The sequence below is a fragment of the Hemicordylus capensis genome, chromosome 2 (assembly GCF_027244095.1).
Source record: "Hemicordylus capensis ecotype Gifberg chromosome 2, rHemCap1.1.pri, whole genome shotgun sequence".
NCBI lineage: Eukaryota > Metazoa > Chordata > Lepidosauria > Squamata > Cordylidae > Hemicordylus > Hemicordylus capensis.
The window spans coordinates 351,207,451-351,351,629 of record NC_069658.1 but is presented as its reverse complement, the minus strand read 5'-3'; the positions used below and the strand labels follow the sequence as shown (position 1 = coordinate 351,351,629).

Here is a 144,179-nt window from a genome sequence, read left to right as displayed (position 1 = left end):
TGATCAAAAACTTGGAAGAGGTTAATGATCTTTAACCACAGCTATGTATACTGAGCTATCGAATCAACTAGGTACTGTGACACAAGCTCTTGTATTGTATTGTATTGTATTGTATTGTATTGTATTGTAAACATTACACTCATATTCAGAAAAACCTACAGAGAATGGAGCTCTATGGTTTTTTTCTGAATATGAGTGTAATGTTTAAAATAAAGGTGTTTCATTTTTTAAACTGCTTCCAGTATTTCTGCATTACTGAACAGCAACATAAGGGCCACTCTTCTGTCCTGGGAGGGGGGTGGTTAAAAGTTCAACAGGGGGAGACAATGCCTTTAATTAAGTTATACATCCAGTATATATAAGCATTGCTAAAGGTGTTTTAAACGTACCCACCATTCTGTATCGGTCAAATACACAGAGGAGATGGAAAGGTATGGGAGCCTCCAACTAGAAATTTAAAAGTTAGCAGGAGTGTAAAGGTCTGGAGAAGCACAAGTGGACAACCCTCTTACATGCAGCTATGTAGTACTTTGCAAGGGTTAAATGGTGGTGCTTCTTTTGTTGATTGAAGCAGATGATTAGGTAAAAGGCTGCACAATCATGGGGATCAATCATCTACTTCAGACTTACAATCACCAACTCAAATGGGATCAGTCACTCCACAATGTTTGTCATTCAGCCAAAGGCCCATCCATAAGCAATGGGAAACTGGAGGTCCCTTCATCTCTGGTTCCCAAACCTGAGCGTACGAACTGGGGAATTACAGTTAACCAAAAAAATGTACCTGCAGTTTCCCTCCCCAAACTCTGCTTTGTCACCTTCGATTCTTTCTAAGTTTAATCTGCTTAGCCTCTGGTTTGCCTGTACCAGCATTACTTATGAATTCTGGCATGCAGTTTCACCTCTCTAAAACCAGAGTTAAGGGAGGAAGTTCCTCCCTCGCTTCAGCTCCTATTGGCTGTGCAGGCTGTCCTTCAGGAAAGAAAAAGGCCTGCAAAGCCAGCTCCCCTGCCTCTCTGAAGTCTTTCTGACTGCAGAGAGACTGCTCTCCCAAATGTATGAACATGTATGGGAGAGCAGGGGGTAGGGGTCACAGAACCTTGGGTCCACTGGACCCATGGTTCCACATTTCGTTTGACCCAGTCCTATCTATGTTCAAGGGGATGTATTTACAACTGTGCAATATTCAATGGGCCAGTTCAGATGACCAGAGCATAAATGCAACCCAAAGCCGGCTAAGGTTGGTTTCAGAGCCACAATCCAGTCCTGCAGGAGTGGTGGAGCTATTGAGATTATCTGCCCAAGAAGGCTAGTGGATCCAGTGTGATTTAAAAACGCCTTGTAGGATTTCCGTGTTGGTGCTTCTAGTGACTCTACCTATGCCCTGGTGGGAACCTGGAATAGGGATCTCACCAGGGCAGTGAACACAATTGCTCCAAAGCGTCCCTTCCAGCCTGCTTTAAATGTGGACCCTTGGTATAAAGAGGAGTTGCAGGGTCTGAAGCAGCAAGGTAGGTGTCTGGAATACAAGTGGAGGAGAACTCAGCTCAAATGTGACAGGACACAGCACAGAGCCCATTTGAAGGTTTATGCAGAGACAGTGTGTACAGAGCAAAAAACCAATTCGGGTCTGCACGCATTGCTTTTGCAGGTTCGTGTTCAGCAGAGTTGTCCCAGGTAGTGAAGAATTTGATTCAGGCTCCTTCCAGTTCGAACCAGTCACTAGAGACTATGTTCTGCTGTAATGCTTTTAATGGGTTCTTTGCAGACAAAATCTCCTATATTTGGGTTGACTTGGACTCCACTGTTTCTGTGGAGTCTGTTCAGGTGGTCACCAACAATCCCTCTTGCAGTATTAGATTGGATCAGTTTCAATCTGTGATGCCTGAGGATGTGGACAAGCTGCTTGGGGCGATGCAACCTACCACTTGTTCTCTGGATCCTTGCCCGACTTGGCTGCTTCTATCTAGCAGGGAAATTGTTGAAGATGGCCTGGTTAATATCATTAACTCATCACTGAGGGAGGTTAGGATGCCTCCTTGTTTGAAGGAGGCAATGATTAGACAATTCTTAAGAAGCCTTCCCTAGATTCCCTCAGTGATGGATAGTTATAGGCCAGTCTCCAATCTCCCATGGTTGGGCAAGGTGATTGAGAGAATGGTGGCTAACCAGCTCCAGGCAGTTTTGGAAGAAAATGGTTATCTAGACCCATTTCAAACTGGCTTTAGAATGGGCTATGGGGTTGAGACGGCCTTGGTCAGCCTGATGGACGACTTTTACCGGGGAATCAACAGAAGGAGTGTGACTCTGCTGGTTCTTCTGGATCTCTCGGAGGCACTGGATGCCATTGACCATTGTATCCTTCTGGATCGCCTGGGGGAGTTGGGGATAGGAGGCACTGCTTTGCAGTCCTATCTCTCAAGTGGATTCCAGATGGTGGAGCTTGGTGATGGTTGCTCTTCGAAATTGCAGCTATTATATGGAGTCCCTCAGGCCTCCAATCTGTCACCAATGCTTTTTAACATCTACATGAAACCACTGGGTGAGGACGTCAGGAGATTTGGTGCAGGATGTTATCAGTATGCTGATGACACCCAAATCTATTTCTCCTTATCATCATCAGGAAATGGCATTCACTCCCTAAATGCCTGCCTACAGGCAAGTAATAGGCTGGATGAGGCACAACAAATTGAAGCTGAATCCAAGCAAGACAGAGGTACTCATTATGGGAGATCAGAATTTGAGGGATGAGCTAGATCTTCCTGTGCTGGATGGGGTTACACTCCCCCAGAAGGAACAGGTGCACAGCCTGTGAGTGCTCTTAGATCCAGCCCTCTCCCTGGTATCCCAGATGGAGGTTCTGGCCAGGAATTCTTCCCATCAACTTCAGTTAATTCGACAGCTGCATCCATTCCTTGAAAAGAATGATCTCAAAACAGTGGTGCATCAGCTGGTACCCTCCAGGTTGGACTATTGCAATGCACTCTACATGAGGCAGCCTTCGTATGTAGTTTGTAAACTTCAGTTAGACCAAAATGCGGCCGTCAAACTTGTCTCTAGGGTAACCTGGAGAGACCATATTATGCTTGTCCTCAAACAGTTGCATTGGCTGCCAATATGTTTCCAGGCAAAATACAAAGAGCTGGTTATTACCTTTAAAGCCCTGAATGGCTTAGGTACAGGTTACCTTAGAGAGTGCATTCTTTTGTATGGTCCCCATCTCACACTGTGGTGTTCCATAGAGGTCCATCTCCAGTTACCACCAGCACATCTTGTGGCAACTCAGTACCGGGCCTTCTCTGTAGCTGCTCCTGGTCTGTGGAATGCAGATATCCGTAGTTTGGACTTGCTGGCTTTCAGGAGAGCCCTAAAGACTGACTTGTTTGGCCTGATCTTCCAAGGTTTTAAAACTGTTTTTAAGTATTTTAATTGGTTTTAAATGATTCAGAATTGTTTTAAATTTGTTTTTACATTGTTTAAGTAGCTTGTTTTAAATGGTGTTTGCCTTTGTTTTTTACTTGTTGTGCACCGCCCAGAGCCTTTGGATGGGGCAGCATAGAAACGTAAATAAATAAATAAATAAATAAATAAATAAATAAATAAATAAATAAGCAAGCCCACACACTCCTTCACCCTTCCCATTGCATCTTCAGCTCATGTGCCTGGGGAACTTTGGTTTGTTAAACCACAGCTCTGAAGCGCCACCAAAGCTGGGAGCTGTGGTTTAACTATGATTTGCAAGTACGCATTTGATCAGTTTCAGATCCAAATGTAAACCATTGTCCAACCACAGCTCCTGGCACCAGATAAACCACAGAGCTTTGGTTTACACAAACCAAGATCGCAATGATATAACTGCAAGTCGAGGAGGTCAGGGGAGCAGTAAGAGGAAGCATAGGGGCTCCATGGTCTTTCAGTCGCATTCACAACCACAAATGACAACTTGTTGCATCTGTACCAGGCCAATATCTTATTTTGGCTTAATTTGGAGCTCTCCCACATGATTATTATGGATTAAAAATCCTCACGTTATTATTTGGAAATGTAAAGAAGGGTCTGCTTTTTCTCATAGGCTCTAGCTGTCTCATCTGACCAGGGGCAGTCTCTATTTTCTAGCATATGGCCTAAGTAAATCACTGCCCATATATTGTTCCTATTTTTGCCTTGGGATGCCTGGGTCAACTTTTTTTCACACAAGTTGCTAAAGTTATCATTCTTTGGGATGCAGTTCCTTCTCTTGAGCTTATAGTAATTAAATCTCCAACGGGGTGAGTAGGTGCATCATCTCTCTAGCACATCTGCATGTAGATGGCTGAATAACACGAAGGCATTTTGAAAAGCACACCCATATGGAAGGTGGAATCAAATCTTCAGCAATGTGTGATAGCAGATGGGGAGCTTGGACAGTAATCCTTGATATAACCATTAGTTGTTACAGGTATTGGATGGCATGGGCTTGTGGTGTTTTTGGTTAATCCATTCCTTGATCCAGGTCAGCTTTTGAATGGGGCTTTATTTACTTGTACTCCAGTTCTGGAGTAGAGGCGGGGCTAACCAACAGCCAGCAGCAAGAGCAGAGAAAAGCAGTCTGCTCTTGCTGCTCTGTACATAATACCTATTTAATTAAACTATTAGTATTCCTGATTCCACTCCACTGCATACCACAACTCTTTTCCTTGGATTCTACAGGGCTAGGCTTATCTGCTCTGGTGATCTGGAGTATGTCCTCATCTACATGCACCTTTATTACCTGCTTTCCATTTCTGGCATGCTTGTAGTCAGACATTTTTTGCCATACCTCCCAGCTGGCTTGGCCATGCTTCCTACACATTTATGAGCCCGTGCCTATTTTCATCGGTGAAATGTCAGAGGGTATTCTTTACACTCTTTTCCCACTCTTCATTTTATTGACTCTGCGAACCAATGGCACGTTGAGCATCAGCAAATCTTATGGGCTCCCCCTATGACCACTTCATTAGCTTGTACAAGGGGTTATCTGGATATTCAACCTCTCACTGGATTAGGCTTTGTGCTAGAAAGGAAGTGTTGTTGTTTTTAAACCCAGCACTCAATAATCAATTTGCTCTACAAGAGAGTAAGTATCGATGCTTAATTTTCAGAGATTTGGCAGCCTTGTGCATTTTGCTCAATCCCTTGTAGACAGTAGAAGGATTGAAGCCTTAACCTGTCACCGCTCATCACTCTAAGAATACAAAAACCAACAGAATCTGAAATACCAGTTAATATAGCAAATCCCAGTGAAAGGCTGCCACATACCGCATCTCCAGTCTAAAATTTCTATAACCCTTTGCAACAGGGAGACTACTAAGAACATTCCCCGTCTTTACCCATGAAAACAACAAAGCTGTTCCTCTACAGGGCTTTGGAGTCATCCAGGTCACAACCTCCAAACACTCTCCTGCTCAACCAAACAAGCTTTCCCAAACAGCATTAAGCACTTGCGAGCCCACAATATTCACACATTGTTTGCACAGGAGCTAACTGGCCAAGGCGTGCCTAGAATGCTAACATTATTAATGCCCTAAAAAAAAATCTTCCTTGTTTAAAATCCAAATGCAGCCAGCCTTTCCCTCGAGCTCATTGGCCATTTAACACATATTTTTGCACTGAAGAGCAAACAGTCGCCACAAGGAATCATTGGCATCTTTTCCTTGGTTCCTTTCATAGGACAGCAAAATTAAGCATTAGGAAGATAAATGGAATCCTCTAAAACCCTCATTTGTATTCTCTTCCAAAGGGTTGCCAGGGCATTAAGAAGCCCCCAAAGAGCAGGGGAAAAATGGCAACGTAAATAAGCTAGAATGGGAGGGAGAGAAAAAAGATTAAAAGGCTATTCGTAAAAACACACACTGCATATTCATTCATGGTCTATGTGATTTACACAAAGAATATCTTACATAGGCATGGCTTCTTTTCTCTCCCCTCTTCTTGAGAACAGGGGAAATTAGGGTCCTCTCTTTATTCCACTTTTATTTATTTAGTTATTTCGTTATTTATTTAGTTGGCTCGTTTATTTAGAAATTTTACGAGCCGCCCTTCAGCATGGGCATACTGTTAAAAGATTAGAGCAATACTATACTTAACAATTCATTCAACAAAACTATTTTGCAAAGAGTTAGTGCCAGAGTACACTTCTCAACAAAACAGTGGGAAGACACCCAAGTGGAAGAACCAGTGGAAGATCAGCAAGTAGGCCTGTGCAAATATGTGGCTCTAAGGACCATAGTTGAATAAATTGCACACATGGGGAGCAGCTGCCTGTGATGGGTGGTTTCTCCACAGAGCTGGGGTGGGCTGTTAAAGGGATAAGGAGCTTGGTGCAGCTCCAGTGCTGTCATGGACAAGGCGTGGGAAATTGCATGCAGAATGCTTGGGGCAGGTTGTACTTCCCAGCTATTTCCCCATAGAGCTCTATGGGCAAATAGCTGGAAAGGGCTACATACCCCAGCAGTCTATGTGTGGTTTCCTGTGACTATGTTATAATGGTAGAGACCATGTACGCTAACAGTTAGCAACTGGCAGCCCCTGTTCTCAGGCCAGTCACAGGAGGGGTACTACCTCCCCCACACCACCCACTAGCCAACCTTGCATCCTTCTTCCTCCACTACAAAGTTTGTGAAGCAGTTTGGAGGGAGACGGCACAGCCCATTCACATGTTATGTTCAGCTCTCGTAGAATGAGTGTACAGTGTACACAGGTACAGCCATTCACTTGTTATGCTGAACGCAGGTACAGAAGTACACTTACTTTCTGTACCATGCATTTGAAGGGCCTGTATCCAGGTTCACTTTTAAAATGAACACAGGTACAGTTATTCACACAAATAGGTGTGCGGGTGCACAGACATCAATATACTTGTACAGCATAATGTCCGAATCAGGCTAGAGAGATGGAATCCTTCTCTCATTGGCATACTGTGGCTTTGCCCTGGTGCCTTTTTTTACCTTATCCAGAAGGGAAGCAGGAAAGAAGCCAAGCGGGTTGCATCTCACTCTCTGCATGCTGTCTGTTCACCTTCAGTCTAGCTCTATTCATACAACCAGGTCATTACCTCCAAACACTCTCCTGTTTTGCCAGTACAACTTGCTTTTGTGCCTGGTCGAGCTGGACCCAATTCGACCAGCTCGGAGCTCAACTGATAAAGGGGAATCCGATGAGGATTCCCCGTTACCAGTAAAAGAGTAGAGGAGCTTGCCTAAGGGTAGTGCGGGCAGGAGGGGAGTAAGTAACAACTTACAAGTGTTGGTGATGCTGGCAGTGGCTGAGGCCACAGGGGGATGGTGGGGGAGGGGGCGGATCCCCTTCACCCCCTCCGGCCTCCCCCAGAGTAGGCAGGGCCAGTGGCCTGGTTCAGGCCTTCTTTGGCCCGGTTTGGGCCTCTGCGCACATGTGGAGGCCATTTTAGTGACCTCCTGGCATGCACAGAGGCCATTTGTGTGGCCATTTGGTCATGCAATTGGCCTCTGCGCATGTATGGCCCAAACTACACATGCACAGAGGCCCAAACCAAGCCAAAGAAGGCCCGAATCAGGCCAAAGAAGGTCCTAACTGTTTCAATAAATACACTTTGCTCTACAGAGCCACTGGGGGGAGGGGGAGGGGGAGGATAAGGGCTTGATGCTATAAAAACATCAAGCCCTGCCCACCAGCCCTGCCCACTATGGAAGGAGCTCCCCTCCGTAGCCACCAGTACTTTTAAGTAGTTACTTACTCCCCTCCGGCCCTCTCTACCCTTCGGGAAGCCCTCCTGCCCCTTTACTGGTAAAGGGTAATTCTCACTGGATTCCCCTTTACCAGTAATTTGAACCAAGCCCAGTTCAGTTTGAACTCGGACTGGCCGAGGCCAGTCTGGTCCGACCAAGGCCAGTCCGACCATGGACCTGTTGAGCCAAGCCAACTCAATGTCAAGCCCAGCTCAAACCAAGCCAGCTTGCACACCCCTACTCTCCTGCTCAACCAAAAGTTATCTGTGTACCATGTGTGCAGGGTTAGGGATATATCTTTACACAGCTACAGTTATTCACATGATATTTTGAACACAGTAACAGCAGAACACTTCATATCTGCATCATGCATTGGAGAGAGACCTATATCCAGGCTCACTTTTGAAATGAATCCGTATACAATCGTTCACAAACAAACATATGCATCCATACAGACATCTGAACACAGGTACAACATACTGTCTGAATAGGACTTCTGCTTTTTCTTCAGTCTTACTGTAGGAAAGGGGGAGATCTAAGCACTCAGGAGTGAAATAAAACCTTCTTTTCTTTGGTGCATCTGGTCTCAAGCTAGATTTCTCAACTTCAGAAGTGAGGTGGGGTTCCCTCTCTCCTAGTGTGCTGCTTGCTCTCTCTCTCTTTCTCTCTTGCCTTCACACATTTCTTGAAGATTCTGGCAGGAGCAAGGGGGAAGAAAGAAGGTCTGAGGCCCTTACCATTCAGTCTCATCTCCCATTCAAAATGGCCATTCAAACACTCGGGATGTGCAAACAGGTTCTAATCCAAACCGCTTCGAAGTTAAACTGGTTCGGCTCGACATTGGACCAACCGCCCCCCACCGCATTTCGAGGGGGGTTTAAAAATTATTATTATTATTTGGACTTAACCCCTCCAGGGGGCTTCTCTGAGGCTATGGGGGGGTCCTCAGAGGTCCCCCCCTGCCCGACTTCTTTATGTCAAAAAGCATCCAGTTCAGGTGACCTTCAGCTCTTTCCAGGCCTTTTTCCCATTGCGGTGGCATTTTGGAGGCTGCTGAGCATGCACGGTGGCCTTGGAGAAGCCCCCTGGAGGGGTTAAGTCCAAAACACACACACACACACATCTATATCTATCTATCTATCTATCTATCTATCTATCTATCTATCTATCTATTCGCGCGCACACCCGAGCCAAACCGAACTGGGAGGGTTCGTGGGGGCCAAAACCAAACTGGCCCAATCTGGTTTGAAGATGGTTTGGACTCAAACTGAACTGGGCCAGCCAGTTTTGTGCACACCCCTATCAAACACTGCTGCATTCAGGTATTAATTTATTTCATCTTTTAAATCAATCATATCCTAAAGTTGGAAATGTCCCATTCCAGCTCATTGCCATCAGGTATGGTGCCTTATAATTAGAGCATCCCTGATAAGATATCGGTCCAGGTCAACATAATTATAGTGGTACTCAGCAGCAGCTCAGATGCTTATTACCTTCAGCAAACACCAGGTATCACCATTTTGGGCTATATTTGTCTATCTTCGAGACAAACACAGCAATGAATCTTGAAATTGGCTTTCTGGAAAGGTTGTTTATTCTGTTCCTGAACAGCTCTTGTGAGAACATGTTTAAACTTAATTTACTTTACTGTAATTTAAACCCTTTACAACTTTCAGCAGATATGACAAACAGTTGTCATCTTTTTCCTTTCTGTAATTCTGTTCACTGGTGTGTATTCAGTCCTCATTTTGATATTATGTACAAGGCTGATGAGTCTAATGTCCAGTCCATCGCTGACTTCGATAATGGATGGGTTAGCCACACCAGCTCCCATTGCATGTGAGACAATTCAGACCACTATAAGTCAGTTTACTGCAGATGAGGTCCATGTATTTATACTGGCTTCAGTGCTTTGTGCATCTTGGTCTTATTGTCCAATCATACAGGCACAGACCATGGGAACCTAAGAAGGGCCCTGCCAAATTAGCCTACAGACCCATCCAGAGGAGCTCTTATCCCTGGATTTCTGAGCCAAAGTCCAGGGCCTCCATACTCTGTGGGGTCCCTCAAATCCAATTTGTCTGTCCTGGGTAGTGTGGCCGCCACACCGCTGGCCCACACTGCACTGGGCAGCTAAGCGTGACTGTCACCTGCACCGGACAGCCAAGCATGACTTCTGCTTTAGAGCCAGAGGGGGAAGTGGGGAAAGAAATATGTGGATTGGGAATATATTAATTTTTGTGTTGAAATGTTTCTGCTAATGCATATATGCAGAAATATACCTGTTCTATATTTTTACATTCTTGTGAGTTCAGTTGTTGTATGTGTCCTCAAGAACCCACGTGTTTTAAAAAAATTGCATGTGTCATGGTGTAGCGGGATGATGCTTAACTTGAGGGTAGGGGGGATCCAAAGGCCTTTAGGTCCAGGCTCCCAAATTACCTGGCTGCAACTCTGGACCCATCAAGTCCAATGTCCTAATACCACAGTGTAGTCAACTTGATGCCTCTGAGTAGACCCACAAGCAGGGTTTGAAGGCAATAGTCCTCCCCTGCTATTGGTCCCACACCCTACTGCCACCAGCAACTGTGATTCAGAGGCCAACTCACTCTGAAACATGGAAGTTCAACAGTCAACATGACTAATAGCCAGAGACAGACTTCTCCTCCATGAGAAGCTGCATAATTCCCTTTTAAAGTCATCGAAGCTAGTGGCTATCACCACATCCCATAGAAGTGAATCCACAAGATAGGCATTGTGTGAAGAAGCACTTTCGTCTCTCTGTCCTGACTCTCCTGCCAATTAATTCATCAGGTAACCCCAAGTTATAGTATTATGAGAGTAACATTTCCATGACATTAAGCAAATGTAATGCCTTAGCAGCAAGAGACATTTGTCTTTCTGGTGAAGTACTTCAAGACTGCTCAGCTGATCTGCTGTGCCGGGCACTGTGGGTGCTGGGTCCATACAATGTGTCTCCCAGCTTCAGCTGGCAAAACCAGGAACAGCAATGACTCAACCAGGAAATTTTTAACACAGAGCTTTTAAAGCCCTTTAAGCTCGCATCTCCTCTAGAATGGAGGGGATGCGTTCACATATTTGGCAGATTTACCCCGAACTCCCTGCGAGCTATTGGGGAGCACTTCACAGACAATTCAGGTTTTTCACTGCATTTCAGAGTGCAGCCCGATTTATATCCAGAGTTAAAAAATCAACCTTTTGCGTCGGGTTTTTGGGATAACTTTGAGTTCTCAGTAAAGCCTCCTGTGTGGACAACTCCTGTGATAGGGCCACTTTGATGGATAGCAGTGGCAGCACCACCATCAGATCCTGCCCTAGAAATGGGGCAGAGGAGAACAGAGAGATTGGGCCAAGCACACTCATTTCCTCAGAAGGCTAAGAGAGCTCCGGCAACAGTCACAAAAGCAATGTGCCGAGGTGACCTTCCTTAACTTTCCAATTCTCCCTCTCACAGAAACAATGGTGCCTTGGAATTTAAGTGCCTAGGGAGCTCACACAGAGGGAAAAGAAACCTCATCCCCTGACCCCTGGAGTACATGACACTCAGGGCAAAGCCTGCCTCCCACCGCCCAGTTCAGAAGGGATAGCTGTGTCAGTGAGATTGTTGTTGTTGTTTAATTCCTTCTCTTCCTTTTCAATTATCAGGAGCTGGGGGGAAACCTCCACCAGTCCTATATTGACATCTAGTGGCCAGCAATGATGCCTCTCATTGAAAGAATTGTCTTGGGAGCCCAGGAAGCTGAGGCTAAACCAAGTCTCTGCTCTCCAAAGCCCCACATGTACAGGCAAGGTGCATCTGAATGTCCTTAATGGACTGTAAATACACTCCAGCTATTGTTAGTTCAGCCAACAGGTGCCTACAGTCCCTGGAATAGAAAATCAAATCTTGCTCCAAAACTATCCGCAGTATGACCCAGGACTTGCACCCCGCTCCCTTTCCTTGGTTAACATCAGAGTAGCTGGCACAATGGCAGCCTAAGTAAATGCAGACTAACAGTGACCTAATATTACATCACCGTCTTTCAGTCCCCAAATGAGATGAAATTGAGACGGGCCCATCGTTCAGTGGTAGACCACATGTTTGCATGCAGAAAGTCTCAGCTTCAATCCCTGATATCTCCAGTTAAAGGATCCCTGGTAAGACCAATATCTGAGGCCTTATGTTGTAGTGTAATAGGCCTTAGGGATTCACATTATTCAATCAGAGCTCCAAGGAGCTCTGTTACGGTTATGGTTCCTTTAGAGGCCATTGACCACTTCCTTCTGGGCAACCAATCTTCTGTTTTAAAAAAACCTGAACCATCTTTTTCTTACAAAAAAGTGTCCATTCTGTAGATTTCAGCTGTTTTAAGATCTACTGGAATATGTAGGGCAAGCAAACCAAAAGAGGTGGGGGGGGCAGAATTGAGTAGTGTGGAAGGTTCAATAACACTTAAGACACACTTTCCTAGAAGACCCTCAACTGATGTGCATAAGACAGAGAACATTTTGTGTGTGTCTCCCCACCCCCACTCTCCCTGCATATAGCAAATATCAGAGGCAGATACTAGACTGCTTTGAACTTTTACCAATGCTGTCCTTTGAAAGCTTTCTGTTTTGGAACTACAAATGGTTTAAGCATAGGGTTGCCATATTCAAGCTTCCCAGATCTGGGTGGCCTAATTTGCATATCATGCAAATTATGCAGCACACAATTTGCATTTATTTATTTATTTATTTGACAGATTTGTATACTTTCCCCTCCTTCTCTGCGCTCCCATGTGATTGGATCCAGAGTAAAATCCAGGCAATCCGGGCAGTGCATTTGAAATCCGTGTAAATCCAAGTGGAATTTAGCAGGCAGGTGGAGGAGCCAAAATCCAGGGGCTACACTAAATTCCAGGGGACATGGCAACCCTATTTAAGCAGCCTTGATTGGAGCTATAAACTTGAAATAAGAATCCCCAATAAAGGGGTTTACTGTGGGCAGTCTGGGCTTAAAGAGCTACATTTCTAGAGAAATGATATCCATACTGCACTTAGATCTCTTGTGTGCTGAAATAGATTCAATATAGTACTAAAAAGCCCTAAGGAAAGTTCATTTACTCAGAAACACCGGAGAGAAAGGAAAATAGAAACCATAGTCTTCAGGTCTGTGACTTGAATGTAGTAAATTACTACCTCCTGGCAGAATGAAGTAGAGTGAGTTAGTTTGTTCAAAAAGGGCCATACTTCAATGAATTTGGTCTTTCAACAAATATATATTTTGTGGCCCAAAAGCTACATTTTGAACTTCAGAAGGAAGAAACATTTACATGCAAGTAAGAGCCCTAGTGAATATATAACCACACAAATGTGCACACACCCCAAAAATCCTGATTTAGAAAGATCATGTACACATAAATAATTGGTGCTCATGCAAAAATTGATAGCATAACCTCATATTTAATCTTTGGCATGAAGTCTGATAATGAAACTGCAACCCATCATCAATAAAAGGGCTAGAGGCTAGGTAAGACTATTGGCCCCCATTTGTCACCTAGTAATTGTTGAACTAGAAACTGCAGTACCACCTCTCTGGTCACCTGCATTGGTGGTGCCTAAACACAGCCAAACGTAGCCCAGCAGCTCTGGTGGCTCAAACGGACAGGCACCTGGACCTGGTTGCTAAAGTCCCCAGTTTGAGGCTCCTAATTGCCCTCCAAAAAGCAGATAAACAAGTTTTCTCAGCTTGCCCATCATAGGATGCCACTATAGTGGCAAGGTCCAAGCTACTCTGTGCTGCTGCTTATCCATAGTAATGATTCTCAGTGTGTGGCAGGTCTCTTGATGGAAGTACAAGAAAAGAAATAGCGGTAGTAGTGATAATGCTTCTGAAGGCTTTGGTTCCATCCTTTATAGTCCCTCCCAGTGCAGTTTGTAATTGGACCAGAAGACAGCTTGCTAACTTCTTTCCTCCCAATCAAGGCAATACTTGTGGTTGTTTACCCCACCTCTCATGCAGATTATCCGTGGAACAGCTCTCCATTCTGCAGCAGGTGTTTAACTTCTAACCACGTGGATGGGCTGTGTGGCCCATATTATTTCTGTTATTTGGAACTGACTGCCCACCAGTAGATATATACAATAACTGCATATTATATTTAATTGAAAAGAACTGTTGCTAGCCAAGTAATTAGCCAAGCAAACTATTTACTATCACAAAACAACCCAGGTTTGAGCAGTAGTTCAATAAAGCAGCACAAAATAATTGATCGGACAGTAGCAGAACAAATTAATTAGACACAGTAATTTTAGCAAAGTCTTCCTAAATCTATATTTGCTATAGAACCTAGCAATTATTTGTACATTGCTTTGGGAAATCCTGGCTGTCACTGCAGAAGATTCATCATAGTATCATCTTGTTATGAGCAATACTCAGTCAGTCATGAATTTCTGTTATGTCATACAAGCAAAAAAGCTCCGTTTTTGTGCTAATGTTCATTTCCCATAAGGTAGTAAATCAAGACTAGAGAGAACTTCATGTGCTGCTGATTGGAATCATGTTCCTTCCAGTACCAAATACAAGTGTGGACAGTTAACTTCGGAGAACGCTGACCCTCTGTAAAAGTTTAGTAGTGGGACTGAAAAGACATGAAGGGGAATGGCTCAGTACTTTAAGGTTGAAAAAGAAATGTGTCAGAGTTTACAAATGGTGCTGAATCACCTCACGGAATACAGATTCCTCGATTTAAAAGCTGAGCTTCTTTGCTTGTTAAGCTAAGCAACAGAAACATTTACAAGAGGTCAACTGCAAATCATTTAAGATTAGATTTTGATATTTTTTTTTAAGAGATAAAATTGCAGCAGAACTTTCTGTACTGGGTGTTGAGGGGAACTGGACATAGATGTCCATGTGAGGCAATCCCCAACTCTAAACTGACAGGTCTGACAGAGCTCCCTAATTCTGCTCAAGGTATCCGTCAGCTGATCTTTAGCACCAGTGATATGGACTGCAATTAGTATGCTGTGATGCTGCTTGCCCCAGGCCCAAAGGTTCATGGACTGTATGCACTTGGGTATGGATCGGAGAGTAAAACCACTCAGAGCCTGGAATTTTGAGATGAAAGGCAAGGAAAGGGGGGTGGCGGGTGGAGTTAGGATTTGACAGTTGGGGGAGTCCACTGTATTGGAGTTCCAGTGCCTCGACCTTTTGCACCAACTATCCTAATGACCACTAGGGGCATTGGGGGTAGAGATAATGAGTAAGGGTCTCCCTAGCTGTTCTACCTGCCTCTACTAGGGGTGTGCACAAAACCGGCCTCGAACCCAACCAGGCCAGTTTGGTCCGGCACCCCCTTGAACCCCCCCTCCATTTGGTTTGGTTCAGGGGGTTCACGGACCAAAAAAAATTTTTTAACAATTTTTTTTACCTTGTACCTTGCCCGTGCACAGCCCCCAATATGGCCACTGGGCCACCGGGTGAAGGCCAAACTGCGGCCAAAGAGTGCCCAAATGGGGAGAGGGGGTTACTTAGAAGGCTGGCGGTGGGAACCTCTGTGGACCCACCCACCACCACCACCCGCCGCCTCCAGGAACTCCCCCAAGGGGAGTACAAGGTAAACAATTTTTTTAAAAAATATTTTTGGGTCCGCAAACCCCCAAACTTCAGGGGAGGTTTGGTTCAGGTCCAGACCAAACCGGGGTGAGGGGGGTGTTGGTTTGGGGGTTGAACCGTTGAACCATCAAACCCGAACCACGAACCACAAACCCCCGATCCTGTTTGCACATCCCTAGTCTCTACTCTATAACACCTGATATGACTCTTCAGGCATTTCCTGTGCTGAGTCAGAATCCCTTCCTGTCCTCTTAGAGAGCAGATGGAAACATCTCTCTCTCCCTATTTATTCATTATATAATTCGCTAGATTAGGATTAGATATTTCCCAGCCAAAGTGTACTTCACCAATAAATACTTAGTATTTATTACTACAAGATTAGTACAAGAATCTCCATGTGTCTTCTCTAAATAGCTGCAACAACTACACTCTGCTGTAATTGGAGTGGGTAGCTTCTTTAGTGCTGTGCTAATTAACTGGGGGATAAAAATTACAACCCCCAACACACTGGGCTGGTGACTAGGGATGAGGTAGGTTAGGTAGGGATGAGGTAGGTAGGTTAGGAAATTGGTTGACTCCTTTGAAACAAGTGTCTGTGAGAAAAATAATAGACAAAGAAAGATACGTGAAACTTGTAATCACATGCATACACAAATACCTCTTGATATTGAATGTTTGTCATTCCTTTCAGCATATACTATTAAATAATGAGCTTTGACCTGATCTTTCCTAGACCCACACATTTAAGAATTGAACACCTGCCCCGAAGTGAAGTAATGAGCACAGTAAGACTGTGACAGCTGTCTGGATGTCTTGCTTCCTTATTTGTTTATATAACAATTGGTGGTGATCTTGTTCTAGAGCAGTGCGGCCCTGGCAGTGAGCTTCCTTACCCCATATCGACATGAAAGGGAAGGCACCTTCCCCAGGGGACTCACAATCTAAAAACAGATCCAATCGAATTGGCCCACGATATTGCAGGAACTGAGGTGAGGAGCCAAATGCTGACGCCCCATAGCTCTGGTGTGGGTCAGCCCCCATTCAAAATGGACTCTGAAACAAGACAAGAGTAAGCTGGCATCTCTGATAAGATGTGGCAGAGTGCAAAACTCAAAGGCATAACCTCAATGCATGTTGGTAAGGATCAGTTGGTCCATAATTATGAGTTCCCCAGTGTTCTGAAAGTGTCTGAAGCTGTTGCCAAAATAGTAATGAGATGTGGAATGTGATTGGTAAGAACAGAGTCAAAAAGTATTCTGGCCACAATCATTGGAGGTGAGACATGCAGATTTCCCTTTAGTCTTCTGATATTTCCAGCAAAAAGAGTGGGATGGTGATTTCTTCACTGGCTCCTCAGTAGTAGAGGATCAAGAAATTATCAAGACATGCTGTACTTTCAGGAAGCAATGCAGTAGACGTGGGACAGGCGAAAAGAAGATTGGAATCTACTGGTGGATCTGTGAAAGATTTGCAATAGATTCCAAAGTTTGGCAGTTGTTAGCAATGAGGGCAAATGAAGTAGACAGGACAAATTGTTCTAATTCTCAATGAAAGAACACTTCACCCTCTTTCAACATGAAAGAAAAGAACACCAAAAAGGAAGCCTTTTGATGCTGCTAAAAATGCTCACAAAAAGTGCCCCTCTTTAAGCTTATCACTAAGTTACTTATTCCCCTCAGAAACTAGGATACTACATTCTGTACTTTCAGCCTCAAAGAGTCTTCAAGGGTAAGCCCACATATATATTATGCACTGCAGTGATCATTATGCAGTAGCTATTATTCATTATGAAAATACAAGCAACAGCTGGATGGGGAAATATGTAAGAGAAACTATGAGCCAACCAGAGGGGGTGTCTGGCTTGATAATGAAAATAGGAATGTGCATGCCATTGGATTTAAACATGAGCTGCCTGCAGCTAGCAAGACAGCAAACAAAATAACATTTGTCATGGCCCAGCCTTTTGCCACCCTTTCCCCCCTCCAGTCGCAACTCAAAAGCAAAGACTGAAGGGATAAAACTGCTCTTATCCAACCCTGGACCCAACTAACAGAGCAGATTGTGGGGAGACTGGCCTAGGCCAAACCACCAAGCTAGAAGCATAAGAGGCCCTGGGCTGGAAGCTGGAACCCACCGAGGAAGGCCCTTTCAAAGTCAGAAACCCCTAAAATCACACCTCGGAAACCCAAACCTACTGCAGAGCTGGCCATCACCACCACCACCCTGTAACATCAGACAACAGGCCATGTTGTCCCTTTAAGGTCAGGACACTCCAGGCATGGAGGCAGGGCTTGGGAGGGGCCTGATCTGAGCTGGAGCAGTACTTAAGAGCTCAGTTTGCTAGCAGACACTGGTGAGTCTGCTTGTTCCTTGGGGCCTCTTTAAGGTATTCCAGTCTCGCTTCCTGCCTCAGCTCTGCTGCAGCCTCACCTCCAGCCTCACCTCCAGCCTAGACTCCACTTTGTTTTGCCTTGCCTCAGTCTTCACCCCAGCCAAATTCTCAACTGTGCTTTACCTCAAGCCTCATGGGGCCAGGTCAGAACTGAACACCATTGACCTGTAGTTTATGAAGCATAAACTACAGGTCAGTATTTGCTTTCACTGTGTTATTTCAGAAAATAAAATTCATAGCTTACATAGCTATGTGCAAGCACTTCACACAAGGGGCCCAACTACACAGACAAGTGCCCACATGATTTGGGTTCCAATGTGCAATCATATTGCCCCAATAATGCATAAACTAGCAACTCATTTATCAACCTTGCCCAGTATCTTGTCTGTTTGACAGTCAAACCCAGATGCTTAAACAACTCCTGGGAGGCAGTTACAGAGTGGGTTACCCTTATGGTTTAACACTTTGGGCATGCCACTATATCTCTTGGCTAACTGGCATAATTGATCTTAGCACTGATAGACACAAATCATCCATTCAACAAACCAGGGCAAGTGCAGAGTCACAAAAAGTGATCAGTGCTGATTATAAAAGACATTCAAAACTCTTGATCCAGTTCGGATCCAAGAATTGTTCCTCACTATCCAGGCAAACAGCCTAGAACAAAAGGATGTGCTTTATGTTATCACAGCCAGCATTACAATGTCCGCTTTTGTCTGAAGGGCTTTCAGTGCTTCTTTTGAAACGAACCTGTTCCTGTTTCTCGGGTTTTAAAAACTCTGTGTCCATGCAGTCATAGCACCCCCTGCTGCTTATTCATTGGAACTTGGGAAATATCATTCTAGAAAATATTTCACTTTTCTTCTTCAGGATTAGATAGCAGTTTCAGAAGACCAGGAGGGCACAACGTCAGACTCGTGAGAAGCTGTCAAATGAATGCCATATGCCCAGTGAATGCCAAATAAATACTCAGATCTTTTCAAAGTACTCGTGGCCTTTGTTTTTATTAGCCAATTTTCTGGAGGCTGAATAATGATTAGATTAAAGTTCAGGAAGAATTGAAAGGGAAGAGTCATTACTGTAGCACACCTCACTGCTGTAAAGATTGCCATAGGTTTGAGGAGAGGGCAACGTTTGCACAGCAGTTAAGCCTCATGTAGGAAAACAGACCTGACTAGCTAGTTACACGTTTGCAACCAAATCCCAAGGCTTGGAGCTGCTGCTGAGGAAAATAACTTGGCCAGGTACAGAGCACTGCAGGAGATTGGGTTGAAAAGGCCAGATGGGTAGGAACAGGTTAGACAGGAAGTGGTGGGATCTAGTGCACTGACCATCTCTTCTACGTCCACTTGGCAGCAACTTCTGATCACTGCCTGCTTAGGAATAGGCCCTTTCTACGATCAAATCTGAGTGATTCTATGTCAGTGTTTGATCAAAGTAAATAACTCATCATATTTCAGTGGAGACTGCATTGCATATTTCATTTGCAAACATTAGCACTATCAGTGGAAAACCAACTAGGCCCAGTTTGTCACAGAAATGCCCACTATTCTGTAATGATTGTATAATTAACACTGCCGACCAATTGGTGGTGCAGTTCCATACTTTACTATTTAGTAAGGTTCTGTATCTTGTCTTAGCTGTTCTGTTCTATTGTTGTGACTCTGAGAGAGTTCCCTCCAAAGAATTGCAGGCCCATAATAAAGTTCTCCTGTTAAACAAGTATTACAATTCTCTAGGGCAGGGGTAGGTGACCTTTTACCAAGGTAACCTTTTACCAAGCTGTGTATATTGCACACAAGTTTCCAAACTAAGGATGCGGTCCTATGCGCTCTTACCTGTGAGTTAGTCCCAGTGAACACAATGTTACACACTCTAGGCTTTCGCTCTCCACTCTTCAATGTACCAAATAGCTGCTTCCTGCAGGGTTGCCTTGACTGGACTGCCACCAGTTTGTCTTGGTTGGACTGCCACCAACCAAGTGCACAAACCAGCAGTACAACACTGTATTATTATACAGTAAATGGACTTTCTAACCTTTATAGAAAGTTGTTAGCTTTCTAACCCTTAGAAGCATATCTAAGTAATCAAAATAAAGTTTATGTTACATCAAGGGGAAAGTTCAGATGAAGTTGTCCAACTGGGCTTGCTTCCAAATAATTAGGGACATGAGCACACACGTCCCATCTCCCTCCCTTTGCCTAATTACATGGGGGTGGGATTGATCTTCCAACATATTATTTAAATACAGTTTTAAAGTATAAGTAGTATTTAAAGTAGTAATTAGGCAGCTGGAAGGAGAGTACACATCCCCAGTTGCATGAAAGTAGAGCTAGTTGGACTGCATCATCTGAACCAACCTAAAGTCTTATTCAGAGGGCCAAACAGACTCGAAAATGAGAAGACCAGCCCTCACTCTCAGATACAGATTGACCTATTACTTTCAATGCATAAAATAAAATCTATCTAATCTAATCTAATCTAATCTAACTATCTATCTATCTAATCTAATCTATCTATCTATCAAGCGTTAAGGCCATGCGTGGGATGCGCATGTGTGACATGCCATGTGTGGCACGGGCATGGCCTTTTAAAGCCGCGGCGCTGTGGTGGGGAGGGTGGCGGAGACAGCAGCGAGGGCTCCTCCTATGGGCCACTTGCTTTCAAAATGCCCCGGAATGGCCAAAAAATGGCCCAACTTGACATTTGGGAGGAAAGCAGGTCCTAGGAAGGAGCTCTCACTGCTCAGCACTAAGCGCAGATGCTCTGTGCGGATAAAGCTAGTTCAGATAATTAAGATTTCCTTTTTTAAAGGATCACTTGGAAACCCCTTTACCTTGCCCTCACAACTATTTCTTATCAACATTTCAATGAATATTTATTTGTTTAAAGAGTAGTCCAAATCTAGCTTTCATTTGAGCTAATAAACAACACCATGAAGGGTCTTCAGCTAAAAAAAATATGATCTTAGTCTTTTCATTTTATTAAAAGATGAAACACAGCCAGTTAAGTACATTTCACTGTTTGTAATTTAACAAGCCAATAGACCTTATAATTAAAGATAAATGTAAAGAATCTTTTATGAACGTTTAATAATAACTAGACTGATTACAGTGGAAAAAACAACCCTCACCAGCTCTTTGCTAAACAAATACACAGAAGACACTGCCAGTGGGAGATTCTGAAACGAATACTTTGTATTACATAGAAAATAATTTACAAATTGTGTAACAAGGAGAAAACTTGTTAGAAAAAATGAACGTTTCCTGTTCATTGGTTTTTGGGGGTTTTTTTAATGCAATATTTTGTTCTGTGGAAAAAAATGTTTTTCTTTCTTTTGAACTGCAGCAATCTTACTCCTTCTCCTTCTCTTTCTTCTCCATCCTTCCAACTCTGCCTCGCATTGGGGGGAGGGGGGGCAGTTCAATACAGGGCCAAACATTTTCCATTGCTATTTGTCCATTGGGGGTGGGGGGAGGCAATTGTCATTGGAATCAGCCCAGACTATAGAAAATGGCTGTAACAAATATGGTTTGCAGTAACTTCTAGCTTGCATAAAGAGGACTGGAATAAGTTTCCACTATGCAGGACTTAAACACAATACATCATTCCACTTAAGCTATATAAAGTGCTATTTTATGCAGATCAACAACTGGCTATTAGAAAAGTCCTGTCCAGGCTGAAGAGTGGATGCTGTACCCACGAATAGGATCCGTTAGTGTGCACCAGACAACCCCGTTCTCATATTAATGTGCTCCATAGCTCTGCCTCCGTACTGTCCATAACCACAGCATTTGTCTGAGGAGACAAATGTTGTACTTGGGGAGATCATCTTCCCATGATTGGAACCACTGGGCACCCAGCATTCCCAATCACAGGAAATATCACTTCCAAAGTACTGGTTTTGTCTTCTCAAAACAAATGCTGTGCTCATGGATGTGGACAGGTGGGAGGGCAGGGTGGGAGGACTTACTACCACACTCTCATGAACACTGTATTTGGGTACAGCATCTATGTTTAAAGTAATGTCTAAACAGGGCTCTGAGAATGTTATGTAGTGTTTGATATTTTTTTTTAATTACCAAAATAGAAGCGTAGATCCACTACAGTTTATGTAAACAAAAGGAATGATAACAGGAAGAAAAAAGTCAAGCTGAAAACTAGTTGTAAAAATAATGGTCTTGTGGTCGCAAGCATAACTTGTCCCCTTAGCTAAGCAGGGTCTGCCCTGGTTATATATGAGTGGGAGACTAGAAGTACTAGTCTCTGTAAGATATTCCCCTTAGGGGATGGAGCCACTCTGGGAAGAGCATCTAGGTTCCAGGTTCCCTCTGTGGCATCTCCAAGACAGGACAACAAATTTATTTATTCATTTATTTTTGAACCAATTTTTGAACAAGTTTCTTATTGAACCAACAAACTACCAAAGCATACAGTATGTTACCAAAGCACAATTATATACAAAGTGGTTCTTTGTGCATCATATTTACAAAGATTTACAACAAGGTTTTGGTAACCAACAGAGTTATAAAGTATATGCAGGCAGTACTGTAACTCGGGGGGGGGGGATTTCAAGGCACATCAGGTAATCGGGGGGGGGGGGGTTACGTCCAATGTCCATTTCCACAATTTATCCCATTGCTGTTTAGAAGAGATACGCTTGTTTTTCTGCACATAACCATACAGACTTTTCCAGAAGAAATTTACTGTCGTATCCATGTGAACCTCTTGGTCATGTCTTCCTTCCCTGTTCCTATGCAGGAGCATTGCATAAATGACATACAGGTTTACTAACCTGACTAGCCAACCTCCCACATAGCATCTGTGAGCTCTTTGAGGCCGGCAGTTACCTCTGCCCCAGTCTCTGCTTCTGAGCCCAGCCATCTTTCCCCCCCTCCCACTAGGGATGTGCATAAAACTGGTTCTCTCGGTTCGGGTCCGAACCAGGTCCGAACCGGACCGGGGTGGTTCGGTTTTGGTTTTGCCGGACCACCCCCCCAGTCCGGTTCGGATCCGAACTGGTTCGGATCTGAACCAAACTGGTTCGGATTGCAAAAAGTGGCTGGTTTTGAAGGGGACCTTGTGTTCTACTTGCCACCCAAATTTCAAGTAGATTGGACCTTCCTCTGATTTTTTACAAATTTTTTTAAAAAAATAATTTTTGCCCATAACTCACAATGTGGATCACTTAGGGGCAAAAAAGATGGGGTGGGTGGTAGCCACCCATGGGTGTCCTCCACCCCAAAAATCCCAAGGCAATTGGTGGCTCCTAGTATTATTGGTGAATTTTTGAAGAAAATTTTTTTTCCATTGGCTAGAATGGGGGCTTGGGGCTGCCCCAGACCCACCTCTGTGAGGTGGCAGCACCCCCAAAGTGGGTCCGGGGCCATGGAAAAAATGCCCTCAGTCCCTCCCAGCAATCCCCGGAGGGATAGGAGTGATGGTTCTGTTGTTTTTCTGAGGTATTCTGAGTGTAGATTCTATGATAGCTAATGAGATTTCCAATGAGACACCATGAATCCACTCTCATTTGCTATCACAGAATCCACACTCACTCAGAACACCTCAGAAACAACAGAACCATCACTCCTATCTCTCCGGGGATTGCTGGGAGGGACTGAGGCCATTTTTGCCATGGCCCCGGACCCACTATGGGGTTGCTGCCACCCCACAGAGGTGGGTCTGGGGCAGCCCCAAGCCCCCATTCTAGCCAATGGAAAAAAAATTTTTTCTTCAAAAATTCACCAATAATACTAGGAGCAACCCAACAATTGCCACCCCGTCTTTTTTGCCCCTCTCTCTGGGCGCCCTAACACGTAACACCTAGTCAGTCCATCTTAATGCCTACCTACTACCACCACTCCTATCCAAGCAAGTAAGAGGAGGACACTCAGAGAGACAACACCCACTCTCTGATCTAACAAAAAGGCCACTGCTGTGCTGCCTGCCAGCACAGCAGCAGCAGCGGAGAAGCACACTAAGCACAAGAGCAGCACACACAGAGAAGAAGCAGGAGGCGGAGCAGCAGAGCAGCAGACCTGCCACTCTGCATGATGGGTGATGTGATGCCCAAAGAAACCACCGCCTCACTCAGTGCCTGCCACTGACTAGGCCCGACAGACAGAAGCCAGCCAACCTGCTCTGCTCTGCTCTGCTGCTCCCCATGGATGATGCACACACACCCTACATCTGCATCCAAATTACCAGACCAGACCAAGTGCGCAGAGTCAGCACAGGCCAGCAGCCACCAGCCCAGCAACAGCAACAGCTACTACTGCTACCACCACAACCAGTGTTTCCGCTACAATCACATTCCCAGTCCAGTCACGCGCGCCACAGCCTGAGACTAGCACACAGCCAACAGCTGCTGCCAGCCAGTGCCTGGCAAGCCCAGCCAACATGAGGAGGAGAGAGCTAAGTAGACGGCGCACGCACATCACCAACCCATCACGACGGCGCAACTGCAAGGGGAGAGGGCACAATTACAGGCAGCAGCAGGAGGAGGAGGCGGCGAGGCAATCCTAGCAAAGATTTGAAAGTTTAAAATCCACCAGGACATCTTCTAGAATCTAGACTTCTGTTTTTTCTACCACCAGCTGTAGTGTCTAGTTAGTCAGTGTGCTGTGCAGCTGAGCTGAGCTGAGCTGCGCTGCGCTGCGTGTGAGGAAGGATGATTGTGGCTAGTTCTTTAGTTTCAGCAGACTGAGCATTGAGCATGGGCAGTGGCCTTGGGAAGCAACACAATTACACGACACTCACCTGCTGCTGCTGGTTCTAGAAGTTGCCTCTTCTCGTCTTTTCACCTCTTCTTCGTGTGTGTGTGTGTGTGTGTGTGTGTGTGTGTGTGTGTGCAGTGAGTGCATGCCTTTTGCCTTGCTGGAAAGAAATGCTTCTCTGGTCCACCACCACATATTTGCTCAAGGACACAGAGAGGCCCAAGGCAGGTGGTGGCAACAGTGTGAGTGCATGTGTGCTGGTGGTGTTTGCCACCACAGGTGTTTTGTGTGTGTGTACTGTGTATGTGTGCGCTGCTAGCTAGGAGGGGGGAGGGAGGGAGGCAGGGAGGGAGGCAGGGGGGAGGAAAGGGGAGGGGGAGAGGGATGTAGAGGGGATTGAAGGGGGGGAGGGTCCGGCTCAGAGTTGCTCAGCCACATATTTGTGCACACACGTGCTCACGTGTGTGCTTCGGTGGGAGAGACCAGACTCTCATCATCTGCCAGACCGGGGTTGGGGGCAGGTGAGGCGGTGGTGGGCTGGAAGGGAGGGAGGATGGAGGGTGGTGAAGAGGAAGGGGGGAGGATGAGAGGGGAGGGATGGAGGGAGGCATGGGGGGGAGTGAGTTGGAGGGGGGAGGAAAAAACATGTAGACAGACACACACCACACCACACACAGGAAGCATCCACACACAGAGACAGTGCTAGGCATCCATTCACACAGACAGACAGACACACAACAGGAAGAGACAGACTGAGCCTGCACCACACACACACACAGAGACCCAAGTCCCCCCCTGCACAGTTATCAATCAATATGTTGTGTTGGCAGCCAGTTCATTGCTATTCTGATGGTTTTGGGTTTTTTGCCATCAGCCAACATCAACAGTGACCACAATCAAGATGAACATAAGATGATAATAATTCATTCGTTTCATTAGAAAAAATCACCCAATCATCTTCTCCATGTAAACCAAGCCCCCCACACATGATTTCTGGCAACATTTTCAATAAAATCAATTCATTTGGCATTCATCATTTTGTTCTCCCTTTGTCACCTTTTTTTCTTTCTTTTGCATAATTTTGAGGCTTGATTTTAACATGGGGTTTTTAAAGAAAAATTTATTTACATGTTTATTTACATACAGTATTTACATATCTACACTGCATTTTAGAACGTATACCCGCCGCTGCCGCTAAGTCTAGTACTCTGTGGGCTGTGCTACTTTGGGGGGGTGTGCCGTGCCCACGCCAGGTCCCCAAATGCTGACAGGTGGATAGATAAAGGGCCTGTGCTGGTCAGCATTGGGTTTCTTTTTAGGTGGGCGTGGGCATTGTAAACATCTGGCCAGTCGCAGCACTACAACTACTACTACAACTGCATCTCTGTGTGGGCACACTACACGCTGCGACTGGCTGGCACGGCTCAGCATCTGTCACATCAGCTCAGCTAGAGGTGGAAGGGGGGAGGGTAGGGATAAGCACAGAGGTCGAGCCAGGCAGGTGACCAACCATGGGGCAACCCACGGTAATCACTCGCCCGGCTCAAACTCCAGCTTGGGGTAGCCCAACAGGGGGAGGTTCACCTTAAGGAAGACCAGCTGCTCCACCAGACCAGGGTCCAAGCGGGAGCAAGAGGGTGTCACCACGTCCCCGGCACGTGAAAACACCCGCTCGCTCTGGACACTGGTTGGGGGGCAGGAGAGGAGGCGCACAGCCACCACCACCAGGTCCGGCCAGACTTGGCGGCGGCTCGCCCAGAACTGTGTGCAGTCCACGCCGTCTCCCTCCACAGGCTCCTCCAAGTACTGCGCAACGCATTGCTCAGCACTGGAGGGGGGCCTGGCAGGTCGAGCCTCCCGCATACCAGGCATGGCGCCATAGCAGAACCGCTGAAACCACTGGGCGGATCTCGAGTCGGTAGCAAGTGGCTGCTGCGATGGCGCCGCCTGGGATGCCGCGCTGCTGGACTGGGAAGAGGGAGGGGAAGGGGAAGCTGACGCCGGCTGGCCGCCCATGCTGCTGCTGGGTGCGGGTTGGGCCGCGAGGGCTGCCCCCGCACCACTACCAACACCCTGGTCTCTGTGGGCCCTAGCGGCCTCCTCCTCCCTAACCTTCTCGACCAGGATGCCCCTCCACCTGGGCAATTCGTTGGCACTCACGGCATTGCCCTTGAGGGCTGGGTGACAGAGACAAGCAAGGACATACTCCTCCCTGTCTCCCAGCACATCAACGAGCCGCTTGTCAACCCCAGACCTCAGCCTCCCAGCCAGAGCACGACCCTCTGGCGTGGTCAGAGAGATATGGAGTCCACCCATCAGCTTCTCGAGACCAACAGCTGTGGGCAGCGCCTGGCTCAAGGGAGTGGTGTTGCCACACAAGCCCTTCGTGGCAAGCTGGAAGGGCTCGAGTGCCGACACCGCCTCGGACATCTGCTTCCACTCTGCATTCGAGAAGTCGCAGACATCCAAGGACTCGTCCCTCGCCAGGGCGACAAGGGCTCTCTCCTGCTCCAACAGGCGCTGGAACAGGAGGAAGGTGGAGTTCCACCGCGTCTCCACATCCGTAGGGATGAGATGGCGAGGAAGGCCAAGGTCATCCTGCTTCTGGCGAAGAAGTCTCCTGGACTTCTCGCTGCGGTGGAAGTGGGCGGCCAGCTTGCGAGACTTATCCACAAGCGTGGCCGTGGCAGCAACAGCAGCTGGGATGGGGCGGGCCCCCTTCTCCTGGGACGCCTTCAGCTCCTTAAGGCCAAGGGCGTCCCTGACGGTCAGATGGAGCGTGTGTGCCATACACCGTATGTTCACACAGTCCATGACTGTCTCGACAGCGGCGGTAACGTTGGCTCCATTGTCGGTGACAATGAAGCCGCGGGAGAGGTGTGGACACCCGCCAATCCACTCCTCTATCTGGCGGTCGAGTACGGCCACCACCTCCTCCGCGGTGTGCCTCGTGTCCATCGTCTCCAGGTGCAGGACGGCCCACCTGTGCCGTAGTGCAGCGGGAGCCGCGCCGGACCCGGAAGCATCGCCCGTGGAGGTCCCCTCACTCTCCGGTCCCCACCAGTGGGCAGTGAGGGCCAGGAAAGAAGCGTGCATCCCACTGACACTGGTCCAGAGGTCAGTCGTGAAATGCACGCTTGTCCCGGCCGGAGCTGCACGCAGCTCGGCCGACACGAGCTCCCTGCACCGGCGGTACAGGGAGGGGACCACGTTCTGGCTGAACGTGGTCCTTGAAGGGATGACGTATTCGGGAGCCAGGTATTGGAGAATCCGGCGGAAGCCGTTGTTCTCGACCACCTGAAACGGCTGGTCATCGGTGGAAATCATCTCCCCTATGAGGCGGGTGAGGTGATGATGGTCCACGCGAACAATACGCTGGCTGCCCGAGGACTGCGTCCACCGCTGGACGGGCAGTGTAGCCTGCCTGCTGGCTGGCACACTGCCGCTGCCCGCCCTAGTGGCAGATGCACAAGGCGCACTAGCGCTGCCAGCCTGTCCCCTGAGACCTGGGTGGTGACGCTCTATGTGTCTCCACATAGGCGTCGTACCCAGGTGCGCAGGGTCCCTTCCACGGCTGACAAGCATCCTGCAGTGGACACAGCGGGCGTGGAATGGGGCATCTTGAGGGACCTCAAAATGCACCCATGCACCACTGCCCTTGGCCTCCTGCGCCCTGGGCGCCGTCCTAGGCCGTTTCTCGCAGGGTGGCTGCAGTCCTGGGGGGGGCGGCCGCCGCTGCCTGCCCACTGCTGCCACCCAACCCGCCCCTTCCGCCCTCCACAGCGGAGGAAGGGCCCAGCTCAACTGGCATCGGAGAGGCAGGCCTCTCCTCCACCACCTCGCCAGACTGCTCCCCACCAGAGTGTCGGGCTTCACGAGGGGGGGCCCCACTGAGCGGCGAAAGGATAGGGGGAAGGGGCCCCAGAGGGAGGGAGAACCTGGCTGCATCGCTGCCAGCCGCACGGTCCTCACCGCCCTCTACCTGCTCTTCCAACTCCACAGTCTCCTCCACCTCAACAACTGGCGGTACCTCAGCAGCACCTGGTGCCGCCGGCGAGGAGGGACCCGCCACAGCCCTAACGGTGCCTCTGCCTCTGCTGCGATTGGCGGCAGCAGGCATGGGGAACTGAATCCTGCGCACCAAAGATGGGGCCGGAGCAAAGAATTCTCCAATGGGGAGAACTGGGGTGTCCTCAGGCTCCCCGCGTCCTCTCCCTCCCCGTGCCGCAGGCGCACCCCGTACCTGGCCTCTCCCACCTCTGCCTGCCAGCCTTGAGCGAGCCCTGCCCGCCACACAGCGCTCAGACATGCTGCTAGGTCAGAAGGAGGGAGACTTTAGGAGGAAGGCCAGACAGGGTCAAAAAAATAATTTGGAGGGGCTTAGGGGCCAAAAAAAGGCAGCTGATTTGGAGACGGCGGGGGGGGGAAGTTTTTTTTAAAAAAAGGAAGCCAATTGGGGGGAAAGGAAGACTTTTTGATATGGGGGGGGAAGCCAATCGAAGTGAGGGGGAGGGTGTCCTTTTAGAATTTGGGAGTCAACCACCAAGCCAATTGGGGAGATGGGTCTGGGAGGGTTTTTTTTAAAAATAGGGGGTTAAAGGGTGGACCCCTGGTGTGGGAGGGTGGCACGGGCAGTTGGGTGGAGTAGTTGTGGTGTGGGTGGCAAGTTTTTAACTTTTTGGGGGGGGGAGAGTGGATGGGGGGAGGGCACAGCACCTACCGGGGGTGGGGGAGGGACGCAGTCAATGCTTGGGAACCTGCAGATCAAAGGAGGAAACCCTTATTTAGTGAACTGGAACACAAAGTGTGGGTTCTGGGGGGTGGTTCTCAAGTAATGCTCCTGTGGGGGGAGCATCAAACTCAATGCAGCCTATTTAGTGACTCTAAATTGCACACAACCAAAACCAGAACCCAGTCACACCTACACAGAGGTTGAACCCACCCACTCTGTGACTCTGCCCGCCCAATGCCATGGCAAGCAAGCAGCAGCAAACACTTGATGGCAGCCTCATGGATTGAACATCATGATCATCATCATATGTGTGTATTGGCCCAGCATGTAGTGGCAGCATCAGAGCCCAGGACCCCACTCAGACTGCCCCAGAGGCAAGGAAGCACTCTGGCATGGCATGGGCCCAGCATGTAGTGGCAGCATCAGAACCCAGGACCCCACTCAGACTGCCCCAGAGGCAAGGAAGCACTCTGGCGTGGCATTGGCCCAGCATGTAGTGGCAGCATCCGATCCCCTGACCCCACTCAGACTGCCCCAGAGGCAAGGAAACACTCTGGCGTGGCATTGGCCCAGCATGTAGTGGCAGCATCTGATCCCCTGACCCCACTCAGGCTGCCCCAGAGGCAAGGAAACACTCTGGAAGAAGGCACCTGTTCAAAAACCACCTGCAAGACGCATGCAATGCAACGCAACACACAGCAGCAATTTCTTTATTGGGCATGAAGACACAAGTTGCAACGGTACATCTCCTCTCCCTCCTCCCCACACCCAAATGCATTTCAAGATAGGGGTGTCCCTATTTAAAACCGCCAGCTAGGGAGAGAAAGGGGGCAACAAAAGGTGCACAATTGCACACGCACTAACCCCTCTTCTTCCGGTCCTTCTCCTGCCGCTCACTGCTGGTCACGGATGCGCCGCCGCCAGCCAACCCCCTGGGCTGGGACACAACAGGGCGGCTGCACGAGGCACAGGCAACCGGGGTAGTTCAACGATGGAGGGGCAGAAGTGAGGAGACAACACTATTTATGTGTTGTTGCTCAACTCACCCCCAAGCAGAGACAAATGAAATAAAACAACTTTCAAAAGGAAAAAAAACCGATGGCGGGGACCTCCAGGTGAGGTCGGAGGTAGGATACTGTGTGGCTGCAGCTGTGGGAGGAAGAAGAAGTGAAGGGATGAGGAGAGAGAAAGAGAGAGAGAGAGGAAGAAGAGAGGAGGAGCTGTAATGTAGCATCAGGGAGGGGGATTCGGGTGTGGGAGGAGGACAGCAGCAGCAGCAGTGATGGTCCCAAGAGGGGGAGAGACCAACAGAGGGTGTTTGGGAGGTGGAGTGTGTTTCAGGGGGTCTGGGGTATGTAGCGGGGAGTCAGGGGGGAAAGAGGGGGAGAGACCAACAGAGGGTGTTTGGGAGGTGGAGTGTGTTTCAGGGGGTCTGGGGTATGTAGCGGGGAGTCAGGGGGGAAAGAGGGGGAGAGACCAACAGAGGGTGTTTGGGAGGTGGAGTGTGTTTCAGGGGGTCTGGGGTATGTAGTGGGGAGTCAGGGTGGCAAGAGGGGGAGAGACCAGAGGGTGTTTGGGAGGTGGAGTGTGTTTCAGGGGGTCTGGGGTATGTAGCAGGGAGTCAGGGGGGAAAGAGGGGGAGAGACCAGAGGGTGTTTGGGAGGTGGAGTGTGTTTCAGGGGGTCTGGGGTATGTAGCGGGGAGTCAGGGGGGCAAGAGGGGGAGAGACCAACAGAGGGTGTTTGGGGCGTGAAGCAGAGGGCCACACAGAGAGGGGAACAATCAATGAATCAATCAAAGCAAAGCAAACAATATGAAAAAAAAAGTCCAAAAAAGAAAACCTGGGACCAATGGGCAGAAAGTCGGGGGGGGGGGAGGAACCAACAACAACCAGCAGGGAGGAATGGGACACACACACACACACACACAGCAAAACCAGAACCAAAAGAAGCTAATTGATTTCACACAAAAAACCAAAGTAACTAAGACAGGACTCAACAGGCAGCAGCAGCACCAGGGAGGATGGGGAACAACACTCAGTCTGGGTGGGAGGGGGCAGGCAGGGCAGGAGTGGAGGAGGAGGTGGCAGTGGGGGGAGTGGGTTTCTGGAGGGGAGGGAGGGGGGAAGCTGGGAGCAGAGGGCCACACAGAGAGGGGAACAATCAATGAATCAATCAAAGCAAACCAAACAATATGAAAAAAAGTCCAAAAAAGAAAACCTGGGACCAATGGGCAGAAAGACTGGGGTGGGGGGAGGAACTAACAACAACCAGCAGGGAGGAATGGGACACACACAGACACACACACAGCAAAACCAGAACCAAAAGAAGCTAATTGATTTCACACAAAAAAATCCAACTAAGACAGGACTCAACAGGCAGCAGCAGCAGCACCAGGGAGGATGGGGAACAACACTCAGTCTGGGTGGGAGGGGGCAGGCAGGGCAGGAGTGGAGGAGGAGGAGGTGGCAGTGGGGGGAGTGGCTTTCTGTAGGGGAGGGAGGGGGGAAGCTAGGAGCAGGACCACACAGGGGAACAATCAAATTTGAATCAAAACAATCTATACACAAAGTAAAAAAAAGGAAACCAAAGGGCAGCCAGAAAGTCTCAGGGCGAGGGGGGGGGTAACAACTACCAGGGGGAGGGACTGGGGGAGTAGGTGGGACACACACAGCGAGCAAAACCAAAACCAGAAACTAATTCCACAAAGAAATCCAAAGAATGCAAGACTCAACAGGCAGCAGCACAGGAGGGAAACAATCTTATCTGGGTGGGTGGGAGGAAGGGAGGTAGGGGGGAAGCTAGGAGCAGGGCCAGAGGGGAACAAATTAACAATCAAAATCAGAACACAAGGAATCAAATTGCAGCAATAATATAAACTAAATCCTCAGAAACACAACTCAGACAGGCAGCCAGCAATAACAATAGCAGAAGTTATTAATTAAAAACCAAAATCAGCAAATATATAAATTTAAACAGAAGCAATAATTGAATGAAACTCAAAAAGTGGAACAAAAGTCAGGCAAGGCACAAAAACAGGAAAGCAATGCAGAAGATGGGGGGGGGGAGGAGGGCAAGCCAAAACTTTGGGAGAAGGGTTGGGAGAGAAAGGGTGAAGAGAACAGAAAACACAACAGGAAAAGTTGGAAAAAGTTGAGGGGAAAGTATTAAAGAGGTTTGGACAGAGACAGACAGAGGGCAGATGGACAAGGTGGCACACAACAACACACAGAGAGAGCAGAGAGACAGACACACACTAATGTGACACACAGTCAGCAGGGACTCACAGCAGACACCAGCAGCAAAAGAGCAAGCAAGGTCTCAGAGATGATCCCACAACTGCAGCCAAGAGAAGTTTCCAGAGAAGAGGCTTGGGTTTATATAGGTTTGAAATTCCCTCCTTTGGGAGCCCCCACCTTTGCACTCCCCCCACGGCCAACAGGGTGCCAGCTCTCAACAGTGCAACAGCCAAGCAGCCTACCAGACCAAAGGACTCATTCTGGCCAATCAAGGATCAATAGCGCAGCCAATACAATGCCTGGAAATAGCATCACAAAATGGATGCAAGGAGGAGCAAAAGTTTCGGGAAGGAGACACAAAATGGAGGACACACTTGAAACTTTAAAGGGACACTCCAGACACTCAATTGCACTCCCGAACCGGTTCGGGAAACCCGAGCCGGTTCGGTACCGAACCAGCTCGGATTCGGTCCGGATCGGTCCCAGAAGGGCCCGATTCGGTCCGGGATCGAACCGCCGGATCCGGACCGGTTCAGGACGAACCGGTCCGGATCCGGACCGAACCACACATCACTACCTCCCACTGCCACTTTCCCCCACACACACTTTCTTTCCCCCCTCCTGGGCCTTGCCTCCGTGGCCAGGCCCGCCACTTCTGGCCTCCATGGCCAGGCTGCCGCCACGGCAACCAATCCTCCTGGGTGCACCTCAGAATCAGGCATGTCCGCTGCCCAGCCAATCAGCTGGGCTCTGGGATGCACATTCCAAGGTACACCCAGGAGAATCTATATTAATTCTCCAAGACGGGCCATGCGTGGGGACGTGGTAGAAAGGAGGCAATTGGCTGACAGAGTTTGCAAGCAGAAGAACCTGATTGGGCAGTGTGGATTCCATATGCAGATAGGGAAGAGGAGCCTGTGATAGTTAAGGTCAGTTGGAATGCAACTGTTATGAGCAGCCATGGTGGTGGTGGCAGCCACTGCTGCTGCTCCTGGGGGGGGGGAGCAGGAACGGGGCTTGGGTGAGGGTGGGGAGGTCTCTGGGGATAGGGGGCTGTAGTTTGGCCAATAGGCGGCAGCAATGCTGCAGCCACGACCAAGAAGGGGGGGAGCGAGCGAGAGCACTGCGGGGGATGCCACAGGCTCAGGCTCACAACTGCACGGATGCTCTGTGCGGGGTCAGCTAGTTAATATAATAGATTACAAGAAGGGGAACATTCCAATTCCCTAGTATGAGGGCACCTGTTCCATCCCATTTCCTTGAGGGCTTCTTTCTGCGACCCCCCAAAAAGGTTCTATCGCTCAAACCCGAGGTAAGTTCTTCCCAAGTCTGTTTTTCCAACTCGGGCCACTCTAACAGCTTGCTTACTCCCTGCCACGCTCTTTTAGCTACCACACACTCTTTTAAGAAATATGAGTGGGCTTCCCTGAATGTTGTGCCTAGCTCACTAGCTTTCTGTTGACAAGTGATTTGGGGAGACTTTTGCTGGTCCTCAGGGAGCCAAGATAGGGCTGAGAGAGATTCCTGCCTGCATCCTTGGAGAAGCCTCTGCCAGTCTGTAAAGACAATACTGAGCTAGATAGATCAAAGGTCTGACTCAGTATATGGCAGCTTCCTATGTTCCTTTAGCCCTACGGATAAGGAAGGTGTCCTCAAAACAAGGTTAAAAATAACTCAGGTAACATTTCTTTTCCTTACTATACTTTCCACATTTCATTGATTTGTAACAGTTTTTTCAAATGCTTCAAGATTACTGAGCAGAATCCAGACTAGGGATGTGCACAGAACCGCAGCGGGGAGGCTTGAAGGCGGCAGGGGTGCTGCTTTAAGAGTGGCGGAGGGTGCACTTACCCCTCCTGCCACTTTCCCCCCACCAGCATCTGTTTTTTTAAAAAGCCCATCAGGGCAGCAGCATACCTCCCTGCCGCCCTGTTGCCCCCATTTCCCAGATATGACATCGGAGACATCCAGTCATATCTGGAAAATGGGGGCAACAGGGCAGCAGGGAGGTACGCTGCCGCCCCGATGGGCTTTTTAAAAAATGGACACCAGCGGGGGGAAAGTGGCGAGAGGGGTAAGTGCACCCTCCCCCACTCTTAAAGCTAGACACCCCCTGCTGTTGAACTGGTTCGGAAGTCCATAAAGGGCCTCCGAACTGGTTCCATGCACATCCCTAATCCAGAGCTTTAATGGAATGACACTCTTGTCAGGGGAAGTTCCTTCTTTTCACACAAGGGGTCCTTGTACAAGCAGAACTCTCCTTCTGCTCACAAAAACTGAGCACTGATCCATTAAGGTCCAGATGCTACACCATGACCTTTTGTACAGGTCCTATCAATTTAACACACTGCACAAGTGAACTACACGTTGGAAACGATAAGTCCAGCAGTTCCATTCAATTATCTCCAATACCTACTCTTAAAAATCAACACTGACTATTTAGAAGGAGATCTCTAGGCTTGCTCTGGACTGCCAAATGAAATACTTATTGTCCTTTCTTACATGTTTGCATGTTTACCTAAGAGTGTTTTAAATTGCACAGTGCTAGAATTAAAGAGAGTGGGGTGGGCTAAGGTGGTTGGGAATTTGAGCTAGGAAGTAACGGCCAAATACTTTAACACTATTATTAGCACAAAAAAGCTACATGGAAACTAAGTTGGGGTTGTCACCTAGAGTACAATGAACAGGAAGCCTCAGCCAACCCTAACAACTATACTTGTATAATGCATGTGTCAAGAGGGTAGCATGGGGAGAGGGGGCTTATGTTTCTCAGATGGATTAACCAAGCCATTGTCCAGAGACAGATTCCAGATGCTTCATGAGAAGATGGGAATTGTGAGCTGATGCAAAAGGCAATGATAAGGGGTGTTGGAGATGGAGTTCCAGTGCATTGACCTTTTTCACCAACTGTCCTAATGATCACTTGGGGCATTGGGAGGAGAGACAGTGAGTAAGGGTCTCCCTATCTTTCCCTACTCTATGACCCCTGATCTGACTCTTTTGAGTGAGAGGGGGATCTGAGTGAGAGGGGGAGAGCAGGTTTTGGCTCTACTGCAGCAGTTGCAAAGTGTATCATTTTGCTTTCTTCCCCCAGAGGTGTAAATGTCTACCATTTCCTTACATGCAAGAGGTGTACTCAGAAACACCATTAGGACGCAGCTACATCTGCCCCTCATCCCAGTAATCCCAGACACTGAGAATCAAGCCTGTTCATATTATTAATTATTATTATTTTACACAGTCAGACAGGTGTTATTGACTGGTTTGTTTTATCCAGACATCGAGTCCTTCCCAAGGACCTGGGATGCCAGTATTTTATTGTCAATGTTGCTCCTGTTGTTATAGATATCGTCGCAGAATATAGGCTGTTCCCAGTAAAAGCTGCTTTTTGTAATTGGCTGATGGTGATTTCTGTGGCCCCTATGGTGTTGAGGTGCTCTTCAAGGTCTTTGGGAACTGCACCCAGGGCACCAGCTAGCACTGGGTGTATTTTGGTCTTTTTCTGCCACAGCCTTTCAATTTCAATTTGTAGATCTTTGTATTTGGTGATTTTTTTTTTCCTATTTCTTTTTCTTCTATTCTGCTATCCCCTGGTATTGCTAAGTCGATTATTTTGACTTGTTTTTCTTTCTTCTCAACTACAGTTATATCTGGTGTATTGTGTGGCAGATGTTTGTCTGTTTGTAGTCGGAAGTCCCATAATATTTTTACATCTTCATTTTCTTCAACTTTTTCAATTTTATGGTCCCACCAATTTTTGGCTACAGGTAGCTTGTATTTTTTGCAGATGTTCCAGTGTATCATCCCTGCTACTTTGTCATGCCTTTGTTTGTAGTCAGTCTGTGCGATCTTTTTACAACAGCTGATTAGGTGGTCCACGGTTTCATCTGCTTCTTTACAAAGGTGGTACTTGCTGTTTGTGGTTGATTTTTCTACTTTTGCTCTTATTGCATTTGTTCTTATTGCCTGTTCTTGTGCAGCCAGTATTAAACCCTCTGTTTCTTTCTTCAAGTTGCCATTCTTAAGCCATTGCCAGGTCTTGGTGGTGTCTGATTTTCCACTTATATTGTGCAAATATTGACCATGCAGTGGCTTATTTCTCCATTGTTCTGCTCGGTTCTTGACTTGTTCTTTCTTGTAGGCCTGCTTTCTTTCATTTGTGTTGAATAGTTTCGCATTATTGACCATTTGAAGTGCATCTTCTTCACTGTCCTTGACATATTCTTCAAGGCCTCTTTTCTCCTCCTCTACTGTTTGATGGACTTGCAGCATTCCTCTTCCACCTGAGCTGCAAGGGAGGTATAGCCTATCGACATCACTGCGGGGGTGCAGAGCATGATTGATGGTCATGATTTTCCTGGTCTTACGATCTAGCGTCTCTAGCTCTGCCTGGGTCCAGTCTATTATTCCTGCACTGTATCTGATAACAGGTATAGCCCAGGTGTTTATGGCTTATATGGTGTTCCCACCATTGAGTTTGGACTTTAGGATTTTTCTAACTCTCCTGATGTATTCACTTCCAATTTTTCTTTTAACTTCAGTGTGTGCGATGTTATCAGCCTGGAGAATGCCCAAGTATTTGTAATGATCTTTCTCTTCCAGGTTCTTGATCTTGCTTCCATTGGGCAGTTCTATTCCTTCTGTTTTTGTTATTTTCCCTCTGTTCATTATTAATGCAGCACACTTGTCTAGTCCAAACTCCATTGCTATATCGCTGCTGAATATACGGACAGTGTTTAGTAGTGATTCGATTTCTGACTAAGACTTTCCATACAACTTCAGACCGTCCATGTACAGCAGATGGTTGATTTGACTTGATGTTTTAGATGTTTGGTATCCGAGGCCTGTTTTGTTTAGTATTTGTGAAAGTGGGGTCATGGCGATTACAAACAACAGAGGGGATAGATAGTCCCCTTGGAAAATGCCTCTTCTAATGCTAACCTGTCCAAGTGTCTCACCATTGATTGTTAACTGTGTACTCCACATGCTCATTGCTTTTTAAATAAATATCTGAATGTTTTTGCTGACACCAGTTGTTTCTAAACATTTTAGTATCCATGTGTGAGGCAATGAATCAAAGGCTTTCTTGTAGTCAATCCATGCAACACTTAGATTGGTTTTTCTTCTCTTGCAATTTTCTAAAATCATTTTGTCAATCAACAGCTGGTCTTTTGTGCCTCTGGTGTTCGGGCAATTTCCTTTCTGTTCAACTGGAAGCTGTTTGTTAGTTAATAAGTGTTGCATCACTTCATCTGCTATTATTCCAGTTAATAATTTGAACATGGTTGGCAGGCAGGTTATCGGTCTATAATTACTTGGAACTGCACCTTTTGCTGGGTCTTTCATGATGAGATGAGTTTTCCCAGTTTTCCCAGTTTTTTTATATTATTATTATTATTATTATTAGTAGTAGTAGTAGTAGTAGTAATTTGATTTCTATACCGCCCTTCCAAAAATAGCTCAGGGCGGTTTACACAGAGAAATAATAAATAAATAAGATGGCACCCTGTCCCCAAAGGGCTCACATTCTTTAAAAAAACTCAAAATAGACATGAGCAACAGTCACTGGAGGTACTGTGCTGGCGGTGGATAGGGCCAGTTCCTCTCCCCCTGCTAAATAAAGAGAATCACCATGGTAAAAGGTGCCTCTCTGCCCAGTTAGCAGGGGATCTTCATAGTCCTCCCCAATCATCTCCATAGCTACATCCTAGGCTCTTTCTTGGTCTCAGAGTGGAGTGGAATGTTGGGGACTTTACACAGGGCTGCCTTCTGAAGATGGTTTAGAAAACTGAACTGGTACAAATGGTTGTTCCCATTCTTTGTTGTATATAGGCCATTATGAACAAACAATGGCTCTCTTGGAACAATTTCATTGGTTACCTCGAGCAAGAATGAATTTGATGCCTTCACACCTTTCTTTGACATTTAAAGCCCTAAACTGTCTTGCTGCAAGATATCCTAGGAAGCACTTTCCCCATTAAGTCTCCACAGGCTTTGAAGTCAGCTAGTGAAATCCTATTCCCAGCATCACTTTCAAAGTTCAAACATCACTTTATCATCAACTAGAAGCAGAACTTTCCTATTATGACAACTGAATTACATAATTCCCTGTCTTGTCAGGCCAGATGGCAGTTTCTCTTACCTGTATTTGGAGATAGGTGAACCTGGCAATTCCATCATGCTTCTGGAAGCTGAAGTTTTGGCTTTCATGTCTATGTTGTTGTTGGCTTTTAGATGCTCGTTTTTCATTTTAGTTTTCATTTTTAGCCTACTTTCCAAAGGCATATCTGTGTGTGAGCATGTGTCTGTGTCCCCACCCACCCGCTCTAAGTTTTGTGTTTACTGTCTAGTGCAAACAAAAGTTATAGCAAATGGGAGAGGGTCCTAAGGGACCCCAATGGGTATTTTTTTAAATCTGCCATGTTTCAAAATGACAGCTGCTCAAAGTGTAGAAAACACCCCTGTGTCACTCGTTCTAACAAATATAAATAGAATTCACAGCACACAGGAAGAGTTCTAGAGGATCCCTAAGCAGGGTTTTGGTTTGGCTGGGGTTGGGAGGGGGGTTGTTTTGTTTTGCTGATTTACTTTATTTCAAGATTGTGGCCACTCAAAAGTATAGATGAGACCCCTGTTTTACCTATGTGGTGACAGTCATTCAAACCAAATTCACAACACGAGGAGTCTGTAAGTTAAAAGAATAGGAAAGCAGGCTCCATTAGTTCGAGCTCTATAATAATTACTTTTTAGCCTCTTAATCAGGAGTATTCCTGCTGAAAGGCAATATTGTAAAGAAATACATACATAAATTGGCTTTTATTTAATTTTCAAGTTAGTTTTTAGCTTAGGAGAATTAACAGTGGCACAATCCCTGCTCCTACCGGCACTATCTGGGCAGGTAAGTTGGTTTCAGGCCTGAAACCAGACTCAAACAAATTTTGTCCTTCAAGAGCATGTAGAGTTGTATGACAACTACTCACTCAAGCATGCAGGAAGGGAATATTAGGAACTTGCCAATAATTAAGATCTTCTAGATCTAAGGTAATTTCCTTGGGAGCAACATTTCAATCAACTCCTTGAAGCAGCCAATTCCTCTCCCTCTTGCAAGGAGACATTCATTATGTCCGATAAATCCCTTTCTGCTAGATATTTTGCGTCAAGCATGCACGTGATAGGCTGCACTTATTCTTACATATGTGCCAGTCTGGTTTCCAGATATCATACAATGCTTTTTATTGTCCTGATTAGAAATTGGGAAATTTCTAATGGAAAGTGTATTTTTCTGTTAAATAATGAAAGGCTCTTCCTACACTTGGGACCTCTTTACGATGGAAAAGAAGTGACTAAGGGGAGACATGATCGAGGTGTATAAAATGATGCATGGAGAGGATTGAGAGAAATTTTTCTCCCTCTCACACTAGAACCAGGGGTCACCCATGAAACGGAAGGTCAGGAAATTTAAAACTGACAAGAGAAAGTACTTTTTCATACAGCACACTATTGATGGAATTCTTTGCCATGGGATGCAGTAACGGCCACTTGTTTGGATAGCTTTAAAGGGGGCTTAGATAGATTCATAGTGGACAGGTCTATCAGTGTCTACTAGTCTGGTGGCTGTGGGCCATCTCCAGCCTCCAGCACAATGCCTCTCAATACCAGCTGCAGAGAAGCAACAGCAGGAGAGAGAGCATGCACATACCTCTTGCTTGTGGGCTCCTCAGAGGCATCAGGTGGGCCACTGTGTGAAACAGGATGCTGGACTAGAAGGGCTTTGTGCCTGATCCAGCAGGGCTGTTATGATATTACTATGGATTTCTGAAACTGTTCTCAAGCAGTTCTTCAGATGGGAGTAATGGTGTCCTTGTGTATGCTGCATCTTGTTCCTCTCATATGTATACTAAACAAGATCATTTAGATGAGGTTTGTACAAGACCCATCAAGCTGAGTGCAGCCTCCCATCTATGTATTGTAACCTTTCAACTGGTTGACAACCCAATCCTTGTCGAACCTGAGGTGATAAGCCACACTACAAGAACTCAGTTTACATGCAAATAAACCAATTGCTGATAAGGGGAACAGCAGAGTTGTGCATTTTGCTTAAAAAGAAACCTTTAAGACCGACAACCAAACATAACAAACAGAGCAAAAGCTATCAATAGAAAATTCGTTTGTGTGTGTGTGTGTCTGTGTGTGTGTGCGCGTACGCACACACACACACTCTTATTAAAAAAAAAAACCTTTTCTCCCTGAGCTAATGATGAATTCCTCTTTATTCTTGAAGCAAAACTTTCTCCCATGAACATGAGTTGTTTTTCATTAGTGTTCTCTTGAAAGAAATGTTTCCAAAAGATTTTCTGGTTACACTTCTGTAGATGAAAGTTTAAAACCTCAGTTTTAATCAAAAAGCACTCTTGATTTTTTTTAGTAAATGTGGAAAGTACTGAATTTTTTAGTAAATGTGGAAAGTACTGAAATACTTTGTGGAAATGTGGAAAGTACTGAAATACTTTGTGGAAATGTGGAAAGTACTGAAATACCACATTTACTAAAAAAATTTTAGTAAATGTGGAAAGTACTGAAATACTTTGAGCCAATCATGCACAGCACACGTTTAACTTTCAAGATAGCAGGATGGTCCAGTGTCTCACCACAGGAAACTCACTATGTGACTGTGCTTATAACATCAAAGTTCTAAAAGATAGAGACAAAGTCAAGTCATTTTTAGAGTCCTTATCCAGGTATGGAGAGCTAGGAAGAAGGCCTTCCAACTGTGACTCCCATCTAAGGAATGCTCACCTGGCACTCACTTCAAAGTGCTTCTGGCACCAGGCATAGCATCTTTTGATGCCCACTGCAACAACACAAATTTTAATGGATATTTTTATTCTGCTGTAAATTTATTTATTTATTGCCCCATCAAGAGAACATTTGAGAATGTTTTTACATTGAGGGAAAGAATATTACCCACACATAGACTGGGTAAATTCACATTCAGGTCAGGACAAAGAGGTCAAATTTCTAGATACGCTAAATGACTGTGCCCTAGAACAGTTGGTCAAGGAACCAACCAGAGAGAAGGCGACCTTGGATCTAATTCTGAGTGACACCCAGGACCTGGTGCATGATGTCAGTGTCATCGACCCATTAGGGAACAGTGACCACAGTGCCATCAAATTCAGCATACATGCAAGGAGAGAATCAACAAGGACGTCTAACACAGACATTTTGAATTTCAGAAGAGGAAACTTCTTCAAAATGAGGAGTATGGTGAAAAGAAAGCTGAAAGGGAAAATCAGGAGAGTGCACTTCGCTCCAGTGGTTTTGAGTGCATACTCAAAACCACTATACTAGAAGCCCAGTTAGACTGTATACCCAAAAGGAGGAAAGGTACCACTAAGTCCAGGAGGATGCCAGCATGGCTAACGGGTACTGTCAAGGAAGCCATAAAGGGGAAGAAGACTTCCTTCCGAAATTGGAAGGCCTGTCCAAACGAAGAGAACAGAAAGGAACACAAACTCTGGCAAAAGAAATGCAAGGTGACAACAAGGGAGGCAAAAAGAGAGTTTGAGGAACATTTAGCCAAAAGTATCAAGGGGAATAACAAAAACTTCTTTAAGTACATCAGAAGCAGGAAACCTGCCAGGGAGGCAGTTGGACTATTAGACAATGAGGGAGTGAAAGGGATTATTAAGGAGGATATGGAGGTGGCAGAGAAGCTGAATGAGTTCTTTGCATCTGTCTTCACGGCAGAGGATACTGAGCATATACCTGTTCCTGAACCAGGCTTTTTAGGGATGGAGGCTAGAGAGCTGAGTCTGATAGAAGTGACAAGGGATGATGTTCTAAACTGTCTGGAAAAACTGAAAGCTAGCAAATCACCAGAGCCGGATGGCATCCATCCAAGAATCCTCAAAGAAGTCAAATGTGAAATTGCTGACCTCCTTGCTAAAATATTTAACTTATCCCTGAAATCGGGCTCTGTACCAGAGGACTGGAGAGTAGCAAATGTAACACCAATTTTCAAAAAGGGATCCGGGGCGATCCGGGAAATTACAGGCCGGTTAGCCTAACGTCCGTTACAGGCAAATTGATGGAAAGCATCAAGGATAAAATTGTAAAGCACCTAGAAGAACAGGCCCTGCTGGGAGTGAGCCAGCATGGCTTCCGCAAAGGTAAATCTTGCCTCACCAACCTTTTGGACTTCTTTGAGAGTGTCAACGAGTGTGTGGATCAAGGTGATCTAGTTGACATAGTCTACCTGGACTTCCAAAAAGCTTTTGAAAAAGTTCATCAAAGACTCCTGAGGAAACTTAGCAGTCGTGGGATAAGGGGACAAGTACATGTGTGGATTGCTAACTGGTTGAAAGACAGGAAACAGAGGGTAAGTATAAATGGAGAGTTTTCACAATGGAGGGAAGTAAGAAATGGGGTCCCCCAGGGATCTGTACTGGGACCGGTGCTTTTTAATTTATTCATAAATGATCTAGAAGCAGGGGTAAGCAGCGATGTGGCCAAATTTGCAGATGATACCAAACTCTTCCGGGTAGTGAAATCCAAAACGGATTGTGAGCAGCTCCAAAAGGATCTCTCCAAACTGGGGGAGTGGGCGACAAAATGGCAAATGTGGTTCAGTGTTAGCAAGTGTAAAGTGATGCACATTGGGACGAAAAACCCCAACTTCAAGTATATGCTGATGGGATCCGAGCTGTCGGTGACGGACCAGGAGAGGGATCTTGGGGTTGTAGTGGACAGCTTGTTGAAAGTGTCGACTCAATGTGCGGCAGCTGTGAAAAAGGCCAATTCCATGCTAGGGATCATTAGGAAGGGGACTGAAAATAAAACGGCTAACATTATAATGCCCTTATACAAAACTATGGTACGACCACACTTAGAGTACTGCGTACAATTCTGGTCACCACATCTTAAAAAGGACATTGTTGAACTGGAGAAGGTACAGAAGAGGGCAACCAAGATGATCAGGGGCCTAGAGCACCTTTTTTTATGAGGCAAGACTACAACACCTGGGGCTTTTTAGTTTATTAAAAAAAAGACGTCTGCAGGGTGACATGATAGAGGTCTATAAAATCATGCATGGTGTGGAGAAAGTGGAGAGCGCGAAATTCTTTTCCCTCACACAACACTAGAACCAGGGGTCACGCCATGAAATTGATTGCCAGGGGGTCTAGGACAAACAAACGGAAGTACTGTTTCACACAACGTGTGATCCACTTGTGGAACTCTCTGCCACAGGATGTGGTGACAGCCAACAACCTGGATGACTTTAAGAGGGGTTTGGATGACTTCATGGAGGTCTATCAATGGCTACTAGTCGGAGGGCTGTGGGCCACCTCCAGCCTCAGAGGCAGGATGCCTCTGGGTACCAGTTGCAGGGGAGTAATGGCAGGAGAGAAAGCACGCCCTCAATTCCTGTCTGTGGCTTCCAGCAGCATCTGGTGGGCCGCTGTGCGAAACAGGATGCTAGACTAGATGGGCCTTGGGCCTGATCCAGCAGGGCTGTTCTTATGTAATATAAATCAATTGGTTAAACACACACACACACACACACACACACACGATCACAAGGGACATTCAAGCTCCATGTTGTGCCTGCCAGGACAAGGAGAAAGCACATTTGAGAACTGGATAAAGCAGAGCTAACGAGGGGAAAAAAGTCCACCTAAGAATAGGAAAAAGGCATGAAGTGAAATTACAGTATTAGAAAGTAATAAGGCCAAAACATTGTTTGCTGTGTATCAACTCACATTGTCCAATACTAACTGTTGCATTCGAGACAAAGCAACAAATTAATCCTCCTCACTACACAATCTGTGAAGGTTTACACACCATTCACAGAAAAGCACTGCAGCAGATGTGAAGTTATTTGCTACATACCTAAAGTGACAAAGTATACTTCACATTATGCTTCTCCTATACCTAAAGCAACTTGCATTCAAAATTAACTGGAATTGTTGCATTGTTTTCAGTACTTTGTGCTATATTCACCAGAAAAGGTTCCTCTTTAAAGGGAATATACAACCATACAAATATCAAGCTATGAAATTATATTCTTAAGAGTTTATTTGAAAAATATCTTATTAAAAGTGATACAAGTCCAATATGATAAAAATTACTGGAAGAAAACCGTTCTGGCATGTACCACTTGTGCTTCACCTCCTTGTGTTCAGGAGTACTCATGGTAAGACTCTAGAAGCTCAACTGCTTTATTTTCCAAGATAAAATCATTTCCAGTGCAACTCTTCATGCCAGAGTTTAAGAGATTTTTCAAAATGGTACAATAATACGTGAATACAAAGTCATGAATTATGGTTCCATATTATTTACATATTTTTCAGTCCTGGGAGGAAACACACAAATAGGATGTACAGAAAAGGAAAACTACAAAATTATATACTTTACAACTTGTGGAAATTGTCATAAATAACAAAAGTACACAAAAATGGTAAAAACTGCTAATGTACCCAGAACTTGTACAACCCACATGGAAAGGGGTTTTCTTTTGTCAAAATAAAGTAGCGTACCATTCTCTGAAGATGGTAAGCTTCAGTTCATGTCACTTCCATACCTGCAGTTGATTATATTGCTTAGACTAACACTTGAAGTAATAACCCACTCAAATGTGTACATCTTCCATGTTTGCAATGCAAACCACAAATAGTGTCTTGCCAATTCCTACTCAAAATACTAAAGCAATAGTGAACTTATTCTATTGTCTTGCATATTTGTCATATTTCATATTTATCATATTTTCTAGCCTGAAAAATGTATCTTAACTCTGGATTTTCAACATGCAGAAACAAAATGGCTGAGAAAAATTGAGCTCTGAAAAAGCAGTGTTTTAAAAATATATTTGTGGATTATGCAAAAAAAAAACAAAAAACCCCAGGTTGATAGTTCAATAATATGTGCAAAATATTGTTCTCTTAAGATGCTTTTCTATACAAAGGCTGTGGAGAACAAAGCATGATCTCTATACAAGTAATTTGGCTAGAAATAAGGGGCTCAGCTTTAAACTGATGGACGCTTTGTAGTATTAAGCAATCTATACCAAGGGAGAAATAGGTTAACCATCAAAATAGACATCAACAGAAATCCCTTTTCGTATAATTCACTGATGCCAGATTCGCTAATATGCTGGATTTCATCTCTAAACGGCTATATTCTAAACTAGGAATATTGACTGCTCCAAGCAAAATGGAATATAGTGAAAGAAAGTAACTTTGAAAAATGGCACTATATACATTGATTCTCAAGTTTGGCTGTCACCAGAAGTAAATACTAACCTTACATGCCCTCATGTAAGGCTAAAAACCTGCAAGGCAAATTGAGTGCACACACACTCACTGCTTAGGGTAAACACCTGCACATCATATAAAAAACAAGGCAAAGAAAATGACTAGTTCAGCAAATCTGGATCATGCTGCATTTAAAAAATATAATCATTGGTAATTTTTAATGAAGGCATTGCCTCATTAACATTTTGATCTAAACGATGATATCCAACTGTTCTGGAGCAAAGTCCATCTCGCCATTTTCTGCTCTGGACCAACAAGATGATCTGGAAAGAAAAGAAGAATATCAAAAGCAGTTAAAAAGACATTTAACCAAAATTATAGTATTAAATTTCCTAGTTTGCTAGCTTTTGCTAACCATTACAATCATTTCCTCCAGATTTTCCTACAGGTGTCAAAACTTGCCGGAACACTACATTTGCAGCCTTCCTCTACAATTATAAAATAAGCAGCAGATCACCTATCACCACTATGATGTGACTGTATCTTCTTTCTCCAGATGTCGATGGTGGGAGCTACAGACTTCTATAGGACAAACTGAAGAGGCTGCAATCAGGGACACAAAGTTAGGGGTAAAACTTGACTCCTGCCTCTGACCCTGTGGAAACCTTGCCAACTCAGCAAGATCCCCATCATATTGGACTTTCAGTGCACACTCCTGAAAGGAGAGGAGACACATTGCAGTGAAAAGCTCAGCACAGCCATACAGGAAACAGTATGGGAGTACTGGGATTCCCAGATGTTGTTGACTACAACTCCCAGAATCTCCAGCTGCAATGGGTTTTGCTGGGGAATTCTGGGAGTTGTAGTCAACAACATCTGGGAATCCCTGTTAGAGGGAACACTGCTCCACACCACCTTGAGCACAGCTAAGCAGAAGGGTGATATATCCGTTATAAAACAAACAAAAATACAAGTAGTACTGTCCACAAGCCATTTAAACTAGTATATTAGCCCTGGACTGGCTTAGACCCATTTGCGTAAAATTAACCAACAGTAAAGTATTTTGTGGTTCAAAACCTTTGGCTACAATAGTCCATGCTCATTACTGCAACCATCAGAGCTTTAACAATGGGATAATTCCCAGTTTTCAAACATGTAGCACCAGCTACTATAAAGATCTGCTTTATCTTCAGCATCTCTAATTAAATGTTATCTACTCTACTCTATTGGAAGTCTCCCAGACATCCATGCTGACAAAGAGAAAAGAATGTTTAATGATACTGGCCCTCTGGTATTAACAGAGGCAATTTGGTACCATGAACAGAGTGTTGGATTTGGACACAGGAACTATTTCAAGAATAGAATGCAAGACTCATGCATTATGAACTGCCCCAGTTAGTAGAGCAAAGACAGAAATCTCCATGTTAAGGAAGTATTGTCAGAATTTAACTATAGATCCACTGAAATAGGAAACAGGAAAAATAGCAAATTAGAAGAAAACAGCACATCAATCCCCACAGAAGGGACAGAGACAAAAATAGTGGCATTTCTCCAAACATTAAGCTATTTCCAAAAAAAGTAAGATACAATTTTATGTCTAGTTCAGCTCTACAAATCACAACATACTAGTACAGCTACTAAAGAGTTTTTTGGTCCAGCCTAACTTCATTCTTCTAAGCTTATTGTCCAGTATAGCTTGCAATTTTTGTAAACCTATCAGAAGTATTAATTCACAATGTATGGCAAAAAGCTAATTTTGGGAAGATTAACTGTGGCTTATTTTCATACATTCTAGGTATTAACACCACAACTTAAGGTGAGGTATTCTAATCTTTGCAGCTCCTTATTTTATAACTTGCTGTGCTCAGTTCACCTTGGCCTTATCTCCTGGAATCAGTGGGGGGAAAGCAACCTTATGCTGTTCAGATATTAGTACTTCATATACTATTACTTACAAAACAAAGCGCTCATGCACAATCTCAGAAAAATGGTGAAAGGACTCTAATGTGTTTTGAGACTAGCATAACAGCATACTTCAGATTGTAAAAATGACTAGCCTACCTTCCTTTTATTGTGATATGTGATATAAACCACAGCCACCAAAAAGGCAACAATAACCAGATGAAAAAAGAAATGGCTATCATCTTCTAAGCCTGAAATATTGGGGTCCTTCATCTCATCAGCAAATAACTTGTTTCCATTGCTGTGCATGCTCGCCCCCTCTTCTGTAATCTCTGAAATGCCTGGGTCATCTGGAGGATCAGAAGCCGGTTCATACTGGACATAATCAATTAGAGAAATACTAGATGGTGATGGTAGGAATCTTGCCAGTGCATCTTTGTTTGTAATAATATCATTGATTTCAGTAATTTCTGAATCATCAATATCCATTTGTGAATTAGGACTAAGAGAGACAGAAGTTGGTGTAGGAGATGTGGTCAACTTTTCTGCTGTTGTTGATCCAGGCACAATAGAAGTATCAGCTACCAAAGATATTGGAGACTGTTTGTCTTTTGTTGCATTCTTCACATTGATTTGGCTCACTACTGAAATTGGAGATGATGAATTAAGAGTTCCAACAGTGAATGATGGGTCTGTCATTTTCTGAGATGTTTTCTCTTGCGTAATGCCTAGAGAAGATAATAAAAACCAAGATGATCTGAAGTTCTAAATAAATACTCTCATGATAGATCTTGATTTCAGAGAGAGAGAGAGCCCATATTATTACATGTAATATAGAGGCAATACATGGAGAAATAGTTTTTATTTAGGAAAATTTATATGCTGCTTTTCAACAACAAAATCTCAAAGCAGCTTAACTAGAAAAAGAACAGGAAGATGATGCTTCCCAGTCCCAAAGGGGTTCACAAAGAGATATCCCAGCAACAGCCACTGGACAAATGCAGTGCTGGGGATGAATAGACACAGTTCTTCTTCCCCTGCTAGATTTAAGAGAACCACCACATGCAAGAAGGTGCCTCGTAGTCCAGTTAAGGGTCCCCAGTTAGGTTAGCAAAGTTAGTAAAAGATATTGCCAGCAATTCAGCAGCACCAAACAGAAATGGCTAAACTAGGCAATATCCCATGGCATCCAAACCAGATTGCTTTTTTACTACTATTACTTATGTACTGCTTTTCAAGAAAAGTTGGTTTACACAGAAAAAATAGTAAGATGGCTCCCAGTCCCCAAAGTGAGAGGAGAGAGAGAAAGTGCCACTTCTGGCTTCAAAGCACAGCAGGAAACGAGAGACTGCCCACCGCTGCACTCGGAGATACATTCTACACTGCTGTGTGCACGCCATGAACTCAACAGCACTGGTGGTGCCCCCTGCTTGCTGATCACCAAGAAGGCTGGTGTGGGGAGGAAGGGGATGTTCAGGATACTGGACCAGCGGGCTCTTCGGCCCTTCTGAAGCAGGACTTTGCAATCCAGAAAGGGAAAGAACTGCTGGATCAGCAGTGACAGAGAGACGGGCAATTGCCGGCCTCAGATGCATGCTCCACACCACCTCACACACTCCAAGCAGCCAGCAGCTGTGGCAGCACATCCCAACCACTGAGACTGGCAGTGAGAAAGGGGGTGGTGCCACTGGGCCAGTGGAGTGGGGCGGGGGGGACAGCAAGGAAGGACAGTGCTGAGGGGGAAGAAAGGCACAGAGGTAGTGGCAGAATGGAGATGAGGCAGAGGACAGCAAGCAAGTGGGGCAATATGCACAGTGGGGGCAGGGTGCCCACATGCACTGTCCAATGCTGTCTCCTCACTTGGCCTCATGAGGAAGCCCGCCACCCCTGTACTGTCATCTTTACTAAGGGAACATGCAGACTTAGACCCTTCCTAGGACTCTTGCTTGTGAATTGTCTGCTTTCCCCTTTGATCCTGAGAGTGGTGGATATACTACCTTCTGATCTGACCCCTGTTCCTTGGAAATATTCCCTCACCTCATACAAGCAGCCTATTGGCATGCCTGCTTTGTGGAGAGAATTAAAAGACAGTCAAAGGTGGCAAATGCTGCAGAGGCTTGTTGGGGGTAGCAAAGTCTCAGGAGAGACCTGAACATGTAAATTGGGTAATTTGACAGCTGCTTCTTCCTAGTCTCATCCAGTGTTCCCTCTAAGGCATACACACATGCGCCAACAAGTTTCTGGATGCCTGCTCAGTTCATTTTCGATCCTGCTCAGGCTGAATCAGGAAGGCCCCACTCTGAGTACATGTGTGCACACACTGCTTTGATACTGTCTCCCAGAACAAAACTCATTCCGTACACAGGGTGAACAATTAGAGCGAACACTGGTCTCATCCCATGCCTCCTTGACATAAAGATCCACAGAAGTAATACATAAACTCAACGTTACAGCCGATATCTAGCACTACATATTTTTAATTATTGTTTGGATAACAGCTCCAAAGTAGCACAGAGCCTTGACATTGGCCCGTTGCAATGCTCTGTTTACAGCAGTGCTGGAGGGACGGTACCACGAAATTCCATATGAAGAACGTGTTTGTCCCGTGGTTCTGGAGAGATCAAAACAACAGCACATGTACTCTTGTACTGCAAATATTATCGGGACATCCGACGTAAACTTATTTCCCCTGATATTAACTTATATCCAGGCTATACAGACACTTTTTATTTGACCTTCCTTTTAGCGGATCAGAATGATGTTAGGTCCTACAATGTCGCTAAGTTTTGTCTCTTTGCTAATAAAATTTGGCTAAAGCTCGTCAATTAGTTGGTTACTTGAGAGTTCTGCCTTGTTGCAAGTAACTTAACTGTTATTATAGTTTATCTCATCCTGCTTCTATTTCTTTTAGTTTGTTATGTTTAGTCTTATCTAAACAGTTTTAAATTTTAGTAGTTTTACCTACCTTATTATGCAAATCTAGTTGTATTTGTTTGAATCTGTTCTTTGCTATATTGGTCAAAGACCGAAATAAAGATTGATTGATTGATTGATAATTATTGTTTGGTATATTTATGGTATTTAAATATCACATATATGATTTAGAAAATAGTGTCCTAACTAACCTGCATATAGTTCCTATTGTGTATTTACTGTTTTAAAGTAAGCAAGAATGATTAAAAAAAAGCATATTATTTAGGGGGGAAAGGTAAATGGGGGGTGAAATATGTATTTCCTTCCACCCACCCCCAATTTCCATTTTTCCTCAAGAATGAGAAAAAACACCCCCCTCCCCCCACCACAGCATCAAAGTTTCTGGAAATGTTACATCTGTACCACCATGTTATGTGATGATGGATTTTAATCAGTTGTTATTCCTATAATGAGGCCAGCAAGAGCATGAGCACAAAATTCAGTCATCCTACTGTTTCAAGGTAGCTGATACATGGCCTTCAATCCAGGCTTCCATAAGAATTAGCAGTGCATATGCTAAGACAGCTGTACATGAAGCTACCAACTCATGAATGGAAAATTTGAAAGTTACATATACATCATTCAATTTGTTTAAACAAGAGGTCACTGGACAGAGAAGTAATTATCAAGTGCAAAATGCAAACAAAGTAACAGCTGAAGCCTTTCTTCACTGAATGAATAAATAATGCAGAAGTAGACAGATATAATCAGTGTACTACATGGATAAGAAGGTATCTGTATATTTCAACACTTTTCATGACTGTCAAATGAGATGGTAGGGTCAACAGAGCCAGCTTCCATTCTTTGCTAGTGTACCACAGCAGCTCACTGAACATTCAGAAGCAGAAACAGAATAAGTGTCTTTTCACAAGACACCAGCTCATGTTCGTTGGGAGAGAGGAAAGAATGGAGCATACTGCCACAGTTCCTATCCCTTGGCCAAGCTTCATGGGTACCCTACATTCAGCACTTATCTGCAGAGGTTAGCCTTGAACACAAAGAACTGGCCAGGAGTCTATGTGATGCAGAGGAACTCTCCCCACATTTGGCTCTACAACCAAGCAATGAATATGAGGGTGTGAACAACAGTTTCCACTCTCCCTCCATGCATATCATGAATATGGGAGGGTAACTTATGAAGAGGGCTAGAGATTTGGGGACATGTTGAAGAATTTGGGGGCATGATGAACAATTTCCACCAAGCTGTGGAAACTGACTGATCAGCCATGATGTGAGAAGGAAAGCCCAGGTTCCCAAAAATAGATGCTTCCCCACTCATCGCACATACCCTTATGCAGGACTGATACCTAAAATACTGACCCTGGCTTCTAGGCATTTAGAATTAGGCCTTTTCCTAATCTCCAGCCAAGATTCTGAAACAGAAGTCGTTCCTGCAAACTGTTCTTTGTAGACAAGCAATGCTCATGGGAAACTCTAATCCGGGCAGCAGCCACAACATGACACTCCAATTTAACATCATGGATGACCATTCTAGTAATAAGAAGCAGTACAGCATTATCACAAACATTGATCAAGCGAACTGTAAGAGTGCACAGAGAAAGGAAGGAATATGAGCCAAAACTATTGAGTCTTCTTCCATACAGAGTTTTCTTTGGTCAGCTAACCAACCTGTAATTACACTAGCAAATGTATAACCTCAATTGTCTTCTACATAAAACTCCAAGTGAAATTAGGATTAAACAAAACATATGATGGGCAGCAAAAATGGACTACAGCTTACCACTAGTTACAGCCATTAAAGGCAACTAGCTATCCCTGTGCAGAACATCTGCGCCCTAGTTCTCTCTCTCTTACCCTTCTCCAGACAATCCAGCTCCCTGCCTTGCCTCCCCGCTTAAGCCCCCCCACAACTCTCTTGTCCTTTAGATGCCACACTGCTAGGAAGCTTAAGTAACTTTTAACAGAAAATGATTATTGAATTTTTCCATACACGTCTGAATTTTGTGAAAACTTTGAAGACAACTGACTGCCCTTTGGCATTAAAAATGGCCAACCTAATGTCAATTACTGAAATTACTCCCAATTGGACAGCTGCTGAAGAGGACTACATCAAAATGCATGCAATGTAACTATGATTATTATTATTACTACATTTATATCCCACTCTTCCTCCAAGGAGCCCAGAGTGGTGTACTACATACTTGAGTTTCTCTTTCACAACAACCCTGAGAGAGAAGTGACTGGCCCAGAGTCACCCAGCTAGTTTCAGGGCTGAATGGGGATTTGAACTCAGGTCTCCCCGGCCCTAGTCCAGCACTCTAACCCCTACACCACGCTGGCTCTCTAACTACTGTACACGTTTGTATGTGCTTTGTTCCATTAGTTATGCTGTCAAGCAGCAGACTTTATGACATTTATAATACAACAAGCTGCAAATCACCACATCCCCATGAGTGCTGAGAAACACAGCTATTAATCAAAAACTCTGGTATCTCTCCTACCTACCCACCGCAATTAGGCAGATGTGACAGGCAGCGATTCAGAAGGTGCAGCTTTTGGAGAAAGAGGGATAGTATCATGAAAAGCTGTGCACTGTACACGTTTCAAGTTCTACCTGGCATTCAACTCTGAACGGCAAAGGAATCTCTGTCAAGAGAGATTCAAGCTGTCTTTTCCCCCCACTTTGATTGGTAAACATGAGAATATTCATAACAGCCACTTTTTTAAACTGAAGAGAGTACGTTCTTCGGCGGGGTATACTATTACATGTCTCTCTTGACCTGGGCAGGAAAGCGGGTCTCGGGGGTCGTCTTAAGTTTCCGGAGTTGGAGGGACAGCCTCCACCCAGGGAAGGGGAAGCAGAGGAAGTCCCTACCTCTGTCTTATATAAGGAAGGAGCAGAGGGGAGGGGAGGGGAGACGGGGCGGCCAGCGCCCCAAGAGTTGGCGGGGATGGGGAAGGGGGGGGGCGCTCGGCTGGGCCAAGCCACTTGGGGGCGAAAGCAGCAGCTCCCAATCAGGCCCGCCAGGCCGGCCCCCCTCCGGGCATCCTGCACAGGCACAACCCCTTGACCCAGATAGCGTGGTCTGCTGGTATGTCTCCGCCTTACCGTTATCGAGGCCCCAAGCCGACAGGGCCACTTCCAGTAGTACAAGCAAAAGAAAGAGGTAAGCCCGAGCCGCCTCTCCCAGTATGGTCGCCCTCATCTTTCGCCCGGTGGCAGCCATGTTTGCTGACGAGGAGCAGCACAGCAGGAAGGGCCGCCCCGCGGCCTAGCCTCCACCCGCCCACCACCGTCCTTGCGCTGCTAGGCGACGACGTTTGGCAGTAAGAGGGCGTGCTGACGTCAGGCAGTTGCCGCCTCCTCAATAAAAGGCAGAGCAGCGAAGGCTGTAATGTTCTAGGAGAAGTAGCCCTCTCTGCATTTTCGTCGTGGTAAGGCCAAAATGACACCAGCTAGCCTTGCGGGTTTAAAGACCCTCATCAGGCAGGTTGGGTGGTAAGAAAAACAAAACGGAGCCGGGTCTGGTGAAAACGCCGCCTTCCCCCAGTCTGCATTTTATGAAAGGTCTGGAGAAGATAGGAGTCAAGAAGAGACAAAGAGAGCAGTATTGATAGCCTCACAGGGTGCTAGACACTGTCTCAGTCTCCTGGGCTGAAGAAGAGACCGTAATGGCTGTTCCCCCATCTCTAGAAAAGACGAAGTCCAATTAGCTGTCCAACAGGGGCTTTGAAAGGGCAGGAAAGTGATTTTCTATCACTTGGGGACTTACCTGAGGGGGGAGGGATTAAATGCTCTCCAGCCACTAGGTAACGCTACCAATTTGGCTTCCATTTACTCTTGACCTAGAGTACAATTAATAAAGACATGGTCATCTTTAGAAAATGACTGCGTTTCTCTTTTACTTCTGTTCTCCACTTCAATTAGCGCTGGGAAACGAACAGTAACTGCTGAACTTTATATTTCCTAAAAATGGAGGAACATTTCTTCAGTCCTGGGTGCAGCCTGAGACCATATCTAACCCCCTGTGAGGCTGATTTATTTATTAATTACTTTTTATTATTTAAAATATTTATACCCCACCCCTCCAGTGCACTACTGCTTAGAGTGGCTCATAACAATAAGATGGACACAAGAGACAATAAAAGTAATAAAATTAACTAAATTAAACAAAAAATGTCAGATTAAAAACCACAATCAGTAGGTTCAAATTAAAGGTTATTTTAAAAGATAAAAACTGAAAATTATAAAAAGCGAAAGAACCTACCAGATATAACCAAAAAAAAGAGCCTTAAAAAGGTGCGTTTTAAGATACATATTTTTTTAAAAAACAAAAACACTGAGGGAGGAAGCATAGCAAAGCTCTTCAGGGAGGGCATTCCAAAGCCAAGGGGCCACAACCGAAAAGGCCCTGTTTCTAGCCCCTGCCAACCGGATCTCTGCTAGTGGTGGGGTCTTGAGCAGGACCTGAGATGATGAGCAGAGATCCCTTGCAGATTCATATGGGCGAATGCGGTCCGACAGGTCTACATCAAAGTCTAATCAAGACATGTCTCCTTAATTCCTCTTGACTCCATCTTCAGACATTTATAAAACACACAACTTCAGGGTCTATTTTCACCAGGCCCAGAGATTCCCTCCTGCCTCCACTTTCTGCTTTTCTTGCCATCAAGCCTGACCAGGGCAGCGATTAAGGACAAAAAAGCTAGGAGCTCAAGACTTTGTTTCATTTGGGTCCTAATAAAGATACAACTAATATGGTTTTTGGGGAAAGGCTATCCTCCTCTTATTAAGAATTACTAAACTGACTCAAAGCTCTCAACTTTAGACCCTTTGACTTTTTTTTCTTGTTTTGTTTGCTGGTGGTAGGAACTGGCTGGTGGTAGGAACTGTCCATAAAAGCAGATGAAGAAATTCAGGATTTTAGCTTGTGATTAAACAGCAGCATATCCTCTCCATGGTCCACCCTGCCCATCTAAACAAAAGGTTGCAGCAGGCAGCAGTTCATATGGTAACTCAGGTCTTATTTCATATGGAAAATGTACTGGGTTTGAGATTTCTTTTTTAAAAAATAGTGTACAGTATCTGTGTACAGGTAATTGAAGCCATTTGTATTGGCATTTGAAGGATATTTTTTCTAAATGTTTAAAAACCTTTTAAAATGTGCATGAAATTTGACAGTTGGAAAGAACATAAATTCCTGACTGCCATTTGTTTTTGGTTGTATACACAGCTATTGTGTGCCCAGTTTAGCTATGCTAAAGTCCTAGATTTCTCCACTGAGTTCTGTAAGCTTCTGCCCGAGGGAGGAAAAAAGGCAATTTTCTATTTAAACACAGTATTTTCCTATACATACAATGAGCAGTTACCCTGGATGGGGTTTTTTTTTTTACTCCTCTCTGAGCTTGTAACATCGCCTGAGCTTCCAGTTTTAGACAAAGTTTAAAGAAAGTTAAGGGGGAAATGTGAACTTCCAATAAAAATCAAAAGCTGCCATTGCCCATTGTTCTCCATAAGCACAGGGTGGCATCAATCTAAGCCATTGTATCAACACTGAAAACCTTACATATTGAGAGTTAAGAGTGGGAAATGAGTGGAAACCTACTTCAGTGTTAGATTGGAAGTGCCAGTAAGCACAATGCTGGGTTGTACTTTATGTGAAGATGGGTGGGCAGAATGACTGCACAGGGGTGAGAAAAAGGCACAGTGGGGAAGTAACTTGCCTAAGAAGCAAGAGGTTGCTGGTTCCAGTCCCCACTGGTATGTTTCCCAGAGTATGGGAAACACCTATATCAGGCAGCAGTGATATAGGAAGATGCTGAAAGGCATCATACTGTGCGGGAGATGGAAATGGTAACCCCCTTCTGGATTCTACCAAAGAAAATCACAGTGTTCTGTGTTCGCCAGAAGTCAAGACCAACTCGACAGCACAACTTTACCTTTACTTTAGGAGGCTTAAAGGAAGATGCACACTTCCCCATCCTCTCAGCATACAACTATTCAAGGAAAGGCTGCACATGTGCAACCTTGACTGTGTCCCAGGTACTGTTGCCAGGCCTACTAAAATCTCATACCTATTGAAATCCATGCTGATAACCTGCTTGTCTGAAAGATACCCTCAAAAGGAGAAAGATCACTGATGTTTGGGCGGGTGAGCTTTGCCATCAGTAGAATAGTCTGCTTAGCTCTCTCTGTTGGAATAAGTCTTACTCTTGCCTACAAAGACTAAAGAAGTTTTTGCAAAAGGTTTCTTAGTGATCTACTAAACCTACAGGCCTATATTAGTTCAAATGGCCCAACTAGGAGGAGCTTAATGAGGCCAAGGAAGGAGGGTAATAATTCTCTCTCTGAGACTGCTTCTTGGCTTACTGATTGGATCATCTCTGTCTCTCACATGCACAGTGCTTTTTTGTGATGGAGGTTGAAATGGAAAGTGGTGAGAGTAGCACCCATCCCCTCTGGAAAAGGAGGGGGAAAGCTGAAATATGCAGGAATATGGGAAGTAGGAGAAAGAACTATTTTATGAGTGGCTATTCAAAAGTAAGAAGGGTACAGATTTTGCTGATTGCACAGCATGTAACTGATCTGGCAACCAGTTCAGCTGGTAAAGCTAACACAGAAAAGCATGTGCAATAATAATCTTAAGAATACTTCTCAAAGGATCAAGTAAGCAATCTTGTTAGATGTGACTCCAGAAAGTGGGATTGCTTAATTATTGGCTATTACAATGGCCAGTGTAAAATATTTATACTCATCCTGCAGGACAGGAGGAAGGAATACATTTCTCTTTTGTTTGATTGAAACATCCTATCTTTTGAAAGCCCCTGAAATCGGGCGTGTGTGTGTGTGTGTGTGTGTGTGTGTGTTCCTTGTAGTTCTACTGAAATTTGAGCCTTGTGATCTGATCCCATTAATCCTATTAATGTTGCCAGGTCATTAAATTCACTCTGTGGTTCTCTAGATAGCATTGTCAATGACATTTGGTTGGAGTGTTACTTCAGTGTTTGCATTTGCTGATCTCTATTGATGCGAAGGAAGCTCCAGAACTCTGTGGCCAGATTCAGGTGTACAACATAACTGCAGTTAATCGTGACTATGGTTATAATTCCCAATTCCAATTCACACTGCAGACATACAGCAATGCCAGCCTAACTGGAGTTGGAGAGGGGAGGCCCTCCCTGCTGCGCAGCCTCCCAGCCTGATCCCAGCCAACCTGTGGACAAAGTGTCACCGCATCTGCTGCCTGGCCATGATTAAAGAAAAAATATATAAGGGGAGAGTGGTACTACTCAAAGTAACAAAGAAAAAAATACCACCCAATGCAAGAAATATAAGCACATACAAAAGACACCAATGCCAATACTCATATAAATGTAACTTTCAGAGCATTTTCATAGTATAGTCATGCATTTCCCTGCTCTCGGCAGGAGAAGGGCATGGAAAGCCCTTTAAATGTCCTGCTGGCATTGCAGTGCCAGCACTGCTTCTGCCAGCCATGCCACACACACCCCCAAAAAATCACCCCATACCCCCAAGGCACCATGCAAACTCAAATTCCTAGGTGGGGTGGGGGGTGGGGATCCTGCTTTCAGTTCCAGAGGGGAGGGGGAAACCAGCACTTGCCCGAATGGGATGTGCAGACTGGGGAGGGCAGAGGATGCTGGGGGGCCTGTTCCACCATGATCAAGGAAGATGTCTCAAGGTGAGCCCTGGCAGATCAGTCCGGGCAGACCCATTGCAAACCCACTGCAAGCAGTTTGCTGCCCAGTGGGCTCACACTGTCATAAGAGGGCCAGTATACTTGGGATGTGCCTGTGCCTACTAAAGCACTATCCCCACCTGCGAACCACGAGCTCATGACCTGAGCCGCCCACTTAACCACCAGGGAATCCAAGGGGGGTCCGCTACAGTGGGGCTCTCAACTCCCTTTGGGGGGTTGGGGAAAGGGGGAGGGAAACCTGCTGCTTCCCTCTCACCAGATCCCTCTGGAGCCTTGCATGCACCCAGAGGACATTCCCACACCCCATGTGCCATAGCCTGATTGCTTGCAGGACTGTGGGGTGGGCCAACAGGACAGTATGTTCACTCAGTACAGTTTTGAAATCCCAGGTTCGGTCTGTCTGTACACCGTATGCAGATAAGTGAGTGTGGGGAATCACAGAAGAGAGCACTTCCCTCGGTTCCCCTGACCCCAGGACAGCTGGGTTGCCTACAGGGGCTGCTGGCTACGGTGCACCTGTGCACTGGTGCGAATGGCCAGGCAGGGGGCTGGTTTCCGAGGCAACTCAGCTGCCATCTCTGGGAGCAGGAAAGCAGTCTCAGGGATACCCCCACCCACCGCTTCCCAGCACACAGCAACACAGCTCTACCCAGGGCCTGACACTCTTGTGAGCGGACATAGTCCATCCACATGAACATTTTGTGGCCACACTCATCATCATGCCTTGTTGAGGAGTAACCAGGGCCTTGCTCATGAGTAAGCAGCGGTTTTATCCCACCCACCCCACCCCAGGAAGTGGCTCAGCCCCACTTACCCACTTTTTCTTTGTAAAATAAATAGAACAGATCCCCCCAAAACCTCCCCACCTTCATCCTCTGTGCTGACTTTTATGCACCCAAAGGCCATCTAAACGCTCCCTTTCTCCTTGCCTGGGCACGTGCATGGTGTTAATGGAGGAGCAGACACCGGCACGGTCCTTTCCACCAATCCAAAACTCCTGGGTCCAGATCCATCCTCATGCCGTATGCAGATCTACAAGGACAGGGATTGATGGGAGAGGGGAGCCCCTGTTCTCCAGCCACCCCCAGGCAGTGGGATGGCTGTTCTGGGGTAATGGCAAGGATACATGTGTACACATGGATGGGCGGGCAGGCAGGCAGGGGGTGTGGTTTTGCAGCAGCTTGTCCGTGGTCGCTAAGACAAGGAATGCAGTCTCCAGGGTAGCACTCCCCATGGCTACAACTCAGAAAACATCCTTGCTCTATTCAGAGCACCCATGGCCTGATACTCTCGTGAGGGAGGCGTTAGGTGGAGAAGGGGATGTTTTGCTGTCGAGCATCATAGCAGATTTGTCCAGGCAATTCTCTCCTCACCACTCTGATGGTCCATCTCATGAGCTGTCTGGGGGTGTCCCCATGGCCTTTCACTCTCATGCCTTGTCACCGAGTCCTGGGCCAGGTGGCTGGATCCCTGAAAAAGGATCTCAGTTGACCCAAGACTGACCTTAGTGGCCAGCCTTGATCATGAACAAGCCTTTGGGGGCACAAATCCCAAAATGGGGAAGGGGCTGCCCCCCACCTTGTCCAACCTTTCTGTGAAAAGAAAACTTAGCTGCTCGGGAATCCCTTCTTGGGGGCTGCCTTTCAAATCTTGCCAATAGCACCTCCATACAAACAATTTGCATGGACGGTGCGGGCAACAGGCTGCAGAGCAGACCCTTCCAGCCATTCGAAATTCCTGAGCCAGAACTGACATTGCATCATATGTAGATCAGCTGTCACGGGGAATCCCGGGTGAGGGTAGCTGGCATTTTCAGCTATCCCTGCCAAGCCATGTGGGTGTGGTGGGCCGAGAAAATCATGCATATGTGCTTTGGGGCAACCTGACTGCCAGAGTGAGTGCTTTCAATCCTGCTGTCCACCAGCCGAGACTGGGAAAGGTGCTGCTGGGGTATTCTTCTCTGGGGCTTACAGGGATGTAGTATCCCAGCTGGGCAGATGCAAATCCCTGGCCTGCCTGCGTGCCTTTATGGCTTGTCACTCATGAGAGGGCGGTCCTAGTCTGTATTGGCAGCTCAATGTTTAGATGTGACACAGGAGAATTCTGATCATAACCCAGAATGGTTCTTCTCATAAGGTACAGCCAATATTGCATTTGTGCACCCCAAGGGAAGGGGCTGAGGGCCCCCTTCACCACCCTTTGTGTAAAACACAGAACTGCCTTCTGTCCCCGCTGCCTCAGCCATTTGCCCCTCTCCCAGCGTCATGATAGGTGCCCTGTACAGATATGCACAAAACCTGTTTGCCTGGTTCGGTTCAAGCTCAAACCAGACATGTTCACTTTTGGCACCCCAAATGAGAGACCCAGTTCAGTTTGAATTTGAACCAGTTTGGACCCAGTTCAGGGGTGCCATCCACATTAAAAAAAAAAAAAAAGATTTGTCAGACTTACGCCACTGAGGGCTTTGGTGGCCTTGGGGGGGGCTGCTGGGGCTGCCCCGGTGGCTTCGGGGGTCTCTGGTGGTTCCCCTCCCCCTGCCAGCCTTGCCCCAGTCTCCAATGGGCCAGTTTGGCCTGTTTCAGCCCTCTGTGAGCACAGTGGCCTCAAAAATGGCCACCGTGTACTCACAGAGAGCCAAAATGGCCCAAACCAGCCCATAGGATAGCAGGAGGGAGAACTACCAGAGGACACACACACAGCCACAGCAGCACCCCCTGAAGCCAACGAAGCCCTCAGCAGTGGTAAATACGACTTTTCTTTTTTAAAAACCCAAATTTTAATGTGGATGGCACCCCCAAACTGGCCTGGGCGGTTCGGTTCAACCTCAAGCTAAACTGAGCCCAGTTCAGCTCAAGGTAGAGCCCACGAACCAAGCTGGCTCAAGGTTGAGCTGGCTTGCACATCCCTAGTGCCCTGCTTCTGCTGCCCCTTGGAGTGTTGTGCTGGTGAACATACATGACTGTTGCTTCCTTCTTGGGGAGCAAAGCACTGAGTGCACATCCTGTTGTCCCATACCCTCGCCCTGCCGCTTGCTGGGTTGGGGGGAGTAAGGGACAGAGTGGGAATCAGGGGTGCCTCTGAGCAGCTGTGCGGCTTGACAGGCTGGCCAGTCCGGGATGGGGCATGGTGGTGTCCTTGTAGTCTGGCAAGGCCCTAGCTGCATGGCTGACAGGAGGGGCGTGGCCTTTCCCCCGAGTGGCTGCCAGTGAGAAGTGCCTAAAGCATGGGGCAGCCATGTCCTCAGGCAGGTCTGCGCAGAAAGCACAGTTATAGCTGAGTCAGCAATCGGGGGTAATGCTTCGGCAGCAAAACCACAGTTGGCGGCGGCAAAGCTTGGAGAATACCGAAAGTCCCAATTGGAGTTTGGCAGGGCAAAACCAAGTTAGCTTTCTGCCCATAAACACTGTTTCGCGCATTCTGGCGTACTGCAGTTACAGTCTCAGCCAGTTATAACTGCGGTTAGAGTGTATTTGTGAACCAGGCCTGTGTGTGTGGTAGGCTTCTGGTAAACAGCACTCCTCAAATCAAGCTATGATTTCAACAAGAACAGTAATATATGCAGGAATATTCTGCTAATATTTTAGTCCTTTCTTGGTCTCTAAAGCTAGGATCCCCTGCATGTATTGCTAAGTGGTTTCCTTTCTACTGACTGATGGGCTCTCCAAGGTTTTAGCCTAGTGGCTAATTGGAGCAGAATGTTCTGCCATGTAAAAAAACAAGGAAGTGGGTAAGATCTTTTATTTGTATGCTGACTGATGCATCTTTTGGTGCTGCTTGCCTTTAGGCTAAAACCAGCCTGCAAATAAAAGATCTTACCCACTTCCTTGTTTTTTGACACGGTGGAGTTTGCTCTTCCCAAATTACTCACACCTTCTAACTCATATTTTTCCTAAAAGGGAAAGTTGTTTCTGTTATCAACCCACCCTCATGAAAATGAGATTTTTTAAAAAATTAACTGAAAATGACCCATGGAAAATTCTTAACATAGAAAGCACTATTGTAAAGATATGGCACAATGCACAGTAAATGCTGAAAGCATCACTATGTTTCCTTTAGTCTAAGAAAACATTCTTGTTCTTCCATTATATAGTCAAGATTTGGACATAGATAATCAGATTGGCAACTGTAACAGAGGACAGGAACACTGCAACATACCCTTGGCAGATTATTTTGTACATAGCATCAAGAATCCATGGCAAAAGTGTCCCAAGGTCACAAGTCTACTGAGAAGGATATAAATGAAGTCCTCATCATGTGAGTAGCTTGCCGATGAAAGCAAAGACTACAGTGAAAAAAATCTCAGTGCAAAGGGTCCTCAATGTGTAGCTGTTCTGTTCAAGCCCCTTTTCCTTCTCCCTTTCTGTTTCCCACAACATTTGGATTCTACGTTCCTCAGGAGAGGGCCCACACAGAGCATTACATTACAAACACCAAAACTGTGCCTCAAACAAATGCCAGAGTTGTATGTTTTTTTGTATGCATCTCATATGTGTTCCCATCTCTCTGCTTAAAATGACATGAAGCAATACCAAAAAGGTATCCCTTGTTTTATAAAAACACTAGCCAAATGAGAATTCAAGCAAAGAAGAGGCTTTGCTTATGAGACCGAACTGCAGTTCTCACACTAGTCATAAAGACTGCTCTCACAGCATGAGCTGCCTGGGTTACCCCAGGCAGTCGTGTTGTCTGGAGCTCTGGGAGCCCTGCACCTCTGGCTGCTCCAGTCCTGGGTAGCCCAACTTCTCTACTTGGCTTTTTTCTGAGGGAGAACAGACTGACACTTCTTTCTACCTCTGCAGGCTACCATGTGTGCAATCACCACTGGGAAGCTGGGCTTTCCCTGACCCGCCACCATTTGGGGCAGTGAGCCGGTGGGAAGGAACGGCCATGCAGAGTGGAGAGACTGCTCTACTGAGAGCAGCTGCTCACGCGGCACACACTAGGATGCAGGTCACACTAGGATGCATCCTCTTCCTGGTCCTGGTCCCAGCTCAGAACTCTGCCGCCCCGCCACTCATGTGAGTGTGTGACCCACCAGAGCCCACAATGGCCACTGCTCATCAGGCAGGCAAGCTCCTGCCTTCCCCCAGCCCTCCCCAGCAAAGGTCGTGAGCATGACCTGACTGTTTAGTAAGTAAAAAGTCTTTTTTCCCAAATCTCGGTTTGCACTAGATGCAATGAGGAAGCAAGATTTTATATTCATTTCTTTAAAAGCTGTGATACTGGAAAGTTTACTAGGATATTTTAATCTATTTATTTAATTTTAAATAGATGCCAAATGGGGAGGGGGGCAGGGAACCAAACTTATAAATGGCCAAGAAAAATGCTACAATCATGTTCTTCTCAGACCCCATACAGGGAGGTTTAACAATTATTCATTAAATTTATTATTTGACTGAAAGTTTCCAAGGCCATTTAAGAACACAGACACAAATAGAGATGAAGTTTCAATGTTTTATTCAAGTTGGGTTTTTCATTTTAAGTGGTGTCCAGTACAGCATTTTGGGGTCTAATTCCACACAAAAAATGGAAGACTGAAGATGTACCCATTAAACTGCTAAAAAAAAGAGTGGTAAAACAAAGTCCATTTTGTTTAATGCACTGCCACTAGGTGATTACAATTACAAAGACTCTTCCCTGCTTATGGTTCTGTTGTACAAGCTTTTCCATAATTAGTGCAAGGGAAAGGAACCACAACACAGGCTGTGAATTTTAAGTATTGGCTGAGTCACATCAAACTTTCTACACGCCAAAGTTATACAAAGTGAACACTCTAAAGCACTCCGAGAACAAGCTGTTGGTGTAAAAAGAGAGCTGTAGGTGTAGGAGGGAAAACTAAGTAAGACTTAAAACAGTGTATGATGCATCTGCCTAAGCAGCCCCTTTTCAGACAGTTTGCACACTCCGTCAGAGAGCAAAAGCCTGATCACACAGGGTCAGGAAACTGAGTTCCCTGAGCACTATGATAGACTGACATTTTCATAGCCATATATTTCAAGTTTGCTTTGCCATTATCTTAAGAACAGTTTAAAGACAAGATCAGACCTTCATGGAGTAATTGGTAAGTATACAGCTCCAACAAGCAACATTCCCCAAAGGTCTGGAACTGAAGAATATATTCTCCTCCTCTGAATACACACACTTTTGAAGCTTCGTCATCTTTAACCTGGTTCAACATGACTGACACAGCAATAATTGCATCCCAGACATAAAACATTGAAAAGTACACTAAATTCGGAAGGTAGCTATGCTGTAAAGTATTTCAGAAGTAGCAGTGGTACAATCCCTTTTTTATGCTTCAAATTCCAGTCCTAGACCTAGTTTGTGGCCACCTGCATTGACGTTCTTCCCATCCAACAAAGCTGACAATGTCAATTTGATACCTGTATAGAAAACATTAAGAAAAACAGCATTCATAATTGGGAATGGAAGGACATTTCACACAATCTGGACAAGAAATGCTTGGAGTTAGTGGTTTATTTTATTGTGTTTGTTGTTATATAATAAAGAACTAGGTTTTGTTTTTTTGTTTTTTTAAATTCCAATCCATTTAACTGACATATAGAGCTAATCGCTACTTTCCTATTACATGAAAGAGGTTCTAAAAAGTTCCACAAGTCTAGTAAAAATACTAATAATGAACAAAAGATGTACCTTCCATTAATCCAGTTAACATCAAATGTTCTGAAATTTCTACAGCAAATATTTGTTACTCATTTTATTTATTTAATCATTTATATACTACTTTCTTTCAATAAAACTTCAAGCAGCTAATATAAGGTTAAAATAAAACAGTAACACACACAAAGCAAGCATCAGTTTGAACAACACAGAAGAGAGAGAGGAAGCCAGAAGAAAAACACTAGTAAGCAGCTGAGAGGGCCCAGAAAACACTGGGGATGTCTTACCCCCCCAGCCCAAAGTTTGTAGGCCCCATTCAAAGGTCATCAGGGTGGGTGCCAGCCAAAGATCAAGTAGTAGGAAGCAGTGTTCTCTCTAAACATTTTCATCTATGTGCAGAATGAGTTTTGTTCTGGGTGGCAGTATCAAGATGGTGTGTGCCCACATGCATTCAAAGTGAGACCTTTCTGATTCAACCTGAGCGGGATCTAAAATTAACTGAGCAGACATCAAAAAATGTGTGAGTGAGCACACACGTGCATGCCTTAACTTAGGGAACACTGGTAGGAAGATCTGGAGAGGGGAGACTATTTGGTTGTTCTTGGCTTTTAAACAACTTTTGAAAACACACCTGTTTTATCAGTTTAGCCTGTTTTAATGTTTTATTTATCGTGATTTTAATTTGTTTTTACGTGATTTCTAGGTTTTAGTTGTTTGATTTAGATTGTAAACCTCCCTGAGATTTTATATAGGGAGGTCTAAAAACACGATTAAATAAACAAACATTTCATACAAGGCAAACTCTCAAATCACCAAACTAATTTTAGAAGGCAAGAAGACCCACAGGAGAGCCTCTCTGAAAGATATCATAGGGTGAGTGTGTGGGTTAAAGCTGGAGCATATGGTCCTTCAGGGAACTTGGCCCTAAGTCACACAAGCTTTAAAAAGGTCAAAACCAGCACCCCAATTGTGCCCGGAAATATACTAGTAACCAGTGCAGCTGTTACTGCAGCAGTATGGACGTCTTGAATTTGTCAAGTCTCTTGCGGCCATATTCTGTACCAGCTGAAGTATAGGCAGTTCAAGGGCAGCCCTACACAGAGCTTGTTGCACCTTTCTCTCTAACTAGATTTAACATAGCTGGCAATTTAGTTCAGGTTTTCCAGCAGTAACACTATTAGTCTAGAAGGAGCAGCCTTCACTAGAGACCAGTATAACCTAAGTTCAGATGCAATAACTGGTTAACAACTGGGGAAATGGGAGAGAGATATTCCTAGTGTTCTGGGTGAATTTTGAAAATCAGATGTAACAACAATCCCCTAAAGACTGTTGCTCCTACTCAAAAGTGAGAAACTTCCCCTTGACAGGATTTTATATTTCAGGAACTTATTCTTCTATAATTCTGTGAGCCAATTTACAATAACTAATACCCAGGCTTAGAAAGCGTGCACCTAAGGAGGCTCTGCAGGGGTTTGCCAGGAGCCAGTGCACAATTCCCCAGCCTTCCCCCATGTGCACTGTTCCTCCAGAGAGTTAATACTTCTGAGCACTCCAGAAGCACTCTGCAAGCTCAAACACACATTGATGTATTTCCAATCTTGCAGAGGGCAAACAGCGCTCAGAGATCTTAGTCCTGGGTGCAACAGCAGAGATGTGCATGGGCTCCTGGCACATCCATGGAGCCTCCTCATGTGCACGCTTTGTTAGTCAAGATGTCAGTGTATTTATAAGATTCGGGAAACAGTACATTTCATTAACATGGATGCACGATTTTGGCCCTCCTGCAGATGCTGGACTACAACTTTCATAATACTCATTGGCCACTGTTGCTGGGGATGGTGGTAGTTGTAGTCTAATAACAGCTGGAGGACCAAAGTTGTGTAGACCTGCTCTAGAACTGTAGATCTAAATGGAGAAAAAGAGCTCTAATTTCTCTGGGAAAAGGCAGTATGTCCTGCAGGTAGGAATTGCAACGTGTCCTGCACACTGTTCCTCTAAGGCGTGCGCATGTGCGCACGCACCCAAGTTTTTGGATGTCCGCTCAGTTCATTTTAAATCCCGCTCAGGTTGAATCAAGAAGGCCCCATTCTGAAAGCAGGTGAGCACACACTGTCTTTATACTGCCTCCCAGAACAAAACTCATTCTGCACAGAGATGAAAAAAATTAGGGACCACTGGTCCTGCAGGTAAGTAATTGCTCCCTTATCCATGATGATGGCAGGAGAAAGAAAATCACTACCAGCCTCAAGTACTTCAAAGTGGTAGGTTGATATTCTTACTACTCAACTGTCAAAGAAAAATGGCATCTACCATCTTCAGTGTGCTTCCTCTGCTGCTGCAACTAATCTTTTTCAGAGATTAGGCAATTCCCATCTTATTAAATCCTCCATTTGCCCTGATGCGATTACATGCCATCATAATGATCATGGAAAATTGTTGCAACCTCTTGGGAACCTGCAGTCAGGCCTGCTTCTCATTCTTACCCGATTAGAGAAACTGTCCATGCACACAGCAATGGTGTTAGATTAACACCATCACATTCTTCGCAATGTCAGGAAACTGCGCTTAATTGGGATTGTGTAACTATGTTACAGAATTTAAGAAATCAAAGACTGAAGGAACTGGACACCAGGTTTGAAAATAATCAGCTCTACACACAATACTATGTATAACTGGATCACATTTTAATTGGGCAAAAATAATGTTTAGATTTAAAAGATCAGTTTCATGCTGCCTGCACGTACCTGGCTTCAGAGTCTGAGTATATCCTAAACCAATCAGACTGGAATTATTCACTTTAGCCTGCAAAACAAAGTTAGTGTATCTCAAAAACTACTTTTTCAAAGTTCTTGCTGCTTAGCAGTTGAACAAAATTGCCAGTTTATTTCATTGAGGGAGAAAATGGAGAACTTGTAACACAGGTAGCTCAATACTACTGGATATTTAATTTGGGCGTTAAGCTCCACTCTGCTCTTTCTAATAAGTGTGCATAATCTTGCAGTCTTAGTGACACTTAAGGAGCATTATCCAAATGAGCTTTATGACAACTAATCAAGCAGTAAATACATACTAAACACAGCTTCTATAGAGTAAGAAAAACCCTAACTAAACTATTTCCTTTTTTTCTGCTAAGCAAAGTCCCGTAAGTTCACCCCAGATGGCCAATGAAATACAGTCCTTGAAGTTTGAATGGCACAAGCAAAAGTGAGCCTAGAATCATAAGCAAAAGTGATCTTAAAATGAACATTTTACACTATTGATAAAAGTGTTATATTTGAAGCCAAGGCTGCTATGAACTCCTCTTGCTCAGAGTGTTTTTACATGTCACCTGATGAACAGTCCACCTCTACAGAGCAGCCATCATATAGATACTGATCCTCCATGTATAGACTATGAGAGAGAAGGATTTCACTTTTCTTCTGTTCCCTGTGAACAATTACATTCCTATCTGCTACAGTGAGGATGCACAAGATAACTTGAAAGGGACAGTTATCCACTACAGAGAATTAGGCAAGTGCTAAAATGACAATACTATATTACTCCTTTTTACACACAACACTTAAATGAGAAATAAGGAACAGTCCTGTCCTGTTTTTCCTTCTTTGCTTGTACTTCATTTGATAAAGAAATAATTATGTGAAGGAAAGGGATCCAACAATTAGTAAATGTTTTAGCAAAACTGAAAATCATTCAAGGTTTCAAAGAGTGGTTTTGGAGGAGTTTGGTATTGGATTGAGTTCAGAAGAAGTCATTTTCAGTCATGGAATCAATTGCAAATAAAATATGCATGTCCGCATGATACTCACAGAGAAAGATGCATCTGCATCAATCTGGTATTTGGCTGCTATTCCAAAGCGAGTGTTGCTATTTCCAGCTGTCCATGCAAGATTAACAGCAGTTTCCAATTTATCATTCACCTTCTGATAAATGGAACCTCCAAATTCTGTACCATCATTCCTATAAGAACAAAAATAGCAAAGTTTATTCATGGACATTTTTTCATAATGAGTCATCACTACTTGGATGGTCCCTGTGAAGTCTGGGAATCTTTAGATATTAAGGCTATACACACGAGCAACAAAACCCCGGCTAGGGCAGCTGCGTGGGTAGCCTGACTTATGGCCCTGGCCTTTAGCCAGGGTTAAGGGCACGAGTGCACACTTAACTCCAGTGCTGGGGCCATGTGTATGCTCAGGTTGCATGCCTGTCTCACGGGGGTATACCCCAGTGCACCATGCTCATTGTGCGATGCACTGCCGGATATCCAGAGGCCATGACACATTGTCTTGTCCTCCAGAGATTGTTTGGAGTAGCACTGATCGTCTGGGAGCACAAGCCACACTCCCAGCAACATTTGCTAGATTGTCCTGGGGGGGCAGCAGCAAGCTGAGTTGGACCCTGCTTTTCAGGTTGCTTATGTAATCTTTAATGATGATGATGATGAAGAAGAAGAAGAAGAAGAAAAAGCAGCCAACACACCTCCCCACACCTATACCCTGCAATTTCATGAGCATCTTATTTTGTTGAATGGTTGTGGGGGGGGGGTACACGTGAGAGATATATACACACACACTCCAAATGGAACACACATTTTCCCTAGAGCTTCTCTCTTTATTTTTGCAATTTGGCACATCTTGAAAAGCACTCTGTTGTGAAGAAGTTTAACATTCCTGAAAGAAGTCTCGGTAGCATGAGGGGAGACAAAACAGAACAGCTCTTGGAACCAAACCACAATCATGTTAAAGTGTTATTAGCCCTGATGGGCTTAGTTTTTTCTTCAATCAAGAGCAGACTGATCGAAGTCCCCCGACGATCAGTACCACAGGAAGGAGTGGTGGCCTTTTCTCTCACCTCCTGCCACTGTCCTAATCCACAGGGGTCTGATCCAGCTGCTTACTGACTAAGAAAAACTGAGTCCTTGCGGCTAATAACACTTCAAACACCATAGCCTTCCTAAACACATAAAATAGTAGCAGAAGAACATTAAAATAAGGGAAACAAAATATTCAGGGTTCTGGAATGCCTTTTACATAATTGTATGTCAGAGAGCAACTTGTTCCAATAATGTTACTGCAGCACAGGTAAGTATTGTGGCTGGCAGTGGATTCTGGGTCAGTGGATTTTTTGTGGCCGTTGTTTTTTTTTAATTGTCTTTGAAATGTGTGTTGGGAGGGACAGATTCCCTCTTACTGTGTGCTTGCAGTGTTTTTCAAGGCAGGGTTGCACAATATGTGCACGGCCATAGGGAACAATGGGGAACTTGAAACACCCGATTGTTTTCAATGAGTAGCTCCTAGGGACACCAAAGTGAGTTGTGTGGTACAGCATGATGGCTGCTACTTACCACCCAACCCACAAAAGAAATGAATAAGTGAGTGATTTTAAACCAAATTTTAACCTATCTCCATAGGATCCTATGGTGGTTATGGGGAAAGATTAAAAAAATTGTTTAAAATCACCCACTTGCCCATTTCTTTTGTAGGGTGAGTGGTAGGTAGCACCCACTATGCCCTAACACCCAACCCACCTTGGTGTCCCAAAGAGCTGCCCATGGGGGACAACGGGGTGTTTCAAGTTCCCAATTGTTCCCTATGGCTGAATCACTTGAATCGTTTCAAGGATGATCCGTCAAAACAGCTGGATTGGCCACTGTTCCAATGAATCATTTTGAGGAATCTGCAATTTATTTTGAGCTCAAAATAAATCACAAAATATATTTTGTGCACATCCCTACTCTAGAACTAGGGCCATTACAGGGTTTAATTTGCTTTTCTGTTTACCATGCCTTGTTTTTTCATCACTTATTTTATTTTTAAAAACATGTCTATCTTGTACTCACAGCCCAAGGAGTTCTTAAGGTGGATAAGAGCATGCAAAATCATACAACAATAAAAACACAGTTGCTAATGCTGACATCCTGTTGAAGCACATGTGTAAGCAGGGTCTGCCATGACACAAGTTGTGCTCACTTACAACTTGTCTTCCATGCACCCACATGGATAACATGGGGCATCTTTGCTGGTGCCAGGCACTCCATTCTCCCTGTCTTGATGTGGGCCTCAAAGACCAAAGAAAAGTGTGGGTGCCTGGAGGGCAAGTTGTAAGTGAGCACAATTTATGACATTGAACAACATCATTACTAATCACATGGCATGTCTGTTAAGGCATTGGCCTTAGGTTCCAATCTCTCAGCTTTGTAGAGCTTGAGCCAGATTGAGATAGCTTTAACTCTGATTTTAAACCATACGTGTTTGGTTTTTTTAACCATCAAATACTGTTATTTAAGGCAGCCTGGTTATGGATGGTATCCCCATATTCAGAGGCAGTGTGCCACTGAATACCAGATACTGGGGAGCAACAGCGGAGAGCTATTGCTTTCAAGTCCTTCCTGTGGCTTTCTGGAAGCATCTGGGTGTGCGAAGCAAGGTGCTTGACTAGATGGACCTTTAGTCTGATCCAACAGGGTTCTTGCTATGAGAAGTTCCTCCATCCTTTTTTGAAGAATTTCTGTGAAATATATCCCCTTTCATTTCACTAGTTTGGCAGTCTTTTCTTTTTGTTTCAATGTATTTTCCAACCCAGTTTGCCAGTACTTACACATTGGTGTGAAGCTGGAATTCATCAGTCTTATAACCAACAGCAAAATTGCTCTGAGTTATTCTGGATTTAGCTGTCTCAAAAGTCATTTGGTAACCAGCCAGCCAACCTTCGTAGCCAAACACAAAGGCACCGCGTATTGAAGGACCCGCAATGTCAAAATCCATGTCACAGCCCAAGTTGATATGTTCCCGCTTATATCCAGACTTGACTTTAGCATTCTTCTTTCTAAAACAAGGAAAAGACAACTTTATGTCAACCTTTGATAAATGACTAGTAGGTGAGCCCCGTTGTTGACCAGGCCAAGTCATCTTGCATAGATTATACTTCTAGGAAAGTTTAAGAAACTGAAAATATGTAGAGTAGTAGAAATTTTTATTAATGTGCTTGCAAAAGGGGACTAAAAAGAACAGTTTGACATTTGCAGGATTTCAACTTCAAACATAATTCATTTTATTGTAAAATGACCATATATGATAAATTTGAATCATAATAAATTTGAATCTGAGAAAGATCTTCTGCTTTTCTTGGGCATTGTTGTTTTGGAATTATTGATCTGATTACTGAAGGTTAAAATCTGTTGAAAGTAACAGTTAAAATATTTTATTATTATTAATTCAGAATTTCTGCTAAAGATATCCAAAAAATTATTTGAACTTGTCCCCAAGCATATTCCGATGTAAAAAGTGGTGCATTCAGCTACATAGATAATCGGAAAGTATGATGTTCAGAATTTATTCAAAAAACTACCAATTTTGTAAAAATTAAAAAAAATTCATTGTGCATATATTCCAGTGTAAAAGGTAGTGCATTCAACTAATTCCAGTGACAGGGTTGTGTATGCAAAATTTGGTATCTGGAGGTCATTGGGAAGAATGACTTTATGTTGCACAGACTCTTCAAAATATAATAATGATTTTTATTTATTTATACCACCTGATATATACATCTCTAGGTGGTTTATATAAACTACAATATAAAAATAAAAACAAAACACTTTCACAAAATAAACAAAAAACAATTCACAAAGTGAAACCATTAAAATAATTTCACAGGATAAACACAATTCAACAGTTTAAAATTAATTTTAAATAAACTTTAAATTAATTAAAAGCCTGAGAAAACAGGTATGTCTTAAGAGTCTTTTTAAAAGCAATCAGAGATGGAGAAGCTCTTATTTTGACAGGGAATGCATTCCAAAACCCTGGGGCAGCCACAGAGAAGGCCCGGCCCTGAACCAACCCCAGACAAGCCAGTGGCAATTGTAACTGGACCTCCCCAGATGATCTTTAGGTAGTAGGGTTCATGACAAAGAAGGTGATCTCTTAAATTCCCTGGGCCTACGCCATTAAGAGCTTTATAGAGAATGACTAGAACTTTGTATTTAGCTCAGAAACATATCGGCAGCAAGTGCAATTCTTATATAGTGTTATATGGTCCCTTTGTGTTGTCCCAGAGACCAACCTGGCTGCTGCATTCTGTACTAGTTGAAGTTTCTGAACTATGTACAAAGGCAGCCCCATGTAAACACCCACCTGCTCTCTTGACCCTTGCCTAACTTGGCTTATTTCACCTGATAGTCATATTATCAGAGATGGTCTGGTAAATATCATAAATGCTGCGCTGAGGAAGGGCAGGATGCCCCCTTGTCTTAAGGAGGCTATTATTAGACCTTATTTGAAGAAACCTGCTTTGGATCCCTCAGCTAATTACAAGCCTGTCTCTAATCTTCCTTGGTTGGGCAAGGTGATTGAGCAAGTGGTTGCTTCTCAGCTCCAGGCAGTTTTGGATGACACAGATTATTTAGATCCTTTCCAGACTGGCTTTCAGGTGGACTATGGGGTTGAGACTGCCTGTCGGCCTGATGGATGATCTCCAATTGGTGAGCGACAGAGGGAGTGTGACTCTCTTCACCCTTTTCGATACCATTGACCATGGAATCCTGCTGGGTCGCTTGAAGGAGGTGGGATTGGGTGGCACTGTTTTACAGTGGTTCCATTCCTACCTCTCTGGCAGATTCCAGATGGTGTCGCTTGGAGACTATTGCTCTGAAAAGCGAGAGCTGAAGTGTGGGGTTCCACAAGGCTCCATACTGTCTCCAATGCTTTTAAACATGTACATGAAACCACTGGGAGAGATTGTCAGGAAGTTTGGTGTGGGATGCTATCAATATGCTGATGACACCCAGATCTATTTCTCTATACCAACTTCATCAGGAAATGGCATGACCCCCCCAACTGCCTGCCTGGAAGTGATATTGGGCTGGATGAGGGATAACAGACAGAAGTTGAATCCAAACAGGACGGAGGTACTGTCTGTAGGAGGTTGGGATCTGAGAGATGGTACAGATCTGCCTGTTCTGGATAGGGTTACACTCCCCACAAAAGATCAGGTTTGTAGTCTGGGAGTGATCCGGGTTCCCAAACTCTCCCTGGTTTCTCAGGTTGAGGCTGTGACTAGGAGTGCTTTTTATCAGCTTCAGCTGATACACCAGATACATCCATTCTTGAAGACTAGGGACCTTAAAATTGTGGTACATATGCTGGTAACCTCTAGGCTTGACTACTGTAATGCACTCTACATGGGGCTGCCTTTGTACATAGTACAGAAACTACAATTGGTACAGAATAAAGCAGCCAGACTGGTCTCTGTGTTTACCCAAAGGGACCATATAACACCAATTCTAAAAGAACTGCACTGGCTCCCAATAGGTTTCCAAACGAAATACAAAGTTCTAGTTATTACCTATAAGGCCCTTAATGGCTTAGGTCCAGGGTATTTAAGAGACCGCCTTCTCTGTCGTGAACCCTGTTGCCTATTAAGATCATCTGGAGAGGTCCAATTATGGGACCCACAAACTTGTTTGGTGGCAACTCGGGACCGGGCCTTTTCTGTGGCTGCCCCAGGGCTTTGGAATGCACTCCCTGCTGAAATAAGAGCATCTCCTTCTCTGTTTGCTTTTAAGAGAACCCTGAAGATGTACCTGTTTTCCCAGGCCTTCAACCGAGATTCGATTTTTAAATTTTAATGTGTTTTTATCTATGATTTTTATCTTTTTATGAATTTTAAATGTGTTATATTCTATGTTTTAATTCTGTACACCACCTAGAGATTTTTATACTAGGCAGTATATAAATTCAATTAATAATAATGAAAAGAGCATTACAGTAGTCAAACCTGGAGGTCACCAGCATATGCACTACCATTTTAAGGTTATTTACCTCCAGAAATGAGCATAGCTGACATATCAACCAAAGCTGATAAAAAGCACTCCTGGCCACTGCCTTAACCTGAGAAACCAGAGAGAATTTTGGATCCAGGAGCACTCCCAAGCTACATACCTTATCTTTCAAGGGGAGTGTAACCTCATTGAGAACAGGCAGATTTAAACCATCACTAGGGTTTTGACCCCAAATAGCAGTACCTCCATCTAATTTGGATTCAACTTCAGTTGGTTATCCCTCATCCAGCCCATTACCACCTCCAGGTAGGAACGTACACAAACCTCAGTTCGAACTGTGGACTGAGCACAGTTCAGGAGCTTTAAGAAAGAGGAGAGCAGGTCTTTACCTATTTATTCTCTGCCGCCCCATGCACTTCCTGCTGGGATGGCGTGCATTCCGAGAAGCGCTGCGCAGATGGACACCATGTGCATGCTGGCACCGCATGGGGCTTCTTAGGATGCACACCACCCCAGCAGGAAGCTGCATAAGGCAGAAGACCTGCTGGCCTTTTTCTTAAAGCTCCCAAACTGTGTTCGAACCGCAGTTCATGCACATCCCTACTTCCACGCAGGCATTTAGGAAAATTATGCTGTTTCCTGATGAAGTTGATAGGGAGAAATAGATTTGGGTGTCATCAGCATATTGATAACACCCTGCACCAAATCGTCTGATTATCTCTCCTAGCAGTTTAATGTAGATGTTAAGAAACCTACTTTTTGCAATCTTGCACCACTCTGTGTCTTTAACAACTGCAAGGAAGGCTAAAATATTTAAACGGGTGTGGCTTTCCCAAACATATAGAGGCAGTTATAGGGGAAAGCTGAACCTGTTGTATTTGTCATGCAGGTCTTTAGAACATACTGCTTCTGTCACAAAAAAGGACTGCCATATTTTTCATTGACATATTACACATGCAAGTACATACCTCACAGTTATCTGATGCCATCACATGCTGCAGTTACTATTCACTTAGATGACTTGCTCACTATTATAACCCAAAGCATAGCCACAATAGAATATTCTGAGCATATCTCAGAGCCCATTTTTTATTCTGACATAGAATGTATATATAGCTGCTATCCATTTCCTCTGTCCCTTTGTAGCCTCCTCTGGCCCTCTTTCAAACACATCTCACCCACCCCAAAATCCTGATGAACCTTGCATACTAACTCCCACAACTTTATCCACTTTCAATAGGCCAATAAGCCATTTTCTATAAGTCTAATCTTTATAATACAAGGGGACAAGGTTTTTAAAGGTCAGGGTTGTCACAGAAAATTCCTGCTGTGGAGTGTGCTGTTGCCATGTGAACAACAAATGCAACTACACTGACTATAATTAAGGCTAAAATCTAATGCACGCTTACACAGGAGCAAACTTCACTGAACACAATGGGACCTACTTCTGATTAAACACGCAAAGGACTGCATTGCATGAGTAATTAGGGAAGACGCTGCAGCTGTATTTTAAACATTTTTAAAAAAAACAAGGAGAACTAGAAGTGTATTTCGGGGGGGAAAGAGTTCAGTTTTTAAAAAAAATAAAAATACAATCCATCATCAATTTAAAAAAAAAAATAGTAAAGCCCAAAGATTAAGAACAAATCAAAAAGAAGCAGGGGAAATACCCCTCTTCACAGCTTTCCATTTTATTTTCAGCCTACATGGAAGAAATTCATTTTGACGGTTCTTACGTAACCATGATGAGAAAATTAAATCTGAGCAGCTGTTCCACCAGGCTGTCAACGACAAGCAGCAGTGCCAGAACTACATATTTGTGACCACCACAGACATGGTCCCTCCCCAAAAAACTTGAAATTAGATCGATAAGAGAGATCACAGATTGACAATGAAAAGTGGGAAGGGGGGAATAATATGGCAACACAGAGAAAGGTAAGATTACACTGAGGTGATTCCGGAATGTTTGGATAAAAAAGAAGGTACTCGAGAATAGAGAGAGAGGCAGTTGATCAACAGAGAGGAAAATAATATTCAAGCAGCAGCATGACAGAAGGAAGGAAAAGAGGCCAGCAAGCGAAAAAAATAACCAACACAAGCGGCTAGGATGAGCTTGAGGGGAGCAAATGGAGGAAATGAACCATAAGTGCTCATCAATGGCTCCTGATCAAATGCAGGAAGGCTTTGAGGGGTACCACAGTGCTCAGTCTGTTACTCTTCAATATTATATTATATTATTTGTTTACACAGTCAGGCAGGTGTTATTGACTGGTTTGTTTTATCCAGACATTGTCCTTTCCAAGGATCTGGGATGTCAGAATTTTGTTATCAATATTGTTCTTGTTGTTATTATAGATATCGTCGCAGAATATAGACTATTCCCAGTAATGTTGCTTTTTATAACTGGCTGATGGTAATTTCTGTGGCCCCTATAGTGTTGAAGTGCTCTTCAAGTTGTTTTGGAATTGCACCTAGGGCGCCAATTACCACTGGGATTATTTTGGTCTTCTTCTGCCACAGCCTTTCCATTTCAATTTGTAGATCTTTATATTTGGTGATTTTTTCTATTTCTTTTTCTTCTATTCTGCTATCCCCTGGTATTACTATGTCGATTATTTTAACTTGTTTTTCTTTCTTCTCAACTACAGTTATATCTGGACGGTGTATTGTGTGGCAGATGTTTGTCTGTTTGTAGTCGGAAGTCTCATAATATTTTTGCATCTTCATTTTCTACCACTTTTTCAATTTTATGATCCCATCAATCTTTGGCTACAGGTAGCTTGTATTTTTTGCAGATGTTCTACTGTATCATCCCTGCTACCTTGTCATGCCTTTGTTTGTAGTCAGTCTGTGCGATCTTTTTAAAACAGCTGATTAGGTGGTCCACTGTTTCATCTGCTTCTTTACAAAGGCGGCACTTGCTGTTTGTTGTGGATTTTTCGACTTTTGCTCTTATTGCATTTGTTCTTAGTGCCTGTTCTTGTGCAGCCAGTATTAAACCCTCTGTTTCTTTCTTCAAGTTGCCATTCTTAAGCCATTGCCAGGTCTTGGTGATGTCTGATTTTCCACTTATACTGTGCAAGTATTGACCATGCAGTGGCTTATTTTTCCATTTTTCTGCTCGGTTCTTGACTTGTTCTTTCTTGTATGCCTGCTTTGTTTCATTGGTATTGAATAGTTTCACATTATTGACAATCTGAAGTGCATCTTCTTCACTGTCCTTGATATATTCTTCAAGGCCTCTTTTCTCCTCCTCTACTGTTTGATGGACTTGCAGCATTCCTCTTCCACCTGAGCTACGAGGGAGGTATAGCCTATCTACATCACTGCGGGGGTGCAGAGCATGATTGATGGTCATTATCATCATCATGATTTTCCTGGTCTTACAATCCAGCGTCTCTAGCTCTGCCTGGGTCCAGTCTATTATCCCTGCAGTGTATCTATCTGATAACAGGTATAGCCCAGGTGTTTATGGCTTGTATGGTGTTCCCGCCATTGAGTTTGGACTTGAGGATTTTTCGAACTCTCCTGATGTAGTCACTTCCAATTTTTCTTTTAACTTCAGTGTGTACAATGTTATCAGCCTGGAGAATGCCCAAGTATTTGTAAGGTTCTTTCTCTTCCAGGTTCTTGATGTTGCTTCCATTGGGCAGTTCTATTTTTTTGTTTTTGTTTTTTCCCCTCTGTTGGAACTGCACCTTTTGCTGGGTCTTTCATGATGAGATGAGTTTTCCCAGTTGTTAGCCATTGTTCAATATCACTGGCTTGCAAAATGTGATTGAACTGTTTTGATAGTTGTTTATGAAGGCTTGTTAGGTGTTTAAGCCAAAAGCCATGCAGTTCATTGTCACCTGGTACAGTCCAATTTTTAATTTTCTTTGCTCTTTCACTTATTAATTCTGGTGTTATTATTAGATCTTGCATTTGTTGGTTACATTTTTTGACCTCTTTCACCCAGCCTGCCTTTTTATTATAATCTATTGGATTGTCCCATAATTTCCCCCAGAATTGCACTGTTTCTTCTTTATTTGGTGTTTCTACGTTTCTTGCAGTTTCCCCTTCTATGCTTTGGTAGAAACGTCTCTGATTCGACTGGAATTGGAGATTCTGCCTGTGTTGTGTAATTCTGGCTTCGTATCTGCTAATCTTCTTTGACACTGCTGTTATTTGCTGCTTTATTATTTTCAGGACTTCTCTAATTTTCTTGAATCTAGGTGATATTTTTGGATCAGATACTGTTTGGTGTTTTCATTCTTCAGCTTCTTGTCTTTCATATCTTTCAATTTACTAGCATCTGATCTAAGCCTGGAGATTTTATTTTCTCATCTAATCTTCCATTTAGGTGTTGTACTACTTTCTTTTTTTACAGGTCCATTGATCTTATATCCGAGCTCTTGTGTTGTTATTGTTGCTGCACTGTACATTAGTTGGTTTGTTTCTTGCAAATTATTGGTTGTTATTTCTTCAAGTGCAGCATTGACATATTTTAATACCTGAGCAAGTTGTTTTTTGGCACCTGTATTTAGAGCTGGTAGTCGAACCCTGGTGGTTGTTTGGTTCATGTGCTCAGTTATTTTTTGCCTTAGTTTTTGTTGCTTTTCTGTTAAACGACATTTGGGTTTTTGAGGTGAAGGCAAGGGGAGGTTGCCTGGTTTTGATTTTGAAACAGTTCAGCAACAGTGGCGTCCTCTATTTCCAACACCTCCTCCACCTGCGCCTGAGCAACTTCTTCAGTTGGTGGTAATTCTTCTTCCATATCTTGAGCCTGTGTTGCTCTTTGCAGTTCTTCCAGCTCAACTTCTGTGAATACTTTATTTCTCATTATGAATCTTCTCTGGTCTTTGTTCTGTTATTTCTCTGTCTGGATGCTTCTCTTTCCAAATTTGGTACATTCTTTTTAAATAACCTCTTCTAGTTGGACTAGACTTGTAATAGCAGATCATTATTTCCTTGTTGGCTTTTTCCGTATATTTTTCCCTGGTTAAGCGACGTTTCTTCCAGTAACCTTGCAGTCTCCAGCCCTGGTTGCTCAACTGAAGATCCTGAGTCCTGTAGCCCACTTGCCACCAGATGTCCAGGGACTCCAGCACCTGGCACGGTCCTTGTTGACCTGTGCGACGACCGATCCGGTATAGATTTATTAAAGTTATGTCTCACCATATTGTTGATGGGAGAGGTACTCTTCGTCTGGCTCCTCTGGTGAGACCTGTCCAGTATGGTTGGACCTCTGGCATAGCTCTCACCTTCCTCAGAGCACGCAAGCCCCACAACCACGCCAAGGTAGTGCCTCACTGGGGGATTATATTATTTATTTATGTTATTATTATTATTACTAATTTGATTTCTATACCGCCCTTCCAAAAATGGCTCAGGGCGGTTTACACAGAGAAATAACAAATAACTAAGACGGAACCCTGTCCCCAAAGGGCTCACATTCTAAAAAGAAACATAAGATAGACACCAGCAACAGTCACTGGAAATACTGTGCTGGGCGTTGATAGGGCCAATTACTCTCCCCCTGCTAAATAAAGAGAATCACCATGGTAAAAGGTGCCTCTTTGCCCAGTTAGCAGGGATTTTGATCAATGACTTAGAGATGAAGAGATGGAGGAAATCCTTATCAGGTCTGCAGATGACACAAAACGGAGGGGCCGCTAACACCTCCAAAGACAGAAATACAAATCAAAATGACTGTGATTGAATGGGTTGAAATGAACAAAATGAAACTCAGAGACAAAAGCACAGTTCTACAAGGGGTGGTGGTTATCAATAATATGTATAGGTGGAGGATGCCTAGGTTGGCAGTAGTTACATGTGAAAAGGATCCAGGACTGCAATCGATCAACAAATTAAACATGGATCAGTGTGATGCAGCTGCCAGTAAGGTTAATGCAATGTTAGGCTACATAACAGAACATAGTTTCCACATCACAAGAAATAATGGCTCCACTTTAACTTGGTTAGAGTACAGTTCTGGGTGCCATGCTTTAAAGAACAATGTTAACATATTGGAATGGGTTCAGAAAAGAGTAATGAAGGTTGTCAGAGGTCTCAAAAACTAGTCCTAAGAGGAAAAGCTAAAGGACTTTGATATGTCATGCCTGGAAATGAGAAAACTGAGAGGGGATATGATAGCACTCTTCAAATATCTAAAGGGTTGTATCATACAAGAGTGTGAAGACTTGTTCTCTGCTGCCTTAGAGGAGAGGACTAGTATTGTCACCTCTTTTCCTTCTTTCAGATCTCCCCTTAAAACCCACCTTTTCATGAAGCACAATCAACATCCCTCTCTCACTGATTGCTGTTAACTACTGGAAAAGCGATGACATGTAAATGGAATTAAACCAATATATAGGTCTAGAAGATTAAAAGCCCCTCTAGCCAGCAGTGGGGCCCAGTGGGGCCGTAAACTACCAATCTGTTGATGGGTTACCTATTAGTTAGGATTGTTGTCTATTCTTGTTCTCTGCTTCAACCCATGTGATTTTCTGTCTTTTAACTTCCTGTGGTCCATGTTCCCTTTACTATGCAGCACCTTAAGTGGCGCAGCAGGAAAATGCTTGTCTAACAAGCAGAACATTGCCAGTTCGAATCCCCACTGGTATGTTACCCAGACTATGGGAAACGCCTATATTGGGCAACAGCGATATAGGGAGATGCTGAAAGGCATTGTCTCATACTGCACGGGAGGAGGCAATGGTAAACCCCTCCTGTATTCTACCAAAAGAAAACCACAGGGCTCTGTGGGTGCCAGGAGTCGAAATCGACTTGATAGCACACTTTTACCTTTACCATGCTGCATAGGATGGTTTGCAGTTGCTTATAACAGTAAAGCATCCAAAATAAACTCAGCTCTGCATGGCTGGCTGATTTGTTAACTCTGCTAACGGTTACAATTTCAAGTTTGGAAGAAAGACAAACCTCAAAGCAGTTCTTAAGAGATCACAATTCAAAGTTCATCACCTATATGTTCTCTCAGTAACACACAGTATGCCCTATCATCAAGCAACACTTTCACTATGCTGTTTAACTAAGAGATGCCACTTAATCACATCATTAATTGAAGGGTCATTGGCTTGCCTCCAGTTTCCCAGTGATTAGACTAGAGAATATTCAACTACACAGATCTGACTGCTGAAAAGACCTTTTTATTTTATTTTTCAAAGTGTTGATATAGATGTTGCAGAGACATAAAGTGAAAGCTAAGATAAAGTGTGCTGTCAAGTCAATTTCAACTCCTGGCACCCACAGAGCCATGTGGTTGTCTTTGGTAGAATACAGGAGGGGTATACCATTTCCTCCTCCCAAGCAGTATGAGATGATGCCTTTCAGCATCTTCCTATATCACTGCTGCCCGATATAGTTCCAAAGGGAATTTGAACCGGAAACCTTCTGCTTCTTAGTCAAGCATTTCCCTGCTGTGCCACTATGCATTTGTTGGATTTTGCAGAATGTGAAAGCCGGAAAGTGGTTTCAGGGGAGATTCAGGGGAGATTTAAACCCTCCTGTGCCTGCCAATTCTCCCCTGCAAATGTCCCTCCTAAGGCATTTCCCCCCCTAGCAGAACTTACAGTACTTCCAGAGCCCAACATGGGACAAAATCATTAAGAACACTGGCCAGCTTGTTGTGCAACATTGGAAGTAAATGCTGCAGAAGACGTGCCCACATACTGTTTTAAGTAACTCCATGAGTGCGTTCTTGCGCAACACCACCAGTGCTGGCTTTTATATGCACAGCAGCCCCAGCAGGCCAGAAATGTTGATGTTGTGTAACACATGTCGGCCTCTTAATGGGGGGCGGGGCGGGTCATCACCTGTAGAAGAGAATTGGCAGACATGGGAAGGATACCCATTCCCCCCTGCTGATTCTCCAAAAACCAGTGGTTCTCCAAAAACTGCAGTTCGGCTCAAATTAGATCCAAACCACATGCTGCTGAATTGGTTAAGTTGAACTGACCAGCCAATCCACTCTGTTTGACTGAACCAGTTCAGCAGCTAATACTTGTAAAGGGGAATCCGGTGAGGATTCCCCTTTACAAATACAGGGCTGGAGGACCCTGGCTCCTATGAAGAGGGGGGCAAGTAGTTAAAGGGCCTGCTTATTCAACAAGCTTAAATAACTGTTCACCCGCTGGCACAGCTCATAGCTACAGTGTACACAATCCTCCCTCCATTACCAAAGCACCTGCTCACCAGCAGCTCGGTTCCAGCTCCCACACATGCATCAAACTGCACATGTGCAGAGGCTAGAACCAAGCCGCCAGCAAGGATCACATACACTTTTGCTAGGGGCTGCACCAGGTACCCATCTCGCTGTCGCCCCAGCTGCCCATTCAACACCAAGCCGAGTCACCCGAACTGGGCTTGGTTCAGTTCGGTCTGCAATCAAACTACCGAACTGGCCCCGTTTTGAGGTGAACCAGTTTGGTGCTGAACCGTTCATGCACACCTGTGGGTGGCCAGAACCTCAGGGGTATACTCGTGAGTCAAATGGGCCGTAACCCAAAATTTGGCTTTTAAAAAGCCAAATCTGGCAACAGAGATTAGCATTACAAAGGAAACACGGATTTGGGAAGCCCATATTTCTATTGCAACACACAGTTCTGCCCTAAGAATGCCATTAAAACTTTTGTTTAATTACTGCCAAAATAGATTGCTTTCCTTGGGTCAAATAATATAGCCTCATATTCCAATGGCAGCAACTTCATGCAAGTATTAAATGATGGGATTCCATCCCAAGCCAGTTAATTGAGAGCAAAACAATCCAGAAATACATCAGAAACATCCTGGAGCTGAGATGAGCAAGCTATTCTGAATCCATAGACACTGATAAACTGAGCACATTCTGTCCAGTAACACACAACCAAACAAACTGCCAATGGTATGTAGTGATAGAGACAAATCCAGCTTTTTGAGACTTTTGATTAACTGCAACTGGGTCTCACATGCTGGAGCAACTGCCTCTGTCCCTGACACAGGATTCATGCATCTGGAGAGGGGTAAGGCAAAATCATTTATAAGCTCAAGTTAAGGGAAGTCCAAATGGAAGGCACAAATTCATGAATATGCTAGCAAAGGTGGCCATGTTTTTTAATCTGGGGAGCCCCTTGTTGGGCGTCTGCAGGGCTTTTTCAGGAGGAGTGTGTGTAGCAAATACGACAATTCTATAGCCACAGCTGGGACTAAGCCCCATTTAATTCAATGTGGCTGGCTAAATCCGGAGGTGGGGCAATTGCCTCTCTTTGACCCCCCCCCCCATGCTACAGTTGTCTCAGCAACCACAACAGCTCAACCTGGCTCCTCCTCACAGCTCCCAGTGACCTCCTTAAGCAGAATGTCCTTGCTCCCACACAGCATGCCACGTCACATGGTGGGAGGCGGGTTGGGGCTTTTCCTCTGACTTCCTGCTGAACTTCAGAAACACAAAATCAGGGAAGGGGCAGAGTCTTCGGCAACCACAATTCCCGGCTGGCTATAAAAGCCAGCCAATCTTTTTTTGACCTCCACATCAGAAGAATGGAAGGACTAAAGTAAAGTTTTTCACTTCCACCAAGGAAAGCAAGAAGCACTTCTAGTCAAAGGGGTTTATCTCAGAAGTTGACACAAACATTCCTCATTGACAAAAGAGGGGAAGCCTCTGGCTCCACAACTCACCCCTATAAGGTGCAGCACTCCTTGTTCTTTGTTAGTAACTAAGTTTAAAAAAAAAACACAACTCAGACCCTGAAACTTTGTTACTAGAAGAGAGCCCATTCCTATCTGTTGACACTTTAAAATCACGCCAAGGTTATATCAAGCCCATTTAACTCAGAAAGCCTCTTCACATGAGCAGCAAAACCTGAGTTATTTGCCTCTTACCCAGCACTGCATGCATGTCTGAACCAAGGCAAATGCCCCAAGCCCGGTAGTCCGAATCTGGGTAACCCTGCTTCTAACCCTTGCTCTTAACTAAGGTTAGTGAAAAGCAGGGCCTCTGGTACCTAAACTTGTCCATTGTGCATCCACATTTCCTAGTATTTTCAGGTCCTGGAAACCAGCCACTATGTTTGTGAAAGAGTGCTGCAGCTTGAGGGACTTCTAGCTGTGGATGTGCTGCTCTGCATAGCACGCTCTATGGTCCCATGCTAGCAATGACTTAAATAGTGTTGGGACCTCCTCCTGAGGTCATGGGGTTTCTCACCTCTTGGCCACATGGTGCATTCTCAAGGAACTTTGATGATCCAAGCTCATCACTACAGTGCTTGTCTGGAAGCAGGGGTTGCAAAGCCCAATGGAGACTCTGCTTGTATGTCCAGTATGGGGTAAGAACTCTTCCAAGTTCCAAACCACCCCCTTCTGATCATTTTGCAAGAGCCCAGTATGTTTTACTGTCTCGTTCCGATGACAATTTTCACTTCAATTTTAGGCAGATCTCACATGAACACTGGAACTTTTAGTACAGTTAGTTTGCCATGCAACATTTCTTTGTTTTTCCCCCTTCCAGAGTAATAATTGCTACTAAAAGCCAAAGTTTATAATACTGCTGCAAAGCTAAACATGAAGGTTATGGATGGGGATAGCCAGCACTTTGATCTACATCTTGAAGGCAAACATCATAATAAATGCATCCCTAACTGCTTGAAATGCAGTGTGCTAGTTTTAGGAATAGTCTTTGTAATATTCTGACATAAGAAGCATTTAGAAAGGAGGGGCAGGGAGAGTCCACAGATATTAACCACATATAATCTCCCAACTGCTTAATCCTCCTGGCCCATATAACCATCACAACAACAAAACCTTTCATATAGCCAACCCCACAGGCTGCAAAAATTGGACTAGAGATCCAGCCTGAAGAAAAAGGGAACCCAAATATCATAACTGAAGTGTTAGAGTAGGATGCTAATTGACGAGTTGTGCTAATTAAAGCATGCCCTGCTGACACTGTCATTTTATCCTTTTAATAGCCACATGTACATCTCAAGGCAAAATCAGCAGCAAGAAGCTCACATTTTGACTATTTTTAACATTACATTTGGAAGTTTTGCTTGATATAAGTAGCTTGTGGTTTTTTTTTAAGGAACGATGAAAAAAGCATCAAGTTCAGCCTGATCAAACTGAAGAATCTGATCAGGTTGGAAGGACAAGAGAATTAATCAGCATCCCAGAAAACAAACAACAAAAGAAATTATTCTGCTGTACACACTTACTCACTCCTTACCCAGTGTTTGGAGAGAATGAGGAGTCAAAGGTCAGCTTCAGTCCATGTGCAAGCTAAACAGAGAGAGAGAAAACACAATTAGTTTAAAAGGAAGTCACCAAATGGCTTGATAAATTAGTCTTTCAATTCAACACTCACCTGATCTTCTAAAGTTATCTCTGTGCCTAGTGTGTTGTCAGTATTCCATTTCTCTGTGAATGTCAAGCCATATTCTGTCCATCTGTACTTGGTTTCCAAACTTCCAGTAACTTTGCTTGTTTCTGTATTTGCTGAACCTGAGCTTGTAAATTCCTAAAAACAAAATATGTTTTTGTGATAGTCAAGCTTGAGGGAGGACTAGGCCTCAATTAAAATAACTGCTTGGGGGGTGGGCCTCTCCAAATAAGGAAGAAAGCCCAGGAGAATCAAATCCCTGTGGCCCAATCCAGAGGGAGGGGCAAGGTTTACTGGACAATAGCCTATAAATAAGTAGGGCTGGATGTGTTTTTTGTTTGTTTGTTTGTTTTTTCATTTTATATCCCACTCTTCCTCCAAGGAGCCCAGAGCGGTGTACTACATACTTAGGTTTCTCCTCACAACAACCCTGTGAAGTAGGTTAGGCTGAGAGAGAAGTGACTGGCCCAGAGTCACCCAGCTAGTTTCATGGCTGAATGGGGATTTGAACTAGGGTCTCCTCGGTCCTAGTCCGGCATTCTAGCCACTACACCATGCTGTTCTGTTGTTCCTTGGAGGCCTCAGTGAGATCTGATCAGCAACTACTGTAGGAAAAGGGGAGATTAACAGCCTGGGGCTGAGAATCAACTGGAAGTTCCTTACCTGGAAGTAAGGAAGGATGGGGACCAGTTTAGCTAGATGCATCAGGGAATTTATCTTTGTTTCAGTGCTCGGATCTGACTGCATGGTTCTTGTAGTCCCTGGGGAAGGATGTACTTGAATGGAAGCAGCGATTGTTGATGCCTCTATAGTTTTCCTTATCATCCAATTATTAATAAATCCTTGTTGTTGTTGTTGTTGTTGTTTTGTTGTTAAAGAGTGTTAGTCCTTATTGGGTCCTGCCCTAGTCACAGGCTCTTTGAAGGCCTAAGACTGCTCAAGCCTTTGTTTTAGGGAGGGGTTTTCCACTTTACTCTCCCCAAATATTCCCTTGAAAGGGTGAATCTGCTCATATGAAAAGTGGATGGTGGCAGCCTACCCTGGATCCCACACAGCTAGAGCAGGGATTTTGTATTCTACCACCCACCACCCTGCCTTTTGAGTGTTACATATGTAGAATGTGGAATTTATTTATTTATTTATTTTTAATGATGATGATGATGATGATGATGATGATGCAACTTTTATAATATTATACCATCAGTATGAATAGAGTCCTTCAGAATAAACCCTCAAAAGTAGACAAACTTCTACTCCCCCAAGGAACTTACAGTCTAAAATGGGTAAAATTCCGCTTGTACTCCCCCAACTGTGCCAAAGGTCTGGATGTCATCCAGTGGGGCTACAGCCCTATGCCCACTTAATTGGATGGGAGTCCCACTGACCTCAAGTGCATGAGTGCACCTCTCCTTCCATTAATAGAAGGAGCTTCCACCAGTGGTGCTCTGCTGCACAAGTCTGGATGCCGCCCACCGTATAGTGACATATTTAAGCAAGTTTAGATTTGATATTTTTTTTTAAATGAAGTATTTTCCATTTCCTCTGAAATGTCCTTTTGTTTCTGCAGGGGTTGGGCGAAGTTTCTAAGATGGATATGAGATTAAAAGTTGCATTTTTAGAAGTGTCAGTGTAAGTTATGAAAAAAGAATCTTAATTCTTTCTTGACTCACCAGTCCATTTTCAGATTTTGTTTTCAAATCCAACTTTACTAAGCCAAATCCTGAGGAAATAAAAATAAGCCAGAATTATGTTAGTTTCAGTATGGAAAACATTAACTTGATACCATTTCTTATTTATAATCGTCATACCCCCGGCTAACTTGGCAAAGAGGCACCTTTTAATGCGGTGATTCTCTTTATTTAGCAGGAGGAGACTAACTGGCCCTATATACCCCCACCACAGTATCCCTCCAGTGACTGTTGCTGGTGTCTTTCTTCTGTTTCTTTTTAGATTGTGAGCCCTTTGGGGACAGGGATCCATTTTGTTTATCTTATTTATTTTTTATTTCTCTGTGTGAACCGCCCTGAGCCATTTTTGGAAGGGCGGTATAGAAATCGAATAAATAAATAAATAAATAAATAAATAAATCATAACAGAAACATGTGCATAGCACTTTTTAAATGCGCAAAGCACTTCACATGCATTTCCTCGAGGTAATCCTTGAAACAACCCTGTAAGAGCTTGCCTAAGACCACCTGGTGAGTCCAAGGCAGAAGTGAGATTTGAACTGGGGAAGTTTTGATTCACAACTCAAACCAAAAGTCCACTGCAGCAATGTTCTAGTGTGCCCATGACAGCAGAAGATGATGAATTTAGGAATCTATACTCATGTTGCCTTGGGGGTGGGCGCAGGGAATGGAACCAGGTCTTCTTCCTTTATTCACACAGAACACTACTTTGCTGAATGGACTAATTTTGTAGAAGTACTTGCAAAGGGTAAAAGAGAGATATCTAATGTTCTTACCAAGGAATCTAAATGGCGGGGGGGGGAATTATCTGCAGGGTAAAGCATTGGTTCAACTTTCAGTCTATGAACAGCAAACAGCCTGACTAGCACTTTCTGAGGCTGCACAGCAGGAAAGATTATTGCCCCCTCATCCAGGAGTAAATATGCTGCCACTTAGTGCTGAGAGGGAAGGATTCTCCAAACGAAGCCCACGTAGCAAGACAAATCTGCACTTGCATTTCATTGCTGGGTAGGCTGACCTTTTCAGAATGACTAGGGCTCTTCTTTGTGAGCAGTGAGCAAGACCAGTTGGTACTCCTGACACTATACAGAAAACATATGACTCTTTTTTGTCTAGCCAGATTCACACAGGGAAGAGGCACTAGAACTAGCTTCTGACACTTGGTGAATAGCAGAGAGGAAGGACTGGAGAGCTTTTACTTAGAAATAAGATGCTGTTGTACAGCTCCAGTAAGGCAATTTTAAACAAGCTTTCCATTAATTGACTTATCTGCAATGAAGGCACAAGTACCTCCAACAATAATTAACAAGACTAAGTCACAATTTGTCCATTCATCTCCTTAGATGAGTAACAGGAATGAAATCCAAAGCCAAGAGCTCAGATAATAGCAACTAAAGCCCACAGTCCAGCATACAAAAAGCTCATTCTCATGATGACCAAACTGGAAAGAAGAAGGGAAGGCAGGGTCTTACTTTCCTGCTCCCACATGATACGAGCCTCCTCTGGGCTCTGCCACTCATGCGCCCACATGAGCAGTGTGGCGGCAAGTTCCAGAGTTCTGATGGGAGGGAGGAAATTCACGCAGGGTCCTCCAGGATCCCACAATGCAATACATGAACAGCAGAGCTGCTGCTCTCAGCATTCCAGCAGCTCTGCTTTGCCTGGCCCCTCTTTCCCCCCAATTCTTTGAAAAGCATGGCCATTGGCCACCTGGGAGCTTGAAATGGCAGCAGCACAGATAGCAATAGCAATAGCACTTACATTTATATACCGCTCTATAGCCGGAGCTCTCTAAGCGGTTTACAATGATTTAGCATATTGCCCCCAACATTCTGGGTACTCATTTTACCGACCTCGGAAGGATGGAAGGCTGAGTCAACCTTGAGCCCCTGGTCAGGATCGAACTTGTAACCTTCTGGTTACAGGGTGGCAGTTTTACCACTGCGCCACCAGGGGCTCCAGATGACTAGAAAGTGAAACAGGAAGGGGTTTGTTCTCCTCCTACTTCGTTTTCAACCTGGGTGGCTGATCTGGATTACCCAGGGACAGAGCTTCTGGGTCAGGAGGACTCCTGCTGGTGACCAGAGCTACCTGGGTAGAAGAAGGTTAATCCGGGTAGCTCTGGTCGTGAGAATGAACTTAATGTATTTTACATTACATGAATGTAAAGTGTTTGTGTGTGATATAATAGAATCTCCCCTACTAACTGTGCAAAAAGGCACCTTTTTAAAGTGGTGGTTCTCTTTATTTAGCAGGGAGAGAGTAACTGGCCCTATCCGTCCCTAGCGCAGCATCCCTCCAGTGGCTGTTGCTGGTGTCTATCTTAAGTTTCTTTTTTAGATTGTGAGCCCTTTTATTTTCTCTATCTATCTATCTATATATATATGTAAACCGCTTTGGGAACGTCTGTTGAAAAGTGGTATATAAATATTCATTGTATTCACAATAAAATTACTTTTTATTACATCACGCACAAACACACAGTAATTTCTCAGTAAAAAGCAAGGGGTGAATTACCAGACTGAATTTTTATTTTTTAAACCTCCCAGATGCACAGTACAACCTTTAGTACACATGTTAAAGTCTTCTTGGATCACAACCCACATTTCTTCCCTGTCACAGGATACAGAAAGCAGTGAGAGGGCAGGTGATACAGGGTGTCATCAGCCAATCCACAAACCGGTTTGAATGCAGCCCTGGGAGGGGGGCAGCGAATGGCGGCTCTGAAAGTGAGTAGCGCAGGTCCTTACCCGTGTGCTTGCCACTCCATGCAGCTTCCTCCAGCATCCTGACTATGTGCTGCAGTTGGTGTTTTCTCCAAACCAGCCCTATCTCTCCCTGTTGCACACTGTTTGCTTGGTATTTGTAATTTTGTATTTTTATATTGATATGGGGTTTTTTTATTAAAGAGTTGTAAACACCTTGACTCTCCCAAGAAAGGCAAGATATACACATCTTTAAATAAATAAATTACATGGAATTTTTAAAAAATGGATTTTTTTTTTTAAATGCAATTTAAAAAAAAAAAAAAACCATCTTCCAAAAATATAGCTAGACTTGGCTAGCTTTCAACAGGCTTTCATAATCTAGGAACTACAACTGAAAACAATTCTTTGCAAAATCACTCACCTCCAAGAAAATTAACCAAATTTATTAATTCAGATTTAGCCCACAGTTGCCAGCAGTATATGCATGTTATGTCGAAAGCCTGTTATGGAGACAGGACACAATTTGGTCTATGTCTATTGACTGTATATTGTAACACCCCAGAAACTTGCTGTAATACCCCCACAATCATATTTGTGAAAAATCCTAGAAATCAATGACACAAGTAACCAATGAAAGACATGAGTTTCCCATTGGCAATATTTACCATATCCCTTGGTGAAAATGTCTCGAGCAGATTTTCCTAAGTCAGCATAAGCAGGGGGAACAGTCATTTTCTGCCAAAAGAATGACACTAGAATGATTGTTTGGCCAATAAATATTACACACAGCTCTTTCATTACCCCAGAAGTGAATCAATTCACCACAAAGCAATATACAGCTTTTTCAAAGTAATGGTACTCCCTCTCATGATCACTATAAATAATAAAGGTCTCAATCCAACAGAGCAGTCACTGAAACCAAAGGCTTTAAGCACACCTAATTCTACTGGATTGTGAACATAATTGGTAATAAGCATCACTGAAGCTACATTAAAGAAAAATTAGATTAAATAAGCTGTGGTTTTGGCTTACAACTTGATTCCCAACACGGCAGCAGCCTCTCCACATCAATGAGAGATCACAAGATACATGGTGGCATACAGAGTTAATGCTATACCAGGAAGTATCTGCTGGGTTAATACTTCCCCTCATGTAAAGCTCACACATCATATTTCCCTTTATTTCAAATCTTCCCATGACAGAAGGATGCTATTCTCATATTTTTGAAAATGCATTGTTAAAATTTACCTGGCTTTTCCCTCATGTGGTGACCCAAAATAATCAATAAAGTAACTAAAGTAAAAATAGCCATAAAAATCATGTAATTCCAGAATCAGATCCAACATCTTCTTAAAACTCAACAGCTAAAAGTAATTCTAAAAACAATAACACCATAAGAATAGGATCTACAGAGAACCCTTCATAGCAGTCGACTGACCAAATGCAGTGTCTTCTGGCAGAGCCTATAGAAATGAAGGAGGGGAAATGGCATTTGTTCTCCGCCTAAATTCCTGAAGCAACAGGCACTCTTGCCTCAGGACTGCATTCCAAGGCTGGGATGCAGCAGCTCAGAAGGACCGACCCGTCTCAGATGAATATGGAAAAGGGCCTTAGCAGCTTATCTCACTCATTACACAGAATGCAAGACAGTTTGTTGTCAGCACTAGAGATTTCATCCTAATTAATTTAATGGACTAGAAACATTAGTAGGCCCCACTTCCATTCAGTAGGCTAGAATTGTACACAGCTTCAGTTCTTGTGCCAAAGTCCTTCCCCCTTTTGAGGAAGCATCTCGTATTCCAGAGGCCTTGTCACTTATGGTACATCTGTCAAAATTCCACTAAAGAGAGTGTGAATGAAAAGGACATGCTAATACATAACTACATTGCAGTCAGAAACGGCAATACCTTAATGCCAAATGGTATGTGTCCTCTAAACCTCTTTGAAGTGAGCATTAGTGATTAAACTGCTGCTTATTTTGGCTACAGATCAGAATACAATTTGTTCTTACATGCGTGGTACCAATGCATGGATGTCAGACATGTACTTTAACAGCTACTTTCAGCTTGAAGCACTAATTTCAACAAGCTGTTGCATGTCAGAGCTGGATGCTACTGTTAGGTAAGTCTGAGTCTCTTTTCTGGCTTGAACGGAAAGCTACCTCAAGTGTACATATAAAACATGTCACAAAGAAGCGAGATATGGTTATTGTCAGAGCTAAGGCTTCTGAGGCTGACTTAGATGAGACACAAACCCCAGAAGATACTGGCCAATATCCAGACTAAGGAAGCAACAATAAAGCAACAGTGTGCATGCACTTTGGGGGGAAGGGCAATACTAGAACTCCCCTTTGCTCTAAAGCTGAAGGTGACCTCTGAAACTATGCCCCTGAGGGTCACACAACCCTCAGAGGCATATTTTTTGGAAGTCACAGTCAGCTTCAATGGGAAGGGGGCTCAATGAAAACTGGGCCTTCCCCAAAGCACATGTTGCACATTCACTGAACCAGTGTTTTGTTAGTCTGGGTTAGAACTGGGCCACTATAACAGTGACCATAACCCAATTCAGACATTATGCTTTACAAGTGTAGAGATATAAGTACACTCATACATGCGTTTGTGTGAATGACTGTACCTGTGTTCATTTTAAAAGTGAACCTGGATTCAGGCCCTTCAAATGCATGGTACAGCTCGGAAGTGTACTTCTGCACCTGTATTCAACATAACATGCGAATGACTGTATCTGTGGGCAGATCTGTACCTGTGTACACTGTATATTCGTTGTATGAGTGCTGAACATAATGTGTGAATGGGCCTCAACTCTTACTCATGCCGCTTTCAGCCTCCCACCCAACAGGAAAGTTAGAACCGATCAGATCATTTTGGGGTGCAGAAGACTGAACAAGGAGTTGGCTGGAAGGGGAGGCAAACCATTAACTTAGCAGCCAGGATTATCTTTAGGTATCTCTAATAATCTTACACTCACCAGCACCAACACATGTCAGTTAGAAAGGTTAAATGCAGGTTCATATATGTTAAGTGTGCAAGAGGTAGGGGTGTACAAACTGGTTCAAGCTCAGACCAGACCTCCAAAGTGGGGGGCAGTCCGAGCTTGAACCAAACTGGCCCCAGTTCTAACAAACCGTTTCAGAACCGTTTCAACCCGTTCTAGTGTTTATAAAGGGGAATCTGGTAAGGCTCCCTATTACAAGCACCGTGGGGGAACCCTATGGCGGTTTAAAAGGCCAGGTGGGGGGCAGGCAGAAGGTTACCTTACCCTGCTGCCATGCACCTGCTCGCGGGCAGCAGTGGGGGGGCAGCTCCCCTAGGCACTACCGGTGCTCTCACACACACCCCACACAGCCAGCGGGGGCCCAGTTCATCACCATGCAAATCAACAACCACAGAGGGCAAGGGTCAAGCACAAAACTAGTAGACTTCAAAGCATGTAACTCCAACCTGTCATGAATCTTCCAACCTCCAAACCTGCCAGGCTTTTAACTGATATTGTTTTGATTGTTTTAATGTTGTTTTTAGAATATTGTTTTTAAATTTTTAAATTTCTTGCTTTTGTTTTTAAATAATATTTTACTTGTGTTTTTATCTTGTTGTAAACCACCCAGAGACGTAAGTTTTGGGCAGTATAAAAATATGTTAAATAAATAAATAAATCCCTTCTACATGCCATGCAGGCAGAACTGAAGAAAGCAAATTCATCAGTCTCAGCTCAAAGGTTTTACAGGCAAACTGTCACAGCATGGAAACTTCAGCTCTGGCCAAGTGATGAATCAACTATGACATGCTACCTGAATGCAACAGTCTACATGACAACTACAGTACGGCAGCAGGAAAGTAACTTGCCTAGAGAGCAAGAGGCTGCTGGTGTGTTTCCCAGACTATGGGAAACACCTGTGCTATATAAGGCAGCAGCGATATAGGAAGATGCTGAAAGGCATCATCTCATACTGCACAGGAGATGGCAATGGTAAACCCCTTCTGCATTCTACCAAAGAAAACCACATGGCTCTGTGGTCACCAGGAGTCGACACCAACACGACGGCACAACTTTACAGTGGGAGATGTCTAAATCTCATTTTATGCTGTTACTGAAATTAAGGAATATAAGAAGCTAAAGCTGCATCCAACAGGTACATAGTTCTGACATCATGCAGGATCAGGTGTCTGTTTCAGTGTCATGCAGGTGAGACTGAAGAAAGCCTAATCCTCAAAATTAGCTCAAAGATGTCAAAAGCAAGCTATCCCAGTGTGGAGAAAAGCTTCTATAGCATACTATATTGTGTGTTGTCTGTGGTTTACCGATGATATGGATCATTAAGAAAAATATTTAGTTCCTTTTACAAGAGCTGATTCAATAGTCTTAGGCCTGCTGCAGCCCAAAATAATAGACAACAGCCTCCATAAGATGCGAGTTCAATCAATTTAATGAGTATAAAAATCTTAATGAGGCAGGAGCCACAAGTATACTGAGTAAGTGTCCTTGTCTGCCACTTCTGGGAAGTCAGAATGTGAATTCTGATTGGGTCTCAACTGAAACTGCATGCTGATGTTTTGTCCCAGCCTTGTAGATGAGAAAGCTATTGCATGATTCCGTCTCTTTTCAAGGATGGCCGATTGGAGGAGAACAGTTGTCTATTGAGAACAGCAGCTTTTCCAGTGGCTGCTGCTACTATCTCCCTTGTACCTGCTATTATCTGCTGCTATTATCTCCCTTGTTTTAAGATCATAAGCCACTTTGGGACAGGCAACCAGTTTTTGATTCCTCTACTATGTAAACTGCTTCTTGAACCTTTTGTTGAAAAGCAGCACATAAGTATAAATACTGTAAGCAAATAAAACATCTATATTTCAATGAAGTTTGAAGAAAATTGAATTCTTTGTTTTATTTTAAAAAATCAATTTTCTTCAGTCTGAATGAACACATAGTACATTGAACAAACTGAAAATTATATAAGGTTCATCAAAATGTTAGGGTAACATATTCACAGAGCCTGGCAACTGTAGCACAATCCACCACTGCGCAATGTAAGCACTAGACTGGTTTTGACACAATGTTTGGTGTTAGTTCTCTCTCATATATTTTTTTAAGTGATCCTCTGAGCAAACAGAAAAGTTACAATACAATTTGGGAATCTGCTCAGAGGACTATTCCTGGCAAAGCAAGATGGAAGCCCTTATAATCTGACATAATTTTTCCACATTAGGCTCTCACAGGAACATTTCAAAAAGTTATTAATGAGCATTCTATATCACTTCATCCATTACCTCAGCTTACTGGTCCTCCATAACTCACTAGCATCCATTTTCTTTAGCCAGAAAATGTCAACATAAGGCAAGGTAAATATGGTAACCAGAATTCTGTCATGCTAGCAAACTTGCACAATAATGTCACACAGATTTTCATCACAGAATTTAGTATTTTGCTCTTCAGGTTTGAGCTTTCTTTGCTGCAAAGTTAGCAAAAGGCTGGTTTAGAAGTGCCAATAGCAGCTAGAAAGTGATCAGGTGCAGCATTGTCTATAACAATGGAAAGTATTCCTGTCAAAATACTCCTTGTCAGGCAGCTGTTGCAAGCACAGATACCTAGTACAACTCTGGTCTTGATATGAGCCACCTCCTCTTCTTAGAGGAAGCATACAAGTCATTTCTGCTCTACTTACTTCTGCTCTATTTACTATGTGAATAAGTACAGAAGACAATGCATATTAAGCTCTTCAGCCCACAGGGTTCATATGATCATAGCCCCTATCAGCTTTAGACACATACAGGGAGTTGAAGATATTTGAAGATGAATGGGTTTCATGAAACTAAAAGTTATCCTGAATTCCTGCTCCATAGACAATTCTGCATAACTCCAGATTTAGTCCACACACAACAGGCAAAGACAACACAGTCATGCAGACTAAAGCAGGAGAGTAGGGAACCTTGGCTCTCCAGCTGTTGTTGAACTACAACTCCCATCATCCTCAGCCACCACTTATTTCTCCACAACAGCTGAAAAGCCAAGGTTGCCTACCCTGGACTGAAGTGATGCTGTGCATGGGGCAGGCAAGACTCCCCCAATTGTAGACCAATCATGGCCTTCCCATTGCCTTCTAAAAATGTGGCTAAGAAAGCCAGCCACTCTGCATATCCCACCCCCATGCAATCTGAATGCTGGCATGACCACTTATCACCATGCTGGGGAAAGACAAAGTGTATATTGTCCTTCAACCCTTAGAGTTTCCAGTCTGTTGTCCTGGTTCAGCTAAAGAGACCTTTGCACAAATGTAGGCTTCTGCACAGGTATCATTTGCCGAATCAGGGACTGTGGGCATAAAGGTGATGCACATTTGAATGTGTATCCAAAGTGGATGCCATCTATTTTTCACTGCAGTGCTTTTAATATGATATGCATCTGAATGCACATCCACATAGTGGCACTACTAGTCACACAAATATATATACATACACTCACACACACACCCCTAAGGCGCTAATCCCATGTGTGGCAGCTCTCGCGAAAGTTCATGAGTGAGCTGCCGGCAGGGGGAGAGGAAAGCAGTGGCACTGGCGGACAGGCTTGCAGGCAAGGGGGAAAAGAAAATGGCAGCAGGCGGAGAAAACAGTGGCAGCAGTGCCAGGTGGGGAATGGAAACGGTGGTGGTGGGGAGGCTGAGAACAGAGGGGAAACCGAGAGGGAGAAGGAGGGGGGAGAACTAGTCCAATAGGCCAGCTAATACCTTTTTAAAACATGGACTAGATAAGGATTGAGGTGCACCACTTTTGCTCAATAATGAAACACATTTTTAAAGCAGGCATTTTATTTTATTTTATTTTGCCTGGTGAATGCTTTATCAAAAGAGTCTGCAGAACATTATTACTATTGTATCTCTATTACATCCAAAATGGATGAGGATGTAAACAGAAAGATGGACAGTTCTCAAATACAGTAATGATGTGCCAGCTCTCTAGATTAACATACACTGCACAACTCTATCACCTTCAGCAATTTTGCTGGTTTTATGAATGAGACTAGGCTTCAGCCTAGGGATCCAAAGTCCAATCTCCACCCAGCCCTACTTTTGGTGCTCATACAAATCAAATGCAAAGCAGATCACATTTGAAAGCTCCAATATGCATTTACTATCAGAAAACTTCTTAAAAGGTATCTGAAAGCAATACAAGAATCAGGTTTTCTTTTTTAAAAAACCAAACCAAACCTAAGAGCACAATCTAGGCCACATTAAGCATTTTTACATGTCAATAGGAGAATTAAGCACATGTTCAAATCTTTCTAATTGAAACGAGTGGATCTTAAAAGTCCTTAGCCTTGGCTTAATCATGCCCTGTGAATCTTAAAGGATGTTTGTAATTTTTTTTAATGACATGCTAAATTCTTAGGGCACAATTTAGCCAAAATGAAACACTTTAAAAACCCACTGATTTGTATGCAAAATATTTAAGCACATGTTTAACTCTTCAGGTGAAATCAATTGGACAAAAAGGGTGGTTAGCTTTCCCTAGATGGTATTTTTGTAGATGTTTGTTTTAGAAAATCTTGTTCCTATTTTGCCTTCAGATACATTTTAAAACAAGGAGCTTTCTTCTCTAGCCATTTGCCTCCTGCCAACAGATATAAGGCCAGACAAGGGCATTGAGGGCATTTAGAGGACAAGGGAAGCTGGAGGGAAGAAGAGGAAATAATTACTGCCTGAAGTGCAACCAAAACCTGCTGCATCAGTTATCAGTGTACTGCATCTAACCCTTACAAACCACAGAGTTTGTTTTTTGTGGCCTATCACATGGTTGCACGACCTTGTATCTCTTAGGATCTGGGTATTATTATGTGCTACTCATAAGTGCAGTTAGCACTCAGCTTGAGGCCTCTACAGTGAGAAAGCATGCTCTCGCATGGTGCATGTACTGGCCATAGAGAAGGTCACCCAGAGCTCTGTGCAGCTGAGCGCAGAGGGAAAGGAAGCGACGTATCCCATCATGCAAATCTCTCCCCATATTCCCCGAGGCAAACAGATGGTGCTGCTTAAAATAGGTGCCAAATGGCCAGCACAGCACCGCTGGAAGGAAAACCGACCATGGAGAGAGAGGATGGAGACGCGTTTTACAGGGATGTACTGCAAAGCCTCAGGAAGCAGATGCACGGCCGGGGATACACGAGAAAGGGCTTCTCTCATGCTCTTAACAGGATGATGATCGAGCATGATGAAGCATGGCAGGAGTCGACGCTTTGCAGGGCCTGCGACATGCCCATCAGGCAGTACGCGCGGCCTTGAAATAGAAAGGGCAAGGCGCCAGGGGTCGTCACTGGAGGGCAAGGCGATCTCTCCTCGCCCGTATCCAAGCAGCAATCTCCAAAGGCCTGCAGGGACTCAAAGCCGCCGCCGCCGCCGCCTCCCTCACCGGCATCCCACTACTGCTGCGGTTCTTTGAAGGCATAATAGCAGAGCCAGGGTGTGCTACCTGCAGTGCCCACTGTATCTACCTGGCTGGCAGCTCTTCTATGGTCGCCTCCCCGGCCCTGCGGCAGGCCTTGGGCGGATCTGCCGCGAAGCTATGAATGAAAGAGCCGGTCTCGCTTTGCCTTACCGTGCAATCCCGGTCTTTGCCGTGACTGCAGCAAGGCTTCTGATGAGTGACAGCTGGAGAGGCAGCGGCGGCGGCAGCGGGGGTGGACTGGAACGGGGCGGATCTTCCCTGTGCGGAGGCCAGCATAGCGACAGCAGCGAAGCCGGGCACTGGCAGCTAGGCAGACAGACGGACCCTCCCCGCGCGCCGACGAGCAGAGGGACGTGACTGCGCCGCCGTCGAGCGCTCGCCTGCCCCCAGGCTGCGGATAGGCTGAGCGCCAGAGGGAGAGGCTGAGTGAGGCAGGACTTTTCTGCAAAGGGAGCGGCTCGGCCAATGACCAAGGGCGTCCTCACTTGCGTCTTCTGGCGCCGGGCGGGCGATGGTTACCAAGCGTGGCGTTCGGGGTGCGCGCAGTTCCTGCTCCTCAGATCAGTCAGTGGCCGCTAACCCCATTCTGCTGCTGATGCTGAGATGCAGCAGTCCCTGGGAGGCTTGGGCTCCCTCCGATGGATGGAATGCTCGCTTCTCCTATCCTCCAGCTAGACCTCGGTCGCACTAATCAGGGGCCAGTGCCAACAAGAGGCAGCCACTTCCTGCTTCCCTCTGAAAGCTGGCAAGGGAGTGCTGGTTGTAAAGAGCCTCCGCCGCTGCTTCCACTGACTCACTGGCCTGCCCTCTTGCTTGGGAGGCAAGCCAGTAAGAGCGAGGCTCAGTAAGTATGTTGACCGGAGGGGGAGAGCGCAGGTGAGAAGAAGCAAGACAGAGAGGAGATGGTGGCTGCGGTCCTGCACCTGCCTGTTCACCATCGCCTTATTCTGACTGCATGGCGAAGAGAGCTAGGGGGGCCAGCAAGACCACTACGCAGGCAGCGGGACCTCAAGAGAAGGTCGCAGCTGCTGCTGCTGCTCCTTCCTCTGACTTGCTCCCCCACTCTCTCTGGGTGGCACAGCTGGGAGGATTAGGCCTCGGCAGCTGCCCAGCGGGCAGGACATGAGCCACCACTGCTACTTGCCTGGTCTCTGGGACTAGGTGGTGCGCCCCGGAGGATTCGATCTGATGGGCCCAGTTCCCTCCCCCCTGCTGCCCAGAGGGAGAGCTCGGGGGCATGCAGAGGTGGGCAGAGGATCTTCTTGCTTGCTCACCTATGCTCTCCCTCTCAGTGGTGCAGCCATAGGACTCTCCTTCTCGAGTCACCAAAAGGTGCCAGCTTTTGCTTGCTGCTCCCTTGCTCTGAGCAGGTCCGCTTGGCCCAATCCTGCCCCTTGCACTACCCCAAAAGAGAGGGTTTTCCTGGAGGGTGAAGTTGGGCAAGTGAGTGGAGGCTGTGGCAGCTGCTCCCTGCAGCCCATCCCTCTCCCAACCCTCCCTGGTGCACGACAGGAAATGAGAAAGGAGCGGTCTTGCAGAAGTATGAGCTGCTCCTGCTGCCTCTTCCCCTTGCCCTCTATTTCTGGGCTTTGAGGTGGGCGGCTAGGCTGGAAGGAGCAGCTCTGCTATTCCTTATGAATTTCCTTTCCTCTTCCTCTGTAAGGTGCTAGGTGCTTGTTCACTTGCCCATGAGTTGCCCTGAAAGCTGTGGCTGCCTTCGTTCCCTTGCTCTGGTGCTGTGCAAAAGATTGGACTTGCTAGGTCCAGTCCCTACCACTGTGCCCCGTCTTCCCCCCCATGCTGCTGCCTAGGAGAAAGACGGTGCACTCAATCTTCCATTGTGCCCACTTGCTTGCAGTTGCTCTTGGCAGCACGATGCAGAGCACTGGGCCTATGGGAAGCAAGGAGGAGAAATTCACAATGTGTGTTGTAATGTATTCCCCATAACCTGCAACCCATCCTGGCTTTAGCTTGGGGTATAATCAAATTATTCATATTTATCCATTACATACATTAATCGGTGCTACAATCCTGGAGGGAGTAAAGATACCTTGTTTCTAGCACTCTTGTAGCCTGATCCATGAAAGCAAGGTGGATTGGAATTGGTGGGAGGTGTTGCTTCCAAGTAAAGAGCGCTGGTAGTTGGGAGCACTTACCTCTTCACCTTTAATCAGTAACAGTAGTAAGAGGCTGGGTTTTCCCATGAGGCTGAAGTTAATTCCCTGTCTCTTTGTTTCAGTTCCGTATTTGATTTAGAGGTGTGTGTATATGCATAATGACTGAAGGCCTTGGATTAAATAGGCCTGCGTCTGCAAATAGCATTTGGAGACTTTCTCCTATGAGCTGTATGCATCAGCCCTGTGCAAAACACCTCTTGGGCACAAGACACTCTAAAGCACAGACTTGCTTCACATGAGAAGAATACATACAGATGAGGAATGGGTCTGCACAGCAAAATAGCCTCTGGACCACCCACAGCTCATATCTCTAGACCAGGCCTGCTCAATTTAGGCCCCCAAGCTGTTTTGGGGCTACAGTTCCCATAATTCTCAGTTACAGTGGCCAATAGCCAGGGATTATGGGGATTGTAGGCCAACATCTGCAGGAGGACCAAAGTTGAGCAGCCCTACTCTAGACCAGGGTTTCTCAATGTTGGGCCCCCAGATGTTGTTGGACTACAACTCCCAGAATCCCCAGATATGGCCTTTGTGGCTGGGGATTCTGGGAGTTGTAGTCCAACAACATCTGGGGACCCAACGTTGAGAGTCCCTGCTCTAGACAATCAAGAACTGTCACCTACAAGTTCCTGTATGCTAAAGAAGTCCAAAAATCTGTTTGTGTCACACATGCAACTGTGTCTGCTTTCTCTATCCACACTGAGAAAAGATTAATAGTCTAGTTAGGCATTTTTGAGTGTAAGCCTTTCCAGAAGTGTAATTTGTCAGTAGCTTTTGCTCATAGGCCTCTTTCTCATGAAACCACCAGGGGTGTAGCCAGCAGGTGCATCAGTGTCATGGGGCCATATGCCATAACCCCACTCTTCTCTGCCTTCAGAACATGTATGGTGGATTACATGAGAAGAGGGCTAATATGTCTGGCCATTAATAAGTTACACTATGTGCACTTTCTGCCACTTATCCATATGTCTCACGATCGTATGCAAGGCCCAAGACCCGGGTGGGGGAAAGACAGGCTTCACTCAGATCCAAGGGGTCCAGCCTGGCTAACGGCCCATTGTCATGAGGGGAAAATGGAGGCTCCGTTGTATATCATGCTTGAGGATATTTATGCAAACTTATTTCCCTTCATCTATATGTGTGTCCAGATCTTGTGAAATCTGCTGGAGCTAAGCAACATTCTGAATAGTGAACTGCAGACCTTCCTCTAGAATGGTGTTTCTCAACCATCGGTCTGTGAGGAGTTGAGTGCTGGTCCGCGCCAGTCCTTGAAGAATTAAACACACACCCCAATTTCGAGTCGGTGGGGGCCGCTGCCAGTGCTGCTGCTGCCGCCGGGAGCTCTCTGGAGCTAATTTTTAAGCAGGCAGCCCTTGCTGCAGGGCTCTGGCTTCATCCCGAATCCCAGGCAGCCATTTCTTGCTCCCAGCCAATCTCTCCAGTCTCTCATGTGATGAGCGGAGAGAATGAGAGCAAGTGACATCACTAGTATGCAGCCATCCCGCGAAAAACACACGGGGCAGGTAGCGGGGTGAGTGAGAGGGAGTGCTTAGCTTGGCTGGAGCACTACATGAATGAACTCTGTTCTGAATCTGACTACTATTACACAGAGGAGGAAGAGGAAGGCAGGCAGGCAGGCAAAAGCTAAGAAACAACATAAACAAAAGTAAGCAACAGTGCTGATCAAATGAAAAAGAGGGAGGTGAGGGAGAGATAAGAAAGGAGGGGAGGGGCAGGCTGATGTTGACTGACTCACCAAAAGGGGCTGAAGATCAAATAGGAACATAGGCAGCTGCCATGTACTGAGTCAGACCACTGGTCTATCTAGTTCAGTATTGTCTTCACTGGCAGCAGCTTCTCCAAGGTTGCAGGCAAGAATCTCTCTCAGCCCTATACTGTATGCTTTGGTAGTTTGTTGGTTCAGTTAAAAAAAAAATCTTGTCCTATAAAAAATCTTGTCCTATCTTGGAGAAGCCAGGGAGGGAACTTGGAACTTAGATGCTCTTCCCAGAGCGGCTCCATCCCCTAAGGGGAATATCTTGCAGTGCTCACACTTCTAGTCTCCCATTCATAAGCAACCAGGGTGGACCCTGCTTAGCTAAGGGGACAAGTCATGCTTGCTACCACAAGCCCAGCTCTCGTGCATAAAGCATGCAGATGAGAACAAGTACAACGTGTGTGAACTGAGAAATCAAATGGGGGGTGGGAATGAGGGAGATGAAGACAGGGGTGGCTGGGGTGGGCTACTGACTTACCAAAAAGGGGATGAAGATAGCATAAACTGAAATTTTTAAAAGCAAGCATGCAGACAAGAGAGATAACTAGTACAATGTGTGTGAATTGAGAAAACCAGTGGAAAAAAAGAGATCATGAGAAAAGGGATGGAGTGAGGGCTAGGTGTAGCAAGGTATGAAATGGTGAATGGAGGAGAGGGAAGGCGGGAAAGAAAGATGAAGAAGAAACCCACTAAAGGTTTTCCCACTCATGTGGGTACATAGCACCTTTTCTCCTTAAACTTCTGCTTAAATATCATTACAGTTGTAAAAACCTGGATATATATGAATGTGTGCTATAAAGGGTTAATCTCCCAAACAAACTTAAACTTGAAACCCCTTTACTAACTGCTGGTTCAGGAAACTGCTTATGAAGAATGTACCGGTCCTTGACTCTGAAAACATTGAGAAACATTGCTCTAGAACAGCAATAAAATTAGCCCTATTCGGGCATTGCGCAGAGAAGTACAAGGGAAACAAGAGTGTGCCAGCTTGCAACAAGTGCCTCCCCAGCACCAACACACTCCATAGCCATGCACCCTGCCCTCATACTTATTTGCGGAGGCAAGTTGGGAACCTGGAAAAAAGGGGGTTTCCCTGTGATTTGCAATACTGGGTAGTGAGCATGAACCTAGGGAGGGCAGGGGAAGCTGCAGAACTGGGGGTCATGTTTCTAGTGCATCAGCACTAGAAACATGGTTAGCCTGTGCACTCCCTTCCCCCTGCCCTAGGTATCCATTTGCAAAACATCTGTAGAGGAGTAAGTAAAGTGTGCCGTCAAGTCAACTTCCACTCCTGGTGCCCACAGAGCCTTGTGTTTTTCTTTGGTAGAATACAGGAGGGGTTTACCATTGCCTCTTCCCGTGCAGGATGAGATGATGCCTTTCAGCATCTTCCTATATTGCTGCTGCCTGATATAGTACCAGCGGGGATTCAAACCTGCAACCTTCTGCTTATTAGTCAAGCATTTCCGTGCTGTGCCACTTAAGGTGTGCGCACAGGAGTAGAGTGTATATTTTATGCAGAAAGGTGCAGGCTATGTAGTTTGAGACAAAGAATTGTTTCCTAATGTGACTTGCTTTCCCAAGAACTACAATTCCTAGTCCTTTGTTCCTGCTGATATTTGCTGTACACAAGGAGGAGGTATGGACAGGGTGTGGTATCAGGAGGGAGAGACAGGTACTAGAATATGCAAGGACATTGAGATCCCTGGATCAGTGGCAACCAGTGCTGCTGATGGAATCTACAGGCTCAAGAACATTGTGAGGCTATTCTCATGTGCAGCCTAACCCAGACTAGAGAAGCCCACCCTGGGTTAGGCTGTGCATGAGAACCACCGGGATCGGGCCTGATCCCAGCAGGTCAGCACAGCCTAGCCCTGCTTTTAAAACCAGCTTTTAACTGGGGTTAAAGGTACAAACATGTGTTCGCTTGGCTACGTTCAACCTAAGCGGACACAGATAGGTGTCTAGAGCGTCTATCTCCTGGGGGGATCCCCCAATACACCACACACATCGGGATAGCTGGAGGCCGGGATGCGTGGGCCCGGCCTCTGGAGCTCCGTGCTGAGTGGCACAGTGCAGATCAATGTTCAGTAGCTTATGTGGGGAGAAGGTGAGTTGGCCCAGCCTTCCCACCCACCCAAGTGGTAGTGCGAATAGCCCCTGTGTATTTTTAATTAGATTTGTATTTCTATATTCCAATTTAATATTTTCATTGTTTTAACTGTTTAATCATTGTTTTAAATGTTTTGTAAACTACCTTGAGATTGTTTTAATGAAAGGCAGTATTAAAATCTAACAATAAATACATAAAATAAGAACATATGTGATTAATTGAGTTAGGCTTCAGGTCTCCAAAGAGAACAGAAGAACTGATGTTTGCTCCTAAGGACAGGGGACAGAATCTGAAAAGCATTTGTCACTCATGTATAATATACATACATGATATACTACCCTGTCTGGCCATAAGTACAAATCAGGCAGTCAGAATGTAAGGAGCTTTTAAAAGGGGGACCTAAAGAAACTAAAGGACACACATTTTCCATTTTTTTGAAGCAGACAAACGTGATTGTAGCAGGGAGGAGCTTCATGTTACAAATTTGTTCTAGGTCCAGAGAAAAGACAAGATGCTTGGATGCTGAACATATTGCTGCTAAAAAAAATGTGAAGATACATTTGTATTTTAGTTGAGTATATCAGATAGTATCTAAAGAAAAATAGTCATGATCAAATTCTCTTGAAACTGATAGTCATGATTAATACAGGTGAAACTCGGAAAATTAGAATATCGTGCAAAAGTCCATTAATTTCAGTAATGCAAATTAAAAGGTGAAACTGATATATGAGACAGACGCATTACATGCAAAGCGAGATAAGTCAAGCCTTAATTTGTTATAATTGTGATGATCATGGCGTACAGCTCATGAAAACCCCAAATCCACAATCCCAGAAAATTAGAATATTACATGGAACCAAGAAGACAAGGATTGTAGAATAGAACAATATCGGACCTCTGAAAAGTATAAGCATGCATACGTGTTCAGTACTTGGTTTGGGCCCCTTTTGCAGCAATTACTGCCTCAGTGCGGCGTGGCATGGATGCTATCAGCCTGTGGCACTGATGAGGTGTTATGGAAGACCAGGATGCTTCATTAGCGGCCTTCAGCTCTTCTGCATTGTTTGGTCTCATGTCTCTCATCCTTCTCTTGGCAATGCCCCATAGATTCTCTATGGGGTCAGGTCAGGCGAGTTTGCTGGCCAATCAAGCACAGTACACTGTATACTTTTCAGAGGTCCGATATTGTTCTATTCTACAATCCTTGTCTTCTTGGTTCCATGTAATATTCTAATTTTCTGGGATTGTGGATTTGGGGTTTTCATGAGCTATACGCCATGATCATCACAATTATAACAAATTAAGGCTTGACTTATCTCGCTTTGCATGTAATGCGTCTGTCTCATATATCAGTTTCACCTTTTAATTTACATTACTGAAATTAATGGACTTTTGCATGATATTCTAATTTTCCGAGTTTCACCTGTATAAACGAACTTGCTATTGAATTTGTTATTACATGTAACTACCAGAAGATGGTAGCACTCTCTTACTATTTTTCCTAATATGGATCACTTTCTTCTGTTGTAATAAATAGATTATCCTGTAGATTTAAGAAAATATTATGCACATAACTATATGTAATATGGACACTGAATAGGTCCGTACGATACATACAAAAATATAATCACCCACCACATTCACTTAATCAAAGATTTTCTGCTGCCATGTCAACCTGCCTGGTATAACAACAATCTTTGGAGGCTTTTCTTTCTAGGTCCCCTCACTTTCAGAAATGAAGTTGGTAGTGATCAAAAGAGAGAGAGTCTTCTCTGTTCTTGCACCCCAGCTTTGGAATGCTCTCAGCAGAGACATTTGCCTGGTGCCAAGTTTATTTACCTTTTAGCACCAAGTGAAAGCCTTTTCTTTTCCTCAAACTGTTCATCTCTGTTTTAGTTCTTTTCTTTTTTTTAATTACTTTATTGTGTTTTATAAGTTGTTCTGCGAACTGTGATAAATTGATATATTGGCTTCTAATACCTTTCCAGGTACAATTTTAAAAGTTCTACTTACCTTTAAAATCCTAAATGGCCTAGGGCCAAAATAACCTAAGATACCACCTACCCTCAACATGAGGCTACTCATTCCCTGCAGTTATCTGAGGAGGTGCTCTTGCATTTCTGCCACTCCCTGAGATGATTTTGGCAGGAATACCTTTCTGTGGTAATGCTCAGCATATGGAACTCCCTGCTGTGGGAAATTCTCTTGGCTCCTTCTCTGGCAGCATTCTGACCACATTTTAAAAGGTATTTGTTGTGGCAAGCCTTTTGGTTCAGTGGTTTGTGATCTATTCTTTGTGCCTGTTTGTTGTTTTTGCAACAGTTTTATTTGTGTGTTAAATCATTTTATCTAATGTATGTGCTTATTTTATGTTAGCTATTTTGGGCACTTCTTGAGGGAGGAGAAAAGTAGGATTATTATTTTTTAAAGAAATAAAATTGAATAATATAAATATAAACAATAAGCCAAATTATTATTTGGAGCCTAACTGACTACGTTGCTCTTTTAGTGAAACACTGAATTGAAAAACAAATGGAAATTTTGACACCAGACGCTAATCAGCCCTCTTATTTTAGGAGAATAAACAGAGCTTGAAGTGGCAGAGATGACAGAGGAATGGGTTTTAGGTGGGTTTTAAAAAAAATCAGTTATTACCCCCAATATATAGGGTAGTTTAACAAAATTAGTGAAATACTGCCCTTAGAGGAAAGTCACGTAAATTGTGTTTGGGCAAACTAGTGTATTTCGTAACAAACTAGATGACCCCCCACAGAACATCTGTGCAGTAGTGCACTTAGCCTTGGTCTCCTGTTGGGAGACTTTGCTTGGCCTTTCCTCCCCCCGCCCCACTTGCTGCTGGGCCGTGTGTGTTCTCCCAGTGCGCTCAGCTGTTATTCCTGTTTGGCTTAGTCAGTGCTTTTGCCCCTCACACTTCCTCACTTGGGCCCCCCACCCCCTCCTCCCCCTCTGCTTAGCCCCAGTGTGGGGTGTCCCGGCATGCTGGCAGCAGGACGGGCGGAGAGGAGGGCTGCCCACCACCCTCTCTGAGGCACCCTCTCTGAGGCACCCTCTCTGCTGCCTGGCCCCTGTTCTCCATGTCCCTCCCCTTGCTTATTCACACTCACTATTGGTCGCTGTAGAGAAGGCACCATCTTTCCCCACTCGCCCCCACCAGCCCCCTCACTCAGCCAAGCTCCGCCACCTCCTTCCATTGTCCAAGGTTCCAATCCTCCTCCTCTTTCGCCGCCACCAGCTCCCACAGCCACCGAAGCCTCCCATCCTCCTCGCCACCACCAGCTCCCTCACTTAGGCCACCCCCTTCTGCCGCCCGCATGGCTCCACCGCCCACCCAAACTGCTTCCTCCCTCAATCAGTCAAGCCTTCATCTATGGCGGTAGCTCCCTCAGTCGCCCACTGCCTTCTCTCACTGGTTGGCCAACCGCCTCCTGCCGGGTGCGCAGCTCCACCACCCTCCCAAACTGCCTGCCCCCTCATGCAAGGCCGAATCTGCCAGCCGGCCAACCACCTCCTGCGTCATGCACGGCTCCATCACCCACCCAGACTGCTTGCTGCCCGTGTGTCCGGAACTCTTGCGAGAGTTCCGCCATGCATGTGATTTCCGATGGAACGGCATGTCTGAGAGAAATAAGTATATAGATATTACTATCTTTTTACCAGTTTTCTGGAAGAAAGCCAAAGAAGTAAAATAATTATAAGCATCATTTGATCTAGAAAAGCTGCAAAGAAACCCAGATAGCATTATTGTTCTCCACATATACACGCCACATACCAGCTTTGGATTATGGGTTGACTTTGTGTAACTGGCTGTGATCAAAGTCAAAATAGTTTTTCTATCATTTTATATTTTCCTTTTCACCGGAACACAAGTTGCAAAGGTTGCAAAATTTTTCCTCTCACAACCCCTAGACCAGTAGTCCACTTCAAATAGAACTGTTTAGAGACTATCAGACTCCTGTGGATTCTGTAACCCCATCCCCATGCCTCAAAGGCAAATATATGCAACTTAAAGACAACTGGGAGACAAATGTAGAACATCTCCTGCAGCCTTTGAGGCAAGCTTTCAAAATACAAATACAAGCTCAAGACTTGAATTACTCTTAGAGAGATCAAGAGAGGGTTCCGTGGAGCTGTTGTCCTATAAAAAGGGAGAAATACAATATTAGTATCCATGGGGGAGCAAAATAAGGCATTCATGATTGTCATTAGGAAGAATATGGGCATGATATCACATTATAATGTGAGTTTCCTGCAGACCCCCAAGAAATCTTCAGAGAACAAAAGGTCAAATAAAACCAAGAGGAAGGAAAGGGATACATGCTCGTGCTAGGCCAGTGTGTTGTACGTTCAATCCCTGAGTGGATTTTTTTTTTTTTTTTTTGCTGCTGCTGCTTTTGATAAAATCAACAAAAAAGCCACGTTAGAATGTATAAGTAATGCTGCTATTTGCTTTATGACATTTATTGAGGGACATAGCATGATCAACAAAGATGCTCTTGCACAGCTACTATCCATTTCGACAAAATATCCATCCCGGAATTTTGCAACTATCTGACCTTTTGAGCCATGGCAACAGAACTCTGAGAACAGAGGATTCTATCACATTTTGATCTTTATACTAGTGCTGGATCAGAACTTAAGAGAAAAGGAGTGATGTCCAACTACTGAAAAGGGCCACTAAGGTGTTTTCCTTGACTATGCAGCTGCCAACCAAAAAAGGAGGGGAAACTCTACTACGTTAATGCACATATCTCTTGAGCCTGTATCAAATGCATATGCCTGTTTCTCTTTCTGACTGCTGCTTTTCCTTCTGTGATGCTTTTCTCCCTGTTGGCTCAGTACAGTAGGAAAGACTGGGACTGGAGAGCATGGCAGCAGCTCAAGATCCAGGTTTGGTGTGTATGTGGTGGGGGCAGGGGCGGGAGTAATTTCAGCAAACTGTTCTCCATGGGCCCCTTCCTATCTGGGTGGACCCTGAGAGCATCACTCCATCATCATCATCACCCAAAGGTTAGGGCCTACAGGTGGTTTCAGGTATCAGTTGTGGGACCTTCTGGGCTCTTGGCAGCAGGGACAGCCCAAGGACTTTGGGCATCTGAGGTAAGGTGCCAAATGCCACATTTGTCACAAACCCCCTGCCTACCAGGGCCTGCTGCATCCATGCAGGCTTTAAAGGGGCCAGGGGGCAGGAGGGGAGATGCCAGCGGCCTGAGTCCCTTTCAAGCCTGCCAAGGGTCTGATAAGGAGCGTCCAACTCCTGTTCCGATTCTTGCAGGCTTTTAAGAGGATGTGGAGTGGTAAGCAGAAGCTGCTGCCAGCCTCCCCTTCTTGCCTAGCACCCCTTTTAAGGCCTCTCACTCTGACCTCAGAAAACTTTGACTAAAGGTGGTGCAGGAGAATGAGAAGAAGCTGCTTGATGGAAGCCTTTTCTCATTGCCCAGTGGCCTTTCAATCAAAGCCTTCAGGGATCAGAGCAGGAGTTGGGAGCTCCCATCCAACCCCTACTGGATTAAAGGAGACAAAGAGCAAGAATTAGGGCCAGCTGACAGCGCCCCCTGCTGGTGCTGCTGCTCCTGCAGTGACCAGCTGAACACTGTTCCTCCTTCCAGAAGTGTGTAGGAGGAGGAGCTGCAACAGTGGCAGTAGCCATTGTTGGGCAAAGGGGTGGGTGTGGAGCATCAGTGGGGAATAATCCGAGGGAGTGGCATGTTGTTAGTGAGGTGGTGGTGATTGTTCTCCCCCCCACACACACACACCACTACACCCACCACCTGAGGTGACCATGTCACTTTGCCTAATGAAAGTCTCAGTCCTGCCTGGCAGCTGCGCAAGTCTGCCAACCCCTGATGTGATGTGGCCCTGCATGGCGGCATCAAGAACCACTGACACCGAACTCCATGAAGCCAGGAATCCTAAATTCAGCATCCCAAGTCCTTGCCCCATCCTTCCTCCATCCCCCCACTGGTTTAGTCACTTCTTCTTCTCCAACAATTCCACATCAAGAATAAAAGTCCAGGTGAGGACTCAGTTTACAAGGAATGGTTACAAATTTCTCAGCATAGGTAGGATGGAGTCAGAGCTGGACTTAGGCTGAGAACATTTCAGCTACCCTTAGTATTTAGGGCCTTTCCAGATGGCAGTAAAGCACAGCTTTTTAAAAAGCTTCCACACTAGTTTTTGACACCACCTCACTTTCTGTCTAGATGTTTTCAGAGGCCTATGTAGGCTACTGTACTCTGCCATTTGCAGTGTCACCATAAAAGTAGTAATGAAAAGGGGTGGGTTTGCAAGCATTGGCAAGATGATGGTGGTCCGGTGAAAATCACGCAAGACCTCAGTGTCTGGCCAGAGAGTCAAATTGTGTTACAACAGAGCACAAATGCCTTTGCAAGCCTATGGAAGCATCTGGTCAGAGAGTCAAATTGCTAAGGCTGTGCTGTATGTTGGATGATGGATCCAACAGGCATGTCAGACCTGATATGCCCTCTGTCTGGCATGATCAGACAGAGTTCTGCCATGACAGCAGGGAGCCCCATCTGCTGGAACTTAGACTGAGATTCCAGCTGATGTATCAGAACTCTGATGGAGTTACAACATGCCTGTCAGAATCCTGTCTTCTCCTGCTCTCTCCTGCCCTCTCTTCCTCCTGCTCCTTTACCTCAGAATGGATGGGGACCAGGAGACAACATACACAACATCCTCAGCCACTCCACTTGCCTACCACTCCACTCGGCTTCAATGTAAAAGGGTCCCCCTGCCTTGTGCCTTTTAGGTGCCCAAGCAGCACTGGGGATTGTGGGATTCATAGTGTTTTAAGGGATACAACCATGATGCATCCTTAAAAAGCCTACAAATCCCACAATCCCCAATGCTGATGGGGGACCTAATAGTCACGTAAAGGGGTAAAGTGGCAAGATTGTTTGCTTAGTGCCCTGTATGGAATGAAGAGAACATCAGATATACCAGGCCTGCTCAACTTCGGCCCTCCTGCAGATGTTGGCCTACAACTCCCATAATCCCTGGCTATTGGCCACTGTGGCTGGGGAGTATGGGAGTTGTAGTCCAAAAACATCTGGGGGGCCTAAGTTGAGCAGGCCTGATATATACTGTTTCCTGGTCTCCACCTGACCCCAGGTAAGGGAGGAAGAGGAGGACAGGACAAAAGAGGGTGGGGGAGAGTAGATCAACAACAGTGTTGGAATTCTGACTGAATTTGATTCAACAGCTGTGAGTGGCAATGTGAGCCCTCCCAAGAGTCTCAGTGTTGGGTCAGGTCAGATTGGATTCGAATCAGACGTTTTGGGTCATGCATAGGCTCATAGATCACAGTACAACATAGCACAGAAGTCTACACAGGCATATGGACTGTGTGCAAGATGGTGTGAGAAGTTAGTGCAGAAGCTTTAAAAAGTCTGCATTTTACTGTTACCTGGAAAGCTCCATAAACAATAATACTATGGATGTACTGCTTAAAGAAGATCAATCAAAGAAATGGTTTTCTGAATTCATTCTCTCTCTCTCTCTCTCTCTCTCTCTCTCTCTCTCTCTCTCTCTGCATGCACATACATATGTGCCCATAATGAGGATGGGCACACATAGGTCTTTTTCCTGCTATGCCATGAATAGACCTACTTTTTTACGGTTTCATAAAGAACTCTTCGAGGTTTTCATGATATCTTCATCCCATTGAGGTCAATGTCCAGTGGCAGAACATATGAACAGATCAAAGTCTTAAGGAAGCATGGAACGTCTAGGGCAAAGACGCTACACTGGGAACAATAAAGACTCTCATTCTGATTACCATTTTAATTACAGAAAGCTGGATCTGAAGGCCCAGAATATGAGATAATCCCTAAATGCAGTTTAAAGACAGATGTATTAATTAGTATTAAAGGGAAGTGGAAATATCTCATATTGGCACTATTATCTCCAACTGCAATAGTATATATAACTAGGACATATGGTGCATCACATTTGAATGGGATGGGGCTGGGTTCCTTTGCACCAAGACCCTTAGAATATTTGGAGCAGACACTCTTGTTATTTGCAATGCAGTGTAGAAACCAGCAATCAAAGTATGGATCCTGACCACTTCTAGAATCAAATGCATGTGCACTGCTGATCATTATGGATCCATAATTTGGTATCTCCGCATTCTGTGATAGCAGTGACGTGATGCAAGAAAGGTAAGGGTGTGCATGAACCCTTCAGGTACTGGTTGTGTACCATGGGGAGGGCAGCAGGAGGTTTAAGAAAGAGGAGAGTAGGTCCTTACCTGCTCTCCATCGCCCCGTGCAGCTTCCTGCTGGGGCAGCACCCATCTGAGGTATCCACACGTAGTGCCAGCATGCACATGGCATCCATGCATGTGTGGATGCCATGTGCATGCTAACACCACACGCGGGTACTTCAGATGAATGCCGCCCTAGCAGGAAGCTGCATGGGGTGGCGGAGAGCAGGTAAATAGCTGCTCTCCTCGTTCATAAAGCTCCTGCTCCCTGCTCCCATCCCCGCTGCGCCAAACCAGTGCTCAAACTTTGGTTCATGCACACCCTTGCAAGAAGGTACTTCGGATGACAGTACACGATAATATGCCTGGCAGAGTAGCATGGCATTTAGAAAAATTCCTGACAGCCTCAAGAGGTTTCTTTGGGCAACAATCTGCTTGTCTCTGACTCTGGGACTGCAAATCAGAAGCTGGTTGAGGGAAATGATACACATATCAGCCAATCATCCCTGTGTATGGCACTGCACAAGTACTGCACAGATAAATGCCCTTCAGACTCAGAATTGCTCAAAACTAGGTCTCTCTTAGTCTCATTTTACAGCTGGGGGAATGCAGCCTGAGAGATAGTGACTTGCCCACACTCCCGTAATGAGTCCTTGATAGAGAACAAAATTGCAGCCAGATATGCCAGAGCCAAGTCCAGCAGGCCCATGTTGTCTATCATCACAGCTAAGAAGCACTATCACTCTTGCTTCAAACCCTCCAGCCTAACAAGTTTACCCATTTGTGTCAACTGTGATGTACTTTTGGATTCCCATTGTTTTTTGAATAATAATAAAGATGTTGACCTGTTAATCATCCCATCCAATAGCTCTTGGCTCATTGGAATGAAAATAGCTATATCATATGCATCATACTGTATGCTGATCATATTGATTCAAAAATCACACAATAATTGAAAAGAAATGTGTTAACATTTACATTTCAGGATAAACCTTCAAGCTGTTGGGGAAACTTTCCCATCATGCCTATACTAAATATGGAAGTACAGCAAGGCACAGCCCAAAATGAAGACCTTGCTGAAATAAGCTCCATTGTCATCTATCACTCCCCCTGTTATTAAAGTGGCTGCACTGTGTGTGGATGTATTGCCAGTACAATAAATCCACAATAATAGCTCCATTCTTTATAGTACCCAATACAGTATTGGGTACTATAAAGGAGTCTAGAGAATGGAGCTATTATCCCAACCACAGCTACCTAGGTAGGACAATGCTCTACTTTCTCCATGCTAGTCCTTTTTTCTTCCTGACATCTGGACCTCCCCTACTTTCTGGACACAAGGTCAATTGAACCAGAGTATGTACATTGTGATGTCACTTGGACACGATCAGAACTCCATGGAGTCACTGAGTCCTCTGGAAACATTTTAGCTCTGCTAGTTGTAAGCTTACTGGGAATTGCCTACTGGATAAAGAGATTCTATATTTCTGATTTTCAAAAATCCCTGTAAGTTCTAATTTAGATTTCCTATTTATGTGATATATGTATTTTTATTTACATACATAGGCATGCTCAGTTTGTTAAATAGTGCTGCAATGAATTTGGAATGGGCAGATTCCTAAAGATAGCAAATAAGAACATAAGGACAGCCCTGCTGGATCAGGCCCAAGGCCCATCTAGTCCAGCATCCTGTTTCACACAGTGGCCCACCAGATGCTACTAGGAGCCTATAGGCAGGAGTTGAAGGCAACTCACTGTCCATGGTTTTTGCTGGTCTCTGGCACTTTGTGGGAACAAAACTGGGCTGTTTTTTTTTAATAAAGGAAGAAATTGAATTATTTAACCTGATGATGCCTAGTGGGGTTAGAATCGAATTCCCTCCATTAATATTTCTGGATTTCCCCCTTCAGTAATGGTTCACATAGAGGTTCCACAGAATATAGATGTATGCTAAAAGTGAACTTAATGGGCAGGCCTCCTGTGAAGAAGAGAGCACGGTGATCAAGGTTCAACCAGTCACTGTGGTCTTTTCTGATCTCTGAGCCATACTATAACCATGGCAATGTGTACTATCTTAATCTGTATTGAGTATTAGCCAGAGTTAAAAAAAAACCAACACACACACACAATGAGTGGTAGTCCAGGGGTCCTACCAGACTGCAAAACTTCATGAGCGGAACAGCTTGCCTGCAAGCTGGAAGCGAGTGCTCAGGGAGCCTATGGAGCCTCCCACAGGCTCACATCTTATTTTCCCAGCAGAAGCTTAGTAGATGGTCACACAGCAAGAAGGAACTTTGCACCATTTCATAGTGCCATCTGCTTGCAATCCATGATGAAAATTTGGTCTTTTGAGATTACTTTAAAAGTACTTTAATTTCTATGATGCCAGCAGATGGCACTATGAAATGGCACAAAATTGCTTTCAGTGTGACTGCTGTCTGTGAACTCATGCTGGGGGGGGGGGGGGGAGAAGCAACCCAGCAGCAGAGTCTGGAGGCTCTTTGAGAGTTTACTCCCAACTGGTGGGCAAATTCTCCTGTTTACACTAGGGATGTGCATGGAGGCCGAATTGCAGCATCCCTTTAACATGGAGGGACATCCCTTTAACATCCCTTTAACATGGAGGGATTGAATGAATCAATCAATTTATTACAGCCATAGGCCATACAGAGAACATACAAAGATTAAAACGAGATTAAAAGCAAAATATGCCAGCAGTAATATAATACATAATTATCAAGACAAAACAATGGTTCCTAAGAATTAGATCTAAAACAGGATCTTAGTCTAATAGGGACATAAAAGAATTTCGCCACCACCTTAGTAACCTCATTATCTTGATCCTCAAGACAAAAATTCAAATAAAAGGAGTCAGCTCTTCCTGGGAATTGCTCTAACAGAGGGAATATGAGTTCTTTCCTAGTATCAGAGTACAGGGAGCAATATAACAGCACATGAGAAACTGTTTCAGGGAGGCCTGCACCACAAGGGCATAGGCCAAAATCTGACGATCCCTTATTAAATCTTTTTTCCAAAAGGGCTGAAGGCAGCACATTCATACGGGCCCAAGTGACATGGAGGGATTATACATCCCCTTTAACGGAGGAGATTAGGTCCATACCTGCTCATTACCACTTCCTTAATCACAGCCCCACACCCAGCTATCATCACACACCAATGGAGCTCTCCCCCAGCTGCCCCTGCACAATGGTGACACACACATGGCCTCCACAGATGTGCAGCAGCCATGTGCGGGCTGGCATCATGCAGGGGCAGCTGGGGGAGAGCGCCGCTGGTGCACAATGATAGCAGGAGGGGCTGCAATTAAGGAAGTGGCGGTGAGTGGTGGAGCAGCAGGTATGGACCTGCTCTCCTCTGTGTAAAAAGGGTTGTGTAATCCCTCCATGTTAAAAGGATGTGCTGCAATTCAGTGTCCGAATCATGCTTCACACACATCCCTAGTTCACATAGGGTTTGGGGGTGTTGGGTGTGTGTGTGTGTGTGTGTTGTTTTGGAAGGACCCCAGATGAGCCTCCTCCAATATTCCATTTGACACTTTCAATTTTCCAAAAAAGTTTATGTAGAAGGCACAAAACACTATTTCTTCCTTCTGGTTCCATTTCTGGTTCCTTCTGGTTCCAGGCTTGGACATCATTCATGGGCCGAGCTACAGGTTTCATCTTTAATTTCGAGGTCCTTGAAAAGTACTCTCCAGAACTTGACTAACATAGCTCACTGGAGATACCTCAAGCAGGTATAAAACTGACTACTGAATATGCACCAAAATATGTCTGCATCATAGCTACAACTTTATCCTATTTGTTGGCATGAAGGATATTTCTGAGTCTTGAACATTGTGGCACATTTTTAAGGTGATTTGTATGAGTCTAGTTTTCAGGATCTATTGAGGTTTTCACCAATCTAAACTCAGCCTTACCCCTTTACCTAGGGTGGGTTCACACAATCACAAGGATCCTGGATAAAAATTTAATCAGAAATAGTGAGTCCTGTGGAGCTGATTGTGAAAACCGAGAATTTCAGGGCAATCTTGGTCAACCTTTCCAGTTAATCAGCATTTAACCAGGATTGAATCCTGATTATCTATCCTGCTTAAATGCTGGTTAACTGGAGCAATTTGACAGCTATTGCCCTGGAACTCTGGATTCTCACGATCAGCTGCACAGGGCTCACTAATCCTGTGTAATGTTTTAACCAGGAATGTGACTGTGTGGACCTTGTCCTAATCTGCATCTCAAACACGAAACCCTTGGTTGAGATAAAGAGTACTGGGGTGTACCCAAAGTGTCTTTATACAAATATCTGGTCATATCCTATGGAGACATCTTGAAAAGAGACTGGATTTCTAAGATAGTAATATACTGTGAGTCTCAGTTTTAAGCCTCTGTTGGTGAATAGACTTGCTTTAGGCATCAAATATGTCCTAGAATCTCTGCAAACCACACTGTTTTAGTAACACTTTGATTTTATGGCATCTTTAAATGCTTTTAAGCATTGTTTAAATGCTTCCTAAAATCCAAGTCGATCACTGGGGGCGGTGGGGGGGGGGACAGTGGTACTGTTCCACCCAACTTGTTTCTGAAATCATGTGCTTTTTGTACATAAAAAGAACACACCATGAGAAAGATGCCATGTGATGGAGATGCCGTTCTAGATGCTCCCACCTCCATAGACACAAATGTGGAACACTATGAAATGGGGAGGATCTCCACAAAACATTAAATAGCTTAAATATCTGTGAGGGCCACAAGTCCATATTTTACCACCTACTAACTACAAAATGAGGCTGTTCACAAGAGCAGCCCTACCCAGGCTTGGGCAACCCTACCTGGGCAGAGCTGCTCATGTGAAGCACTGGGATCAAAGCCAATCCCGGCACTGCCTCCCTGGGTAGCCCAAGTTTTTTACTTGGGCTTTCACCAGGGTAAAAGAGTGGAGGTGCACCCTTTTACCCAGGTCTGGAGTCGTGTGACTGTTCAGGCTGCAGGCATGGCCGCACGATCCACACTGCTCTGAGCAGCACGGATCTCTGGAGGCTGAGGAAATGAAGCCTGGCCTCCAGATATCCCTTCATGCACCTTGTGAGGAGCGGGGCATTGAGGGATTTCCCCTCAAGCCAGGCACTCTAGGCGCCTGGCTCTGTTTCTGCTCGGGCTGCCTGAACAGACATAGGACCGGCCAGACCTGAGTAAAAGGGTGCACTCACTTTTAAAAGTTTAAAAAACTCAGGCTCCCCTGGGAGGTGGGTGCTGGGATCACCTAGGCTACCCAAGCCTAGGTAGGGCTGCTCATGTGAACAGCCTACCTACCTACCCCCCTCCCTCCCTATACCAGAAATGTTCATGTGAATGGCCTCAATAATTAGCTTTACACTCTAGTCTAATGCAGTGCAATCCTATGTATATCTACTCAGTAGTCAGTGGGAGGGAGGAAGAGTCTGTGGGATGTCCATGCAGGTAGATCAGCATCCCCATGTGGGAGATCTGACTGCCAGGTAAATAGTCACTGTCAAGAGATGGAAGCAGCAGGTGTGCATCTCATATTAGACAGTTGTCTTTTGCCAATTATCCTAGTTGGTGGGATTTAAAGATGGTTGTATGTGGCATTGATTATAGCAATTCATATGATACTATTGGAGATGGAAGCTGGTATTTCTTAATCACATCAGTTGGATGTCTTCAATGAGATATTGCTTTCCAGTTGGGAACACTGTGTGCTGGAGGTACTTTGCAGGGCTGTAACAAGTTTGAAGTGGGCCCTGGCTGGGACAAAAAAGTGAAGATGGGCCCTTGCCCCCCTCACCTCCCTGCTTTCGTCATCAGAGAGGTGGGGATGGGTGAGAGTGAAGAACAAGCTGCTGCTCAGCTGGGGAGCCCCATCTCCCACAGAGGCCCAGGGAGGCAATTTCACTCTTGAGTTATAGCTAGTTCCCAGGTGCTTTCTTCATAGTCCAAGGGTAGAAGTTAATCTACATGGCACTCACTCACTCACTTGGTTGTAACTGCAGTATAACTCATATATATGTGGTGTTGCTCTAATGTTTTGGATGAAATCGTATAAGTGGAATGAGATTTCTTATTAACATTTTACAACATTTCCAATTTGTGGCCAGGAGAGTTAATAATTGAAGGATTCCTCTGATGGGAATATAATAATTTCCATGAACGTAGTTAAAATATGTTATGCTTTTCCAAAGACTAATAAATGTTAGATGGTTGCTGAAGCAATGAGCTTGGCATCCTCCTGGTGTATTTGAACTATACAAAATACACAATTTCACAATTTCTTTCATTCCTCTTTATTCAAATGAACACTTGACTATCCGTTTCATCTGTGTTCAGCTACAAAAGCAACATTCTCTAACAAGCTGTCAACTTAGATGAAAACTTACTGACTGGTCCCCTTTTTATACTCTATAAAAGTTTACTGTGTGGTTTATCTATAGCAGCAAATGACATTATTCCTTCTGCACAAGATTCTCACCTAGACTGGATGTAAATCACTCCCATGAAGCTTTATTATTCCAGTATGGGAGTTACGACACAATGAAATGTTAAGATACAGGTAAAATACAGGCTGGTGCAATAGTCCTAGTAAGATGGCATCTCCTAGTCATAGGAACATAGGAAACTATATACTGAGTTAGATCATTGGTCTATCTAGCTCAGTATTGTCTTCACAATCTGGCAGTGGCTTCTCCAAAGTTGCAGGCAGGAATCTCTCTCAGCCCTATCTTGGAGAAGCCAGGGAGGGAACTTGAAACCTTCTGCTCTTCCCAGAGCGGCTTCATCCCCTATGGGGAATATCTTGCAGTGCTCACACATCAAGTCTCCCATTCAGATGCAACCAGGGCAGACCCTGCTTAGCTATGGGGACAAGTCATGCTTGCTACCACAAGACCAGCTCTCCTCTCCAATCAGATAGTCAGTATCCAATCAGATACTTCAGCAGTAATAACAGTGTCAAAGGGAACTCAGTAGCAACTGGGGCAATATTGCCCCAGGAGCAATGGTTCTGTCCTCCAAATCATCTAGTTGTCAGTGTGTAGCCCTGTGCAGATACACAATGACCACATGGAGACAGGGGTGTTACCAGACTTGCTTACACTCTTGTATGCTACATATGTGTGCATCTGTTCTTTGAGACTTACTTGGGGAAAACTGGTCAAAACTGAATTTGCAAGTGTAAATAACAAATGGACTACAGTTTGGACAGAGGCAAATGCCAGATTAGAGCACACCAGAAGTGCAACAGACTCAAAGGCACAGCATTTGAAGAGGTAAAGTTTCTTTATAAACCTGCAGAAGCATGATGTTAATGGTGATATGTGGCAAACCTGATACAACATGGTTACACAGGGAGCGAAGGCAGTTCCCTTGACAAGATAAGAAGAGAGGGGGAGCAAGGGAGTGAAAGCTCTAATAGCCTAGCAGTTGGCAGGCACTGAAATGTCTACAGAAGGAGGGAGAGAGGTGGAGATGGGAGGAAAAGACAGAGAAGAGAGAGCAAACCAAGAACAGCTTAATGACTGCCCTGTGGCCAGAGGTGCTCTTACCCCTGGACATCGGGGCCCAAGTCCAGGGCCTCCACACCCCCAGGGGTCCCCAAATCCTCTTTAGTCTGTCCTGGGCGGTGTGATCGCCATGCTACCGGCCTGCACTGTGCCATGCAGCCAAGTGTGACTGCAACCTGCACCGGGTGCTTTAGAGACACAGAAGGGAGTGGGGAAAGAAATATGTGGGATGGGAATGTGTTGTGTTATGTGCTGAAATGTTTCTGCTAATGCATATTTGAATAAATATACTGGCTTTATATTATTACATTCTTGTGAGTTCAATTGTTGTTTGTGCCCTCAAGAACCCACATGTTAAAAATACTGCATGTGTCATGGTGTGTGTGGGGGGGGGGTTGATGTTTAACTTGTGAGGGGGGGCAGCTCCAAAGGCCTTTAGGTCCAGACTCCAAAATTACCTAGGTGCACCTCTGCCTCAGTGTTCTCGCTAAAGCGTATGCACATGCGTGCGCTCAGAAGTTTTTGGATGTCTGCTCACTTAATTTTAGATCCCACTCAGGTTGAATCAGGAATGCCCCATTCTGAATGCAGGTGCACACACACTGCCTTGATACTGCCACCCAGAATAAAATTCATTCTGCACATGGATGAAAAAAATTAGAGAGAACACTGCTCTGCCTGTGTCTGCAGGTGCATGAGCAATGCCACAAGGCTGACTTTCACCTGGGAAGATTTGAAAGTCCCCAACTGCAACAGGGAATGGATTGTGCCATTAAAAGTTGGCAGTCACCTAGTCAGTCGAAAGGGTGGGTTGACCCTGTTTTGTATGTTTCTAATATTTGCAGTACTCATCTGTTCAGAGTTAGGCTGGATCCTAACTCCTTTTCTATGTTCAATCACTAGAACTCCACCAATCAGCTCCAAATGGACAGCAGGACTCTGCTTCCTCTTGATCCTCCAGACTGCATTTTTTCATCACTGGGATCCAGAAATTCGGAAACTAGTGTACAGAAGAGGCAGAAGGCTGTCAAGATACGTGTGATAGACGTGGGGGTCCGATATCCATCTGAGTGGTATAAGACCCTCACAATGCTCCTCTATGCAGGATGCTCCTTGCTGATCTCCTCTTCTTTAATACTTTTGTCCAACAAATGGGCCCCTGCTAAGCATGCCACCTCCCCAACTGCAGCTTTTATTAAAGATGCTAACTGGGTCTTTGAAATTTCCAAAGTCACAAGTTTCCTGCTGGTAGCACTTTGGCTCCTTCAGTGGTTTTTACTACGATATAGGTAAGCATTTTGTTTTACATTGTTGGCATTTAGAATTTAGGTGACATAATTTGGTAGAAAAGAGGAGCCTTGTTCAGGCTCATAGCTAGGGCAAAGAGGGTTCACATCTACCCCTCTCCCTGGCAACCCCTCATATGCTCCAACCATGCACCAGCCATGACGTCAACACGGCCACACAGGGGGTGTGGCCAGCATCTGAAAGGCCCATGCTGCCCTCCTGAGTTCATTTGGCAGTTCATTTGACAATGAAGCAGGCTGGGTGTTTTCTTCATTTACTCTCTCACTCAGAGCCAGCGTGGCCCTCTGGAACTCCTTTCCCGGCCAGCTTTCTTGTGGGCTAGGCATTTTCTTCATTCTCTCCCTCACTCAGAGTGAGGGAACAACAGTCAACAATGAAGCCAGCTGGGAGTGAGGCTCACCACTTGGGGGAGGGGCAAGAATTGAGGCAGGCGGCTCTCAGGAGCTGGGTGGCTCAGGTTCTTTGAACCCATCCACCCAATTATAGCTCCACCCCTGCCTGTGTTGAACCGTATCCCGAAGTCCCACTCTTCTCTAAACTGTAGCCCTGCAATCACAGATAAACAGGGCCACATGGAAATAAACCTGTACTCTCCTATATGCCAGTCATCTGCTATGACATAGAGAGCATGACCATTGTGCCTCAGCGGGCCTACCAGCTCTGCTCAATGTATTGGAATGCTACAGCCACATGTACATATAAAAAGAGGCTCGCGGTGCTGCAAACACACTGTGCTTTCTTGTTATATTTCAGCTGGGTGCCTCTGGGTACCAGTTGCGGGGGAGTAACAGCAGGGGAGAGGGCATGCCCTCAACTCCTGCCTGTGGCTTCCTGCGGCATCTGGTGGGCCACTGTGCAAAACGGGATGCTGGACTAGATGGGCCTTGGGCCTGATCCAGCAGGGCTGTTTTTATGTTCTTATGTTCTATCTGTATATACACTAAATCTCATACTGAATCTCATACATCTGGAAAGAAGGGTTGATGCCTGCTAAAAGATTAATTTCATAGCACTTTACAAAGCCAGCAGATATACCAAGAGTTTAGAGAACAGAAAGCAAAAGGGGAAAATCAGAATACACCATCTCTTATGCAGCATCTAACCATATAAAAGCCTTGATGCAACTGAAAGACGATCCCCTTAAGGCAGGGGTTTTTGTGTCCCCAGTTGTTGGACTTCAACCCCCATAATCCCTAGCAACAATGGCTGAGGGGGGGTATGGGAGTTGAAGTCCTAGAATGTCTGGGGTCCCAAGTTTCAGAATCCCTCCCTTAAGGAAAGGTAAAGGTACATATATTGATTACCTGTGGTTATGGGCCCTTCTGCCGTCAAGAGTTATATTGAGCCACAAGCTGTACTCTCAATCAACAGTAGGGGGAGACGGAAACCTACAATGAAAAGGAAAAAGGTATAAGGAAATCATCCTTCACCATAATGCTTGACAAATGTCTATGAAATGAATGCTACATAGGTTTCGAGAGGCAGGACTGTTTTTATAGGTTGACTGGAGTTCAAGTTACATTCCTTTTCAAGTTACATTCCTTTTCAAAGAAATTCATAATTTGAGATCATTACTGTCCTGGCTTCCAGGGTTTTTAAATAATTGACATACTGTTTAAAATTGTTTTAAACTGCTGCCCTGATTTTCCAGGGTGGTTTTTAACTGTTTGAATTGTTTAATTGGTTTTATTCTGTTTTTATAGTTTGATTTTAACTGTTAACTTGTTTTAATTGGTTTTATCGTGTTGTAAACCTCCCTGAGCCATTTTGGAAGGGCAGTTTATAAATCTAATAACTGAACAAATAAACAAATAAATAAATGGATGAGCTGAATCTCAGAAACCATAGCTAATCTCAGAATTAATTTCAGTTCATTCATCAACATTGGTAATTGAATATTGACTCTTGTATTGTTCACAAGGACTAAGCTGAAATAGGAGACAGGCTTTTTATATAAGCCATAGTAATCGTAGTAGTAGTAGTAGCAGCAGCAGCAGCAGTAGCAGTAGTAGTAGTATCATTGTCGTCATCATCATATTTCTATGACACAAAAGCAACTAAATGAACAACTACTTGGTTAAACATGAAAATGTGATAATATTCAACTTTGCTGAAAAATTCTCTTACTGTCTTACAGCTTTCATATTACTCAAAACACTTTTCTTAAACATAATCACAGATGTCAATTTCATGTAAGTCGTAGCCCATATTTTTACAAGCACAAATATATTCAAGAGTTTGTTTCTAGTATATGGTAGTTAGTATTTCAGTGGTAAAAAAGCAAAACCCAGCTATGTATTTATATTCGCACTGAATTTGATCTCATGCACACTGCAGGATTACTTCTGGATCTATGGAAGCACAATATTTAACTGTTAATATATGTTTAGTGGGAATTCAAGAGAGTGTCTTCTTGGTGGTTTCACCTGACCTTTGGAACCTCCTCCCAGGGAGATCCACCTGGCCTCTCCCTAATGAGATTCAGGGAGAAATAATTTAAACTAGCTTTACTCGTGCAGAGCATCTGCGCACTACTACTTGATTGCTCCCCTCACCCGCTGCCACAGCCCCCTTCACTTCAGAGATCTCTCCACTTCACCTGAGCTGCACTCCTGCTCCTCCTCCTCCATCGGGTTGCTTCCATCCCCCTCACCCCACTTGGTCACTCCTCCATCCCATTGCTTCATCCCCCTCACCCCTCTTGGTTGCAGCTGCAGCAGTGCCAGTGCCTTTTGGCCAAGCCGCACCCCCCCCCCATCCTTAGAGACCTCCCCACCCTCACCCGAGCCCCACTCCTGCTCCTCCCCACAGGAGCAGCAGGAGCAGCAGTTGACGGGGCCCTTCCTCGCTGCTGCCACCGCCATGGCCACTCGTTCTCCTCAGGCCACTGACAGGCTGTGGCCCATCCCTTGCCTGCTTGACTCCCTCTGCCAGTGGCCAAAGGCCTCAGTAACCCCAAACAGCAGCAGTGGTCGACTGGGCCCTTCCTTGCTGCCAATAGGCACCGCCATGGCCACTCGTTCCCCTCAGACTCAGGCCCGTCTCTCGACCTTCCTTCTTTCTCCCTTCCCCTCCCTTCTTTTTCTCTCTTTCTCTCTCCTCCACTCGCTCTTCCCCTCTTTCTTCCTTCTTTTTTCCCTTTCTCTCTCTCCCTTCCTGAGTTAACAGATATTGGGGCTATTCTTACGATCACAAAAATCGGGCTAGGAAAATCCTAGCCCGATTTTTGTGGTTGTTAGAACCACTTGTGATCGTTAGAACCACAGCCGAGCCCGGTGGTTCCGGAGCAGCTAACCCGCTCCTGTAGCTCACCCCTTAGCCCGGGTTTGCAGAGCGAGCGCTCCGCAAACCCGGGCTAACTGCTCGTGAGTAGCTGCAGTGCGGCTCCACAGCGTAGCTACTTGTGAGTAGACCCCCGGCCAGGAGGCTTAAAAGCAGCCTCCCGGCTTGGGGGTCTCCCCAGTATGCCCTGCGTGCTTGCATACAAGTGCGGGGGCATACTGGGGCTTCCGGGGGCCACGCGGCCCCCGCTCCCCCCACCCCCACTGGCTCCGTCTCGGAGCCAGCTCCCTGCGTGCTCGTCTGCGGGGAGAGCGGGCTTAGCCCGCTCTCCCCGCAGTTTTGACAAAACCGGGTCTCACAGATCGTGAGACCCGGCTCATTGTTTCCTCATCTAATTCACACAACGGCAGCCTCCTTCTCCTGAAGGGGCTCTTTCCTCCCTCATGACCCCTCTCTTCGCAGACCCCTGCCATCTATCTATCTATCTATCTATCTATCTATCTATCTATCTATCTTATTCCTCTCCTCTGCAATCATGAACATCTTCCGACCAGTAACAGTTGCATTCCAATTGTCCTTAACCATCACAGGCTCCTCCTCCCTATCTGCATATGGAATCCCCACTGCCCAATCACCATGGTGTTTCAACTCGCGAACTCTCACGAGAGCTGCCACGCACAGGATTAGCCTGGTATGCCTTAGAGAATTATATATAGAGATCATATACCTGGCAGCTCAATGGCATGCTGGAACAGAAAGGTCTTCCTTCACTAAGACCTTTCTGTTCCTGCAGGCCTTTGGCTTGTCAAATATATGATTATTTTCAGCTTGTGGCATTCATATTGCTTAACTTCTCCTACTTTGTTACTGGTTTTCTTATTTTTTTGTTTTTAGGTATTGTTCTTAAGATATATTTTTGTTATTGGCTGCCTTGGGAGTTGTTGGCAAAAACAGAAAGGCAGGATATACACAAGTGTTCTAAAAATATACGTGTTTCCAAAAATATGTTCTAACTGAACATGGCTACCAGCTATGTTTATAAAAAGCAACTACAGGGCCTGCTAATTTGATCAGGGAAGAACTCCTCAAATGAGGAGCTTGTATTTTTTGCAGATATTCCAGTGTATCATCCCTGCTACCTTGTCATGCCTTTGTTTGTAGTCAGTCTGTGCGATCTTCTTACAACAGCTGATCAGGTGGTCCTTCATCTGCTTCTTTACAAAGGCAGCACTTGCTGTTTGTTGACTTTTCTACTTTTGCTCTTATTGCATTTGTTCTTAGTGCCTGTTCTTGTGCAGCCAGTATTAAACCCTCTGTTTCTTTCTTCAAGTTGCCATTCTTAAGCCATTGCCGGGTCTTGGTGATGTCTGATTTTCCACTTATATTGTGCAAATATTGACCATGCAGGGGCTTATTTCTCCATCTTTCTGCTCGGTTCTTGACTTGTTCTTTCTTGTAGGCCTGCTTTGTTTCATTGGTGTTGAATAGTTTCTCGTTCTTGACCATTTTAAGTGCATCTTCTTCACTGTCCTTGATATATTCTTCAAAGTCTCTTTTCTCCTCCTCTACTGTTTGATGGACTTGCAGCATTCCTCTTCCACCTGAGCTGCGAGGGAGGTATAGACTATCGACATCACTGCGGGGGTGCAGAGCATGATTGATGGTCATGATTTTCCTGGTCTTAGGATCTAGCGTCTCTAGCTCTGCCTGGGTCCAGTCTATTATTCCTGCAGTGTATCTGATAACAGGTATAGCCCAGGTGTTTATGGCTTGTATGGTGTTCCCGCCATTGAGTTTGGACTTGAGGATTTTTCTAACTCTCCTATTGTATTCACTTCCAATTTTTCTTTTAACTTCAGTGTGTGCGATGTTATCAGCCTGGAGAATGCCCAAGTATTTGTAATGTTCTTTCTCTTCCAGGTTCTTGATCTTGCTTCCATTGGGCAGTTCTATTCCTTCTGTTTTTCTTATTTTTCCTCTGTTCATTATTAATGCAGCACACTTGTCTAGTCCAAACTCCATTGCTATATCGCTACTGAATATACGGACAGTGTTTAGCAGTGATTCAATTTCTGACTGGGACTTTCCATACAACTTCAGATCGTCCATGTATAGCAGATGGTTTATTTTACTTGATGTTTTAGATGTTTGGTATCCAAGGTCTGTTTTGTTTAGTATTTGTGAAAGTGGGGTCATGGCGATTACAAACAACAGAGGGGATAGTGAGTCCCCTTGGAAAATGCCGCTTCTAATGCTAACCTGTCCAAGTGCCTCGCCATTGATTGTTAACTGTGTACTCCACATGCTCATTGCTTTTTTTATAAATATCTGAATGTTTTTGCTGACACCAGTTGTTTCTAAACATGTTAGTATCCATGTGTGAGGCAATGAATCGAAGGCTTTCTTGTAGTCAATCCATGCAACACTTAGATTGGTTTTTCTTCTCTTGCAGTTTTCTAAAATCATTTTGTCAATCAGCAGCTGGTCTTTTGTGCCTCCGGTGTTCAGGCAATTTCCTTTCTGTTCAACTGGAAGCTGTTTGTTAGTTAATAAGTGTTGCATGACTTCATCTGCTATTATTCCAGTTAATAATTTGAACATGGTTGGCAGGCAGGTTATCGGTCTATAATTACTTGGAACTGCACCTTTTGCTGGGTCTTTCATGATGAAATGAGTTTTCCCAGTTGTTAGCCATTGTTCAACATCACTGCCTTGCAAAATGTGATTGAACTGTTTTGATAGTTGTTTATGAAGGCTTGTTAGGTGTTTTAGCCAAAAGCCATGCAGTTCATCGTCACCTGGCGCAGTCCAACTTTTAATTTTCTTTGCTCTTTCACTTATTAATTCTGGTGCTATTATTAGATCTTGCATTTGTTGAGGCATTTTTTGACCTCTTTCATCCAGCCTGCTTTTTTATTATAATCTATTGGATTGTCCCATAATTTCCCCCAGAATTCCACTGTTTCTTCTTTATTTGGTGTTTCTAAGTTTCTTGCAGTTTCCCCTTCTATGCTTTGGTAGAAACGTCTCTGATTTGACTGGAATTGGAGATTCTGCCTGTGTTGTGTAATTCTGGCTTCATATCTGCTAATCTTCTTTGACACTGCTGTTATTTGCTGCTCTATTATTTCCAGGACTTCTCTAATTTTCCTTGAATCTAGGTGGTATTTTTGGATCAGATACTGTTTGGTGTTTTCATTCTTCAGCTTCTTGTCTTTCATATCTTTCAATTTACTAGCATCTGATCTAAGCCTGGAGATTTTATTTTCTAATCTAATCTTCCATTTAGGTGATGTACTGCTTTCTTTTTTGACAGGTCCACTGATCTTATATCCGAGCTCTTGTGTTGTTATTGTTGTTGCACTGTACATTAGTTGGTTTGTTTCTTGCAAATTCATGGTTGTTATCTCTGCAAGTGCAGCATTGACATCTTTTAATGCCTGAGCAAGTTGTTTTTTGGCAACTGTTTTTAAAGCTGGAAGTCGAACCCTGGTGGTTGTTTGGTTCATGTGCTCAGTTATTTTTTGCTTTAGTTCTTGTTGCTTTTCTGTTAAACGGCATTTGGGTTTTTGAGGTGAAGGCAAAGGGGAGGTTGCCTGGTTTTGATTTTGAAACAGTTCAGCAACAGTGGCATCCTCTATTTCCAACACCTCCTCCACCTGAGCCTGAGCAACTTTTTCAATTGGTGGTAATTCTTCTTCCATATCTTGAGCCTGTTTTGCTCTTTGCAGTTCTTCTAGCTCAACTCCTGTGAACACTTTATTTCTTTTTATGAATCTTCTCTGGTCTGCTAGCCTTTGTTCTGTTATTTCTGTGTCTGGATGCTTCTCTTTCCAAATTTGGTACATTCTTTTTAAATAACCTCTTCTAGTTGGACTAGACTTGTAATAGCAGATCATTATTTCCTTGTTGGCATTTTTCATATATTTTTTTCAGTTAAGTAACGTTTCTTCCAGTAACTTTGCTGTCTCCAGCCCTGGTTGCTCAACTGAAGATCCTGAGTCCTGTTGCCCACTTGCCACCAGATGTCCAGGGACTATAGCATCTGGCGCGGTCCTTGTTGACCCGGGCGATGACTGATCCGGTATGGATTTATTAAAGTTACGTCTCACCATATTGTTGATGGGAGAGGCACTCTTTGTCTGGCTCCTCTGGTGAGACCTGTCCAGTATGGTTGGACCTCTGGCATAGCTCTCACCTTCATCAGAGCACGCAAGCCCCACAACCATGCCAAGGTAGTGCCTCACTGGTCTGTGATGCCCTTAGGTTAGCGTCCAACTTCTTAGAGGGACAAGTGGCGTTCAGCCACCCGAGATTGAGCAATATTCATTATTATTATTATTATTATTATTATTATTATTATTATTATTACATTTATATTCCGCTCTTCCTCCAAGGAGCCCAGAGCGGTGTACTACATACTTACGTTTCTCTTTCACAACAACCCTTTGAAGTAGGTTAGGCTGAGAGAGAAGTGACTGGCCCAGAGTCACCCAGCTAGTATCATGGCTGAATGGGGATTTGAACTCGGGTCTCCCCGGTCCTAGTCCAGCACTCTAACCACTACACCCTTTTCTATGTCTTCTAGGTCAATTGTTGGACGTCGGTTTTTGTTCATTATTGGTACTCTCCATCTATATCAGTCTTTGATCATATATGTCATGGTTCTGCCCATCCCATCATCTGACATAACTTCTGAAGAGAAGGTAGTGTTTCTGGGGATCCACACTGTAATAGCCTGCTTAACAACCAAAGAGGCCATGCCACATTAGAAGCGGTTTTCTTTTTTATTCCCCAGTTCCTAAGTTTGACCAGAGAGTCCTTACTGCATATGTCTGTTTTCTTAAATCAGTAGTAGAACTGCACTTGTGGAAATTCCATTTAGGTAGTAGAGCCAAAGGAGGCAATATGCCTATTCCATGACTGGCACCAATAGGAGCCATTCACCTGGCTCAAAGAGGCATGGGGGAATGATCGGGATTGGGGTCATGGTTGGGGCAAAGCATTCAAACCCTTCCTGCCAGTCAGGAGTCTGGTTCGGGCCCTCCCCCATGTGCTATTTATGCTAGAAAAATCAAACTCACAGACCCTAATCATGCAACAGGCCAATGTAGCTTGGCCAATATAGTTTGGCCAATGTAGTCTGGCCTTTAGGCATCAACCATTTGCATTCTGTCTCCAAGCAGTCTCTAACCTTTATGGAGACTGGCTGAAAACCTTCACTAGCAAAGCAACAATGATGCTTTCCAAAAATATGTGCTTGATAACCACGAAACCCTCAGGGACATCTTTTTAGAAGGCAGAGCACTTCCAGAGGCAGGGAAGATCAGCAAAAATTGTTCCCTGCCCCTTGCACACACATTGCATTCAGAGCAGCATCCTGCTGCAAGGACACCGCTCCCATTGCATCCTTGTTTTGTTAGTCAGGATGCCAGCCACTATTCACTGAGAAATTCTTCTGTGCAGGTCCATTTGAAATAGCTGGGAGAAATGCACAGTAACATCTTGCACTGCTCTCATTCATTTTAGTGAGATTTTCACAGAAGCCAAGCAGATTATGCCCCAATAATATAAAGTAAATGTTGTGTATAAAGGCAAAGCTGAAATTATATGGCTGGTGATGCACATTGGGGCAAAAAACCATCAACTTCACATATACGCTAATGGGATTTGAGCTGTTGGTGACTGACCAGGAGACAGATCTTGGGGTCATGGTGGACAGCTCGTTGAAAGTGTTGTCTCAGTGCACAGCAGCTTTGAAAAAAAACTAATTTCATGCTAGGAATCATTAGGAGGGGGATTGAAAATAAAAATGCTAATATTATAATGCCCTTATACAAATCTATGGTGTGGACACATCTGGAGTACTGTGTACAGCTTTGGTCACTGTATCATAAGAAGGTATTGTAGAACTGGAAAAGGTGCAGAAGAGGGCAACCAAAATGATCAGGGGCCTGGAGCACCTTCCTTATGAGGCCAGGCTACAGCATCTGGGGCTCTTTACCTTGGAAAAAAGGTGACTAAGGGGAGATGTGATCAAAGTGTATAAAATTATGCATGGAGTGGAGAGGGTAGACACAACACACTCCCTCTCTCACAACACTAGACCCAGAGGTCACCCCATGAAATTGAAGGTTGGGAAATTTAGGACTGACAAGAGGAAGTACTTTTTCACACAACGCATAATTAATCTACGGAATTCCTTACCATGGGATGTGGTGATGGCCACCAGCTTGGATGGCTTTAAAAGGGGTTTAGACAGATTCATGGAGGACACGTCTATCAATGGCTACTAGTCTGATGGCTGTGGGCCACCTCTAGTCTCAAAGGCAGGATGCCTCTCAGTACCAGTTGCAGGTGAGCAACAGCAGGAGAGAGGGCATGCCCTCACCTCCTGCCTGTAGGCTTCCAGCGGCATCTGGTGAGCCACTGTGGGGAACAGGATGCTGGACTAGATGAGCCTTGTGCCTGATCCAGCAGGGCTGTTCTTATGTTCTTATTTGCTTATTTTGCTTCAGGCATATTTCAAATGCACTTCTCCATTAATTAGGTTTACTTAATGAATAAGGTTTTTATAATATTTAATTTGTGCTACCTCTGAATACAAGCATAGATGCCCATTGCAACCTACAATTTCAATTTTAAAATGTTACCTATGATTTCTAGTGATGTCTCCATGTATCAAGGGGACTTGTTTAGCCTCAGCTAGAAAAGCAGCATTCCATTTGTGCCAGCTTCCCTTTCTGCACTACCATAGCTAGCAAGCTACAATCTAGATTTCTTCCAGTTTCCCAAATGAGTTTCTGCACTTCGGTTTGGCAGAATGGGGTGGGCTGGATCCCAGCAGTGGTGGCACCAAAGGGGCACAGAAGGGGCAAAAAGCATTTATGGGTGGGCGAGCTATGTCTGACACATCAGATTTCGGAAACAGAAATGGGGGGGGAGGTGGGGGAAAATTATTGTCCCCCTTGCCCCCCCCAGTGCCACCCTTGAATCCCAGCAGGATCATGGCATGAGTTGGGATGGTGCAGTGTGGCAGAGCCCATGGAAGAGTCCACCCAATCCAACCAGAGCTAATGATAGCCTAGTTTCCAAACTAGGGAGTCTCAGTTGTTCATGCAGCAACAAGAAGCAGGGACAATGGTGGGCAGGGAATTTTAGTGCATCTCACAGCCCACCTAGCAGGCCTGCTCAATTGCTGCTGCTACCACTGCTGCTAAGAGGGGAAGATATACTTTGGCCCAGCACTCTCCTCTCCTCCATTTCTTCTTACTTTACCTCCCCTTCTTCCTTTTGAAATTAAGCACAGGAGGAGGAGGAGGAGGAGGAAGAGGAGCATCACCATCTAGTCACCTGCCTGCTGGCAGGGTACAATTAATTGCCGCTGCCACTGCACAACACTGAATTAATGAGGTGGAAGGGGAAAGACAGGGAATAAGGAGGACAGCATTTAGTGCCCAGCTTCAGATTCCAGAATACCTTGGGCTGCTACTGTGGCATCCATCCAAAATAAGTTGACTATAAATACTGTAGTGGCAATACTTGCAAATGCAATTCAATGTTAGCAAGTGAAAAGTGATGCATATTGGGCCCAACCCCCACCCCCCAGCTTCACATATACTGAATTGTTGGTGCATGGCCAGGAGGCTTTAAACACAGGGCTTCTACCCCAAATCTACTTCAGTTTGGTGCGTTCACACACCAAACTCACCCCGAAGTCCTTCAAGATTCTTGGACCCACTCCACACACAAATTGGGCTTTGTGATGTGAATTCTAGCTTATCTCAATGTATTTCCAGATTTTTAAAATGCTGGCTTTGAGCTACTTTTTCTGAAAATGCCGGAGCAAATAAGGAGAGGAACTGATGTAGAATCATTAGCATGATAAGAGGGGTGTTCTCTTTAGAAATACAGATATCCCTCTTTAGGAAGCTCCCCTGCCCCCGCTTGGCTAGAAGGAAAAACACGGAGCATGCCATGTGAACTTGTTTCAAAACAAAATCCAAGAGCAGAGGGGAGGGGTTGCTTCTCTCAATGCTGCGAGTGTAGTTCAAAGTGGCTTCACTCAACATTTACCCCGAAGCATGAAGTCATGTGCTAATAACTCTCAGGAGAGGGATCCTGGGATCGTGGGCTCATTGAAAATGTCCACTCTGTGCATGGCAGCTGTGAAAAAGGCCAGTTCCATGCTAGTGATAATTAGGAAAAGGATTGAAAATGAAAATGCTAATACTGATACCATAATGCTCATAGACAAATCTATGGTGCGGCTACATTTGGAGTACTATGTACAATTGAGGTCATTGTACCTCAAAAAGGACATTGTAGAACTGGAAAAGGTGCAGAAGAGGGCAACTGAGATGATTAGGGGCCTGGAGCACCTTCCTTAAGAGGCAAGGATACAACACCTTGGACTTATGAGTTTAGAAAAAATACAACTGAGGAGAGACATACATGATGTGGAGAGAGAGAATTTTTTCTCCCTCTCTCATAACACTGGAACCAAACTTCATCCCATGAAACTGATTGCCAAGAAATTTAGGACTGACAAAAGGAAGTACTTTTTTCACACAATGGATAATTAACCTATGGAATTCTCTGCCACAAGATATGGTGACAGCCAACAGCCTGGATGACTTTAAAAGGGGCTTAGAGAAATTCATAGACAAGTCTATCAAAGAATACTAGCCTGAGGGCTATAGGCCACCTCCAGCCTCCGAGGCAAGATGCCTCTGAATACCAGTTGCAGGGCAGCAAGAGCAGGAGAGAGGGCATGCCCTCAGCTCTTGCCTGTGGGCTTCCCAGAAGCATCTGGTGGGCCACTGTGTAGAACAGGATGCTAGACAAGATAGGCCTTGGGCCTGACCCAGCAGGGCTGTTCTTATATTCCTACTGTGAAGAAGGAAGCAAAAACACATGCAGGCAAATAAAGATGTTGGAAGAATGGCAGTCAAGCAAGTGTGCAGGCAGACCAGAGCAAGGCAGGAAGGCTAGCATGCAGAGAAACCAAGGAGCACAACACAAGCTCAGGGCCCAGTCAGCTGACTCCAATCTCTCTTGCATCTCACGCTTCAGGCCAGCAGAGGCAAGAAATAGGACTTAACATAAAACAACTCAGGGCCCAAGTCAGCTGACTCCAATCTGCCTCCCAGCTTGAGAAACTTAGGAAGAAAGTAGGCTACCACACAAATAAGGCCAGATGTTGGCTGTGGCCCAAAGAAAGACCCAGGCATGACCTAGAAATATTTATAGCTAGGATAGGCTTCTGAACAACCAATGGAATGTCCGGGATGGGTTTCGAGCCACACTGGAAGGACAATATAATCCTTTCTTCTTCCCGTCTGTAGCCTTGAGAACAGGAGGCCCTACAAGGTGTGCTTTGTGCAAGATGCACAGACCTAAAGGCTCCTGATGGAAGGCCCAACTGATTCTGAGAGGGACAGAGGCAGGAGTGACATCTTTCTTTCAGTGAAAGAAATGTATTGGTATCAGTACATTTTAGACTGTGATTTTAGACTTGTGATTTTAGACTGAGGCAAAATAGGTTCCAGGCAAAAACATGAACTATCCTATTGTGTCCACTATAGAATAATATGAAAGCAATCAATCTTGATTTGAGCAGAACTAAGAACTGGACAATTTGAAAAAGCAAGCATGGGCTCCTCCCCCCCCCCCATGATCTCATGTTTTGTTCTTCCTCTCAGTTCTATGAAGATTGGAAACTTTTGCTGAAACAGTCATTGAAAATAGCATCAGCAGATGGATTATTTCAGCGATCATCAGTTTTCTGTGGTATCTATATGTATGGTCATGCATCCAATCTCATTCTCGCCTACCTTTTTATTAAAGCCTGTAAGTAAAACTGAAGTCCGATTAAGACCTGTGCAGTGGTGTTCTGGGTTTAACAACTATATAGACAACATAATGAAGAGTTTTAAGTATTCAACATAACTTCCATCTCATATTAACAGGACATTTAGGCCACAGTTCTATTGCTTAGTGGGAAGTAAGGCCTATTAAATTTGGTGGGACATACTTCCAAACACACAAACATAGGATTATTCTGCCTGTTACATAATACAGTGTATTTCTTCTTTTTATCCTTTTTCTCACACCAGTTCCAGTCTAACATATCACCCTGTTGTTTCCAGTCAGGGGCACTGCTAGGGAGTTAAAACCAGGGCCGGGGCCCACAGTCCCACTTTTGATAATTAAACACAATCATACCCCTCACCCCTGAATAATAATGGATGTTTGTTAAAGTCTCTAATATCATAATGCAGCTCCTATGAAGGTGGAAATAGCAGAGAGCTAGTTGAGGCCAGGAGCTCTCTCCCATGCTCTGTGCAGCTGCCTTCACTGCTGCACATCCTTTCTGGAAGATCTCATGGAGGAGAGAGGTTACTGATCTGATTCCAGGCTCTTAGCAATTCACTGGGAATCTGTGGCCCATGGGTCACACTCCCTGATTTGGAGGGGAGATCATGTATCTACCCCACCCAGAGTGGAAGTGCACAAGTAAGAACTCTGCTCATTAACATAGTCTGGAGACATGCAGTTAAAGTTCTATGTAAAGTCGTTTATTTGGGAAATACATCAGAGGGATAAGAAATGCCTACATGCTTAGCTTCTTGCTACATCAGGAATGGAAGGAGGAAAAGGAGACTATCAGTCTAACAAAGGGGAAGTAGAGTAGAGAAAGCATAGTCAGAGAGGGAATTCCCCTGCTCACTATTGCAACCCCTTATGCCCCCAGTGGTCAATACTGTTGCTGGTGCAAAGAGTTGATGCTATCAGGAGCTGCATTTTCAACACTAATGACACCCCTGTTTCCAGATACCTCTCTCTATGTTTCACAGGAAATAATGCAACTATAATGGCTGGCATCCTGACTATTAAAATTTAGTAGTCCTCCTGTAGACTAACTCTATTGAGTAACTTAGTCTAGATGTCAGCCAATGTTTCCTTTTCTAGTACATGCCCAGCTTCACTGGTTTCTTAGCCAAGCATATGGTATTTGACTGTTTCACGTATGCTTCCTTTGTCGCCCGTGCTTATTATTCATTCTTGCTCAGTAAGAAATTTGCCGCCTTATGTAATTATGCCCTTTTGTTTTAATAACATTGTTGTCACATGTCAGATTAAATAGCAGAATGTTCTTTGGGTCTGCAACCTATTACCACAGACTTAAATTTGAGAAAAATGGAACTTTTAAAAAAAGATATTACTTCCTTCAGGATTCATAAGATTCCTCAATATTCTTCCACATATGTCCTGTGTAACATGAACTACATACTTTGGGCCTGATCCAGCCAAAGTTAAGCATACAAGTCTCATTGATTTAAATGAGATAAAGTTCAATCTGAAAGTAATCCACAGATTAACTTACTCGGAATTCTGTCACCCATCCTTTTAACCAGGAGCACAAGAAATTGCTCTCTAGGATGCTAGTATGTTTCACAGAACAGTATATAATGTATTATTTCCTCAAGCTGGGGAGCAATACAAATGCAAAGATGTTGGGAAATTGGAACTTTAGCCAGGGACATAGCTAGGGGAGAGGGGGCCTGTGTTTGCCTTTCTCCCCCCCCCCCCGATGGCCCCTCGGAGTAAGGGAGATAATGAAGAAAATAGGGAGGGCTGGAGCTGGGGGCCCGGGTTCTTTGAACCCATCTGCTTAATTACAGCTACACCCCTGACCTTTGCATATCTCCCATCCACTTATGATGAAGCCATAGTCTGGGAACACGATTCTGTAAAGGCTGGTCTCAAAGAAATGTGAATCAGAGTTTGATGATAGTGAGATAGATAGCTACCAGTTTTGAAAAGGTGATACCATCTGCTGAACCCAGTTGGCTGGATCATTCTGAGATCCTGGCTAGCAGTCTAAAAATACAACTGGTCCTGAAGTTTTATATTAAACTCAGATTGATGAAAGAAATCCTGTGAGTGAGAATATTCGTAAATTCCACATAACAAATCTGAGACATCAACATAGTAATGGATTGTAACACTGAGCAAGTGAGAATGACTATAAATTAATCTATCAATCAAGTCCACTTTGCATGAGAGGTTCATGAGCATAATGAAACGTTTAAGTTCTTTGAAAATGTAAGAATAACTTCTGTTTTGAATGTTGATTGAATGCAGTGCAAGATGTGGTTTCCTTTCAATCAACTCCAAATGACAGGCTAGCAGGACACAATATAGTGGTACATCAAGGACCTAGCCTTATACAACAAACTGAAGGACCTAGGCTACAGGGAGAACACAGATGTATGTATCAGTGTTAGGGATACAGCCACAATTTCCTGGCATTCTTGTATCATCACTAACCTGACTTCAGGTATGAACTAAATTATAGGATGTGGTGGTGAGTTTACAGGGTAGCAGGAAAAGTATAATAGGCCTCAAATTTAAGATGCTTAAAAACTGCTATCAAATATCAGATTCTAAAACTGTCATTCTCTTTCAGATTCACCAGGAAAATTCTGGGTCTATCATGTATTGTGCTGGTCCTTATGTGTCACAGGATTAGTATCAGCCATTTTGCTTCATGCCTATAATCTGCTGGACCTCATTGTTTCTTATTTCATGACAACTAGGCTATTCTGGTGGTATCATACATTGGCTAATCATAAAGTAAGCATATATGTATATATACCTTCTGCAAAAATGGCATGCATTCTAATCAAACGTGTAAAAGGCTGGAAATAAAAATATTGGCAAAAGTAAAGATAAAGTTGATTCAATTTAGTGTATCATTTTTGCTAAATCTGTCCTGTATGGTTTATAATAATGTTATTGTTGTTAAGAATTTTTATATGCTGCACACTTTGTACACAAAGTAGTTTATATTAAAAAGGAATAAAAGATGGTTCCCTGTTCTAAAGAGGTTCACAGAGCACTTCCAAGCACCGATTTGAAGTAGGGATGTGCACAGAACTGGCAGGGGCCGGTTCAAAGGCAGGAGGGATATCTTTAAGGGCAGGGGAGGGTGCTCTTACCCCTCCTGCCACATTTCCCCCCCCCCAATGCTGCACTTTAAAAGGGTCCAGCGGGGCAGCAGCATACCTCCCTGCCGCCCCATTCCGTCTGACCAGAAGTGACAGGAAGTACACCACGCACGTGCACACGTCGGTGGGAATGGGCAGAAATCACACATGCCCAACATGCACATGGGCGAGCATGATGTGCATGTGCACGTGCCCGACGTGCTCACGCATGCCAGGTACTTCCTGTAACTTCCAGTCCAATAAAGGAATGCGGCGGTAGGGAGGTACACTGTTACCCCACCAGTCCCTTTTAAAGTGCAGCGCCAGCAGGGGAAACACGGCAGGACGGGTAAGAGCACCTTCCCCTGTCCTTAAGGGTATCCCCCCTGCCTTGGAACCAGCCAAACCGCCGGTGGTTCAAACCTGTTCGGAGGCCCATAAAAGGGCCTCCAAACAGGTTCGTGCTGCACATCCTTTATTTGAAGCTTGGTCAGTGCTGATTTCAACGGAGGATGTTGCTGATTCCTGTATAAATGATGCACGTAGATATCCACACGTTTCTGTCACAACTGGCCCCCAAACCTGTGCTAAAAGTGGAGGAAGAAAACATCACTTTTCCGGCATGTTGGATGTGGGTGGAATGTTGATGCACTCCGCAAAGCCTCCCTCTCCTGCTGCTATGGCCACTTCAAGCACATTCTCCCTCGTCCAGTTAGAAGGGGGTGGTTTTATATATTATATTATATTATATTATATTAATTATATTATATTATATTATATTTATTTCTTGCTGTTATCAGAATATGTAAGGGGTGGTTTGTTTGTTTATTTGTTTGTTTTTAATTTCCCCTCCAAATTCCATTTTTTTCTACTTCAGATCTTGGAAATGAATGTGTACTTTTCTTAAATGCTCCTATTTCCCCAAACATTCCCATCTCTAATATTGATTGGAAAATATTATGAGCCAGCTGAGCAGAATATGAAAAGTTTATCCTCAGTTCTCTAGCACGTTATTGGCATAATCCATAATCAATTCAAATAAGACTCTTTCCATTAATAGAGCTTTAGACTAGGTATGTGGAGGTATTTAATCAATGCTGTGGGAGTAACAGATGGTTCTTTTCTCTAGTGGCTGAAGAAATCATCTCCTCCGAACTACCTCGCCAGCATCTGGTGGTTCAGAATCTTTGTCTTCTGTGAGGAAAATGTCCTTGGAACTCTTCCTCATTCTTACTCCTGGCCGATATCCTGCTCAGTAAGTCAAGAGAAAAAGCAGACCGAGCCAAAGCCGAATCAATATGAAGCCTGAGCCCTAATGGAGATTTGGGTGAAAATGCGAGAAATTGACTTACACCTGTTAAAAATATTTTTTCCTCTTTAAATGCGCTAAAGACAAAAATTTGCTGTATATATTCAGTTCTGATGGAGTTTCCAAGACAGTTGACAGTGAGGGTATCATCTCCTTTCAAGTGTTTGCAAATCTTTGCTTGCTACCTCATGCCCACTTGCTTGCACTCTTGTATAACATGTAATAAATAATACATTTGGTATAGTAAGGAACTAATCAGTTAACAAAACTCTGCTGCCTGGAGTCTGTGACCAAGGGCAATTGCATGATGCACACTACAGTATTGTAATCTAATGTCTGAATTCTCACCATTCTTGAGTACATTATTTCATGTGAGATTTCTGTGTTCCCAGTTCAGCACTTTAGTCTTATACAGGAATTTAAGCAGAACTGTGAAAACAGGCTCAATGCGAAGCAGGAGAATGGCCACAAAGGACATCAGTTCCTCTGTGCACATCTCATTATTCCCCACTTCTTTGCAAACAGGTGTAGAATTGCTGCAACATATGATTTGCAAATATCAGAGGCATTTAATGAATTAAGAACCATTACGAATTCATGGCCCAAGAAAGGTGTGTGTATGTGTGTGCACATTTGTGCGTGTGTGTGTTCAGAAAAGCAGCAAATCAAGACAGTCTGAATAAATTATAGCAAAAGAAGCGAAAATCGGAATCACACATCAGTAGTTTGCACTCAGGGAAAGAGTATTTAGAAGCAGGCTACAGTGCAAGAGCTCTTCAGGGAAGAGAGCTAGTCTTGTGGTAGCAAGCATGACTTGTCCCCTTAAGCTAAGTAGGGTCTACCCTGGTTGCATATGAAAGGGAGACTAGAAGTGTGAGCACTTCCCCTTAGGGATGGAGCCACTCTGGGAAGAGCATTTAGGCTCCAAGTTCCTTCCCTGACCAAGATAGGGCTGAGAGAGATACCTGCCTGCACCCTTGGAGAAGCCACCACCAGTCTGTGTAGACAATACTGAGAGAGATGGACCTATTGTCTGACTCAGTATATGTCAGCTTCCTATGTTCCTATATTCCATTAAACTCAGGCATGAAGCCTGACCTCCAGCGGCCTGGGTGCAGCCACGGCAGCAGCCCTGCTCCCCCGCCCCCCGCATCATGCAGGGGGTGGGGTCTGGCTCCCGAACAGAGCCCCGCGGCTCCTGAACAGAGCCCCGCGGCTCCCGAACAAAGCCCCGAGTTTGGAGCCGCATGGCCCCTCCGAGAGCTGGACTGGGGCTGGCGCTGCGTTCACAGCGCAACAAAGAACGGCTCTTCCTTGCCTTAGGGAAGGGAAGAGCTGCTCCTGGCCGCGCCGTGAACACAGTGCCGGCCATTTAACTCCCAAAGGGGCCGCATGGCTCCTTCGGGAGCTAGACTTGGGCTGGTGCAGCGCAGCCAGGAGCGGCTCTTCCCTGCCTTAAAGGCAACCCCTGCGGCCCCCGCTCGGGAGCTAAACCAGCACCCCCGCGTCTGATGTCAGACACAGGGCGGTGTCGGGGCCGCGAGGCGCGGCCCGTGATTAGGCACAGCCCAGGTTCTTTGAACCTGTCTGCCCAATGGTGGCTCCGCCCCTGATTAAACTTCACACCCTATTATGAAGGAATAAAACAACACATTCCTCTTATATTGTGTGGACAAATTTAACCCAGCACAAGAGGCTGCAGCAACATCTAAAAACAAGCACTGAGGAATATTTCTAAAACTGAAAGATCAAATAAGCAAGCTAAAGTGGTATCTATTTTCTAGTGGAAACGATCTGTGGAAAAGTTTAGTAGTTTAGTTTTTGTTTTCTAATCACAGTCCAGTGTTAACACTTTAACTGGTAACACTGAAAATGAGCTATCCTATAGGATACTATCATCACACATAAGTAATTCTCTATTACTAAGGTCATGTGGCTTGAAGCACGAGTAACCATTGTATATCAGATATCATAGAGTGGTTTGATATAGGGCAATAGCAATATTATTTTTAAAAACTATAATTCTCTTTCAATGACAGTTCAGCTGCACAAATAAAACTGTTGTCTGTTATATCCACCTGATTATACCTGATACCAGGAATGTCAAAAGCAGGAGACAGTCAGTCACCACAACTACCTGGACTGAAAGCAGCCCGAAAGCCTGAGGGTGAGATGCAATCCACCTTCCTTGTGTATACAAAGTGAAAATACATCCCTGTATAGTTGCAGGGGTCTCTGGGATGTGCAGTAATTTACCCTGGGTGTACTGAACAATTTTGAAGAGAGTCTTGCATACTGCTTCCAACATGGCCAGCACAATCTGTATATGTCTGCTCCCCAGCTTCTGCCCGGAATGCTACACCTCCATCCTCAACACTTAATCCTTAAGGGACATTAAGAAGAGCATTGAAAACGTGCCTGGAAGTTTTTCACACAGGGCTTTTAAAGACTTTTAGCTCACATCTCCTCCAGAATGGAGAGTGTGCATTCACATGTCAAGCAGATTTACCCTAAAGTCCCTGCAAACTATCAGGGAGCACTTCACACACAATATGGGTTTCTCATTGCATGTTAGAGTGCAGACCAATTTATATCTGGAGGTGTTTTTTTAAAAAAAAAACCCACTTTTTGCATTGGGTTTTTGGGATAACTTTGAATTTGCAGTAAAGCCTCACAGAAAATTCTCAGTAAAACCTGCTGTGTGGAGAACTCACTGTTCATTCAGGCTTTTTAAAGTTGATTTTAAATCTGATTTTGAATCCATATATTTAATTCTTTTAAACGTATCCATCGCTAATCCCATGTGTGGCAGCTCTTGTGCGAGTTCGGAGAGCTGCTGGATAGCGATGGGGATGGGCGGGAGAAAGAAAATGGCGGAAGCCATCAAGCGGACCAAGGTATTAATGGCAGCTGCTGGCCAATGGCTAGCTGCCTGGGGAAATGATGACAGCTCTGGCGGTCAGGTAGAGAAGGCAGGGTCAGCTGGCGGGTGGCCGGAGGGAGGGAGGATGGCTGAGAAGCAGCTGGCTGGAAAGCTTGGTCAGCTGGGCATTGGGGAGAAGAAGCGGGAAATGACAATGGCTCTGGCAGTCTGGCGGAGAAGGCAGGGGCATATCTAGGGTGAGGCAGGCAGGGCATGTGCCCTGGGTGCCACTTGAAGGGTGGGTGCCATTTTTTAAAATTAAAAAAAAAATTAATTGCCACTGAAAACAAAATGGCCACTGTGCATGCTCAAATGGCCTCTGTGAGGCCCTAGGCCATGCCAGGCCACACAGAGGCTATTTGAGCATATGTGGTGGCCATTTTGTTTTCAGCGGCCATTTTTAAAAAACAAAATTTATTTTAAAAAATGGCCACCACACATGCTCTAATGGTCCATGTGAGGCTCTAGAGGCCAATGGGGGGGAAACCTTTGCAGACACCCCCCATGGCCTTTAGGAAGCCCCCTGAAGGGGCTACAGGTTAAAAAAAATTAAAAAATTAATATAATATAAGTCACTGTACACATATTTAGTTTCGCGCTATGTACAGAGAATCAGGGATTGTGAATACTGAGCTGACGCTTATAAGCTAGGATTGTATTCATTTGCTCTTACTTTGCTTCTTGTGATAAGTGAGTTAAATGTGATGTCTTAATAATATGGCTATTAATGGTGAGTTTGTCTTTGAATCAGTGTGAAATCCTTAGTATTAAGGCCCACTGGGAGTTTCTTGCTCTCTTTCTCTCATTTTAACTGTCTTTCTGAAATACTAGAATATATTCCAAGCAGTCTCACAGTTTACTCTGCATATCCTTTAATTATTTTCAGAGTATCTGGGAAAAGTCAAATTCTCCATTGATTTTTAAAACTTATGTAATAGTGATGCTACAATGCATAGTAGAGAATTAGACAGGCACTTCTGTTTAGTTTTCCAAGTATACCTCCACAGAGCATTTGGGTGTTTCATGAGCCCCCACATACTGAAATTTGTAGTTTTCCAGCATTTTTTGGTCTGGCTACGTCCACTGCTAAATAGTTTTTGAAAAATTAAAAGATTAACGAGCCTGACTTGTATTTTTGAGCTGATATTATGGTAAAGTTATCTGAAAGATGGGTGTCAGATGCTTGGACATGGGGCGCAATTTCAGTGCTTGCCCTAGGTGCTGTTTTCCCTAGATACGCCTCTGGGAGAAGCAGGGGTGGCTGGCGAGTGGCTGGAAGGCAAGCAGTCGGAGGGAGGGCAGGCGGCTGAGAAGCAGCTGGCTGGAAAGCTCGGTTGGCCAGGTGGGGAGGGGGGAGAAGAACAGCCAAAAAGTGCTGGGGGTGGGGCTGAGAAGCAGGCAGGGGAAGAAGAAGCAGCCCAGTGGGGGAGAAAAAGGCAGCATTGGGTGGGTGGGCCACCAGAGACCCAGATATTCTGCGCCTGGCCCAGCTAGTTTTAATTAATCTGTTTCTGTTTCTAAAGTTCATAGATGCTTTAATTAGTTGTAAACCACCTTGGAACCTGGTTATAGGCAGTATAAAATGTGTTAAATAAAATAAAATAAAAGACCCTAGCACAGAAATGTCATTATGACTGATGAGAGACAAATTAGCGGAGAAGAATAAGATGCATGAACTGCTCTCTCTCTGTCTCTGAATTTGAAAAGAT

General features: G+C 44.6%; 3 protein-coding genes and 2 long non-coding RNA genes across 7 annotated transcripts; 3 read left to right on the top strand and 2 right to left on the bottom strand.

Annotated features, from left to right (window-relative positions):
- Positions 1 to 16,647: 16,647 nt before the first annotated feature.
- Positions 16,648 to 18,700, top strand: LOC128343181 (uncharacterized). Its single transcript, XR_008315368.1, has 2 exons — positions 16,648 to 17,049; positions 18,584 to 18,700. It is a non-coding gene; the product is annotated as an uncharacterized LOC128343181 (long non-coding RNA).
- A 25,759-nt stretch (positions 18,701 to 44,459) lies between these two features.
- On the bottom strand, positions 44,460 to 53,813 carry C2H5orf15 (chromosome 2 C5orf15 homolog). Of its 2 annotated transcripts, none has more exons than XM_053295532.1 (3): positions 53,598 to 53,813; positions 47,714 to 48,282; positions 44,460 to 45,975 (listed from the first exon to the last, which is right to left on the bottom strand). In XM_053295532.1, the coding sequence occupies exons 1-3, from the start codon at positions 53,713 to 53,715 to the stop codon at positions 45,844 to 45,846; spliced, it is 819 nt and encodes a 272-aa protein (XP_053151507.1). In that variant the 5' UTR covers positions 53,716 to 53,813; the 3' UTR covers positions 44,460 to 45,843. The 2 variants fall into 2 exon arrangements, with proteins under 2 accessions (XP_053151507.1, XP_053151508.1); XM_053295533.1 differs by lacking the exon at positions 53,598 to 53,813 and adding an exon at positions 51,848 to 51,978.
- Positions 53,814 to 53,828: 15 nt separating this feature from the next.
- On the top strand, positions 53,829 to 64,734 carry LOC128344744 (uncharacterized). Its single transcript, XR_008316018.1, has 3 exons — positions 53,829 to 53,923; positions 55,359 to 55,500; positions 62,300 to 64,734. It is a non-coding gene; the product is annotated as an uncharacterized LOC128344744 (long non-coding RNA).
- VDAC1 (voltage dependent anion channel 1) lies at positions 63,650 to 99,365 on the bottom strand. 2 transcript variants are annotated; one of them, XM_053295530.1, is made up of 9 exons: positions 98,958 to 99,365; positions 91,020 to 91,089; positions 87,629 to 87,678; positions 85,944 to 86,096; positions 85,806 to 85,858; positions 71,428 to 71,655; positions 68,637 to 68,787; positions 67,575 to 67,632; positions 63,650 to 64,592 (listed from the first exon to the last, which is right to left on the bottom strand). In XM_053295530.1, the coding sequence occupies exons 1-9, from the start codon at positions 99,081 to 99,083 to the stop codon at positions 64,501 to 64,503; spliced, it is 981 nt and encodes a 326-aa protein (XP_053151505.1). In that variant the 5' UTR covers positions 99,084 to 99,365; the 3' UTR covers positions 63,650 to 64,500. The 2 variants fall into 2 exon arrangements, with proteins under 2 accessions (XP_053151505.1, XP_053151506.1); XM_053295531.1 differs by having other exon boundaries at positions 98,854 to 98,989.
- Positions 99,366 to 114,510: 15,145 nt separating this feature from the next.
- LOC128347354 (phosphatidylcholine:ceramide cholinephosphotransferase 2-like) lies at positions 114,511 to 139,779 on the top strand. The gene is made up of 6 exons (XM_053301840.1): positions 114,511 to 114,628; positions 121,557 to 121,942; positions 129,832 to 129,949; positions 134,948 to 135,095; positions 137,719 to 137,885; positions 139,368 to 139,779. The coding sequence occupies exons 2-6, from the start codon at positions 121,578 to 121,580 to the stop codon at positions 139,545 to 139,547; spliced, it is 978 nt and encodes a 325-aa protein (XP_053157815.1). The 5' UTR covers positions 114,511 to 114,628; positions 121,557 to 121,577; the 3' UTR covers positions 139,548 to 139,779.
- Positions 139,780 to 144,179: the final 4,400 nt, after the last annotated feature.

Excerpts from the sequence above, each read along its gene's own strand:
- C2H5orf15 (XM_053295532.1), bottom strand. The coding sequence starts at position 53,715 with ATGGCTGCCACCGGGCGAAAGATGAGGGCGACCATACTGGGAGAGGCG. Across the intron at positions 48,283-53,597 it reads GGCTTGGGGCCTCGATAACG|GCATTACGCAAGAGAAAACA; the intron begins GTAAGGCGGAGA and ends TATCTTCTCTAG. Across the intron at positions 45,976-47,713 it reads CATATCACAATAAAAGGAAG|ATCATCTTGTTGGTCCAGAG; the intron begins GTAGGCTAGTCA and ends TTTTCTTTCCAG.
- VDAC1 (XM_053295530.1), bottom strand. The coding sequence starts at position 99,083 with ATGCTGGCCTCCGCACAGGGAAGATCCGCCCCGTTCCAGTCCACCCCC. Across the intron at positions 87,679-91,019 it reads CATTTTCACCAAGGGATATG|GATTTGGCTTAGTAAAGTTG; the intron begins GTAAATATTGCC and ends TTATTTCCTCAG. Across the intron at positions 68,788-71,427 it reads TTCCAGCTTCACACCAATGT|GAATGATGGTACAGAATTTG; the intron begins GTAAGTACTGGC and ends TTGTTCTTATAG.
- LOC128347354 (XM_053301840.1), top strand. The coding sequence starts at position 121,578 with ATGGACAGCAGGACTCTGCTTCCTCTTGATCCTCCAGACTGCATTTTT. Across the intron at positions 121,943-129,831 it reads TGGTTTTTACTACGATATAG|GTCAATTGTTGGACGTCGGT; the intron begins GTAAGCATTTTG and ends TATGTCTTCTAG. Across the intron at positions 137,886-139,367 it reads ATACATTGGCTAATCATAAA|TGGCTGAAGAAATCATCTCC; the intron begins GTAAGCATATAT and ends TCTTTTCTCTAG.